At 43.7% G+C, this 144,179-nt stretch overlaps 2 protein-coding genes, 2 long non-coding RNA genes and 2 pseudogenes across 7 annotated transcripts; 2 read left to right on the top strand and 4 right to left on the bottom strand.

The window, feature by feature from the left end:
* Positions 1-29,064: 29,064 nt before the first annotated feature.
* Positions 29,065-52,025, bottom strand: LOC105733961 (uncharacterized). 4 transcript variants are annotated; one of them, XR_010337404.1, is made up of 5 exons: positions 51,779-52,025; positions 38,069-38,914; positions 33,261-33,353; positions 30,067-30,202; positions 29,065-29,816 (listed from the first exon to the last, which is right to left on the bottom strand). It is a non-coding gene; the product is annotated as an uncharacterized LOC105733961 (long non-coding RNA). The 4 variants fall into 4 exon arrangements; XR_010337406.1 differs by lacking the exon at positions 51,779-52,025 and adding an exon at positions 51,691-51,749; XR_010337405.1 differs by lacking the exon at positions 51,779-52,025 and adding an exon at positions 39,121-40,416.
* On the top strand, positions 34,611-34,988 carry LOC135269054 (small ribosomal subunit protein eS25-like). The gene has a single exon (XM_064362729.1). The coding sequence runs from the start codon at positions 34,611-34,613 to the stop codon at positions 34,986-34,988; it is 378 nt and encodes a 125-aa protein (XP_064218799.1).
* A 10,140-nt stretch (positions 52,026-62,165) lies between the features above and the next one.
* LOC105733956 (cytochrome c oxidase assembly factor 7-like) lies at positions 62,166-62,843 on the bottom strand (annotated as a pseudogene).
* A 28,256-nt stretch (positions 62,844-91,099) lies between these two features.
* On the top strand, positions 91,100-94,884 carry LOC105733957 (MORF4 family associated protein 1 like 2-like). Its single transcript, XM_064362760.1, has 2 exons — positions 91,100-91,182; positions 94,437-94,884. The coding sequence occupies exons 1-2, from the start codon at positions 91,100-91,102 to the stop codon at positions 94,882-94,884; spliced, it is 531 nt and encodes a 176-aa protein (XP_064218830.1).
* A 22,560-nt stretch (positions 94,885-117,444) lies between these two features.
* On the bottom strand, positions 117,445-124,793 carry LOC135269053 (uncharacterized). The gene is made up of 2 exons (XR_010337402.1): positions 124,122-124,793; positions 117,445-119,106 (listed from the first exon to the last, which is right to left on the bottom strand). It is a non-coding gene; the product is annotated as an uncharacterized LOC135269053 (long non-coding RNA).
* Positions 124,794-143,111: 18,318 nt separating this feature from the next.
* LOC105733944 (mitochondrial protein C2orf69-like) lies at positions 143,112-143,780 on the bottom strand (annotated as a pseudogene).
* Between the last annotated feature and the right edge of the window lie 399 nt (positions 143,781-144,179).

The raw sequence follows: 144,179 nt of genomic DNA, 5'->3' as shown, positions 1-144,179 counted from the left end.
TGGCTCATGCCTGTAATCCCAGCACTCTGGGAGGCTGAGGCAGGTGGATCACCTGAGGTTGGGAGTTCAAGACCAGCCTGACCAACATGTTGAAACCCCATCTTTAAAAAAAAAAAAAGGGTGTATTGTGTTTTGCTGTTTATATTGTCATGTTTAAATATCAGGTTTAGTCTTCTGAAAATGAAGTTCAGTCATTTTGCATCAAAGAGCATAAGCACTCTCTGTGACTTCTCATGTGTAAAGTTTAGTGAGATTGTTATATTTAAAATCAGATTTGATAGTGCTTCCTTGCAAAGTTATAAATGGAAAGATTACACTACCTGAATAATAGTTTCTTCATGCTCTCTGTATAATTGGTGGCTGCAGAATATTGTAATTTGTTGTACACTATGTAACAAAACAACTGAAGATGTGTTTAATAAATATTGTATTATTGAAAGTAATAAAAAATTATTGTGGCATATAATTTATAAATAATAACAAATATGTAATACTGTTCATTGTAAATTCCATGTAATCAATTGGTTTTCACATAATGCATTCATTGATTTTTTGTGAACACTTAGTCTGCGGAAAATCTATCATTACAATTATTGAGCAGGTATTGTTCTAATAGAATGTTCATTGATATTATTTATGTTAACAAGACAAAAGAGAAATTAAAATGAATGTCATAACTAATTATTTGTCAATGCTTCTTTGATGAATTGGATAATAGTGTTTGAATATTGAAAAAAGTGTTTTTTTTTTTTCGAGATAGAGTCTTGCTCCATCATCAGGTGCCAGGCTGGAGTGTAGTGGCATGATCTCGACTCACTGCAACCTCTGCCTCCCAGGTTCAAGCAATTCTTCTGCCTCAGCCTCCCAGGTAGCTGGGACTACAGGTGCACGTCACTGTGCCCAGCTAATTTTTTTGTATTTTTAATAGAGATAGAGTTTCACCATGTTGACCAGGATGGTCTTGATCTCTTGACCCACCTTGGCCTCCCAAAGTGCTGGGATTACAGCCTTGAGCCACCTTGCCTGGCCAAAGAAAGATTTTTTTAAATTTTTTATGCTATTCACAACGTAACAGCTACAAACACAACACACTTGTAAGTTTAATCTGCATCATTAACATTGCCTCCATTACTTCCTTAAGTTTAATCAATGGAATGATAAATCAGTCTCTGATTTATAGCATTTGCAAGTCTTAATGGTGTAAATACTCCCACAATCTACCATTGAACACAGATTTGGGAAGGGATGCACAGTATCCTACAAATTCTATAGTGCTTCCACCACATAGATACAAGAGAGATAAACGATCTCAATTGCATGTTAACAAAATATAGTAATTAGGATGTGATGAGACTTAAGTATTTATTATAATAGCTGAATGTTTAATATTGGCTGAATTTAACAACCAGTTTGCAAAATTCTTGAAAATTTAACAACAGACTGGGGACAGTGGCTCACGTCTGTAATCCCAGCACTTTGGGAGGCTGAGGCAGGTCAGGAGTTCGAGACCAGTCTTGCTAACATGGTGAAACCCTGTCTCTACCAAAAATACATAAATTAGCCAGGCATGATAGCAGGCACCTGTAATCCCTGCTATTCTGGAGGCTGAGACAGGATAACTGCTTGAATCTGGGAGGTGGAAGTTGCAGTGAGCCGTGATAGTGACACTGCACTCCAGCCTGGGTGACAGAGCAAGACTCCATCTGAAAAAAAGAAAAAAGAAAATTTAACAATCGGCTTTTGAGAGGCACATTGGTGAGGGCTCTGGGGCACTGTGGTGAGGCACTCACTTGAGCTTTAGGGAATCTGGGCAGCTGAGACCCTGGAGGCAGGACTTAGCCAGGCTAAAGAGGGCCAGAAGTTAAGGCAAAGGAAACAGCATATAATGAGGTACAGAATATGTTATGTCAACAGCTGAGATATTTACAGAGAGTAGGTTTTGTTTTTGTTTTCAAGAAAAGGCATTGGCTGGGCACGGTGGTTGACACCTGTAATCCCAGCACTTTGGGAGGCTGAGGAAGGTAGATCACAAGGTCAGGAGTTTGAGACCAGCCTGACCAACATGGTGAAACCCACCTCTACCAAAAATACAAAAAAAAAAAAAAATTTAGCCGGGCATGGTGGTGGGTGCCTGTAATCTCAGCTGCTTGGGAGGCTGAGGCAGGAGGATTGCTTGAACCCTGGAGGCAGAGGTTGCAGTGAGCTGAGATTGTGCCACTGCATTCCAGTTTGGGTGAAAGAGTGAGACTCCATCTCAAAAAAAAAAAGGTCCTAAATGTCAGCAAAACTGAACTTCTAGATCCAGGGTGGTGGGTGGCTCTGAGGCTTTACAAGAAGGGGGAAGTTACTGTGCATGGTAGAAGGATGTCTATTACTCAAGGGAGTGATGGGACTGAGAGCTCTCCAGGGAATCTCGGTGAGAGGGTAGCAGGGAAAGGAAGAGCTGATTGCTCGACTCTACACAGAGGAACCCCACCCCAGAACAGCTCCTCCTTCAAACTTCAGGAAAAGCTGTGCCACAAAGAGAAAAGTCACAAAGTCACATAAAGAGTTAAATTTCTTGCAATAAAATGCAGTGAATGGGCCGAGGGTTGTGTTGGGGCTGATGCACACACAGCCCAGAAGTGAGAGAACATGGGGTACCCTGAGAACTAAAAACGGTTCATTCTCTGAGCCCTGGGTGTGGGGTGGGGAGCGGGAGAAAGGCTGACCTTCTAAAGCCAGGTGAACAGTGACAAGTCCCATCCTGTGTAGATTAAAACCCCATGTACTTCTGTCCCAAGCACATTTCTGGGCCTCCTTACCTCTCCTCTGTCGGTAGCCAGCAGGTGGCCCCCACATCAGAATCGGATGCCCTTGTTGAAGAGATCTTGATCCCCTGTTCTTGACCCCAAAAGTCTTCCCATGGACACTGAGGCTGTGGCATGACAGTACTCAGGAAAGACTGCCTCAGAAGAGGCCACAAACACTTGCCCCTTTGCCAACAATGACCTTGAATCATGGGCTCCCAATTGAGGACAGTAAGGATTTTTCCCCAGCTGCAGAGTGTCCTCTCTTTGGACTCTTGAAGTTCCACCCATGGTGACACAGCTGGCTCCAGGAAGTGACTAAGTAGGGTTTGAGGCAAGTCTTTCTATGATGGGACAATGAGGCCTTGGAAAAATCCACTCCTTCTCCATGGAAAGTTTTATTTCTTCATCTACAGTTGGCTCATCCTGAAGCCACAGAATCTTCACCTTCCTCTTCCCCATTTTCTAAAGCCCCTAGACATCCTGCCAGTGTGGGAATAAGAACAGCTCCTGCAAGGTCCAGAATCCAGCTCTTAGGGACTCTGCCATTCTGCTTCTCAGCTCCTGTACATCTGCCTTCCAGAGACTAGAGATACAAGGCCTGACACAACACATTCCCATCCCCATAGGACCACAGTCCAGTGGGTTGTCAGGGGGTACAGACAAAAAAAATTAAAATTTGCAATGCAGCCAAGCACAGTGAGTCATGCCTGTAATCCCAGCACCTTGAGAAGCCAAGGCAGATGGATCACGAGGTCAGAAGTTCAAGACCAGCCTGGCCAACATGGTGAAATCCTGTCTGTACTAAAAATACAAAAATTACCCAGGCATGGTGGCAGGGGCCTGTAATCCCAGCTACTCAGGAGTCTGAGGCAGGGGAATTGCTTGAACCTGGGTGACAGAGGTTGCAGTGAGCTGAGATCATGCCACTGCACTCCAGTCTGGGCAATAGAGTGAGACTCTGTCTCAAATAAATAAATAAATATATAAATGTTGCAATGCAACATAACAGACACTGTAATAGAAATAAGTTCAGAATCCTCTGAACTTATTTCTGAAGAAATGAAGAAAGAGCACCTTATTTAGCCTGGGTGGGTTGGGAAAGGTGGCCCAGAGCTGACGACAGGTGATGTAGAATTAGTTGCTCAGTTGAGCTAGCCTAGCTGAGAAGCAGGGACAGAACATTAAAGAGAGATGAAATTGCATATTCAAATATATGAGAGAATAAGGTACATTCAAGGTCTTATGAGTGGGTTGGTTTGAGGAACTATATATGTATATATTTTTTTAGAGATGGGGTCTCGCTATATTGCCCAGGCTGGAGTGCAGTGGCTATTCACAGGCGAGATCCCACTACTGATCAGCATGGGAGTTTTCACCTTCTCCGTTTCTGACCTGGGCCGGTTCACCCCTCCCTAGGCAACCTGGTGGTCCCCCGCTTCTGGGAGGTCACCATATTGATGCTGAACTTAGTGCGGACACCCGATCGGCATAGCCCACTACAGCCCAGAACTCCTGGGCTCAAGCGATCCTCCCACCCACAGCCTTCTGTGTAGCTGGGACTACAGGCACGCACCACTGTGCCCGGTGAGGAACTATATTAATGTTTAGTTTTCCACAACTTGATCAACTCAGCCACTGCCATGGGACCTAATTGGTATATAAAATCTGAACAGCAGTAATCCCCATGTCATTTTCAGAAAAAAAAAAAAAAAAAAAAAAAAAGAATGCATGGTTCAAGAGCCAGTGTCCTCTTCCCCACCTCTGCAATAGTGGAAGCTCGTGTTGACAGGGAACTTCCATCAGCCTAGACCCCTGATTGCCAGTACTGCATAAAGGCCCCTGCTCATCTGCAATGAACATACAGTGTGAGCAAGAAATGAAGTTAACGACTCATTTGTTACTGCAGCCTAGCTGAGCCTGGTCCTAACTGATACTATTGGCATGACCGAAACAGAGGCTTATGTTGGGAACCGTCAGCTGAATAAGGTCAGCCAGCTTCCCTACTGTTCTTTCTCAGGATCTTAGATAGCACCACAGGCTGTAGTTAAGTTGGTTTAAGTTCTAGCTCCATCATGTTCTAACTTTCTGACCTTGGGCAGTTTAGTTAATCTCCTTAAACCTAATTTTATCTATCTGAAAATTGAGAATAATTAAAATAATATTACCTATTTTACAAGGCTGTTACATTTGAATAAATAAATACTGAACCTTCTCTGTCCCCAATCATAATTCTTGGACTATCTGTTCCCAGTTACCTGTGTGGTTATATGAACTGCAAACTCTCCCACCCCCTCCCCAGGGCAAATCAGAACCTCTGCACGTGGGGGCAGAGGTCTGCACTTTAAAAAAAAGCACTGGAGGCTGGCTTTGTCTGAGGTCAATAATCCTGCAGCCGACCAAGTGGTCATAGCACTTCCTATAAAACTCGAGACTGCACTGAGAGCCAGTTCAGTATGTAAAATTCTGGCAGTATTCAGGTCTCTGCAGCCTGCCCAGGCCAGCTGCAGAACATTTTTTGAGGTCTTCTCCGAGGAATAGCCTCCAGCAATGCATCCCTTCCCACACTTCCAGTTGGTCCTGGCTTAGTGAGGCTTTTTTTCCTGAGGACAGGGAACCTGTTTCTTTTTCTTCAGAATAAGGCTGATGGCTGCAAAAATGAAACCCTGATAAGTAGCCTTCTTACCAGAGTCACACAAAGGCCTCAGAGGAGTAAGATGCTTCAAGTGTATTACTGATCAGATCGGTCCCAGCTGCTATCCTTGCCAGCAGCCTCTCCCAGCACCTGCCGCTGTCATTTGTCCTACGCACTGCTCCAAATCCCACACATGCTCAAAAACACACCGTGAATTTCTAAGGCTTCTGGCCCATGAAATTGGCTCTGCACTTTTTGCTCTGGCATTTAGATGATTCCAAGCTATATCGCACCTTGCCTTTCCAGTCCTTCATGTCACCACTTTCCCAACCATGTCCTCACTCTCTCCCTTGCTGCAGTAACTTACCTGGGAAGGGAGTTCAGGCCGATCCCCTGTAATGGATGCTGTTGGTGTCCTGACAAGACCCGCTTCACCATCTCCTGGAAAAGGGTACAAATGCTGACCCTCTTGCCTAAGGAAGCCCAATTTGTGGTGCCTTCCACACCCCAAGGCTCTGAGGTGGGATCAGGCTGAAGTTAAAATGCAGCTGAGCCTCATCCTTGCTTCTCTTCTTCCCCTGACTTATCTTGCCTTACCCACTTCTGCACTGACCTTTTTCTCCAGACAGAGCTTCCTGATTTTGGCAGTCCCCTACCAGGGGCTTAGGGCCTTGAAACTGGACCCATACTCATTGTCCCAAAATTTGGCAAGTGTCTGGCTGTCTTGAGTTGCTGGGAAAGAGGCTGCTAATTTAACACACTTAAGTAGTCCATTTATTACCCCAGGCATCATCTGAGGATGCCTTTTCCTACTGTGCCTCTGTTTTAACACTAGCTGTCTACTGGAGTGCTGATAATACCTCTGGAAGGTCTGCTGTTTGATGTCTGCTTTTGTCTGGGACACAAGCTGCTGTCATGAATCCTCTTCTATGATATCCCCACATCATGTATGACCCCAAAGGTACAGTGGCTATGACAGTACTATAACTCCTAGCCTTTATTTCCTCTGCTTTTTTGCAAGATTATGTTGAGTAAAAACAATAATGTGGCCTCCCTGACTGATCTAGCATTTATCAGGGCTTGTTAGTAAAAAAAAGTTTGTGTTAATTAGTGATGACAGATCCATTTCAGAAGGTTCCATTCTCTCTCTCAAGAGAAAGCCATAGACACAAATATTGAGGTCAATTTGGGGAATGAGTTATCTGATAAATCTAGCCTAGGGCAAAATCTGGTGTTAAGGACACATTCCTGGGGGGCATGCCATCAACGTGCAAAGAAAGCAAGGTTGGCAGGGTGAAGGTTTTTAACTGTAATATAGGAGGATTTGAGAGGAAGAGTCTAGTAAACTTTCATGAGGTTAGTCAAGATGCAGACAAGTGCTATGCATTTTCATGAAGCAATAAGATCTGCACATAAGGGGAACACGAGTGTCAAGTGGGTGACCTAATACCATGTCAGTGGGGCTTTGGGCACGTTTGACAGTTCCAGCCTTGACTGAAAGGCAACAGGGATATGCCCTAGCTAATGAGTCCAGCACTGGGTCAAGGCCAACCTATAACATCACAGAGGTCTCTGATATTCATGATGTTTTTAAAATAGTACTCCAGGGCATGACCTCCTCATTCATCCATGAAGAAAGGAAAAGTCAAGAAGTAAGAGGTGAAAGTAGAGAAGCCTTAAGGTTTTTGAAAGCATTTTTGTATAGCAGGCCTCAAACTACAAGGTTTTTCTTTTCTTTTCTTTTCTTTTTTTTTGAGATGGAATTTCACTCTTGTTACCCAGGCTGGAGTGCAATGGCATGATCTCGGCTCACCGCAACCTCCGCCTCCTGGATTCAGGCAATTCTCCTGCCTCAGCCTCCTGAGTAGCTGGGATTACAGGCACACACCACCATGCCCGGCTAATTTTTTGTATTTTTAGTAGAGACGGGGTTTCCCCATGTTGACCAGGATGGTCTCGATCTCTTGACCTCGTGATCCACCCACCTCAGCCTCCCAAAGTGCCGAGATTACAGGCATGAGCCAATATACCAGGCAAACTACAAGGTTTGAGATGCCTCCTTAGTCAGGACAAAGAGCCCTGGGACAATCAAAGACAGTAGGTACCACATCTTACAACATCTCTCAAAGAGCAAAAACTTGTCTGCATTAGTTTATTTGAAAGAAAAGAAAATATTTGGTAGTCGAGCTTTGGTCTGCAGAGGGAGGTTTGCCATGACCCAGATACTGGAGGCACAGTGAGCACCAAGAACTTTGTTTCTACCCACCCTGTGACCCTCTCTTGCTCATTCAGTGACCTAACCATCAGCACCTAGAAGGAGGTCATCCACATACTGGAGGAAAGTGGAATCACTTGGGAAGACTAAAATTGGTACTTAGAGTGCGTAAGAAGTAGGTAGAATCCTGTGTAAGTCCTTGGGCCATTCTAGTCTGTGTATGTTGTTGGACATTTCAGGTCAAAGCAACCAAGTATTGGAATTCTGTATAAAGAGGTATACTAAAATAAGCAGAACAAAAATCAATGACAGTGAAATAATGGGTGTTGGCCGTGATAGAAGACAGGACAGCAGCAGGAATAGGCACTCACGAAAACCCAGGTTTGACCATTTTAGTAATAAATCTTGAAACTTGGACTAAATGACACCCTTTCCCATTTGGGATTTTTTTTTTTCTTTGAGGCAGAATTTTGCTCTTTTTGCCCAGACTGAAGTGCAATGGTGCATTCTTGGCTCACTTCAACATCTGACTCCCGGGTTCAAGCGATTCTTCTGCCTCAGCCTCCCAAGTAGCGGGAACCCATTTGGAATTTTAATAGCTAAGATGGGAGTAATCATAAACTAAAAGTGAAGACTAGACATTTTTATTTAATACACCTGAGACTATTGAGTAAAGCCTTCAAGTTCTGCTGATTTTAAATGATATTGGAGAATTCTGGGAACAGACATGGAAGGACCTATTTCTACTTTAAGGAGTTGTACATTCCATATAAATCATAATCAGTAGAGTTTTGTTTTTGGGTCTTTTTAATGCCTGTAGAGAAAAGAAAATTTTAATACTTGATGTAAACTTTTAGCTAACTGTGTGTTAGTTTGAAGGGGCAAATAGACTCGGAGAATTCAGATGAAGCAACTGAGGACAGTGTAAGGAGTCCCGAGGACACAGTAAACTTGATACCCTAGGGGTGAGATGATCTCTTCCTAACAAGCATACTGGGGGGCAGAGCTGAAAAGAAAATTGTGTTTAGCTTTCAGGAGCCTCATATAAATATTAAGAGATTGAGACAGAGGCAAGCCATGAGGCAAGTTATAAAACCTACCACTGGCAATTTGTGGTGGCCTGAGGAAGGGAAGAGGAAACGAGGTTATTCCCCTTACAGATTAGAGGTGGTTGAGGACATTGGATGTTTTCTTTCTGGTGGGGTGTCGATCATTTCCTGGTGAGGCTGGGCATCAAGATTTTTCTCTCTTCTTGGTGTTCTGGCAACCTCCGGCCCAGTGTCTCTTTTTATGATATTGCCAGCAAGTGTCCCGGTCAGTGGGGCCCCACAGTTTCAGAGCTTGCTATTTATTGCATTTTCTAGGTTTTTCTATTTAAATTGAAGTGCCATAAGCTTGTGTTGTTTATTTTCCTTTTGTATTAAAAAAAAATACTGTATTAAGAATGATGGACTACTGTCTGCAGTTTGGATATGTTTTCCTTTTACCAAATAATTTTATTCTGTGACATGTCATGCAGCTCTGGGCTCTGGTGATTTACAGTTTATGGCCAGAAAAGAAGCTGCTTGGGAAGTCAGGTCCAGCCTCAAATGTTCTTCCATGTTGTCTGTAATTGATGGTGGTGGTTAACCACAGTTTCAGCCCTTTGTGGTTCATAATTTTAAATACATGACCAATCAATTTTACTGAGATAGTACTGAGGGGTAGTACCTGGTTCTTTTTTTTTTTTTTTTTTTTTTTTTTCACTTTCCTCAGTTTCTGATGGAAATCAGGGGAAGTCTGATACCTTTAATGGTTTTCCAGGGTGGTGGAACATTTGGCTTTATCAAAGTAATGGGAGGCATCTTCAGGCTCCTTAAATAGAAGTAAGTTGAAATGATTTAGTGAGTCCCAGAGAGTATTTTTCCAGAAGAATTTTAAATTGTTTCCTTAACCTTTCTCTTATCTCCTGGGGGTCAGCAGAGTCTTTGGTGATAGCAAGTAATTAAGTGTTTTCTCTCCTGTTGACCTTACTTGGAAACAAGTACTGGCTGCATCCCTGGCTTCATGTACAGGAGAGGGAGGCCCTCTATCACAGAGGCTGATTAGAGGAGATTTGATTTGGAATTGGCCAAAGAAGAATTTCAAGGCCTAGAAACCTGTCCTGAATGCTGGGTGAAGAATTTCTTTTCTGGTGTGAAAGCATAAGGTGATTCTACGCTGATGTGATTGGGGATGTGAAAGGCAGTAGTCTCTGTGATGTTATGAGGTGTGTGGACATCTGACACTATCTGTGATTTCCATGACTGCTGAACCCAGATGCTCAAGGGAAGCAGAAAAGAGACACATCCTCAAACCTGCACCCTTACACAGCACATGCTTTGCACCAAGGTGTGGCATTGGCCTCTTCATATACAGACATATTATTATTTTTTATTTTTTTCTTTTTCATTTTGATTTGTTAGTTTTATAATACAGACATATTCTAAAAGGTCTTTGATTCACATCCAAGATACCATTGTTGACATCTTAAACTGAAGCCAAAGGTTCAGGTCTAGCCTAGCACAGAGGCCAAACACGGAAAGGACTGAAAATTTTCCACTGGGTTTATTAACACAGAGGTCATGGGTGGCCTTGACAGGAGCAGCTTCAGAGGAGTGGCAGCAGCCAGATGATGGACCTGATAAAGTAGTAACAATTTTTTTTGTGTGTATGATGGAGTCTCACTCTTGCTCAAACTGATGTGCAGTGACATAATCTCGGCTCACAGCAATCTCTCTCTTCTGGGCTCAGACGATTCTTGTGCCTCAGCTTCCAGAGTAGCTGAGATTGCAAGATTACACAACCACACCTAGCTAATGTTTGCATTTTTAGTAGAGACAGGGTTGCAACATGTTGTCCAGGCTGATCTCAAACTCCTGACTTCAAGTGTTCTGCCTTCCTCAGCCTCCTAAAGTGCTAAGATTACAAGTATGACCCACTGCACCCTACCAACAACTTTTAAGGCATTTGGCTTTCAAAGAAAACAAAGAAATTAGGTATTAGCTGGAGAGGGGTAAGAGATCAAGGGAGAATATTTTTTTTTTAAAGAAAGAGAAAGAGAAAGGGGGAGAGAGAATAGATTTTTTTTTGAAAGAAAGAAAGAAAGAAAGAGAAAGGGGGAGAGAGAAGAGGAGTATTGCTCTATTGCCCAGGCTGGAATGCAATCTAATACTAGGTATTAAAAACCTCTTTTATGCTGATAATTGTGCTTAACAGCGGAGACAGGAAGGAAGAGAATTTTTAAGAATAAAAGAGACTTAAATAATGATGGAAAAAAGCTGATATAGAGTGAGCAGCTGTGCTGGGTGTATTGGTTTATGTCTGTAATCCCAACATTTTGGGAGGCCAAGCCCCCATTTGCTTGAGGCCAGGAGGTGGAGACCAGCCTGGGCAACATAGAGAGACCTTATCTCCACACACACACACACACACACAAATAAAATAAAAATTAGCGAGGTGTGGTGGCAGACATGTGCAGTCTCAGATATTTGCAAGGGTGAGGTAGGAAGATCATTTGAACCCAGGAAATGGAGGCTCCAACAGAGCAAGACCCTGTCTCATAAATATAAATGGAGAGAATGAGCAGCTGAAGGCTAATCAAGAGATGTGGTTATCAATTAAGCAAAGTCTCCAAGAAGTTGGGAGGTAGAGTGATCCACCACCACAAGTTGCCTGGCTGGGACTGAAGGCTTTTACAGATACAGGACTTTCAGTTCCAAAAGTGGGACAGTCCTGGGCAAAAAAGGACAGGTTGGCCATCCTGGCGGGAGGGCACAGGATGCAGTCAGGGCATCATCTATGAAGCCAAGAAAGAAGGAGAAGAGGAAAGGCACAGATGCAAGGAAGATTGTGGATTTTATGGTGGAAAGTTGATGGAGTTTCCCTCTTGTAACTTCTGGCTTCTCTGTGAGGTCGAAGATGAGATCACCCACTGGATAGTCAGCTTTGCGCTCTGCCTCCTGCACTTGCTACTGGGCCTCAATAAATAACTGGAAAAAATTAGTGAATATATAAGACTGGGCATAGGTATCACAGGTTAAGCACTGTGCTGAGAGGCTGTAAGGACCGAGATCAATGTGCAGGAGTTTACTGGGGAGTGTTGTGGGAATTAACACCTGTTTAAGGGAAAGGAAGTAAGCAGGATTGCAGAGGGAGAAGTTGAGCTGGAAACGTTGAAGCTGGGAAGATGCTTCAGAACTGTTCTGAGTAGAGGATGGGGTACCATTTGGTTCGTGCAACCCGGCTTCCCCTGAGGGCCCTGCGCCAGCGTGGAGGGCGAGGGCACACCGCTCTACTCCCTCAGCATATCCGACCACATGCAGTACCGGTCCCTCCGCAGGTTAGGAGTGGCACACCACGCAGCAGGTGGCCCGCATCTCACAGGTGGCTGTCTGGCCTCCCGCGCTCCACAGCGCAGGGATGATCACCACCACCATCAGGGTACAATGTTGCCGGTGGGCGGAATGAACTGTCGAACTCAGATACCGGGCTCCAGCTTCCAGCCTCCATCCCAGCGCCTTCCGCCTCGTGGCTCTTGGGCCGGCCTCACTGGCTCCCGGTGGCTCGGAGGGTGCGAGGGGCGGGACTGCTGGTGTCCCGAGGTGGAGGAGCAGAGAGGAGCGGAGACCCGAGGTGGGAGGGACAGAGGGGGCGGTGCCCGAGGTGGGACGGGCAGCGAGGGGCGGGGCCCGAGGTGGGACGGGCAGCTAGGGGCGGGGCCACGGAACCTTGCGCAGGAGCCTGAGTGGAAGAGGGAAACTGAGGAAGCCTGAGACTGGGAAATGGGGAAGCCGTTAGAATCAGAGAAAGAGAAGAGGTTCTTTCAGGGAAGGGGAGAGTAGGGATCAAAGAGCGAACTTAAACGAGGACCACGGGGAGAGCTAGAGGGGGCCCATGGGTTTGGGAAAGAGGAGGCATGGAGGGTCGGTCACGAGAAACACTGAGAGGGACAAAGGGAGGAGCCAGCGGCACGACTCGCAGCGGGTGGAAGCGAGGGATGGCGCCCAGGTCTGCAGGGAGCAAAGAGAGCCCTTCGGGGGACTCCGACAGGGTGGACATCGAAAGGGTAGGATGAGGAAGAGGGTTGTTAGGGGAAAAGAGGATAAGAATAAGGTTCGTGGGCGCCGCAGACCCTCGTCTGGGAGATCCTAGGGTGGAATGAACGCCTGCCGCGTACTTCGAGCGTCTGCCTCCACGTTTCTGGCTCTCCCTCTTCCAGAGACCTCATTCCCCCAGGACGGGCAGGACCTTCAACCCCTTCACACCTCTGCCCCTCCCTCACGGAGCTCCAGCCAGGCTGCTTTCCTCTGGGGCCCTTTTCCTCCATCTTCCTCTGATCCATCCCCTTATCTCTGCCTCTAAACCAGGGAGAAACGGGGATCCTAAGAAGGTGGGTAACCCTGTGTTATTTCTCCATCCTGACAGGTACAAATATGTCCCTGGGTCATGGTCTCCTTCTCCAGCCTCCAGCAGGAGGGGTGGATCTCCTCCGGCCCCTCAGCTCCTTCCTCATCCCTCAGACTCCTTAGCAGCCCTCTAACTCTTCTTTCCGTCAGGTTGTGGGAGGATTTCCCCTTCCTCAGGTTCAGTAGATGTTTAGGCTGCATAAACCGAAGTGTATGTGCTTCCATCCAAGTATTTGTTGTAATCTGAAGCCCAGCTCGTGCTGCTCCACTGCTCCTCCTTTGCCCTCCTTTATCAGCCCACCAGGGAGCACTCTGCCATGGGAGGCCTCTGGGTGGCTGCTAAAGATGACATCCCAGCGGGGCACGGGGCGCTCGCCTGTAAACTCAGCACTTTGGGAGGCCAAGGTGGCAGAATTGCTTAATCCCAAGAGTTTGAAACCAGCTTGGGCAGCATAGTGAGACCCCCATCTCTACAAAATATAAAACGTTGGTCAGATGTGGTGATGTGTGCCTACAGTCCCAACTACTCTGGAGGTGGGGTGGGAAGATTGCTTGAGCTCGGGCAGTCAAGGCACACCTGTAATTCTATTACACCCATGCCAAGACACAGTCTGTAGGTGGGGCTTGGAACTCTCATGCAGGAATCCAGTCCGCCATTAAGACTGCGACTTGCATGCTGGAAACCAACTCCTGGGAGGTCTTTACTCTCATACCTGGGGTTGGGACATGCGTGGGATGGTAAATTTTACCCCTGAACTTTCCCACAGCTGTGATTGTAACATATATCTTTGCCCAGCAACTGAGTGATTTGACTATAAATCCTGGGTAAAGACAACAAAGAGAACTGTGGAATACACTTGGGCCAAGCACCTTAATGATGCGACTCACCTGTCTTGGCTCTTTTCTTAAGAATAATTTTGACATATTCCTGGGCCCATCAACAACATGATGGCCTGTGTTTATTCTGCTCTGGTCTTACTTTCAGTGAGAATTGTGACATATTGCTGGGGCTTGCACCCAAGTGATGTGACTCTCCTGTCTTGACCTTGCCTAGAGTGAACATTGTTAATATCGCTGAGTGCATCATTTAGATTGTGTGACAATCCACTCCTGCCTAGGCACCGCCCACATAAGACATGTGACATATCACTTGGCATAGCACCCAGGTGGTGTGACTTTTCTTTTGTGCCAGGGTCCTGCCCACAGGGAGATACTGACCTATCTCTGGCTCACCACTCAGGTGATGTGACTCTCCTCTCTGGTCCAGTCCCACAGAGGGGATTGTGACATATACCTAGGCCCAGCTCACTAGCATGATGATGACTCTCAGACATAAATCCAATCAAAAGGGAAGATTTTCATTCTCTTTGCTAGACTTAGGGACATGAATCGGGTCCAGGGTCTCATTCTTGGTCAAAAGATCACAGAAGATAGTGACACTAACACATTTTATAATACCCCTTGGTGGTACAGATTGTCATAACAAGGTGCACCATGTAGGTGAGATTGTGAGTCTCATAAGCCCAGACAACAATTAGGACTTTCACCCTCACACATGGACAGAGCCTGCTGATGAGGTCTTGAACCTCAGGCAGTCACAGTCCACAGTTGGAAATTTGACTGCCATATATGGATCTGGCCACAGGTGGGTTGATGTGTCATTTCTGAACTCAGCTCACAGGCATGGTGATGACTCTCATACCTAGATCTAGCCAATAGAAGAGATGGTGACCCTCAAAGCTTGGTTTACAGCAACAAGTATGGACCTCAGTTTCTTACTTGTACAAAGGTTACAGAAAATTATGACACTCACTAATATAGTATAATGCTTGGTTTCTACAAAGAGTGTTATAACAGTGCCCACCCCAAGGTTGAGATTGTGATTCCTGTATGCACAGCCTGCAGACAGTTAAAATTGTCATCCACACACATAAACAGAGCTGACTAGTAAGATCCTGAATCTCATTTACTGATGTAGTCCACAGTTTAAATTGGGCCTGTTGTATGTACATCTGGCAACAGGTGGGATAGTGACTCATTTCTAGACTGTAATTCCAGGCATGGTGATGACTCTCATACCTCAAACCAGTTGATCCAATGAGAGAGGTGTTGACTGTAGTGCCTGGGCTTAGGGTAATGGGAAAGATCAAATAACAGGAGAGAATTGTGACTTTCTGGCATACCATACACAGCCCTCGGTGATACAGAGTGTCAATAATGAAGCCCAGCAAGGAAGTGAAATTGTGACTCTTGTATGCACACACAGATGATGGTAAGAATTGTCACCCTCCCACATGGACATAGCCCACTGTTGAGGTTCTGAGTTTCACACCAAAAGCCAGCTGAAAGTTAAAATTTTGATTCTTATTTGTGGATCTGAACCACAGGTAGGATAGTGACTTATGAACCAAGGTTCAGCATCTCTGTGAGACTGTGATTGCACTTGTGAGACACTGTCTGTAGGTGGGGATTGAGCTCTCATGCATGGATTTGGGTCACTGTTGAGATTGTGACTCACACCCTTGGGCCCAGCTCACAGGAGGTGTTGACTTTAATACCTGGAGCCAGGAAATGTGTGGTATTGTGAATCTTATCCCTAGACCTTCTGCAGTTGTGCTTGTGAAATATACACTCACTCAGCATCTGATTAATTTTTCTCTCCTGCCTGGGCTCAGCCTATAGTTTGGCTTGTATAATATACCAGGGAAAATAACCTTGATGATGTGACTCTTCTGCCTGAGTTATGCCCTCAGGGGAATTGTGACATATGTCTGGGCCAATCACCTAGGTGATGTGACTCTGCTTTTCCACCTGATCCCTGCTTTTAGGGGGATTGTGACATATCCCTGGGGTCTATCCCCACAGGGACCATTGTGATGTATCTCTAGGCTCATCAACTAGGTGGTGTGGTTCTACTCTCTGCCTGGGCCCTGCCCCAATTGAGAATTTGAAGTATCACTGGGCCCATCACCTAAGTGATGCCTCTCTTCCCCAGTCTGAGCCATCTTTTAAAAGAAGATTGTGACATATTTCTGGGCCCAGAACCTAGAAGATGTGACTCATTTTTCCTGCCTGGGCCCTGCCTACACAAGAAATTGTGACATATCACTGGGCTAAGCACTTAGGTTTTGTGACTCTCCTGCCTGAGCCCAGTCTTAAGTAGATATTGTGATGCATTACTGGTCTTAGGACTCAAGTGATGTGAACCATCCCACTAGTCCCTGCCCATAGCAGGAATATTGACATATTTCTAAACTAACATTCAGAGTGACTTTCTTGCTTAGTCCTTGCCAACAGGTGAGATTGTGACATATACTTAAGCTCAGTTCACAGGCGTGATGATAACTCTTATACATAGACCCAGTCTATATATAGATATATAATGGAATGGAGCTTTGCTCTTGTTGCCCAGGCTGGAGTAAAATGGCATGATTTTGGCTCACCACAACCTCCACCTCCCTGGTTTAAGTGATTCTCCTGACTCAGACCCTGAGTAGCTGGGATTACAGGCATGTGTCACCATGCTTGGCTAATTTTGTATTTGCTTAGTAGAGACAGGGTTTCTCCATGTTGGTCAGGCTAGTCTTGAACTCCCGACATCAGGTGATTTACTCACCTTGGCCTCCCAAAGTGCTGGGATTACAGGCGTGAGCCACCATGCATGGCCCATTGGAGAAATTTTGACTGTCCTAGTTAGGCTTAGTAAAATGGGTAATGGCCAGCATATGTTCTCAGCCTTTCACTTGCATGTTTCGTAAACTTCTTGGGTGGTACAGAAACTGCCATAACAGGGCCTAGGACACAGGTGAGATTGTTACTGTCATAGGCACACACAGCCAACAGTAAGAATTGTCACTTTGTCACATGGATGAAGCCCACTGTGACATATTCCTGGGCTCTGCACCCAAATAATGTGACTGTTCTGTCTGAGTCCCCCCTCAGAGGGCATTCTGACATATCTGGGTTCCCATTATCTAGTTAATGTTGCTCTCCTTTGATGCCTTGTTTCTGTCCACAAGGTGGATTGTTACATATACCTTGCCCAGCTCACAGGTATGATGATGGATTTTATACATAAGTCCAGTCAATAAGAGAGATTTTTATTATTATCAATAGCCTTATGGGCATGGTAAGGTTTTGGGTATCCAGTTTGTACAATGGTAACAGAGGATTGTTACATTTATGCATATCGTATAGAGCCCTTGGGTAGTACAGAGACTGTCATAACAGGGTCCACAGCACAGGTGAGATTGTTCCTCTTATAGGAACACTGTGCTGACAGTTAACATTGTCACCCTCAGCTGGGCGTGGTGGATCAAGCCTGAAATCCCAGAACTTTGGGAGGCCAAGGAGAGTGGATCACTTGAGGTCAGGAGTTCAAGATGAACCTGAACAACATGGTGAAACCCTGTCTCACTAAAAATATGAAACTTAGTTGGGAGTGGTGGTGGGCTCCTATAATCCTAGCTACTCAGGAAGCTGAGGCAGGAGAATTGCTTAAACCTGGGAAGCAGAGGTTGCAGTGAGCCAAGATTGCGCCCCAGCACTCCTGCCTGGGTGACAGAGTGAGTCTCCATCTCAAAAACAAAAACAGATTGTCACCATCACACATGGAAAGAGCCCACTAATGGGTTCTGAATCTCACATGAAGACACAATCCAGTTTAAGTTGTCTGTCACATGGAGATCTGGCCACAGTTGGACCCAGCTTACAGGCATGGTGCTTACTCTTATACCTGGTCCCAGACAACAGGAGAGATGTTGCCTCTTGCAGCTATGCTAAGAACAAGTAAGGTTGTGAGTCTTTTACTGGTACTAAAGTCACAGAGGATTACAGCACTCACACATATTATATAATGTCCATGGGTGGTAAAGAGAATGTCATAACAGGACCCAACACCAAGTTGAGATTGTGTCTCTTATATGTACATCCAGCCAACAGTTAGAACATTTACCCTAACACATGGACATATCCCATTGGTGAGATTCTGAATCTGACTCACAGATGAGGTTCACTGTTGAAATTGAGACCATCATCATATGCAGATCTAGTCACAGATGGGATGCTGACTCATTTCTGGACTTAGTTCACAGGCATAGTGATGACTGTCATTCCTAAACCCAGCAATAAAAAAACATTGATGCTCATGCCTGAGCTTATAGCAATGGGTCAGATCGTGGGTCCATAATAGCCTGAAGGTCTCAGAGAAGATTTACATGCTCAAGCATAACATGTGAAGCCCTCAGGTAAAACAGAGTGTGTCATAACAAAGCCCAGCACAGAGGTGAGATTGTCACCCTCATATGCAGACTCAGCAAATAAATAGTAAGGAGTGTCATCTCACCCCCCAAATGTACACAGCCTACTGTTGAGGTTCTGAATCTCACACCCAAAGGTAATTGAAAGTGAGAATTTTGACTCTCACACGTACATATAATCCACAGGTAATACAGTGACTCTCGGACCAAGATTCAGCAACCCAGTGGTGCCATGACTACCTCACCAGGCCAATATTTACAGATGAAGTTGGGGCTCTCACAGCAAGAGTTGACTCTCATATCTGGATTTTGGACATTTGCAAGATTGTAAATCTCATCTCTGGACCTTCTCTCAGGGGTAATTGTGATTTATACTTTTGCCTAGCACCTGATTTGTTTTGCTCTGTCTAAGCCCAGCACATAGTTGAAATGTGTACATATATGTGGATCACACACTCATGTGATACGACTCTTCTGCCTGGGACCGGCTCTCAGGGGCAACATTGATGTATGTATCAGGCAGTCACCTAGGTAACATGATTCTTCTCTCCTGCCTGAGCCAAGCACACAAAATGCACTGCGGCATATTTCAGAACCTAGAATGTAACCAAAGTGATGTAACTTTTCTCTCTTGCCTGGACCCTGGCCTTCGTGGGTATGGTGACATATTACTGAAACCAATACCTATGTTATATGACTTTCCTCTGTTGCCTGTGACTTACTTACACCAGGATTGTGACATATTGCTGGCTGAGGACCTAGAAGATGTGACTGCTTTTCCTGCATGGTTTCTGTCTACAGAGGATTTGTAACATACTGCTGGGTGGAACTGTTACTGTCATATGTGGATCCAGGTACAGATGAGATACTGACTCATTTCAGGACCTAACTTACAGGCACCCTAATGACTCTGATACCTGTACCTAGCCAATAGAAGATATATTGACTCTCATATCTGGGCTAAGGGCAACTGATAACTGATTAGATGTTGGGTCCGTGTCAGCATGAAAGTCTTGGAACAGGTTGTGACTCACACATACTGTATAAAGCTTTCAGGTGGTACAGAGAGTGTCATCATGGGGCCCATGATTCTAGATGATCAGGCTGTCCTATGAGTGCCCTGCCTATAGTGGGCATTGTGACATATCACTGGGTTTAGTATCCATCTGATGTGACTCTCCTGCTTTGGTGAATTGATAAATTTGTGTCTCTTGTATACACACTCAGCAGACATTAAAAATTGTCATCTTCCGACACAGACAGAGACCATTGTTGAGGTTCTGAATCTCACACTAGAAGGCAGTAGAAAGCTGGAATTGTAATGTTCATACATGGATCCAGTATGCAGGTACATTGGTGACTCTCAGAACATGTTTCTCTCTCTCTCTCTCTTTTTTTTTTTTTGAGATGGAGTTTTGCTCTTCTTGCCCAGATTAGAGTGCAATGGCATGATTTCAGCTCATGGCAACCTCCGCCTCCCAGGTTCAAGTGATTCTCCTGCCTCTGTATCCTGAGTAGTTGGGATTACAGGCATGCACCACCATGCCCAGCTAATTTTTGTATTTTTCGTAGAGATGGAGTTTTATCATCTTGGCCAGGCTGGTCTTGAACTCCTGACTGTGTGATCCATCTGCCTCAGACTTCCAAAGTGCTGGGATTATAGGAATGAGCCACCGTGCCTGGCCTACCAGGTTTCAGCACACTTGTAGGATGTGGCTTCAGGACACAGTCACAGGGCAGAGTCGCAGTCACAGGACAGAGTCACAGTCACAGATTTTGGCTCTCATGCACAGATTCAGACCACTGTTGAGATTGTTACCGGCATAGTTGGCCCCAGCTCACAGGAGGTGTTGACTCTCATACCTTGAGCAGGGACATGTGAGGGATTATGAATCTCATCCTTGGACTTTCTGCAGATGTGCTTGTTACATATACGTTTGTCTAGCACCCAACTGATTTGACTATCCTGCCTGGGTGCAGCTCACACATTGGAGAGTAAAATGTAACTGAGTTGAGGACCTGGGTAATGTGATTCTCTCACGTAGGCCTTGTCCTCATGGAGGATTTTGAAATATCTCTGGGCCCATCACCAAGGTGGTGTGACTATCTTATTCTGCCCACAGGGGAGTTGTCACATATCCCAGGGCCCATCACCTAGGTGAAGAGACTCTCCTCTTTGTCTTGGGCTGTGGGGATCGCTCCAGCATTGAGACCACTCGGTGTCCCCGCCATAATGGAGCTTGAGCCCGGACATGTTTCTCACCCCCTGGAAGCAGTCGAGACCAGTGAAAGAGAGATTTAATAGAAGTTTGAGTTTGCAGAAGCCTATTTCTGGTCCACTGACCTAAAAGGCTAGGTGAAGGCTGTGTGGTTTTACTAGGCATTGTTTCTTGAAGTACCTGCTCTGGGCTAGTTTTATGACTTTGTTTACCCTCTATTGATGGGTCCCACGCTTGTTCCTGTGACTGCTATTTGCAAAGTTAATGGGTCTATCGCCTCTCTGATGACTTGCATAGATCATTAACATTTTAACTATAGGTTTCCTCACCCTGATAATGAGACCCACCTGCGTGACTTGATTGTACCCATTGTGTGTTTTCCCGCTGCCTAAGCTTGTAGCCGGATGGCTCTCTCTTCCCTTTATTAAGATAATGGCATCTGTTCTGATAATTGAGATGGGACTAAGAATGCTTATGTAAATGAGGTGGGGCAAAGAATGTTCCTGTAAAATGAGGTAGGAAAAGATATATATACTAACTCAGTGTACAATAAAGTTGCTGGTTTTAGGGCCAGCCCTCCAGACTCCAGCTGTCCTGTCTTTTCTTTTCTTCCGTGCACTCTCTCTTCCAGGTATTGGGACCCTCTTGCAGGCCAAGAGACCCTGGCAGACGTGCCGCTCTCACCGGCCCCCGACTTTGGGCCCTTAACCAAGTGAGGATTGTGACATATTGCTGGGGTCTGCACCCAAATGACACAACTCTCCAGCCTGAGCAATGCCAAGAAGAGACATCGTGACATATCTATGGCCCATCACCTAGGTGATGTGACTCCCCCTTCTACCTAGATCCTGTACAAAATGTGGATTGGGACATATTGCTTGGCCCAGCACCCAGGTGATGTCTAAGACCAGGTTTCAGCACACCTGTAGGATGTGACTCCTGTACCAGAACACAGTCACAGGTGGAAATGTGGCTCGTATGCATGGAGTAAGATTATTGTTGAGATTGTTACTGGTGTCCTTGGGTCCAACTCACACTCATATGTACAGTCAGCCCACAGTGACACTCAGATGAGTCACAGTCAGTGACTCTGCCTGGGCCTTGCCCAGAGGAGGCATTGTGACATATTGCTGAGCCCAGCACCAGCTGATGTGACAAACCTGCCAGGCCCTGCACACAGGAGGCATATTGACATATTCCTGGTCCAGCATTTAGTTATGTGACTCTCCTGCCTATTTCATGCCCACAGGTTAAATTCTGAAATATGCATGTGTTCAGCTCACAGGCATGATAATCATTCTTATACATGGACCTATCCAATAAGAGAGATTTTAATGCTCATAGCTAGACTTAGAGCACCCCGTATGGTCTCAGGTCTCCTACTTGTAGAAAGGTCACAGAGAATTATGACACTCATGCACATCTTATAAAGTTCTTGTGTGGTACATACAGATTGTCATAATAGGGCACAGAAAACAGGTGAGATTTTGAATTTTTAAGGCAAATACAGCCAACTGTAAGAATAGTTTCCCACTCACATGGATACCCATTTTTGAAGTTCTGAATCTCAAATTTGGAAGTTGTCTGATGATGGAATTGTGACTTGTGGATTCTGTCTACAGGTAGAATGGTGACTCTCTGCCCAAGATTCAGCACAGTTATGAGGCTGTGCCTCCCCTACCAGACACTGCTCACAGGTGGAGGTGAAGTTCTCATACACAAATACAGTCCAGCATTTAAAATGTGAATCACATACTTGGACCCAACTCACAGAAATAGTGGAGCTGGAATGCATATGATATTGTGACTGTCATCCCTGGACATCCTCCAAGGTGTTTGTAATATATAACATTTTTAATACCTGGGAAATGACTCTTTGTCTGAGCTCAACCCAGAGTTGGAATTGTGACATATACCTGGGTCAAGCACCAAGGTGACAAGACTCTCTTTCTTGGGACCTGTCTTTAAAAGAGATTGTGATATATCTCTGAGCCAATCACTTAGAAATATGACTAACTTCTTCTGTCTGAGACCTGTCTACAGGCAGCATTGTAACATATTTTTGGGCCTCTAATGTGGATAACGTGACTCTCATCTTTCACTTTTGCACTGCCCTAAATATGGATTTTGTCATATTGCTGGGCCCACTTTCTAGGTGATATGACTCTTCTCACCTGTCAGGGCCTTGCTTACCAAGGGGATTCTGACAAATCACCAAGCCCAGCACTGAGGCAATGTGACTCTCTCTTTCTGACCAGGCCTTGCCTACAGAAAAGATTGAGACATATCACTGGGCCAGTCACCTACATAATGTTTCTCACCTGCCTGGGTTCTGCCTACAGTGAACATTGTGACATATCCCTGGCCCAAAACCAAAGTGATGTGACTCACCCTTCTGGTTTTTGCCCACTGATGAGATTGTGACATATGTACCTAGGCCTAGCTCACAGGCATGATGATCACTCTCATATGTAAACCCAGCCAATAAGAGAGGGTTTGTGAAGCTTGGGCCATGTGGGGAGCTGCATCAGACCCGCAGGGGTTGAAATCTCCTCCCCATCGTGAGTGGTCTCTTTTCTAGGATCAAGACTGGCATATCACACCTAGGGACAAAAGCCTCTAGGAGCTCATTGTCCTCCTGCAGGATGGGAGCAGACTAAAGTCAAAGAAGATAGTTCTAGATGGTTCTTACTCCTCCCACCCTCTTTTCTCATTGAGAAATGTTGCTGCACTGTGACACAGGCTTGGAAAGGAAGCTGGGAAAGGGATGTGGCAAGGATCTCTGTTACTCAAACGCTGGCCTTTCTGGCCAAGTCACCCATCGGGCATTCCTTCTTCCCAGATGCTCATGGTGGTGGCGTTGTGCTGTATCCTGCCTGGGCTCTGGCCTCTGCTCGGTCCTCCCTCTTGCTCTGTCTGCCATGTATCTGAGGGGCCTAGATCCTCCTTGGTCTAACTCAATGTCTTCAACAAATAACACTTTTGATTTCATCAGGTTGAAACTTTTTTTTTTTTTTTAAAGACAGGGTTTCACCATGTTGGTCAGGCTGGTCTTGAACTCCCAACCTCAGGTGATCCGCCCACCTTTGCCTCCAAAGTGCTTGGATTACAGGCATGAGCCACCACACCGGCCAGGTTGAAACTTTGTTGAGATCTGTTTAATGATTGTTTTCTTCTCTAAACCTATTTCTCTAGATTGGGTATGTGTGATAATCCTGGAGCTCTGGTCTTCCATTCCTGTCTCAGATAGGGAAGCTCCTTTGGTCTCCATGTCCCACTTGATGGCTGTGTGTTTTATTTAGGATGAGCAGTAGATGACTGTGGTGGGCCTTTGCCTTCTTGGAAAGGGGGGTTTGCCTTTCATCTTGACTTCCTGTCTCATTCTTGAGGGACATCAGCTTCCTCTGCTCCTGGGTGGGACTGCCTCCCACCACTGAATCTTTTGGCTGCCAAAGATGTCAGGGAACCGAAGAGACTGGGTGTTTTGGTTGGGTGCAGGGGAGGTTGCCTCAAGGCTACCTAGTTGTTGCATTGCCTGGGGTGGGGTTTACTTTGCACAAATGTCTCTGCTCCTCTGGCAGGTATCCCCGAACGTGGCTTGGACTCTGGCACACGCCCTCTCCTGGTTCCCAGGTGTGCTTTGCTTTTCCTTGGCTTTCTTGGGGAGGTCTCCAGTGCCCCCCTGGTGCATGCCTGGACATCATCGACCTTCTCACTATTGCCCCTTAGGGTCACAGTGACACATGCTCACTCCATCTTTTCTTGGGGGATGCCTGTGCCACATGTGGTTGCATTTGCTCCACCTCGGACTCACCCCTGTTCCTGTTTGCATGTGTCCCAGAAAGGAGTGTTGGGATGCAGGAGCCCCTGGGCTTTGCAGACTGAATCAGGCCACTGCTCCCCATAGGGAGTTGGAGGGAAGAAGTGGGCTTAGGGGTCAGTGAATGTTGAGCTGACACTGTGCCTTGAGTTACATGGGGTCTTTCTGTCCCCAGTGAGGCCCTTCCCGCCTCACTGTATTGTAACTCCATCTCTGCCGACCCGGTGTGATCCAAAATTGCATCCGTGGAGGAGTGGGCAGATCCCAGCCGGTACCCTGAAGCTCCTCCTCCACCGGGAACCAAACCAGATGGCAGCTCAAGGAGGTCCTCAGGATGGACTCTTAGTTGTCCTGCCCTGGGTCTTGCACAGTCTCCTTCCCCCTCCCCTCCCTGACCAACCCCTACCCCGTTTGGGCCACCGAGTATCTCCTCACTGTGGAATCTTTGCCGTTTTTTCTTTCTTTTCTTTTCTTTTCTTTTTTTTTTTTTTAAGACAGAGTCTCACTCTGTTACCACCAGGCTGGAGTGTAGTGGCTGCAATCTCAGCACACTGCAACCTCTGCCTCCTGAGTTTACTGAATTCTCAGGCCTCAGCCTCCCGAGTAGCTAGGATTACAGGCACGTGCTACCACACCCGGCTAAGATTTTGTATTTTTAGTAGAGACAGGGTTTCACCAGGATGGGAGGATGGTTTCAATCTCCTGACCTCGTGATTCACCTGCCTTAGCCTCCTAAAGTTCTGGGATTAAAGGCATGAGCCAGCGTGCACGGCCACTTCTGCCATTTTTTAGAGGTGTAGCCTGACTTTCAGGAGTAGAGTGAGTATGCCTAGCCAATGCGCATGCGCAAGCCGGTTCCCCTCACAGTGACCCCCACTGTCGCCCTGAGGGATGGGTCCCTGAGGCTTGTGGAAGCAGGAGCCCTCCATCACAGTGAGTCATTGTCGAGTCTCTGGCCTGACTTGTGATCTGTTTCCTGGGATCTGTCAACACAGGGCATGGTGACATATTTCTAAGTCCAGCACACAAATGCTGTGACTCTTTTGACTGAGTCCTGCCCACTAGGAGAATTGTGACATGTTCATTCACCCGGTATCTATGTCTTGTTAGTCTCCTTGTTACCTAGGCCCAGCCCACAAGGGCAATTGTCACATTTCACTGCACTGAGCACCCAGGTGATGTTATTCTTCTGCCTAAGTTCTGGAAGGATTTTGACTTATTCCTGGTTCAGCACCCAGGTGATGCAACATGTTTTTCAGTCCACACCCACAGGTGTGATCTTGACATATACCTTTACCTAGCACCTGAATAATTTGCCTCTTTTGCCTGAGCTAATCTCACATGTAGAATTGTGACGTATACCTGGCACAAGCACCTAGGAGATGTAACACTTCCTCCTTTGTGCTGTCCTCAGAGAAAATTGTGATATATTGCTGGGCTCACCACTGTGTGATGTGGCCCATCTCTTTTCCCTGGGCACTGCCCCACTAGGGATTGTACATATTCCTGGACCTTGCTCCCACATGATGTGACTCTCCTGCCTCGGCCCTGGCCACAGTGGCATTGTGCCACTTATTTGGCCCCATATCTTAGGTTGTGTAAGTCTCCTCTTGTGCCCAAATGCTGCCCTTAGGTGGGACTGTGACATATGCCTAGACTATGCACCTGAGTGATGTGACACTTTGGCCTGAGCCCTGCCCTCAGGGGATATTTTTACATACTGCTGAACTCAGCAGCTAGGTGATGTGACTCATCTCCTGCCTGATCCTCACCACAAGAGAAGTTGTGACATATCCATGGGCCTAGCAGAAAAGTAAGGTGATTCTCCTCTTCTGCCTGGGTCCTACCCACAGGATAGTGTAACATTTTCCCCGTGGTTCAGTATAAAAGGGATATGACTCTTCTACCTGAACCTTGCCCACAGTAGATATTATGTATTTCTGGACCAGCACCAAGGTGACGGGACTTTTCTGCCTTGTCACTGCTCACAGGTGGGATTGTGACCTATGTTTGGATCCAGTTCATAGGCATGTTGACCAATATTATACCTAGACCTAGCCAATAGGAAAGATGTTGATGCTTATACCTAAGAAGAGAGAATCAAGTAAGACTGTGGGTCTCTACCAGAATAAAGTTCTCCGAGTGAACTGCAACCCCCATGCATATCGTATAAAGTCCTCCAGTGGCCTAGAGTGTCACAACAGGGTCCAGCACACAGGTCATGAATCTCACAACTGGAGACAGTCAGAAGTTAGAATTGAAACTCTAATGTGTAAACTAGGATTGTGACTCATGTATTTAGACCCAACTCACAGGAGATGTTGACTCTCAAACCTGAAGCTGAGACATGTGCCAAATTATGAATCTCATTTTCAGATTTTCTCAAAGGTGTAATTGTGACATATACCTTTCCTTACATCTGAGTGATTTGACTCGCATTTGTGGGCCCAGCATGCATGCAATTGTTACACATACATGGGCCATCCACTTAGGTGATGTAAGTCTTCTGCCAGAACAGGGCCCTGCTCTGAGGGAGGATTTCAACATATTGATGGACTCAGCACCTAGATGACATGGCTCTTCACCCTGGTCTCTGCTCAGAGTTAAAATTGTGACATGTATCTAAGCCCAAAACAAAGGTACGGTAATGATTCTTATACCTGGACCAAGACATTGCAAGAGATTTTTACTCTCGTAGCTCAGCCTAGAACAATGTGCAAAGTCCAGGGTCTTCTACTTGTACAAGTTCACAGAAAATTATGACACTCACAGATGTTATATAAAGCACTTGGGTTGTACAGAGAGTGTCATAACAAGACCCAACACAGGATAAGAAGGTTACACTCCTACAAACAGCCAGCTGATGGATTGTCACCCTCATACATGGACAGAGCCCACTGTTCAGATCCTGAATCTTATCTGTAGATGCAGTCTATGGCTGGAATTATGCCTGCCATATGTGCATCCAGTCACAAATAAGACAGTGACTCATTTGTGGACCCAGCTCACAGGCACTGGTGACTGTCATACTTGGGCACAGCCAATAGAAGAGGTGTAAATTCTCACTTCTGAACTCAGGGCAAAGTGTAGGACCATGAGTTTACACCAGCATGAAGACCTCAGCACAGTTACATGGAGTGTTCGGTGAGGAATGTCATCCTCCCATATGGACACAGTCCATTATTGAGGTTCTGAGGATTACACCCAGATCAGTTGAAAGTTGATAATGTGACTCTGGATCATGGATTCAGTCCACAGCTAGAATGGTTATTTTCAAACCAAGATTCAGCACACCTGTGAGGCTGTGACTACCCTGATTAGCTGCTTTTTGCAAGTGAGTATGGGACTCATAGACACGAATTCTGTTCACCATTGCGATTGTGATTTGACACTCAAACACAGTTCACAGAGGACGTTGTCTCTTATACAATGAGCCAAAAGAAGTGTGGGAATGACAGTCTCATCTCTGGATCTTTCTGCAGGTGTGACTGTGGCATATTTTTCTCAGCACCTGATTGATTTTACTCTCTTGCCTGAACCTAGCCAACAGTTGGGATTATGACATATACCCGGCCCAAACACCTGCCTGAGCCCAGCCCACAAGGGGCATCATAATGCATCTCTGAACTCATCAAGTAGGTGATGAGACTCTACTTTCCTTCTTGTTCCCTACTTCCAGTAAGGTTTGTGACATATATATGGGCATATTACTGAGATTAAATAACTCTCTTCTCATGACTGGGCTCTGTTAACAGTGTTTATTTTGATATCACTGGACCTGGCACCTAGGTAATGTGACTTCCCTTTGCAGGATGGGCCCAGCCTACACAAGGGATTGTGACATATTGCTGGGACAAGCACCAAGGTGATGTTACTCTTTTGCCTGGAGTCTGTCTACAGTGGAAATTGTGGCATATTACTGAGCCTAGAACAAAAGTGATGTGACTTTCCTGTGTGAGCTCTGTTTATGAAGAGATATTGACATTTCCCTGGCTGAGCATTCTGGTGTCATAACTGGGTCAAGCACCTAGATAATGTGACTTTTCTGCCTGGGCTCTGCCCTCAGGGAATAGTGTGACACATCTCAGGGCCAATCCTAAGTGACGTGCCTCTCCCTTCCTGCCTAAGCCAGTCCAGAGGGATTACTGTGGAATATCTCTGGACCCATTGTCAACTATTATGTGACTTCCCCCCCCCCCAGTCTGCGACTGAAGCACCCAACAGTCGTAGGCAGCTCCTGAGGCTACGGGGTTCTGCTCTCTGCCAGGAAGCCCATCGCAGAGAGAGCAGCCCCAAGACACACAGACTGGCAGTACCTGAAAATCCCATCAGGGACAGCTTTCAAGGAGACGCACCCCCCACAGTGTCTGAGCAGGCCTGAAGCATCCGGGGGATCCTTCGGGATCACTCTGGGCATCCCCGAAGCTCCGCTGCAGCTTTTCTCAGCCTGGTTCTGCCCTGCCCAACTCCTGAAATCACGGGACTGTGGCGACGATCCTGGGGAGACGGGGGCCATCGCCCAGGGCCGAGGCACAGCCACGGAGGGCCTCTGCTTTGCCAAGCCACTGAGACGGTGGTTTCCCCAGCCACGGGGCCAGTCACTGTGATGCGAGCCCCGGATGGGCGCTCGCGATTGTGCCACGCCGCTTGCGCTTCTGCCGCGCCGCTTGCGCATGCGCATTGGCATGCCCGGCTGGCCAGGGGCAATGTTGGGGCTCTGCTGCCCGCCGGCCGGCAGCGACACCAGAAAATGCTGGTGGCAGTGTCCGAGGCGGCCCTGGGAAAGGAGGCTATGTGCCACAAGCTGCGCAGGAGCCCAACCATCCTGACTTTCCTGTTCGGGTCGGCCGGATGGGGAGGGTGCTTGAGACCATGAGGCGGGCAATCGGGACTGCTCTGCCCAGTGGATTCCGGATCAGCGTCGTGGGCAGGAATCAGATCCCACGGGGCTGGAGATGCAGTCTGGTGATGTGTGGTGGGGGTCAGCGGACCCCAGAAAGATGCCTGAGCCCCTCCGGGAGGGTGTCAGCAGAACGTTCCCTGGCTCCATGAGCTCACTGCCCCACTTTGATCTGGGCCACCCAGCAAGGGGCCCTGCCTTGGTCTCCAAGCCCAGGGACCCCTGCCTCTCAGCACTGCTGTCCGGAGAAGGTGTGAAGAAAGACAAAGCGGCCAGCAAGCACGGCCAGCGGCAGAGGCAGCCACACCCGGAACTGGCCTCCCCTGGGGGCAGATCAGGTGGAGAGAACATCTCAGAAGTTTTCTGGGGTGAAGCCAAATCCTGAGACAGATGTCCAGGCATGCCTCTGAGGAACTCCACGAAAGCCAAGCACAACATGCTAACGGATCTTGGTCACTTCGTTGTTTTCACAGACAACATCATCATCTGGCTACAAAGCGTTGCCATCAAATTTCTTTGATGGCCTATACACGGAGACCCGTGGTCAACTAGTCCTGTCAGGAGAAAAACAATTCCCGGTGTTAAAAATGCAGATTCTCACTCTTATGGACACTTAACTTCAGAGTGTAACCATGTGTGGGGTTAATCAGTGGATGAAATCTTTTTCTGAAGGACTGTTTCCACTAAACCATATTTTAAGGAAATTCCTACCCTGTCATGTGGTTTTCCATTTTTCCTGTAATGAGCAAATCAGAAACATGGAACCTTCATCCCCTCCAGACAAGCTTTTAGCATCCAACTTACCTGACACGATTTTCATTGTCTCCAGTTAACCTGCAAGTTGCACATTCAGTTCTGCAGTCTTCAGCCTGGGGCTTCTTTTGCAACACAGACCGTCTTTGTCTTTTCTCTCTAGGAACTCTTTCCTGCCAGACAATGGCTGCAAATAGAAGAAAACAGGATAAGAAGATGAAGGAAACAACTGGAAGAAAGAAAACTTCTCAAAGGTAAGGCTGTGGAAAGCTGTATAACTCCTCCCAACCTCATGTTCTTCTCCCTCAGGAACCAAGCTTTGTTTTCCTTCTCTGGTTCGCTCGGAAAATAACAACAATATCACCACCACCAACAACAAAATTCCAGACCATCCCCAGTGTGTTACTAAGGATAAAAGTAAGTTTCCTCGGTCAAACATGGTTGCTTAAGTTAGGCTCTTAAATAATTATCTATTTCTCATTAACACTTAATGGACCACTATATTTTGTGACCATTGATGCCATAGGAAATAAAAAGTATCTAATTCAATGTACTTTATATATACTTTCCTAAATGTCCCTGATGAGGATTTACTCAGAGCGTGTCAGTTTTCCTAATGTTCTACACACATTGTTTGCCCACATGTAGGCAGGTGCATTCGTCTTTATGGAAAGAGATACCCCCACCTGGGCAACAGAACAAGATCCTATTTCAAATAAATAAATAAATAATAAATAACTTAGCCTACTTACTCTGTAGTCATTCGCTTTATTGTTATTTTTCAGTAGTGTCCTATTTTTTCCTGTTTGTAATATAAATTTCAGAACTGTCTTTTCTCAACTTCCAAAATAAGCCTGCTGATCAGAGTACACATGAATACCACCACATTGCAAAACAAATGACATTATATAAAAAAGTTGAAGACATACATATTCTATGATCTAGCTATCCTTGTCCTGGGCATGTGTACAAAAGAAATGTGTACATATACATAAACATGTACAAAAATGTTCTTAGTAATACTGTTCATAAAAATAAAAATAGAAACAATCCAAATGACTATGAATATTTGGTAGTCATGTGGCAGAAGGGACCACCAACAGTGATTTGTTCACACAAAGAAATACCAATGCTGGGCATGGTGGCTCAGGCCTGGAATCCCAGCACTTTGGAAGGCTGAGGTGGGTGGATCACCTGAGGTCAAGAGATCGAGACCATTCTGGTCAACATGGTGAAACCCCATCTCTACTAAAAATACAAAAATTATCTAGGCATGGTAGTACATGCCTGTAATCCCAGCTACTTGGTAGGCTGAGGCAGGAGAATTACTTGAACCTGGGAGGCAGAGGTTGCAGTGAGATGAGATGGTGCCATTGCACTCCAGCCTGGGCAACAAGAGTGAAACTCCATCTCCAAAAAAAAAAAAAAAAAAAAAATCCTACTTATCATGGACTTAAAACTCCAAAGTGAGTTAGTCGGGTGTGGTGGCCTGAACCTGTAATCCCAGCTACTCTTGAGCCCAGGGTCAGGACCAACCTGGGAAACTAGTAAGATTTCATTTCAAAATTATATATATATATATCTGGGAAAATCTCTTAATGTTTTTAGTCACAATTCCTATTTCAGGATGTAAAAGCAACTATTAAAAATTAAACATATAACAATCACATCCAAGCAACCCTGTAACAAATCAAGAATTCAGACTTTATGAAACCAAAAATGACCATGGAAGCTTACTCAGAAATTAGACAGACTCATCGACATACAAATAGTCCATTATGTATCTGGACCAAGAAAATACAGGGAAACTACATGTTGGAATTACCCCTTTACACACCATCGTTCTTTCTCTTTAACAACATACCTAAAATCTCCAAGTCAGAAATCTCTCACTTTAGGCCATTTTCTTTGCTCTAAAGAAATCTCTGGTTTCATTATATTCAGAAATGAAAAACTTGGAGACAGGTGAGGAGGAAAGAAACAGAAATGAAAAACTTGAAGCTAAACAATACATGGGGTAGAGAGCTAATATAAAGAATCAAGTAAATGTAGTAATGGGAAACCAGGGAATAGGAAAATTTTAGTACTGATATTTTTCTCTTTTTTCTTTTCTTTGAGCCAGAGTATCACTCTGTTGCCCAGGCTGGAGTGCAGTGGTGTAATGATAACTCACTGCAGCTTTTAGCTCTTAGGCTCAAGCAATCCTCCCACCTTGATCTCCCAAAGGCTGGGATTACAGGTATGTGCCACCTCATCTGTTGTACTGGCATTTATCAATAGGAAGAGTTTATTGCTAAACTTAGCTTTAACAAAATTAATTCCCTAAAAATACCTAGCTGCTTCATTTAAATTGAAAATTTAGAATTAACCTTTCAAATAAATACTCAAAGCAGAAGCAGGCTGGGTTCAGTGGCTCATGCCTTTAATCCCAGCACTTTGGGAGGCTGAGGTAGGCAGATCACCTGAAGTCAGGAGTTCGAGACCAGCCTGACTAAAATGACAAAACCCCATCTCTACTAAAAATACAAAAATTGGCTGGATGCAGTGGCTCACACCTATAATCCCAGCACTTTGGGAGGCCTAGGTGGACAGATCATGAGGTAAAGAGATCAAGACAATCCTGGCCAACATAGTGAAACCCCATCTCTACTAAAATATAAAAATTAGCTTGGCGTGGTGGCATGCGCCTGTAGTACCAGCTACTTGGGAGGCTAAGGCAGGAGAATTGCTTGAACCAGGGAGGCAGAGGTTGCAATGAGCCGAGATCATGCCATTGCACTCCAGCCTGGTGCCTGGTGATAGAGCGAGACTCTGTCTCAAAGAAAAAAAGTTAAGCAGGCATTGTGGCATGTGCCTATAATCCCAGCTACTCAGGAAGCTGAGACAGGAGAATTGCTTGAACCCAGGAGGCGGAGGTTGCAGTGAGCCGATATTGCACCAGTGCACTCCAGCCTGGGCGACAGTGAGGCCCCATCCCCCACCCAAAAAAAGTAGAAGTATATTTGCATAATGTCCTATCACATCAAATAGAGTTGTATAAGCAAAAAAGGTTCAGTAAAAGAGACTACTCATGCCAAGCACCAATTCTTTGAAACAAGCAAACCAATCATGTCCATTTTTACACTAAACCACAGGTAGGTAATTCAGTAACATTCTTTAGCATCATCCTGATTAACCAAACCACCTTGATGTTGACCATTTGGCAACCCAATGGTAGTGAGAAGAAACTAATTGGAAGTAGTTACCTTGAGAGCACAAAAGATGCAGGAATCTCCCATGCACTTGTGAGTTGTAAGCTGCCTAAAGCTACATCAGAAGATATCCAAGTACCACAAAACCTGGTGAGAAATGAAAAATGCTTAATTATTCTATAAAAAGCCATCATTTAATTTTAAAGTAAAGAGTTCATGCAAACATAGGTAATGACTGCAGAAGATATCTTTATTCCTAAGCAAAAACTTCATTCTAGTATATTAAAACAAATGTGAAAAAAGCTGAGGTATCTAACAGAAAAATAAATGGTCATATTCTGGGAAATATATTCATCTGAATGTAAAGTGAAGGTAATTCAGTGAAAATATGACATGACATACATCAAATGTGATCCTAAAGAGGAAATTTATGGGTTAAAGCTGAATAATAAGGATTTATTTTAATTGTCCACAAGAAAAGCAAGAATAGTTTAAAACTTATATTAGAAATGTGGGCCAGGTGCGGTGGCTCATGCCTGTAATTCTAGCACTTTGGGAGGCTGAGGCGGGTGGATCACGAGGTCAAGAGATCGAGACCATCCTGGCCAACATGGTGAAACCCCGTCTCTACTAAAAATACAAAAATTAGCTGGGTGTGGTGGCAGGAACCTGCAGTCCCAGCTACTCAGGAGGCTGAGGCAGGAGAATCACTTGAACCTGGGAGGAGAGGTTGCAATGAACCAAGATTGTGCCATTACACTCCAGCCTGGGCAACAGAGTGAGACTCTGTCTCAAAAAATAAAAAAAATTAAAATTAAAAAAATAAAAATAAAAGAAATATGAACTGCAGTGTGGAATTTTGTCTTTGTTAGAACTCTCAATTTTTAGACATTTCTAAAAGAAGTGTGACCTCCTTAAGTAAATTGGGTAAAAAATAATGATTTCTATACTTTTGCTGAAATGAAAAAAAAATATTAAGATTGATAAATCGTGTTACAGTGTATACCCTTGATGTGATGTGTTGAGAATGGCACTACACTTTTGTGGTCTTCCTCCCCAAAACCCACTACCCTAGTCTAATCTTGAGAAAAGCAGCAGACAAATTCCAATAGGAGAGGAGGATATAAAAAAAATACTTGATCAGTGCTCCTCAAAACTGTCAAAGATCATCAAATACATGGACATTATGAGAAAATATCACAGCTAAGAGGAGCCTAAGAAGACATGACAAGCAAATCTAAATGTGGTATCCTAGATGAAATCTTGGGCCAGGAAAGGACACCAGGTAAAAACAGGAAATCTGAATAAACTGCAATTTTTAGTTAAAAAAGTAATGATGTGCTTTTTTTTACTCTGACATCTTAGCACGGTTGCAGTGTTCGCTGCTGCTCTCTAAGCTACACAATGCCACCCCAGGATGACAAAAAGAAGAAAGACACTGGAAAGTCAGCCAAGAAAGACAAAGATCCAGTGAACAAATCTGGGGGCAAGGTCAAAAAGAAGAAGTGGTCCAAAGGCAAAGTTTGGGACAAGCTCAATAACTTAGTCTTGTTTGACAAAGCTACCTATGACAAACTCTGCAAGGAAGTTCCCAACTATAAACTTATAACCCCAGTTGTGGTCTCTGAGAGACTGAAGATTCAAGGCTTCCTGGCCAGGGCAGCCATTCAGGAGTTCCTTAGCAAAGGACTTATCAAACTGGTTTTAAAGCACATAGCTCAAGTAATTTACACTAGAAATACCAAGGGTGGAGGAGCTCCAGCTGCTGGTGAAGATGCATGAATAGGTCCCACCAACTGTACATTTGGAAACATAAAACTTTATTAAATCAAAGAATAGAAAAGAAGAGAAAAGAAAAGATGTATATAGCATAATGCCTTAGGAAGCTCCCCCTTGCTAGGAAAAATGTAATGTCATAATATATAAAAAGGTGTACTTTCTGGGGCCCCAAATCACAGCACACTTCTGGAGCTTCTTCTTACTTATGTCTCAAGATACATATACTAAAATTTCTTTGAAACTGGCTACACTCCCACATAAATAACAAATGTAATAGGTTCAACTCATCTGTAGCAAACACAGCTTTGATACCAAATGTTAGAATATTGATCATAGCAACAATTATTTTCAACATGTAACATGATTGTAATAGGGACTCCAAAACCATCAATGCCTCAATCATTAAGTATGGATACAGAAATGTGTGTGTGTGTGTGTGTGTGTATGTGTGTGCAATGTATTATATATGGCGCTGGAAATTAGAATGGAAAATCATAAATAGTATTGTTTCAACTGACAATATAAACAGACAATATAAAAAAAAATTATAAAAATGGGACTATGGCCAAGAAGGGGGTAAACATACAAATTTATACTAATGCCTTATTTTGCCTGCTTCTAAATCACAAAAGTATTCTCAGGATAAAAAGTAATTACAAAACCTTATATGTGGCCAGGTGTGGTGACTCATGCCTATAATCCTAGCACTTTGGGAGGCCAAGGCAGGAAGATCATTTGAGCCCAGGAGTTCAAGACCAGCCTAGGCAATTACAGTGAGACCCTCTCTCTACAAACAATGTTTTTTCTTTTTTAATTTTTTTTATAATTTTTTTTTAAAGATGGGATTTCACCATGTTGGTCAGGCTGGTCTTGAACTCCCGACCCCAGGGGATCTGCCCGCCTTGGCCTCCAAAGAGCTTGGATTACAGGCATGAGCCACCATGCCCGGCCTCTCTACAAACAATTAAAAAAAATAATTAGCCTGGTGTGGTGGCACATGTCTGTAGTCTTAGCTACTAGGGAAGCTGAGGTGGGAGGCTTGCTTGAGCCTAGCAGGTTAAGGCTGGAGTGAGCTGTGACTGCACTGCTCCACTCCAGCCCAGGTGACAGAGTGAGACCCCTGCCAAAAAAAAGAAAAAGGAAGGAAAGAAAAGAAAAGAGAAAGAAAGGGAACTAATATGCATCATCCAGGACAAAAACCTAACCAACCCCACCCAACTACATGAACTCTGTGGTAATAATTAGGGAAAGTACTTACATTTTTTCTGTAGGCTTGTCAGCAGAGAATTTTTTTTGGATTGTTTTTAAATAAAAACTTAAAAACTGAGAAAGAGGCTGGGCACAGTGGCTGGTGTCTGTAATCTCAGAACTTTGGGAGGTCAAGGTGGGTGGATCACCTGGGGTCAGGAATTCAAGACCAGACCAGCCAACATGGCAAAACCCCATCTCTACTAAAAGTACAAAAATTACCCATCCATGGTGATGCACAGCCTGTAATCCCAGCTAATCCGGAGGCTAAGGCAGGAGAATCCCTTGAACCCGAGAGGCGGAGGTGGCAGTGAGCTGAGATCCTGCCACTGCATCCCAGCCTGGGTGACAGAGCAAGACTCTATCTCAAAAATAAATAAATAAAACCTGAGAAAGACCATGAAACTTTTATTACCTAGATAAGCTTGGCACCATTCTTGTATTATGAATGAGGAAACTCAGACACTATTATCTGTACAAGGTCATAAGACTAGTCTACAGAATGGCTAAAACTAGAACCCAGGTCTCCTCCTAATGCCCAAGACCATTGTTCTTTATACTAAATATCTTGTCTTCTCTCATAGCAACCCATTTCCTCACAACATCTGAGGAGTCCAGCTAATATTTTACCCAAGTATAATTATCTTGGGTGGCCAATTTTATTTACTTTTACACTGAAGAGCAGAAAAGAAGGGAAAGAAATTACTTGAAAGTTCGGCCAATGGGGATGAACTTAACATGCTATGGGCCCGACTGGGCAGAGCAGACAGACAGATAGAAAGCTTTGGGTTTCTAAGACCACTCAAGTGGCAAGCAACAGTAAAAGGGAAAATGTAGGTAAGATAATCACATTAAGGGAATTTACTTTCCCCTAGTTCTGTTCAAATGTATGTGACTAGACACCAGTTATGAGCCAAGACAGGAGAGCTCACAGGGAGGAGAAAAACTGGACAAAGACTAAACTCCATTCAATGCATGGGCCAAAAGCCTGAATATTAAGAGACAAGATGAACACACCTTAAAGTCTTTGACTTGTGGAAAGAATTTTGCTTCTGTACTAGAGAAAAGCAACTAGGTTGATAACACACATTGCTCTCAAAAGGAAAAACAGAAACAGGCCAGGTGGCTCACACCTGTAACCCCAGCACTTTGGGAGGCTAAGGCAGGCTTGAGGCCAGGTGTTCAAGACTAACCTAGCCAATATGGTAAAAATCTTGACTTTACTAAAAATACAAAAATTAGCCAGGCATGGTGGTGCACACCTGTAATTCCAACTACTTGGGTGGCTAAGGCACGAGAACTGCTTGAACCAAAGAGGCAGAGGTTGCAGTGAGCCAAGATCACCAGTGGTCCCAGCTACTCAGGAGTCAGAGGCAAGAGGATCACCTGAGCCCTGGAGGTCAAGTTACAGTAAGCTGTGATTGTGCCACTACACTCCAGCCTGATCAACAGAGCAAGACTGCCTCAAAAAAAAAAAAAAAAAAAAAGAAAAAGAAAAAAAGAAAAGAAAAATAGGAACCAGTAGAGATTGCTCAGGAAAAAAGCTGATTAAATAGAAAGATCACCTGGTCTATTTACCTCCCTTTAGGTATATAAATAGTAGTTACAGTTATTATTATTTCTCTTATCATTATTAATCCCTCTTTTTACAAATGAGGCAATTGAGATTCAAAGAGATAAAGTGACTTGCCTAAGATCACACAGATAAGTGTAAAAATGACCTCAGGTTACTAATCTCGAGCAGAGACTGTCAAGAATTTTATTTAAAAAGAGTAGTCAGAAATACAGCATCAGCAATTAAAAGTCATAGATCACCAAAAAGGAATTACCCTTACCTGCAGGGCACTGTTGAGGAAGCAGCAGTTTTGCCCTCACCCATTGCTGAGGCCTTTGCTGGGGGCTATGGAGGTTGAGCTTCAAGGAGCAAACATCCCTTGTACACTACCACGACCCCCTGAAAAATAAATTATCTTTCAAGACATTATTGTTCACATTTAGCCTGAAAAAGAGGGAGAAGCTTTTGTGCCTTTTTGGCAGGTAATTTTTGTCTGCTAAAGTTCTAAAAAGAAAGGGAATCCAGAATTTAGCGAATTTATGTTGGAAGATTTTGAGTTTACCACCTTCCAAATATCATCCATGTAGTTCAAGGGACTCAGGTATCCTCCTAGATCCAGATGACAGAGCCCTCCCTCTCTTGTTTCAAACAATGTCCAAAATGTAATACGGCACAGGACTAATGCTAACAGAAAGATCCTTAAGTATTGCTTCCTTCTATTTTTCTTGAACGGCCTCCATAAAGTCCTGGTAAAGTGGATGTAATCCTCAACTCCAACGGCATCCAGGATCAGGGTAAGATGTATCCTTCAGCCTTGTTGATAATGCTTCTTATGGACTGAAGATTTTCCAACTGGAAGGAGAGGCAAACAGATAAACAAGAATCCAACATAACCCTCCTTGTCCTCTATTTCCTTGTCCCATCATCCTCTGAACCAAAAACTCAAATTCTGAGCAACCGCAAAATGTTCCACAAGGCCAAGAAGCCTGCTTGAATCATATGAGGTTTTTGTTGATGCTCTTGCTGCTTCTTTTTAATGTGCCCCTAACTTCTATTGTCCCATCCAGATCTTCAGCAAGTCTCTCTTCTTTCTTCTGGGACTAGAATAGCCAGCTGTGTCAGAGAGCTTTAACAGAAAGAAAAAAAATCAAAAGCTTGCGTCACTTAATGACTCTACTGGCTTCGGACCATTCTGCCAAAATCAACATTGCCTCACCTCTCACTATAAACCTGAAACCTTGGCAAACAATGCCAAAAAAAAGAAAAATAAATAACAAAAAAGAAAGACACTCAAACTAAAGAAGTGGGAAAAAAAGGTATGAACAGCCTTACTTTCAGGGGAAAATTCTCTGAAATTTTCTTGAAGCAGAAGAAAGTTGATCTGGATAGAAATAAAAGCCAAATACAAACTTTCCAGGCTAACACAGAACAAATCACCAAGTAAACACACACAAACTAGGAACTGAAAGAGTTTCTTTTGGACCTTGTGAATAATGCACTTTTTAAAATGTGTTTTCCATGTATATGGTTATGAAAACCTGCTTAAAGGAGGGAAGCCCATGTTAGCAGTCTAAGATCTGTTCTGAGTAAAGATGTTCTATCCAGAGAAACACTGATGGTGAGTAAACCACATGTCCTTAACATGCAGTACAAGAGAACTAAATCTTCTTCTGCCCTGTTTGTTTGCTTGTTTGACTTTTGCCAGAGGATCAGAGAGATAATTTGGGTTACAAATCACTTAATCTCCAGATTATATCCAAGGGCTCACAATCAGAGGCAATCCATTGACTAACTTGAGTTTTCAACTAATTAAAATGCCAGTGAGGCAACAGAGAGTAATACTAAAACAAGTATGTTCCCTGGAAGGAAACCAGCACATCTCCTGCTTTAAGTTTTCCTATAAGGCTGCCATGTCCATCTACATAAGAAAAAAAATTTAAATGTTAAGTGTTAAATTTGGTTTCTAACAGTTCCTCAGTCTTCTCCCTTCCTTCCCACCATCATATGCACCAACTAAAAATGCAAAAATGCTTCAACATCTTAATCATTCTCTGGGAGATCACCTAGCATTGTCTATAGCATGTCCAGTGGAAGAACTGAGGTCTAGGAATAATAAATGGTTGCATAAGACTGTTCTTTCCCTTCTGTAAATTCTCAGACTATTTATAATCTACATGTCACAACTAAAGTATTTGATTATACACTGTACTATCACATTATTCTGTTTTTATTACTTTCTGTTTTATATTGTACCCGTCATAATATGACTACATGAAATGAAATAGTACCCAGAGTCAGGCATGTGCTAAACATACATTCTTTATTTAATATTTACAGCAGTCCTATCAGATAGCTATTAATAGTTCAATTTTACAGAAAAGTCAAGTCAGGCTTAAAGACATTAACTTGCCCAATTCAATGCTGGTAAGTGGCAGAGCTAGAAATGTTTGACTATTAAACTATGACTTAATCATATATTTTATTATTCTATTCCAAAAGCTCCTATTTCAGTGCTAGTCATAAGGAGGCAGTATGCTGATGATTAACATACTGCCTGATTAACATGACACCAGAAAGGATCCCATATCTCCCACACAGACTATAAGACCCTCACCTCTCTACACACACCCTCATACACACCTCACTCAAGGGCACTAAGCAACTTCCAACAAGACATGCAGCATTCCTTCAGCTCAACTGCTGCAAAGGAATGACAAGTACCAAGCATCCACTTCGCTCACAGCCAAAAGGACTTGGCAGGCAGGTGGGGTTTCCAATATCCACATTAGGAGCTTACTGAAGCTCAGCCTGCCCTATGACACACAGCCCTGTGTACAGGGAGCAAAAGGAAAAAAGCACAGTAGCAGAAAAAAGATTCTCAGGCTCTGAATGGCAGTATTATGTAGGGTCAAGCAGTAAGTTCTCAGACCTGTTCTAGGTGTGTCACAAACTAAGGACCAGACAAGAGAGGCAGTAACAAGTAGTCCAGAGAAATACTGATGATGAAAACATTTCACTTAAGTTGTAGATACAGCATTAAACAATATATTCCTTCTCCAATGCCATTTACTGAAGATGTGTGAGGAGGGGAATTATAGTTTTATTGGTATGGCTCCCACTACCTATTCTTTTTTTTTTTGAGATGGAATCTCACTCTGTCATCCAGGCTGGAGTGCAATGGTGCAATCCTGGCTCACTGCAACCTCTGCTTCTTGGGTTCAAGCAATTCTCTTGCCTCAGCCTCCCAAGTAGCTGAGATTACAGGAATGTGCCACCACACCTGGCTGATTTTTGTATTTTTATAATTCGCCATGTTGGCCAGGTTGGTCTCAAACCCCTGACCTCAGGTGATCCATCTGCCTCAGCTTCTCAAAGTGCTGGGACTACAGGCATGAGCCATAATACCCAGCCAGTCAATTGATTGTTAATGAAAGAACCAAGGCAATTTAATTGAGAAATGACAGTCTTTTCAACAAATGATGTTGGAACAACTGGGACACCCACATGCAAAAAAACTGAACCTTGAGCCATACCTTACATCTTATACAAAAATAATTCAGCAGCTCACAGTCCTAAACAAAAAACCTAAAACTATGAAATCTAGAAGAAGGAAGGAGAAAATTTTTTGACCTTTGGTTAGGCAAAGATCCTTTTTTTTTTTTTTTTTTTTTTTTTTTAAGACAGTCTCCCTCTGTTGAACAAAGCTGGAGTGCAATGGTGCAATCTCAGCTCATGGCAGTCTCCACCTCCTGTGTTCAAGTTCAAGTAATTCTCCTGCCTCAGCCCCATCACCTCCACCCCAACCCCTTCCCCCTAGTAGCTGGCATTACAGGTGTGCACCACCATGCCCAGCTAATTTTTGTATTTTTAGTACAGGCAGTGTTTCACCATGTTGGCCAGGCTGATCTTGAACTCCTGACCTCAAATGATCTGCCCTCCTTGCCCTTCTACAGTGCTGGGATTACAAGTGTGAGCCATCACATCCTGCCAAAGATTCCTCAGATACAACAAAAGCATAATGTATAAAAGGAAAAAAATATAGAATTGGACTTCATCATAAGAACATCTGCTCTTTGAAAGACAAATGTTGGCCAGGCACTGTGGCTCACACCTGTAATCTCAGCACTTTGAGAGGCCAAGGTGGGCAGATCACAAGGTCAGGAGTTCAAGATCAGCCTGGCCAATGTGGTGAAACCCTGTCTCTACAAAAATACAAAAATTACCCAAGTGTGGTGGCATGCACCTATAATCCCAGCTACTCAGGAGGCTACTCTCTACCAGAAGGTGGAGATTGAGTGAGCCGAGATCATGCCACCACACTCCAACCTGGGTGACAAGAGTAAAACTCCGTCTCAGAAAAAAAAAAAAAAAAAACCACTGTTAAGAGAATGAAAAGAGTAGCCAAATATTAGAAGAAAATATTTGCAAGTCACATAATGAATAAATGACTTAGAACAAAATATATGGAATACTCAAAACTTTAATAAGAAAAACTACCCAATTTTGTTTAATGGGAAAAAGATTTGACAGACATTTCACCCAAAAAGATATACAGAAGATAAATGAGCAAATGGAAAGATGCTCAAATTAGGGAAATGGAAATTAAAACCACACTAAACGCCTATTAGAATAACTTTTTAAAAAAATTTAACCTGACAATAGTAAGTGCCGATGATGAATCACAGCAACTGGAACTCTCCTAAATTGCTCATAGAAATGCAAAACAGGCCACCGCTATGGCTCATGCCTGTAATCCCAGCACTTTGGGAGGCTGAGGTGGGTGGATCCCCTGTGTCAGGAGCTCAAGACCAGACCGGCCAACATGAGAAAACCCTGTCTCCACTAAAAATACAAAAATTAGCCAGGCATGATGGCAGGCAACTATAATCCCAGCTCCTAGGGTACATGGAGGAAAGATAATTGCTGGAACCTAGAAGTTGGAGGTCACAATGAGCCTAGATGGAGCCACTGCACTCCAACATTTCAGCCTGGGTGACAGAGCAAGATTCCATCTCTAAAAAAAAAAAAGGAAATGCAAAACAAAACATCTGGCAGTTACTAAATTTAAATATATAGTCATGAGCTGCATAACAATGTTTCAGTCAAGAAGAGACCACATAAAATTATGGGATTATGGGACTTACCTTAGTTTTACTGTACCTTTTCTAAGTTTAGATATATTTAGCTGCACAAATAGTATTTTGTTACAATTGTCTATTGTATTTTTTTTGAGATGGAGTCTCACTCTGTCTCCAGGCTGGAGTGCAATGGCATGATCTTGGCTTACTGCAACTTCTGCCTCCCAAGTGTAAGAAATTCTCCTGCCTCAGCCTCCTGAGTAGCCGGTATTATGGGCGGCACCACCACACCCAGCTAATTTTTGTATTTTTAGTAGAGATGGGGTTTAACCATGTTGGCCAGAGGGTCTTGATCTCTTGGAACCTGTGATCTGACCACTTAGGCCTCCCAAAGTGCTGGGATTACAGGTGTGAGCCACCATGCCCAGCCTGTTTATTTATTTTGAGTGGGAGTTTGCTCTTGTTGCCCAGGCTGGAGTGCAATGGCGTGATCTCGGCTCACTGCAACCTCTGCCTCCTGAGTTCAACTGATTCTCCTGCCTCAGCCTCCCGAGTAGCTGGGATTACAGGAACATACCACAATGCCCAGCTATTTTTTGTATTTTTAGTAGAGAAAAGGTTTCACCATGTTGAACCAGGCTAGTCTCAAACTCCTAACCTCAGGTGATTCTCCTGACTCGGCCTCCCAAAGTGCTGGGATTATAGGTGTAAGCCACCGCACCTGGCACCTATTGTATTTAGTACAGTAACATGCTATACAGGTTTGTAGCATGGGAGAAGTAGGCTATATCACATAGCCTAGGTGTGTAGTAGGCTATATCATCTAGGTTTATGCAGGTGCACTTAAATGATATTCACGCAATGATAAAATCACCTAACAACACATTTCTCAGAACATATCTCTGTTGTTAAGCAAAACATGGCTGCACATTTACCATACTTTTACCTGCCAATCCTACTCCTAGGTGTTTTACCACAAAGAAATAAAAAATTTGGCTGGGTGTAGTGGCTTATGCCTGAAATCCCAGAATGGGAGGCCGAGGCTAGTGGATCTTGAGGCCAGGAATTTGAGACAAACCTGGGCAACATGGTAAACTTCTAGGAATGTAAAAGCCAAAACTGGGAAAGAAGCATGTTATTTATTTATTTATATTTTTTGAGATGGAGTTTCACTCTTGTTACCCAGGCTAGAGTGCAATGGTGCAATGTCGGCTCACCGCAAACTCCGTCTCCTGGGTTCAAGCAATTCTCCTGCCTCAGCCTCCCGAGTAGCTGGGACTACAGGCGTGCGCCACCATGCCCAGCTGATTTTTTGTATTTTTAGTAGAGACAGGGTTTCACCATGTTGACCAGGATGGTCTCGATCTCTTGACCTCGTGATCCACCCGTCTCGGCCTCCTAAAGTGCTGGGATTATAGGCGTGAGCCACCATGCCGGGCCCTAGAAGCATGTTATCTTATTACTTATTACCTATTTCCTTGTGTAACACAGTTACTAAGTTATACGTCCCACTGTTCCCAATCTGAAGACACTAGCCTCCTCTGGGCAAGCCGAAAAACTTTCCATGTATGAAATGATAGAAAAAAGGGGGTCTCAATGTTTTTGCAGAGCCTCATATCCAGAGGCAGATTTATCAAGCCACTAATGAAACTTAAGCTTCAGGGCTCCTTCTCTTGCACAGATTCTCAAGGCTGAATATCTCATTTTCTGTTTCAAAAATATTTTCCTTAAAAGAGGCCCTCTGAATTGTATAAGCTTCAAGTGTCGGAGGATCTGAGTCTGCCCCATTCACATTATGTAAACTGGGCTTTTATAGTATATGTTACTTGAGAAAATACATAATTCAAAAAGCTACTTTGAATTCAGTAATACTAATACATTTGTATTTTATCAATCAAAGAACCATCTACTGTTATTCACTGTATAAAATTTGTTTGCACTAAATAGATCTAAATGTAATACTTGGTCCACATTTGGATTTTGGATTCTTGTGCTCACAGCAAGTAACTCCACAGTCCATAGGGCTAAATTGAAAAGATTCATTACAGATTAAGGCTGCCAAAATTAAAGGCATACCTGTAGAAGCTGATGACCTTTAGAAAAAAATGCTTTCTCTGTATTAATGAGACACAGAGAATGATTCCTTCACAAGTATACACAGTACAGCTTAATGTGCTGCCATTTTTCTCAGGCCAAAGTAATAAACCAGGCTCCAGCTGCAGCCACCCTAATTATCCACGACTGTATCCTTCACCAACAAAGTCTGCTTCTCTCAGTCTCTGTTTCTGAAAAAACCCAAAGTATTCATTCAAATGGAACTGACTTGTGCATAAAGGGAGATGAGGCCTGGAAGGACACTGGGTCAGGAGGAGCCTGGTGCCCTATGAGACAGTTGGGTAAATGCAGTCCAGGGAGCTACAGGTTATTATCGTAAGAGATTCATTATGAGTGGAGCTGGAATGGAACTGAAACCAATGAAGACTCGGTAGAATTTGTTCCTACAAAGCCTGGGAACCCTTTGATAAAACTCGTTGTAAAGTGTGGAAAGTTTATAAGGATATATATATATTTTTGAGATGGAGTTTTGCTCTGCCACCCAGGCTGGAGTACAGTGACACAATCTCAGTTCACTGCAACCACCACCTGCACCTCCTGGGTTCAAGCAATTCTCCCACCTGAGCCTCTGGAGTAGCTGAGATTACAGGTGTGTGCCACTAAGACAGGCTAATTTTTGTATTTTTAGTAGAGACCAGGTTTCGCCGTGTTGGCCAGGCTGGTCTTGAACTCCTGGCCTCAAGTGGTCCACCTGCCTTGGCCTCCCAAAGTGTTGGGATTACAGGTGTGAGCCATGGTGTCCAGCTAAGGAGATGGACCTTTTAAGTTAATTAATTACACAGTAATTAAAGTTCAATAAAGTCTTTAAGTAGACCCTACTAATTCCATATGTAGAGAACTCCATGACATTTAAGAAAATGATAGTACCAACGTATCTCCACTAAGACATTTATTAACCACAAAGGAAAATATAGTAGTTTTACAATGGACAAACCCAGCAGAAACTACCTTAACCAAATAATCAAGGTTAAAATAATCAGTAATACATATTGACATCATGAATGCCACGATATGATGCACTGAAAGGACACAAAATAATTTCCGTGGTATTCTTGCCTCAGCCATAATCTCAGTCCATCAGAAAATATCAGACAAATCCAAATTAAGGAATGCTTGACAAATAGCCCTCAAATTAATATTGCTTAATATTCCCCCAAAATGTCAAGGTTATAAAGGACAAAGGAAGACTGAGAAACTTTTACAGAATACAGAAGAGTAAGGAAGAAAAACACCTAAAATGCAATGTGAGATTCTAGATAGGCTTCTGAAACAGAAAAAGAGTAACACAGTCTGTGCAAGATGGTGAGGCCCTGTCTCTACAAAAAAAAAAAAAAAAAGTTGTCTTTTTTTTTTTTTTGAGACGGAGTCTTGCTCTGTCACCCAGGCTCGAGTGTTATGGCATGATATCAGATCACTGCAACCTCCACCACATCTAGGTTCAAGCAATTCTCCTGCCTCAGCCTCCTGAGTAGCAGGGATTACAGGTGCACCACACCCAGCTAATTTTTGTATTTTTAGTAGAGATGGGGTTTTACCATGTTGGTCATGCTCATCTCAAACTCCTGACTTCATAATCCGCCCTCCTCAGCCACCCAAAGTACTGGGACTACAAGTGTGAGCCACCAAGCCCAGCCATTTTGTTGTTGTTGTTTTCTGAGAAGTCTCACTCTTGTTGCCCAGGCTGGAGTGCAATGGCAGGATCTCAGCTCACTGCAACCTCCATCTCTGGTTTCAAGCATTTCTCCTGCCTCAGCCTTCCAAGTAGCTGCAATTACAGGCAGCTGCCACCACGCCCAGCTAATTTTTATATTTTTAGTAGAGACTAGGTTTCACCATGTTGGCCAGGTTGGTCTTGAAATCCTGACCTCAGGTCATCTGCCTGCCTTGGCCTCCCAAAGTGTTGGGATTACAGGTGTGAACCACCTCACCCGGCCAAACAAATTTGTTTTAGTCAGGCTTGTCGATGCTTGTTTGTAGTCCCAGCTACTCAGAAGGGTGATGAAGAAGGACTGCTTCAGCCTGGGAATTCGAGGCTGCAGTGAGCTATGACTGTGCCACTGCACTCCAGCCAGGGTAAAAAAGCAAGACCCTGTCTCTAAAACTTAAAAAAAAAAAAAAATTAAAAGCTTCAAAAACTGAAAATAAAAAAGGAAAAAGAATAATGGTGGGCAAACTGGTCATGTTTAGCAAAGCTCTTTAGTTAACAGTGTTGTACCAATACTATTAATTCCTGGTTCTGATCAATGTATTATGGTTATATAAGATGATATCATTAGAGGAAACAATTTTTGCAACTTTTCTATAAATTCAAAATAAAAGGGCCAGGCACAGTGGCTCATGTCTGTAATCCCAGGACTCTGGGTGGCCAAGGTGGGTAGATCACCTGAGGTTGGGAGTTTGAAACTACCCTGACCAACATCGAGAAATCCCATCTCTACTAAAAAAAAAATATAAAACTAGCCAGGCGTGGTGGTGCATGCCTGTAATCCCAGCTACTTGGGAAGCTGAAGCAGAAGAATCACTTGAACTTGGGAGGTGGAGTTTGTGGTGAGATGAGATCATGCCATTGCACTCCAGCCTGGGCAAAAAGAGCAAAATTCTGTCTCCAAAAAAGAAATTAAAATTTAAAAATAAATAAAAAATAAAAATAATAAACATTTTAAATATGCTAATAATTCACTGAATAAGATGGAACTTTGGGCCCAAAAGTGATTGAGGCATTTGGGAAATAAATATCTACATGTCTAAAGGTAGGTGGACAAAGATAGATTTATAGAAAAAGAACAGACATTGACATAGTTTGTGATACTAGAGTCCACTGAGGGTTACATGTGAAACCTCTTGGTTTACTATGTTTAACATCACAGTATGGCAATTAATGGGTTATTAGTTCAGAAACCTGTTTCTCAGAGTTAAATGTGCATAGAATGAATTAACAGAGAAGTTTAAAATTCTGCAAAATCAAGAGTAAGTAAATGTAAAATGATAGGGGTCTTGTTAGGATGATGAAATTATGGATTTATTCCCTCTTTTTTCTAAATTAACTGTAATTTATAAATAATCTATAAACTTTCATTTCCTTAGAGAAAACTAAAATAGGGGTTTAAATACATTTTCCCTAAAAACAGAGTGAAAGGACTTGAGACCAGAGATAACCAACCAATGAGACACATAATCCTAACAATATGAAAGATGTGTTCACACCTGTAATCCCAGCACTTTGGGAGACTGAGGCAGGTGGATCACCTGAGGTCAGGAGTTTGAGACCAGACTGGCTAACATAGTGAAACCCCACCTCTACTAAAAATACCAAAAAATTAGCTGGGTGTGGTGGCATGTGCCTGTAATCCCAGTTACTGGGGAGGCTGAGGCAGGAGAATCACTTGAACCCAGGTGATTCAAGCCATTGTACTCCAGCCTGGGCAACAAGAGTGAGACTCTGTCTCAAAAAAAAGAAAGAAAGAAAAGAAAAGAAATAAATAAATAAACAAACAAATAAATAAATAAATCTGTTTAATGATTGGTAACTATTTCCTATTTTGAAACAGAGGGTCTGTTGTGAATCTCTATTTCCTTTAATTCTATTCTCACTGCTGCTGCTACCAAGGTTCAGATCCTCACCTTCTCTGGACCACTATACCACATTATTGACTGCCAGCTTTCCTTCCTTTTTTTTTTTGAGATGGAGTTTCACTCTTGTTACCCAGGCTGGAGTGCAATGGCGTGATCGCAGATCACCACAAACTCCGCCTAATGGGTTCAGGCAATTCTCCTGCCTCAGCCTCCTGAGTAGCTGGGATTACAGGCATGCGCCACCATGCCCAGCTAATTTTTTGTATTATTAGTAGAGATGGGGTTTCACCATGTTAACCAGGATGGTCTTGATCTCTTGACCTTGTGATCGACCCGCCTCGGCCTCCCAAAGTGCTAGGATTACAGGCATGAGCCACAAGGCCCGGCGACTGCCAGCTTTCTACTTCTACATGTCACTACCTCCTGACTCCTAAAACACAGTCCACATTATGTCACTCCTATTTTCAAAATATTTAATGGCTCCTAGAGGCGGATATTCTTTTGGCTGGATAAGAATAAGGGTACTTTTCTAATTCACAGAAGAGAAAATAGATATATTTTTTATAACTTTCTCTCCCATAATTTTTTCTGACCTACTTAGTCTACTGCTAGCACTACAAAAACTTGGATAGTAGCAAACTTAAGGAGGAAAAAAATCAAAGCAGTTAAGGGGGAAAATAAATCTAAGCTGTCAATTGAACCTATTTTAACACCTTTTTTTACTAACTAACTGTTTTAAGCCATTTTTGCACTGTTATAAAGAAGGACCCAGGCGGGTGAGGTGGCTCACACCTGTAATCCTAGCACTTTGGGAGGCCAAGGTGGGCAGACCACAAGGTCAGGAGTTGAAGATAAGCCTGGCCAATATGGTAAAATCCTGTCTTTACTAAATATACAAAAATTGCCAGGCATGGTGGTGCACACCTGCAGTCCCAGCTACTCAGGAGGCTGAGGCACAAGAATCGCTCAAATCCAGGAGATGGAGGATACAGTGAGCCAAGATTGCAACACTGTACTCCAGCCTGGGTCACCCAGCAAGATGCCATCAAAAAAAAAAACAAAAACAAAAAAACCCAAGGCTAGGTAATTTATAAAGAAAGGAAAACTAATCAGCTCATACTTCTGCAATCTGTATCGGAAGCATGGCACCGGCATCTGTTCAGCTTCTGGCAAGGCCTCAGGGAAGTTACAAACATGACAGTATGCAAAGGGAAGCCCAGGTATCACAGTGCGAGAGAGACAAGGGGGAAGACCAAGACTCTTTTAACCAACCAGATTTGGTGTGAATGAACTGAGTGAGAATTCACTGATGACTCAGCTACTAATGAGGGATCCACCTCCATGATCAAATAAATTCCACAAAGCAACAACTCCAACACTGGGGATTACATTTCACCATTAGATTTGGGGGAACAAAAATAGAAATCATATCACTGAATCATTTTCATGATTATGAATTTTATATTGCATATATTTCAAATTCACATATTTTGCCAATAAAATTAATTCCTGGCTCACCAGAGTGGCTCATGAGTATACTCCCAGACCTTTGTGAGGCTGTGGCAGGGGGATCATCGGAGGTGGGGAGTTCGAGACCAGCCTGACCAACATGGAGAAACCCCATCTCTACGAAAAGTACAAAATTAGCCTGGCGTGGTGGTGCATGCCTGTAATCAAAGCTACTCGGAACACTGAGGCAGGAGAATCGCTGGAACCCGGGAGGCGGAGGCTGCAGTGAGCAAAGATCGTGCCATTGCACTCCAGCCTGGGCAACCAGAGCAAAATTCCATCTCAATAAACAATAAATAATCAAACAACAACAACCAAAAAACCTAATTAGCTGGGCGTGGTGGTAGATTCCTGTAAGTTCAGCTACTCAGCAGGCTGAGGTAGGAGGATCCCTTGAACACAGGAGGTCAAGACTGCAGGGAGCCAAGATAGCACCACTGCACACCAGTTTGGGCAATAGAGCAAGACTCTACCTCAAAAAAAGAAAAAAGCTAGAGGGGCAGGAAAAAAGAGGCCACACACAAAGGACTGGGAATCAGAATGGCTTCAAAATCATGTGACTGTACTTAATACCACAGAACTATGCACTTAAAATACTGGATGCAGGGACTCAGGCCTGTAATCCCAGCACTTTGGGAGGCTGAGACGGGCAGATGGATCATTTGAGGTCAGGAGATCGAGACCAGCCTGAGCGATATGGTGAAACCCCGTCTCTACTAAAAATATAAAAATTAGGGAGCTGTGGTGTCAAGCACCTGTCATCCCAGCTACTCAACAGGCTGAAGCAGGAGAATCACCTGAACCCGGGAGGAAGGAGTTCTAGTGAGCTGAGATTGTGCCACTGCACTCCAGCCTGGGTGACAGAGTGAGACTCTGTCTCAAAAAACAAAAAACCAACCAATCAACAAGCAAAATCTATGCACTTAAAAATGGTTACCATGATATGTCTCTTTAGCCACAATAAAATGATTTTTTCTGAGATAGAGTTTTGCTCTGTCACCCAAGCTGGAGTGCAGTGGAGCAATTTCGGCTCACTTCGGCCTCCGCCTCCCGGGTTCAAGCCATTCATCAGCCTCAGCCTCCTAAGTAGCTGAGACTACAGGCGTGTGCCACCATGCCTGGCTAAGTTATGTATTTTTAGTACAGAAAGGGTTTTACCATGTTGGCCAAACTGCTCTCAAACTCCTGACCTCAGTTGATCCGCCAACCTGGGCCTCCCAAAGTGCTAAGTTACAGGCATGAGCCACTGCGTCTGGCCAATACAATCATTTTTTCAAAAACAATGATAGACCAGGCATGGTACTCATGCCTGTAATCACAGCGCTTTGGGAGGACAAGGTGGGCGGATCACGAGGTCAAGAGATCGACACGAGATCGACACGGGGACCAGAAAGTAGAGGGACTACATATAAACCGCGCTGGAGTGTGCTGGCCACACTCATGTCCAGCACACAGGGCTCCCACACACAAAGGAACACACACACAAAGATACACACACACGGACACACACACAGACTCACACACAGACGCATGAAGACACACACGCGCGCGCGCGCGCGCGCACACACACACACACACACACACACACACACAGAAAGAAAGACACACAGAGACATCCATCACTCACAGGCAGGTCCTGAGGCTACAGAGTTCTGCTCTCTGCCGGGAAGTCCATCGCGGAGAGAGCAGCCCCGCGACACACAAGCTGGCGGTACCTGGAAATCCCAGCAGGGCCAGCTTTCAAGGAGACGCACCCTCCACAGCGTCGGAGAAGGCCTGAAGTATCGTGGGGATCCTTGGGGATCGACCTGGGCATCTCTGAAGCTCTGCTGCAGTGTTTCTCAGCCTGGATCCGCCCGGCCTGACTCCTGAAACTGCGGGACCGTGGCCAAGATTTCGGGGAGGGGGGGCCGTCGCCCAACGCCGAGGTACTGCCACGGAGAACCCCTGCACTGCCAAGCCGCTGAGACGCTGGTTCCCCGGGCCACGGGAGCGGTCACTGTGACGCGAGCCCCGGGTGGGCGCTCGCGCTTGTGACGCGCCGCTTGCGCATGCGCATTGGCGTGCCGGTCTGGCCGGGGCAATGTCGGCGCTCTGTTGCCGGCAGGCCGCAGCGGCACCGGAAAATGCTGGCGGCGGTTTCCGAGGCGGCCTCGGGGAAGGAGGCTACTTGCCACAAAACCTGGCATCTGACAACAGAGCGAGGCTCTGTCCTGTTAAAAAAATAAAAAATAAACAGAAATTAAAATACATGTATGTCTGTGTGTGTGTGTATATAAATATATATATATATATATATATATATATTTTTTTTTTTTTCTTTTTTTTGAGACTGAGTTTCGCTCTTGTTATCCGGGCTGATTACAATGGAGCGATCTGGGCTCACCCCAACCTCCGCCTTCTGGGTTCAAGCAATTCTCCTGCCTCAGCCAACCGAGTAGCTGTGACTACAGGTACACACCACCATGCTCGGCTAATCGTTTATATGTTTAGTAGAGACGGGGTTTCACCATGTTGACCAGGATGGCCTCGATCTCTTGACCTCGTGATCCACCCGCCTCGGCCTCCCTAAGTGCTGGGATTATAGGCGTTGGCCACCGCGCCCGGCCTAAAATACATATTTACTCAAAAACTAATGCAAAGCCAGGCCCAGCGACTAAGGCCTGTAATCCCAGCACTTTGGGAGGCTGAGACGGGCAGATGGATCATTTGAGGTCAGGAGATCGAGACCAGCCTGACCAATATGGTGAAACCCCGTCTCTACTAAAAATATAAAAATTAGGGAGCTGTGGTGTCAAGCACCTGTCATCCCAGCTACTCAACAGGCTGAAGCAGGAGAATCACCTGAACCCGGGAGGAAGGAGTTCTAGTGAGCTGAGATTGTGCCACTGCACTCCAGCCTGGGTGACAGAGCGAGACTGTGTCTCAAAAAACAAAAAACCAAGCAACCAACAAGCAAAATCTATGCACTTAAAAATGGTTACCATGATATGTCTCTTTAGCCACAATAAAATGATTTTTTCTGAGATAGAGTTTTGCTCTGTCACCCAAGCTGGAGTGCAGTGGAGCAATTTCGGCTCACTTCGGCCTCCGCCTCCCGGGTTCAAGCCATTCATCAGCCTCAGCCTCCTAAGTAGCTGAGACTACAGGCGTGTGCCACCATGCCTGACTAAGTTATGTATTTTTAGTACAGACAGGGTTTTACCATGTTGGCCAAACTGCTCTCAAACTCCTGACCTCAGTTGATCCGCCAACCTGGGCCTCCCAAAGTGCTAAGTTACAGGCATGAGCCACTGCGTCTGGCCAATACAATCATTTTTTCAAAAACAATGATAGACCAGGCATGGTGCTCATGCCTGTAATCACAGCACTTTGGGAGGACAAGGTGGGCGGATCACGAGGTCAAGAGATCGACACGGGGACCAGAAAGTAGAGGGACTACAGATAAACCGCGCTGGAGTGCGCTGGCCACACTCCTGTCCAGCACACAGGGCTCCCACATACAAAGGAACACACACACAAAGATACACACACACGGACACACACACAGACGCATGCAGACACACACACGCGCGCGCGCACAAGCACACACACACACAGAAAGAAAGACAAACGGAGACATCCAACACTCACAGGCAGCTCCTGAGGCTACAGGGTTCTGCTCTCTGCCGGGAAGTCCACCGCGGAGAGAGCAGCCCCGCGGCACACAAGCTGGCGGTACCTGGAAATCCCAGCAGGGCCAGCCTTCAAGGAGACGCACCCTCCAAAGCGTCGGAGAAGGCCTGAAGCATCGTGGGGATCCTTGGGGATCGCCCTGGGCATCCCTGAAGCTCTGCTGCAGTGTTTCTCAGCCTGGATCCGCCCGGCCTGACTCCTGAAACTGCGGGACCGTGGCCAAGATTTCGGGGAGGGGGGGCCGTCGCCCAACGCCGAGGTACTGCCACGGAGAATCCCTGCACTGCGAAGACGCTGAGACGCTGGTTCCCAGGGCCACGGGAGCGGTCACTGTGACGCGAGCGCCTGGTGGGCGCTCGCGCTTGTGACGCGCCGCTTGCGCATGCGCATTGGCGTGCCGGCCTGGCCGTGGCAATGTCGGCGCTCTGTTGCCTGCAGGCCGCAGCGGCACCGGACAATGCTGGCCACGGTTTCCGAGGCGGCCTCGGGGAAGGAGGCTACTTGCCACAAAACCTGGCATCTGACAACAGAGCGAGGCTCTGTCCTGTTAAAAAAATAAAAAATAAACAGAAATTAAAATACATGTATGTCTGTGTGTGTGTGTGTATATAAATATATATATATATATTTTTTTTTTTTTCTTTTTTTTGCGACTGAGTTTCGCTCTTGTTATCCGGGCTGATTACAATGGAGCGATCTGGGCTCACCCCAACCTCCGCCTTCTGGGTTCAAGCAATTCTCCTGCCTCAGCCTCCCGAGTAGCTGTGACTACAGGTACACACCACCATGCTCGGCTAATCGTTTATATGTTTAGTAGAGACGGGGTTTCACCATGTTGACCAGGATGGCCTCGATCTCTTCACCTCGTGATCCACCCGCCTCGGCCTCCCTAAGTGCTGGGACTATAGGCGTTGGCCACCGCGCCCGGCCTAAAATACATATTTACTCAAAAACTAATGCAAAGCCAGGCCCAGCGGCTCAGGCCTGTAATCCCAGCACTTTGGGGGGCTGAGACGGGTAGATGGATCATTTGAGGTCAGGAGATCGAGACCAGCCTGACCAATATGGTGAAACCCCGTCTCTACTAAAAATATAAAAATTAGGGAGCTGTGGTGTCAAGCACCTGTCATCCCAGCTACTCAACAGGCTGAAGCAGGAGAATCACCTGAACCCGGGAGGAAGGAGTTCTAGTGAGCTGAGATTGTGCCACTGCACTCCAGCCTGGGTGACAGAGCGAGACTGTGTCTCAAAAAACAAAAAACCAACCAACCAACAAGCAAAATCTATGCACTTAAAAATGGTTACCATGATATGTCTCTTTAGCCACAATAAAATGATTTTTTCTGAGATAAGAGTTTTGCTCTGTCACCCAAGCTGGAGTGCAGTGGAGGAATTTCGGCTCACTTCGGCCTCCGCCTCCCGGGTTCAAGCCATTCATCAGCCTCAGCCTCCTAAGTAGCTGAGACTACAGGCGTGTGCCACCATGCCTGGCTAAGTTATGTATTTTTAGTACAGACAGGGTTTTACCATGTTGGCCAAACTGCTCTCAAACTCCTGACCTCAGTTGATCCGCGAACCTGGGCCTACCAAAGTGCTAAGTTACAGGCATGAGCCACTGCGTCTGGCCAATACAATCATTTTTAGACCAGGCATGGTGCTCATGCCTGTAATCACAGCACTTTGGGAGGACAAGGTGGGCGGATCACGAGGTCAAGAGATCGACACGGGGACCAGAAAGTAGAGGGACTACAGATAAACCGCACTGGAGTGCGCTGGCCACACTCATGTCCAGCACACAGGGCTCCCACACACAAAGGAACACACACACAAAGATACACACACACGGACACACACACAGACGCATGCCGACACACGTACGCGCACACACACACAGAAAGAAACACACACGGAGACATCCAACACTCACAGGCAGCTCCTGAGGCTACAGGGTTCTGCTCTCTGCCGGGAAGTCCACCGCGGAGAGAGCAGCCCCGCGACACACAAGCTGGCGGTACCTGGAAATCCCAGCAGGGCCAGCTTTCAAGGAAACGCACCCTCCACAGCGTCGGAGAAGGCCTGAAGCACCGTGGGGATCCTTGGGGATCGCCGTGGGCATCCCTGAAGCTCTGCTGCAGTTTTTCTCAGCCTGGATCCGCCGGGCCTGACTCCTGAAACTGCGGGACCGTGGCCAAGATTTCGGGGAGGGGGGGCCGTCGGCCAACGCCGAGGTACTGCCACGGAGAACCCCTGCACTGCCAAGCCGCTGAGACGCTGGTTCCCGGGCCACAGGAGCGGTCACTGTGACGCGAGCCCCGGGTGGGCGCTCGCGCTTGTGACGCGCCCCTTGCGCATGCGCATTGGCGTGCCGGCCTGGCCGTGGCAATGTCGGCGCTCTGTTGCCGGCAGGCCGCAGCGGCACCGGAAAATGCTGGCGGCGGTTTCCGAGGCGGCCTCGGGGAAGGAGGCTACTTGCCACAAAACCTGGCATCTGACAACAGAGCGAGGCTCTGTCCTGTTAAAAAAATAAAAAATAAAAAGAAATTAAAATACACGTATGTCTGTGTGTGTGTGTATATAAATATATATATATATATATATATATATATATATATATTTTTTTTTTTTTTTTTTTTCTTTTTTTTGAGACTGAGTTTCGCTCTTGTTATCCGGGCTGATTACAATGGAGCGATCTGGGCTCACCCCAACCTCTGCCTTCTGGGTTCAAGCAATTCTCCTGCCTCAGCCTCCTGAGTAGCTGTGATTACAGGTACACACCACCATGCTCGGCTAATCGTTTATATGTTTAGTAGAGACGGGGTTTCACCATGTTGACCAGGATGGCCTCGATCTCTTGACCTCGTGATCCACCCGCCTCGGCCTCCCTAAGTGCTCGGATTATAGGCGTTGGCCACCGCGCCCGGCCTAAAATACATATTTACTCAAAAACTAATGCAAAGCCAGGCCCAGCGGCTCAGGCCTGTAATCCCAGCACTTTGGGAGGCTGAGACGGGCAGATGGATCATTTGAGGTCAGGAGATCGAGACCAGCCTGACCAATATGGTGAAACCCCGTCTCTACTAAAAATATAAAAATTAGGGAGCTGTGGTGTCAAGCACCTGTCATCCCAGCTACTCAACAGGCTGAAGCAGGAGAATCACCTGAACCCGGGAGGAAGGAGTTCTAGTGAGCTGAGATTGTGCCACTGCACTCCAGCCTGGGTGACAGAGCGAGACTGTGTCTCAAAAAACAAAAAACCAACCAACCAACAAGCAAAATCTATGCACTTAAAAATGGTTACCATGATATGTCTCTTTAGCCACAATAAAATGATTTTTTCTGAGATAGAGTTTTGCTCTGTCACCCAAGCTGGAGTGCAGTGGAGCAATTTCGGCTCACTTCGGCCTCCGCCTCCCGGGTTCAAGCCATTCATCAGCCTCAGCCTCCTAAGTAGCTGAGACTACAGGCGTGTGCCACCATGCCTGGCTAAGTTATGTATTTTTAGTACAGACAGGGTTTTACCATGTTGGCCAAACTGCTCTCAAACTCCTGACCTCAGTTGATCCGCCAACCTGGGCCTCTCAAAGTGCTAAGTTACAGGCATGAGCCACTGCGTCTGGCCAATACAATCATTTTTTCAAAAACAATGATAGACCAGGCATGGTGCTCATGCCTGTAATCACAGCACTTTGGGAGGACAAGGTGGGCGGATCACGAGGTCAAGAGATCGACACGGGGACCAGAAAGTAGAGGGACTACAGATAAACTGCGCTGGAGTGCGCTGGCCACACTCCTGTCCAGCACACAGGGCTCCCACACACAAAGGAACACACACACAAAGATACACACACACGGACACACACACATACGCATGCCGACACACGTACGCGAACACACACACACAAAGAAAGACACACGGAGACATCCAACACTCACAGGCAGCTCCTGAGGCTACAGGGTTCTGCTCTCTGCCGGGATGTCCATCGCGGAGAGAGCAGCCCGGCGGCACACAAGCTGGCGGTAGCTGGAAATCCCAGCAGGGCCAGCTTTCAAGGAGACGCACCCTCCACAGCGTCGGAGAAGGCCTGAAGCATCGTGGGGATCCTTGGGGATCGCCCTGGGCATCCTTGAAGCTCTCCTGCAGTTTTTCTCAGCCGGGATCCGCCCGGCCTGACTCCTGAAACTGCGGGACCGTGGCCAAGATTTCGGGGAGAGGGGGGGCCGTCGCCCAACGCCGAGGTACTGCCACGGAGAACCCCTGCACTGCAAAGCCGCTGAGACGCTGGTTCCCCGGGCCACGGGAGCGGTCACGGTGACGCGAGCTTCGGGTGGGCGCTCGCGCTTGTGACGCGCCGCTTGCGCATGAGCATTGGCGTGCCGGGCTGGCCAGGGCAATGTCAGCTCTCTGTTGCCGGCAGGCCGCAGCGGCACCGGAAAATGCTGGTGGCGGTTTCCGAGGCGGCCTCGGAGAAGGAGGCTACTTGCCACAAAGCCTGGAATCTGGCAACAGAGCGAGGCTCTGTCTTGTTAAAAAAAGAAATAAATAAAAATAAAAATAATGTCCGGCAACAGGGCGCCGACATTGCCGCTGGCCAGCCCGGCACGCCATGCTCATGCGCAATCTGCGCGTCAGAAGTGCGAGCGCCCACCCGGGGCTCGCGTCACAGTGACCGCTCCCGTGGCCCGGGGAACCAGCGTCTCTGCGGCTTGGCAATGCAGGGGTTCTCCGTGGCGGTACCTCGGCATTGGGCGACGGCTCCCACCCCCGAAATCTTGGCCACAGTCCCGAGATTTCAGGAGTCAGGCAGGGCGGAACCAGGCGGAGAAAAGCTGCAGCAGAGCTTCAGGGATGCCCAGGGCGATCCCCAAGGATCCCCACGATACTTCAGGCCTTCTCAGACGCTGTGGACGGTGCGTCTCCTTGAAAGCTGGCCCTGCTGGGATTTCCAGGTACCGCCAGCTTGTGTGCCACGGGGCTGCTCTCTCTGCGATGGACTTCCCGGCAGAGAGCAGAACCCTGTAGCCTCAGGAGCTGCCTGTGACTGTTGGATGTCACCGTGTGTCTTCCTTTCTGTGTGTGTGTGTGTGTGTGTGTGTGTGTGTGTGTGTGTGTCTGTGTCTGCATGCGTCTGTGTGTGTCCGTGTGTGTGTATCTTCGTGTGTGTGTTCATTTGTGTGTGGGAGCCCTCTGTGCTGGACATGAGTGTGGCCAGCGCACTCCAGCGCGGTTTATCTGGCCTCCCAAAGTGCTGGGATTCCAGGCATGAGCACCATGCCTGGTCTATCATTCTTTTTGAAAAAATGCTTGTATTGGCCAGACGCAGTGGCTCATGCCTGTAACTTAGCACTTTGGGAGGCCCAGGTGGGCTGATCAACTGAGGTCAGGAGTTTGAGACCAGTTTGGCCAACATGGTAAAACCCCCGTCTGTACTAAAAATACATAACTTAGCCAGGCATGGTGGCACACGCCTGTAGTCTCAGCTACTTAGGAGGCTGAGGCTGAAGAATGGCTTGAACCCGGGAGGCGGAGGCCGAAGTGAGCCGAAATTGCTCCACTGCACTCCAGCTTGGGTGACAGAGCAAAACTCTATCTCAGAAAAAATCATTTTATTGTGGCTAAAGAGACATATCATGGTAACCATTTTTAAGTGCATAGTTTTTGATTGTTGGTTGGTTGGATTTTTGTTTTTTGAGACACAGTCTCGCTCTGTCACCCAGGCTGGAGTGCAGTGGCACAATCTCAGCTCACTACAACTTCTTCCTCCCGGGTTCAAGTGATTCTCCTGCTTCAGCCTCTTGAGTAGCTGTGATTACAGGTGCTTGACACCACAGCTCCCTAATAATTATATTTTTAGTAGAGACGGGGTTTCACCATATTGGTCAGGCTGGTCTCGATCTCCTGACCTCAAATGATCCATCTGCCCGTCTCAGCCTCCCAAAGTGCTGGGATTACAGGCCTGAGTCCCTGCATCCAGTATTTTAAGTGCATAGTTCTGTGGTATTAAGTACAGTCACATGATTGGGAAGCCATTCTGATTCCCAGTCCTTTGTGTGTGGCCTCTTTTTTTTCTGCCCCTCTAGCTTACAGATGTTCTTGTTGCTTTTTACTTTTTTTGAGATAGAGTCCTGCTCTATTGCCCAAACTGGTGTGCAGTGGTGCTGTCTTGGCTCCCTGCAGTCTTGACCTCCTGGGTTCAAGGGATCCTCCTACCTCAGCCTCCTCAGTAGCTGAACTTACAGGAGTCTACCACCACGCCCAGCTAATTGTGTTATTGTTGTTGTTGTTTGGTTATTTATTGTTGTTTGAGATGGAATTTTGCTCTCGTTGCCCAGGCTGGAGTGCAATGGCACGATCTTGGCTCACTGCAACCTCCGCCTCCCGGGTTGAAGCAATTCTCCTGCCTCAGTGTCCCCAGTAGCTTTGATTACAGGCATGCACCACCACGCCAGGCTAATTTTGTACTTTTCGTAGAGATGGGGTTTCTCCATGTTGGTCAGGCTGGTCTCAAACTCCCCACCTCAGGTGATCCCCCTGCCGCAGCCTCACAAATTGCTGGGATTACAGGTGTGAGCCACTGTGCCCTGCCTACAGCCCTTTAAAACAATTTTTTCTTTAAGACTAGGCCTGTTGTGGTGGCTCAGGCCTATAATCCCAGCACCTTGTGAGACTGAGGCAGGTGGATCACCTGAGGTCAGGAGTTTGAGACCAGGCTGGCCAACGTGATGAGACCCTGTCTCTAATAAAAGCACACAAAAAAAAAAAAAAAAAAAAAAAATTTAGCCCGGCATGGTGATGCACGTCTGTTAATTCCAGCTACTTGGGAGGCTGAGGCAGGAGAATGACTTGAACCTGGTAGGTGAAAGTTGCAGTGAGTCAAGATTGAGCCACTGCACTTCAGCCTGGGCGACAAAGCAAGACTTTCCCAATAAAAAAAATTTAAGGATAGTCAAGGGAGTAGAGAAAAAACAAACATGTAACTGCTTGTGATCAATTAGTTAGAAACACCACTGCATGCCTTCCAGCCAGAATCTCCCTATTTTTAATAAGGTGTCTAGCTTCGGTGTGCCCGGTTTCCCAGAGTCACACCTCACACATGCTTTGGCTCACAACTTTGCTTGGCTATATCTGCATAAAGGAGAGAATGTGAAAGCCTCTAACTATTTCTTTTTTTTTGAGATGAAATCTTGCTCTGTTGCCTACGCTGGAGTGCAGTGGCACATTCATGGCTCACTGCAACCTCTGCCTCGTGGGTTCAAGCATTTCCTATGCCTCAGTTTCCCAAGTAGCTGGGACTACAGTTGTGCACCACCACACCTAGCTAGTTTTTGTATCATTAGTAGAGATGGGGTTTTGCCATAGTGGCCAGACTGGTCTTGAACTCCTAACCTTAAGTGATCCACCCACCTTGTCCTCCCAAAGTGCTGGGATTACAGGCCTGAGCCACTGGGCCTGGCTTTGCATTAGCTTTTGAGTAAATATGTATTTTAGGCCGGGCGCGGTGGCCAACGCCTATAATCCCAGCACTTAGGGAGGCCGAGGCGGGTGGATCACGAGGTCAAGAGATCGGGGCCATCCTGGTCAACATGGTGAAACCCCGTCTCTTTGTAGGTCACTCAAAATTGTTTATTCACAGGGACAGTTAAAAAGGCTCGGTTCCAGGGGACAAATGTGTCACAACATCCTTGCTTACAAACTCCTAATTGAAACTACCTTGGGAAAAATCTACTCCCTCAGCATGATGGGCAATGCCATGCGACTACACTGGAGGTGCTAATTTTTAACTCCAATGTCTCTTCTAGCCAATGGCAGGCTGATGTTTCATCTTCCTCAGCAACCCTGAATTGTAACAGCCTTTAAGCTGTATGTTGCATGTCCCTCCTGATCTCTGTGAATTTACTGAAAGATGTGACTCTAAAGGCAAAATGAAGCCCACACCAATGATTATGTAGCTCAGAGAGTGGCAGTCATGACTATTTAACTGTTCTTAGTTCTTTAAGACCTGAATTACGTAAACCAAGATACATTCTGATTTTCAAGCCCTTCTAACCAAAATAATAATGATGATGGCTGATTCCTTTAGGCCCTGGGGCTTCTAATTTCTCCAACTTCCTGCTATCCTCCCCTCCCTACCAATCTCTAGGGCTCTCTAGTTTGCTCCTATTTTTCAGAGTTTCCAGAGTTTGAAAACTAAGACCCCCATAAACATGGCTGTCTTCACAGAACACCCAGATAAAGGAGTACTGACTGAAATAAACATTATAGGCTACACCTCAGCAGCTGGGGCAATGAATCTATGTGAGTGGAGCTACAAATTCAAGTCCCAAGTTTTCCTCCTCCAGCAGGTTGACCTTCCAGGGCTGCACCAGTCTTCAGAAATAGGAGCTGCCAGCCTCAAGCTGTTTGTTGCCTGGGAAGGAAGGTGGGCCACTTTACCCAAATGTTAAGGATTGGACACTTTTCTGCTGTTCTTTGTGTAGCTGCTCAGCTTGATTTTCTAGCACCTCAGCCTTGGCTTCATCCTTTTTGATGCCATCCCCCAGCTTGTACATGCAACTGGCATTGGCACAGGCCCAGAAATGACCCAGGTCACAGGCTTACATGGAGTATTTACATTCCAGGTCCACGTCCTTGGGAAAGCCAGGGGCACGCTGCAGGAACATGACACTGAGGTTGAAGCAGCTGGAGGCATAACCAGCATGACAGGCCCTTGTGTAGTAGTCCCTGACCTTCCCCAGGTCAGGCTGGCCATCCTCATTAACCTGTCCATCATGTGCCAGGCAAGCAACATTGTGACATGCTGCTAAAGACTTCTTTCCGGGCTTCTCACACACTATCAAAAAGCAACTGGCAGCAGCTTTCAGGTCCTGGATCAGACCACCTTTTTCAGTCACATAGTAGGCCCCCAGTTTGTAGCAGCTATCACAGTTAAACTTCAACACCTTGGCAGCCTCATCAAAATTCTTCTGGATCCCTTCCAAATAGTCCACCAGCCAACAGCAACTGTCCGGATCCTTTTCGTGGTAGCAATCGTAGTTGCACTCCACCTCCATGTTCTCCAAAAAGGACTTCACCTCTTCCTCATTCTGGAAATCCACCAAGCCAGCCATGGTTCACGCTGGCCCAGAGATGGTCACATGAGCCAGTGGCTAGAATAATTTTTAAACAAAATTACTGAAAGCCATTATTTTGAACTGAGCTTGTACATTAGGCACAGTGTACAACAGAGCAGACAAACAAAACAAAAAGGCCAGGCACGGTGACTCACACCTGTAATCTCAGCACTTTGGGAGGTCAAGGCAGGCAGATCATAAGGTCAAAAGATAGAGACCACCCTGCTCAACATGATGAAACCCCGCCTCTACTAAAAATATAAAAACTAGGTGGGTGTGGTGGCATGTGCCTATAGTCCCAGCTACTTTCTGGAGGCTGAGTCAGGAGAATTGCTTGAACCAGGGAGGCAAAGGGTGAAGTGAGCTGAAATTGCACCACTGCACTCCAGCCTGGCAACAGAGCAAGACATCATCTCAAAAAACAAAAACAAAAACAGAGTCATTCATGCTAAATGTGCCATAATCAAATTGAAAATTTGAGAAAATAGGTAGATTCTAAAAACAACCAAGTTTTTTCCTTTTTTTTTTTTTTTTTGTTTGGTAAACAGCAGATTTTAACACAAAAAGGTCTTCTCTGCTCTAATTTTTATTTTTTTTAAAAAAAACCTGAAGTTCTTTCATCTGTTTTACAAAACCTACAGTTCTGCTGTTTCCCAGTGGAATTTGAGATGGAACAAGTACATTTATCCTAGTTATAGTCTGATATCGATGTCTAAAATTGTGGTCTATCTCAGACATGGATACTTTAGGATGACTGAAATAGGAAAATTGTTAAATTAAGTTTAGCCTAAGCTACCTCGTTTTATATTTAATTACTATTAGTACTTTTTGTACACAGTAAACTAAAACCTAACTGGATGTGTAAACAGACTATACACATTCTTGTACTAATCATTTTTTGCCAATCAAATGAATTCAACTATTCAAACTATATTCAAATAAAAAAAACTCTGAGCTGTCATCAATCTGGTGTTTCTGTGCTTCATCCCAGTTTCTGTATGTCACTTTGCTTTTCCTGTCCATACATCTTCCAACATGTGGCCATACTGGAGTCTCTTTGAGCCTACTCTGTATTCAAAAGCTGCTAGATTGGCTAATTACTCTTTGCTGAATTAAACTCTGCTAAATTTAATTTCACTAACTTTTTTAATAAAAAAATAAAAAACTGAGCTGCCGTCAATCTGGCTGTATAATTTCTCTTTTTTAATTAAAAAATAAAATCTGAGCTGTCATCAATCTGACTATTTCTGTGCTTCATCCCAGTTTCTGTATGTCACTTTGCTTTTTCTGTCCATACATCTTCCAACATATGGCTGTGCTGGAGTCCCTTTGAGCCTACTCTGGATTCAAAAGCTGCTAGATTAGCAAATTACTCTTTGCTGAATTAAACTTGTAAGGCCGGTTGCCTCACTGGGAGCTCGGACGCACACCCCTGCCCTTTTTTCTGAAAGTGCAGACATGCTCAGGCATGTTCCCTTCTCTCCTTCTCACACAGCCTGGCCTTCCCTTAAAGAACCCAGCATGCAAGCAGGGTCTTGTGATTCTAGCCAATAGCAGCCAAATCTTTCTAGCCAATAGCAGCCGAGTCTTTCTAGCCAATAGCAGCTGAGTAATTCTAACCAATAGCAGCCAAGTCCTGTATGCAAACAAAGGCTTGTAACCTTACCCAATAGTGGTCCTGCTCTCCCACAACCAATCAAGCTCCTTCAGTTCCTATAAAACCCCACGTCTGAGAGGAGTCCATGTGACTTCTCTGGCCCCTCCTGTCAGACTACAGAACCTCGCCCAGGAGCCTGAATAAATTCCTTCACATTGGATCTTCTTGTGTTGGCCTCAGTTTCTTCCTTTTTAAACTTGGCAAGAACCCAAGAACAAACCTCACAAAACTCTGCTAAATTTAATTTCTCTTTTTTTCTTTAACAGCTTTAAATTTTTTTTTATGATAAAAAAAGATACGTTGTTGGATTTTGACTTTATAAACTCATCCCTCAGCCATTTTCCCACATTAGTTCATGTGCTTCCAAAATGCTTCTGCCATCTTTTTAAAGACAGGGTTTCACTCTATCACCCAGGCTACAGTGCGGCAATATGACTGATCCCAGCTCACTGCGGCCTCAACCTCTTGAACTCAAGTAATCTTTCAGTCTCACCTTGAGAAGCTGGGATTACAGGCATGCGCTGCAATGCCCAGATGATTGATTTATTTATTTTGTGTGTGTCTGTGTGTGTGTGTGTGTGTGTGTAAACAGTGTCTCATCATGTTGCACAGGTTACTCTTGAACTCTTCAGCTCAAGTGATTCCCTTGTCTCAGCCTCCCAAAGTGCTAGGATTACAGGTGTGAAGCACTTCATGCTTCTTTTTCCTTCTTTTCTTTTCTTTTTTTTTGAGAAAGAGTCTCACTCTGTTTTCCAGGCTGGAGTGCAGTGTAACTATCTCAGCTCACTGCAACCTCTGCCTCCCAGTTTCCAGCAATTCTCCCACCTCAAACTCCTAAGTGGCTGGAATTACAGGCATGCATCGCTACACCCAGCTAATTTTTTGTATGTTTAGTAGAGACAGGGTTTTACCATGTTGGCCAGGCTGGTCTCAATCTCTTCACTTCAAGATATCTGCTTTCCTCAGTTTCCCAAAGTGCTGGAATTACAGGTGTGAGCCACCATGCCCAGCCTGCTTCTGTAATTTTTAAAGAGAAATATTTTCAATGTTAAATAGTACTATATAGTCCCAAATCTAGAAGGAATCCAATTTCTATTGTAAACGTGTCACTTTCCAAGACATCAGAGTTCTAGGGCAGCTAGTTGAGTTGTGTGATCATGAAGGTATGTGAGCTATAAAGTAAAAGAGAGATGATACTGAGTCTCAGGCTTCTCGTTGCAGAGACCCTATAAATGGATGTGTAATAGAGAGGTTTATTACCTGGATTCCTTTCCCAGGAAAGGCATATTGATTAGGGCCCTGGAAGGGGAATGTGACCCTTATGGAGAGCCTATAAATGGACGCACGAGGAGTGTCTGTCTCTGTGGTTGAGATAAGGTTGTAAAAGTCTTTCTTCTCCCACTGCTCCTCCAGGCCTGCATGGAGGTCCCTACCTCTTGCAGTTTTTGTGGTCAGGCTGGTTGTCCTGTAGCATATCCTGTTGCCTCTGTAGCTGTGAGCCCAATATGTCCTTGCTGATAATCATAAGCTTATGTTTAACCTACTATCTTGCTATGGTGTATGATTTCTATGCTGACACACGGAAAGTTATCTTTACATTGTTATGCTTTTATAATACCACATTGTGATTTTTGTGCATCAGTTTTTGCAAATGTATTCTTTTTGTATATATAATATATATATTTTAATAGAGATGGGGTTTCACCATGTTGGTCAGGAGACTGGTCTCAAACTCCTGACCTCATGATCCACCTGCCTCTGCCTCCCAAAGTGTTGAGATTACAGGCATGAGCCACTGTGGGGGATTGGCTGCCCACTTCTATTAGTCTGTTTTCACAGTGCTATAAAAACTACCTGAGAATAGGTTATTTATTTAAAGAAATGTTTAATTAACTCTCAGTTTTGCATGGCTGAGAAGGCATCAAGATACTTCCAATCATGGCAGAAGGTAAAGAGGAAGCAAGGCATTTCTTACATGGTGGTGTAAGAGAGAATGAGGGCAGAAGTGTCACACTTTTAAACCATTAGATCTCATGGGAACTTACTATCACAAGAACAGCATGAAGAAAATTCGCCTGTATGGTACAGGTTTCTTCAATGACAAATGGGAATTACAATTCCAGATGCATTTTGGGTGGGAACACAGAGATAAACCTATCACCACTTAAAGGATCCACAGCCAGAAAGGTCAAAAAATCAAAAATTTAGAAATAATTGTCATTGGCTGGGCGTGATGGCTAACACCCGTAATCCCAGCACTTTGGGAGGCCAAAGTGGGCGGATCACCAGCCATCATGGTGAAACCTCATATCTACTAAAAAGAGCAACAACAAAAATTAGCCAAGCTTGGTGGCAGGTGAATTCAGGTACTCGCAAGGCTGAAGCAGGAGAATTGCTTGCGCCTGGGAGGCCGAGGTTGCAGTGAGCGGAGATTGCGCCACTGCACGCCTGCCTGGGCGACAGAGCAAGACTCCATCTCAAGTAAAAGTTATTATATTTTTTACATTTATGAATAACTATATTATATATTACTCATAAATGCATATGACTGCATACACAAGGTTAAATGCAAATATTTTCTGGCGTTGGCTTGGCTTGGCTCAGCTCAGCGAGGCAACCCTGCTTGCAAAGGCTGCAGCCTAAGCTGTTATTCTTGCTTCATTCAGCCCAGTGTCGGGTCGAATCTTCTGTCACTCAGGTCCTGGGGCCTGCAGCTTATCCAGTCAGGGGGCTAAATTTAAAACTGTCCAATCAGGTAGCAGCTGGGGAGGACAGGGCGGCTTCTGGGATTTTATGCAGCGTTTGTGTTTTTCTGCATCCAGAGCTGCAGGTATCTATTTTATTTCTCAGTGTCCTCTGCTTCTAGACAGGCATCCTCTGTGGCCCTGTGACCTTCAGGTATTCGGAGATCCATGGCTAAGACACAGGGACCCCGTGGAAGTATAGAAATGGTGAGAGTGCTATTTCCGCCATCCTGAGAGACGGAGAGCAGGCTGGTTGGAATCGGTGGGAAGTGGCTGTAGTGGGACTCGGTCCACTTCGCAGTCAGCTCTGGAGTCTGAGGACTCAAGTCCCAGCTGGGTCCTCAGTCCCCCCAGCCATAAGATGGTAGATGGGCCCGCAGCCGGGTCCCGGCATTCTGTCCCATCCCTGCGCAGTGACTTTGTCCTGGCCTGGAGACCTCTCTGGGCGGCTCTGCTCTCCCAGCCCCGGATCTCTCCCAGACTGTTTAGGAATGAGAGTTATCAGAAGAGAATCCTGACTCAGGGTGCAGGGCTCATAAGTGAAAAGCGCTGTGTTCCATGGGGGCCCTATTTTCTATTCTTCTATTTGAAATTTATGGGAGTTGGAAGGGCATGGTGGCTCGGACCTGTAATCTCAGCAATTTGGGAGACCGAGGCGGGCGGTTAGCTGGAGGCCAGGAGCTCCAGACCAGACTGTCTATATTAAAATTACAAAAGTGGCCGGGCGCGGTGTCTCACACCTGTAGTCCCAGCTACTTGGGAGGCTGAAGCAGAAAAATCATTTGAACCCAAGATGCGGAGGTTGCAATGAGCCGAGATCGTGCAACTTCACTGCAGCCTGGGTGATAGAGCGAGACTCTGTCTCACACACACACACACAAATAAATAAAAATAAAATAAATAAAATAAAAATACAAAAATTAGCCATGCATGGTGGTGCATTTTTTAATTCCAGCTACTCGGGAGTCTAAGGCATGAGAATCACTTGAACCTGGAAGGTGGATGTTGCAATGAGCCGAAATCGTGCCACTGCACTTCACCCTGGGTGACAGAGCAAGACTCCATCTCAAAAACAAATGAACGACAGAGCAAGACTCCATCTTAAAAGCAAACAAACAAACGGAAAAAAATGTATGGGAGTCATGGCAGAAAAATTAAAGTAATTTGATCAAAGTGCAGTTCAGGAATCATAGAGCACCCAGCTATGGTTGTGGGTTGTGATTCATGGGAGAGGCTTGAGTCAAAATCTTGTATAAATTGCGTGATGAAGCAAACAAAATTCAGTAATTGTTTAGGTACAGTTATGTAGTTTCCTCAGCCGTAAGATCCGGTTAAAAATCTCTTGGTTATGTCCAGAGGTTAATTGGCAGTTTGTGGTTGGTTAAGACTGAATTTTGTTTTCCCCAATATAATAATTTACAATAAATGCATTAGAGTTTTTTTGTTTTTTGTTTTTTGTTTTTAAGTGGGAGCACAGGAAAATAGACCCATCTCAGTCTAATTGTCTGTTATTTATTTTCACAGTCCACAGAAAACCAGTTTTCCCCTGCATTTTTAAAAGCGGCTTGCAGGCCGCTCATGCCTGTAGTCCCAGAACTTTGTGTGGCCAAGGCAGATAGATCACCTGAGGTCAGGAGTTTGAGACCAGCCTGACCAACATGGAGAAACCCTGTCTTTATTAAAAATAACAAAAATTAGCTGAGCTTGGTTGTATAAGCCTGTAATCCTAGGTACTTGGGAGGCTGAGGCATGAGAATTGCTTAAACCTGGGAGGTGGAGGTTGCAGTGCACAGATGTCACACCTTGCACTCCAGCCTGTGTGAGAGTGAGACTCCATCTTAAAAAAAAAAAAAGGTGGTTTGCATTTAAGTACTAAATTTTTAGTTTCTTCTGACATTCCCAAATGCCAGCTTTCCTCCCTAACTCACATTGTCATATATTTGTCCTTTATTGTACATTAAGACACAGTATTTTTATTATTTTTTTAAGTTAATAATTATTGGATGACATTTAAAAACTGCCATTCAGTGCTATGTGAAAAAATGTTTTCCGTTTGTAAATATTTCACATAAAATGAAAGCAGAGAGAAATCCTCTGCTACTGTATTGTAAAATATATTTGTGTCTCTCTCTTTTCTTATCATGTCTAAGTGCAGACATCTTATCAGAATGTCTTTGAGTTGAGATTATTTTGGGGAAACTTTACAGGGTGATGTTTCTTCAGCCACACTTCAGTTTATTCTTGGTCATGGGTTTCAGTATTGCCTGGGGATACAAAGATACCCACACTGTTGCAGTGTCTAGTGACTATGACCCCCTGAGTTATTTCCTTTCAAAAAATAGCACAAGGTGTGGAGTGTGGCCTGTCAAGAGAGCCAGTGGATGCCTTGGGGCTGAGAGAAATCTCTGGGTGTGCTATACCTCCAAAAAGCAGCTTTAAAATTGTCTTTACCCAACCCAGTTTCCATTTCATGGAGACACATTGCTCGTCAGCCAATTAGATGCTGGTATTGAGAGAAAAACACAGAATTAATTTTGCCCTCTGGATTCTCTCAGATTTGTGAAAGAAAGAAAGAATTTCTAAAAATAAAACAAAACAAAAACTTAACCCAGTGAGATAGCAAAAGAATCTGAAAAGTAATTGCACCAGGAGCACTCATGGGCATAGTGCAATGTCTCAAGAGATGGTTGTTATTCAGCATTCAAGTGAGAAAGATGGGGTAGGAGACTCTCACAAGTGATTGGATGGGGTTGACTTGACACATGAGTCAGATGTGACTGGGTTCAAATTAGCACTGGCCCTCGCTGGTTGATCACCTTGAAAAGATATTTTTTTCACTCCCTCTCCCCAGTGAAAAGATTTTTTTTTAATTTTAACTTTGGTTTCTTAACTGTAAATTGCATTTTTTCAGTAGGGCTCAAAAGGTAAGAAAATAGTCACAAAAAGCATAAAAGAGGTGGGTTTTAGAAAAAAAGTCATATATTCTATTTATTAAAAGTACTCATTTGGCTGGGCACAGTGGCTCATGCCTGTAATCACAGCACTTTGGGAGTCCAAGGTGGGTGGATCACCTGAGGTCTGGAGTTTGAGACCAGCCTGTCCAACATGGAGAAACCGAGTCTCTACTAAATATACAAAAAATTAGCTGGGTGTGGTGGTGGGCCTCTGTAATCCCAGCTACTTGGGAGTCTGAGGCAGGAGAATCTCTTGAACCTGCGAGGCAGAGAATGCAGTGAGCTGAGAGTGTGCCACTGTACTCCAGTCTGGGCAGCATGAGCAAAAATCCTGCTCAAAACATAAAAAAAGTACTTATTTACCATTTCCTTCCTCAGAATGAATGTAGAAATTTTCTCAGATGTGATGTGGTTTTGTTTTTTTTTGTTTTTGGCTGGGGATTTCAAACAGTATTCCAAGGCTTAGCTTTGTGAACACTATTAAGGATAAAAATTTGGAAAATGTCTTTTTTATTATGACTGCAGGAAGTGAATACATTTGCAGAAAAAAACAGTACATAATTGGTAAATTACATGATTCATCAAGACATTAGTTTCTTCTTCTGCAGGGTTAATTTGAGATAGTGTACACCTCTATTCTATATTTTGTTCTCTTGATTTCTGAATTTAATGCTACATTGTCTGAGATGGGATTTGGCACTTTGTAGAAGTTTTTCCATATGACTAATTGTTTACTGAATAATTTGTTATGGAAGTAAGTGAATTATATGTGTATTGCCTAAAAGGGATAAATACTTTGACTTTTCTCATTGAGCTATAGAATGCAAGCACCTTAACATTTTCTTTCCTGATGTAAACACTTCATTTGAGTAATTATGCTTGATTTTTCAAACACTTAGTTTCAAAAACTAAGTGAATAAAACTGATGTGGAAATAAAAGCCTGAGCCCTGTGACTCCAAGCTAAAGCCTATTTTGAGCCTGCAAAAGAGGTTATTGAAGAACTAGTTAGTTCTTTTGGGAGATTCTTTGTAGCACATGTCCCAGCCTGCTCACTTCAGCCATAGAAGAAACCTTTATACTGAGAGAAACTACAGACCCTTGGAAAGCTGAGGTTGAGCAGGCAGATGCAGGTAGGGTTAGGATGGAGGGGGAGTGGTGGGATATTACTGAGGGTAGAGCTGTTTTTATTCTGAAGCAGTTTCTAGGCTTTGTAAAATAAAACAAAATCAGATTAAGGAAAGAAGTTTTGAATTCCAAAAACAGGAGAAAGTGCTGGGTGAGGTGGCTCATGCCTGTAATTGCAGCACTTTGGGAGGCGAAGAAGGGCAGAACATGAGACCAGGAGTACAACAACAGCCTGTCCAATATGGTGAAACCCCGTCTCTACTAAATAATACAAAAATTAGCCAGATGTGGTGGTGTGCACCTATAGTCTCAGCTACTCAAGAGGCTGAGGCAGGAAAATTGCTTCAACCTGGGAGGTGGAGGCAGGTTGCAGTGAGCTAAGATTGTGCCACTGCACTCCAGCCTGGATGACAGAGTGAGACTCTGTCTCAAAAAAACAAAAACAAACAAACAAACAAAAAAAACAGGAAAAAGTACCAAGTATAATATAATTAAGGATCTCAAAGTTTAGGCAAACAAAAACTTTCATTTACAAGAACTGTAAAGGTGATTAGAAAGAAGGTGGGAGAAGAATGGTAAAATAGAGGGGGGCAAATTTAGATTCTAGATCAGAGAATGTTTTACCTTGAAGTTAGCATGTTCTTAAGAGAGACAGAAAATGGTGTTCTATGTTGGCTCAGACTGAGGGTAGCTCAAAGTTCAGGAGCCCTGAGGAAGGAGAGAAAATTAAGAAAAGTTTGGTTAAGAAGTATTTGGTTTGGGGTCCAGGCATGGTGACTTACATCTGTAATCCCTGCACTTTGGGAGGCTGAGGCAGGCAGATCACATGGTAAAGAGATTGAGACCATCCTGACTTATATGGTGAAACCCTGTCTCTGCTAAAAATACAAAAATTAGCTGGGTGTGTGGTGCACACCTGTAGTCCCAGCTACTCAGGAGGCTTAGCAGGGAGAATCACTTAAACCCAGGAGGCAGTGGTTGCAGTGAGTTGAGATTGCACCACTGCACTCCAGCCTGGGGAACAAAGCAAGACTCCATTTCTGAAAAAAGAAAAAGAAGAAGTATTTGTTTTTGACCACTGAAGACAAATTATTCAGCTGATGTTTTGGGAAACTGAAATTATTAGAGTCAGTGTCTGGCTGTGTGATAAGAACATAGAGTATGTCTAAGACATAATGAGAAGTGTTTCTTTCCATTAAGCTCTTCCTGGAGAACTCAAAGGATGGAGAATCTTATTAATCACAGCTATTTAACAGGATTATCTATGTGCTCTATCTTTTTTCACCTTTTTCCTTTGTCCTATTCATCTCTTGCATTTGACTGTTTCTGGGTTGTATGTTTTATAATAAACTGTTAAACATAAGTGAAGTGTTTTGCTGATATCTGTAAGTCCCAAGTTCAAGTGATTCTTCTTCCTTAGTCTCCTGAGTAGCTGAGATTACAGGCATGTACCACCATGCCCAGCCCACTGTTTCTGTGAGTGTGACTACTTAAGATATTTCATATAACTGGAGTTCAATAGTATCCATCATTTTGCTACCAGCATATTTCAACAGGCATGATATTCTCATAGTTTATCTTAGAATGTCACAAGACTTCTAAAAGCTGAGTAATATTTTTTTGTATGTTGATGTCACATTTTTTGATATGTTCATTAATCAAGAAACATCTTGGCAACAAAAGCCAAAATAGACAAATGGGACCTAATCAAACTCCACAGCTTCTGCACAGCAAAAGAAACAAGTCATTAGAGTGAATCAGCAACCAACAGAATGGAAAAAATTTTTGCAATCTACCCACCTGAAAAAGGGCTAATATTCAGAATCTACAAAGAATTAAAACAGATTTACAAGAAAAAAACAAGCCCATTCAAAAGTGGGCAAAGGACATGAACAGACACTTTACAAAAGAAGACATACATGAGGCCAACAAACATATGAAAAAATGCTCATCATCACTGGTCATTAGAGTAATGCAAATCAAAACTACATTGAGATACCATCTCATGCCAGTTAGAATGGCAATCATTAAAAAATCTGAAGACAACAGATGCTGGAGAGAATGTGGAGAAATAGGAACACTTTTACACTGTTGGTGGGAGTGTAAATTAGCTCAACCATTGTGGAAGACAGTGTGGTGATTCCTCAAGGACCTAGACATAGAAATTCCATTTGACCCAGCAATCCCATTACTGGGTATATATCCAAAGGATTATAAATGGTTCTACTAAAAGTACACATGCACATGAATGTTCATTGAAGCACTGTTTACAATAGCAAAGACCTGGAACCAACCCAAATGCCCATCGATGATAGACTAGACAGGGAAAATGTGGCATATATACACCATGGAATACTATGCAGCCATCAAACACGATGAGTTCATGTCCTTTGTAGTGACATGGATGAACCTGGAAACCATCATTCTCAGCAAACTGACACAAGAACAGAAAATCAGACACCGCATGTTCTCACTCACAGGTGGGTGTTGAACAATGAGAACCCATGGACACAGGGAGAGGAGCATCACACACTGGGGTCTGTAGGGGAGAAATATGGGAGGGACAGCAGGGGGTGGGGAGTTGAGGAGAGATAGCATGGGGAGAAATGCCAAATATAGGTGATGGGGAGGAAGGCAGCACATCACACTGCCTATGTGTACCTATGCAACAATCTTGCCTGTTCTTCACATGTACCCCAAAACCTAAAATGCAATTTAAAAATGTGAGAAAAAAACAAGAAAATAACAGTAATAAATGATAGCCTCCCCCTCAACCCCCCCAAAAAAAGAAACATCTGGGTTGCTTCAGCCATTTGGCTTTTGTGAATATTGCTATAACAAACATTTATGTTCAAATTTGTTTTCTGGGTTCTGTGTTGTACAATTTGGGGATAGATTCATAAATGGAATTGCTGTATTATGTGATAATTTTATTTTTAATTATTCAACAAACAATATTTTTCATGATAGCTACATGCTTTTTTTCTATTAACAATTTACATAGGTTTTAATTTATTTACATCATCAATAAATTTTGTGTTGTTTAAAAATAATACTGACTTCTAATTTGTGTAAGGTAGTTTTACATTGTGATTTTGTTTTGCATTTTTCCAATTTGTATATACAAATATATATATAAATATATATTGTGTGTGTATATATATATCTACACACACACACACACACACACACACACACACACAAAATATCTCTTGCTCTGTCACCAGGTTGGGGTGCAATGGCTGTATCTTGGCTCACTGCAACCTCTGCCTCCAGGTTCAAGAGATTCTTTCTGCCTCATCCTCCTGAGTACTTGAGACTACAGGTGTGTTCCACCATGCCCAGTTAATATTTGTATTTTTTGTTTGCTTGTTTTTCTTGAGATGGAGTTTCACTCTTGTTGCCCAGACTACAGTGCAATGGCATGATCTCAACTCACCTCAACCTCTATCTACCTCCTGGGTTCAAGTGATTCTCCTGCCTAAGCCTCTTGAGTAGCTGGGATTACAAGCATGTACTACCATGCCTGGATATAATATTTGTATTTTTGGTAGAGACAGGGTTTCATCACGTTGGCCAGAATGATCTCCATCTCTTGATCTCATAGATCTACCCCCTCAGCCTCCCAAAGTGCTAGGATTACAGGCATGAGCCACAGTGCCCAACCTGTATATCTTTTGATGAAAATTCAGTTTAGTCATTTGTTCATTTCTGAATCAAGTTATGGAATTATTGTCCAGTTCTAGAAGTTGTTTATGTATTCTCAATATTAACTCTTAACACATGATTTTCAAAATCATCATTCAGTTATTGGGGGGCACTGTCCCTCTAATAAATATTTTATTAGGTGTGCAAAATACTTGAAGTTTAGTGTAGTTAAATTTTTTTGTTCTTCTTTTGGTTGCTCATGCATTCAATTTCATGTCTAAGAAAACAGTCATAAAAATTTATTAGAGATATATATATATATATATATATTTTTTTTTGAGACGGAGTTTTGCTTTCGTTACCCAGGCTGGAGTGCAATGGCATGATCTCAGCTCCCCGCAACCTCTGCCTCCTGGGTTCAGGCAATTCTCCTGCCTCAGCCTCCTGAGTAACTGGGATTACAGGCACGTGCCTCCATGCCCAGCTAATTTTTTGTATTTTTTTAGTAGAGACGGGGGTTTCACCATGTTGACCAGGATGGTCTCTATCTCTTGAACTCGTGATCCACCTGCCTCGGCCTCCCAAAGTGCTGGGATTACAGGCATGAGATTAGATATATTTTTTATGGCTAAGTATTTTATTTAAAATATTTTTTGCATATGGTGCAAGAAAATTATCCAGCTTCATTTTGTTCAGTGTAGATATTCAATTTTCAATATCATTTGTTGAAGAGATAATATTTTCTTCATTGTGGGCTCATGGCAACCTTGTGAGAGATTATTTGCTTATACAGAGAAAGGTTCATTTCTCACTGCTCTATTCTGTTTCATTATCCCTTTATCTGTCTTTGTTTCAGTACCACATAGTTTTTGTTACTGTAGCTTTTTATTATATTTTGAAACCACATAGTATGTTCTTTCTCATTCATGTTTGGCCATAGTTCATAATAAAATTTGAAAATTTTAAATATTTTCATTAAAATGTACCTTCAAAATATAATACAAATTATATTAAATTTGTTCACTACTCTGGTTATTGTCATCTTAACAAAATTAAATTATTTTACCTTTGAGCAAAAATATGTTGAAGAATGTGTTTATTTCCTTATTTTTTTTATTTGCCAGTTCTACTTTTGCTTTTTATTTTTAGTTTCATTCAGTTTTGATCAGAAAACCTACAGTGAGGTCAGATGCGGTGGCTCCCTGCACTTTGGGAGGTGGAGGCAGCTGGATCACCTAATGTCGTGAGTTTGAGACCAGCCTGACCAACATGGAGAAACCCCATCTCTACTAAAAATACAAAATTAGCCAGGTAAAGTGGCATACACCTGTAATCCCAGATACTCAGGAGGCTGAAGGAGGAGAATCGCTTGAACAGAGAGAGATGTTGCAGTGAGCTGAGATCATGCCATTGCACTCCAGCCTTGGCAACAAGAGAAAAACTCCATCTCAAAAAAAGAAAGAAAAAAAAAGAAAGAAAAAAGTAAAGAAAACATGCACTGTATAATTTTGCTTTTCTTAAATGTATTTTTGTTTGTTTTATTTCAAAACAGGGTCTTAGAGCAGTGACAGTATTGGCTCACTGCTGCCTTAAGCTTGTGGCCTCAAGTGATCCTTTCATCTTAGCTTCCTGAGTAGCTGGCACTACAGACATGCCCCACCATGCCCAGGTAAGTTTTAGTTATTTGTATAGACAAGATCTCACTATGATGGACAGGCTTGTATCAAACTCCATACTCTAAATGAATCTGTGACATTGGCCCTCTGAAGAGTTGAATAAACAGGTGTAAACCACTGCACCTGACTGGTCTTTTAAACTTAATACTACTTGTTTTGTATTCTAACAGAACACACCAGGTGCAAATAATAGTATTATATATCCTTTTACTTTTGACTGGACATTCTGTACATGTCTTTTTAGATGACTTGGTTTATGATATGGTGTAGGTGTTGTGCCCCCTAAATCTCATGTTGAAGTTTGATCTCCAGTGTTGGATGTGGGGATGAGAGGTGTTTGAGTCATGAGGACAGATCTCTCATGAATGGCTTGGCATTATTACCTTGGTAATTGTCGAGTTCTTACTCTATGACTTCACATGAGTGCTGACTGTTTAAAAGAACCAGGCTTCTCTAATTCACACTTGCTTCATCTCTCACCATGTGATATGTCTGGTTCTTCCTTTCCTTCCACTATGATTGTAAGCTTCCTGATATGCTCACCAGAAGCAGATGCTGGCATATATGTCTTGTACAGTCCACTGAAGTGTAATCCAAATCAATCTTTTTCTTTATAAAATACCCCATCTCAGATTTTTTAAATAGCAGTGCAAAATGAATTTCTACAGTCCATAATGTTATTAAGATTTTGTATTTTTCTTGATCTTTTATCTTAATTTTATTGTTCATTATTGAAAGTGAGGTCCTGATGTCTACAATTTTATGTTGCTATGTTCTTTCTTTCTTTATTTCTATTACTATTTGCTTTATATATTTTGGAACCCTGATATTATATATGCATATACATATAGATTTATATAATAGTTACAGATTCCTAGTGAACAGGCTCATTTTCACAGTATATAATATTAATCTTTGTCTTGTGCTAGTAGTTGACTCATTTTTCTGTGTGGATCTATACAGCTCTTTCCTTGTTCTGCATTGGGGATTTCATAAAACATCTTAATTAACTTCAGTTGCATACAAATATTTTTTCTCATTATATCTATCTTCAACTTTTTGTTGATGTTGCTTAATGTATCTTTTTATGTGGTATATTCATTAACAGATGTTTATGATTATTTTTATGTTTTACTTTTTATTTTTTGAGACATCGCCTTCTCTGTTGCCCAGACTGGAGTGCAATGGTGTGATCTCTACTCACTGCAACCTTTGCCTCCTGGATTCAAGCAATTCTTCTGCCTCAGCCTCCTGAGCAGCTGGGACCCCAGGCACTCATGCCCACCACTACATCGGGCTAATTTTTGTATTTTTGTAGAGATGGGGTTTCACCATGTTGGCCAAGTTGGTCTCAAACTTCTGACCTCAGGTGATCCACCCACCTTCACCTCCCAGTGTGCTGGGATTATAGATGTGAGCTACTGAGCCTGGCTCATTTATGCTTTTATCTTTCCATTTTTTTTCTTTTTCTTTTCTTTTCTTTTTTCTTTTTTCTTTTTTTTTTTTTTGAGAAGGAGCCTTACTCTGTTGCCCAGGATGAAGTGCAGTTGCACAATATTGGCTCTCTGCAACCTCCACCTCCTGGGTTCAAGCAGTTCTTCTGTCTCAGCCTCCCAAGTAGCTGGGATTACAAGCACACTCTACCACACCCAGCTAATTGTTTTGTATTTTTAGTAGAGACGGCATTTTATCATGTTGGCCAGGCTGGTTTTAGTTTTAAACTCCCGACCTCAAATAATCTTCGAAATCCCAAGTTAAAGCAACTTCCTTTCTTTTCTACTAGCCTGTGGTCCCAACTCCAATGAATACCCTTTCCCTGGTGAAGAAAAGAGAAAGGGCTTTTGAGATGGTTTCACCTCCCAGTGTCAAGCAAGTTTTCCCGCCCTATGCACACACTATCACTGGGGTCTCATCTTGCCTCATCTCTGGGACTCTGCTGGGACCTCCTGAAATGGAGCAGGGTCTAGATCCAACCAGTGGCCTGGTGACTGCCTCCCTATCCAGGCAAGCCCCCAACCCCTTGAAGTCTCAGCTTTGTGCCAGCCCAAAACTCTTTGGGAAAGAAAGAAATTCCGTTGATGAAAGTGACATTGCTGCATCTCTTATTGGTGATTAATAAGGGAAATCTTCGTGCTGTCTACAGAATGAGCCCTTGATGGGTACCAGGGTCTCCAACTCAGCCAGGAACCAAGAAAGAAGAGAGACAGGGGGATGTTTGATAAACATAAATGAAAAAGACATACACAAGAAATAGAAAAGAGGCAGTTCAACCCGGGGTGAAGAAAGAGGCCAGAAGCCCAGAAAGAGACAGGCAGAAAAGGCACATATGTGAGAGACAAGGACAAAAAACAAAGAAATAGAAAAGGAGCAGAGGAGGGGCAGAAATCAGAGGGGCAGAGCAGTCAGGCAGGGGAAAGTGAAGAGAGCTCTGACTTACAAGCACCTGAAGGGTTTCTGCTGACCTCCCTCTCTGCACTGAGCCTTCAAGACCTGAAGGCCAGCAGAGCCTCAGGGTAGTGCTGCTCTGAGTTTGGGAGAGGCTCCAACAAGGCCTTGGAGCTCAATCTCAGGAGGTTCTTTTTTGACTCCCACCAGCTCTGCTTTAGTTCTGACCAGGCTCCTCTTCTTCCCAGACAATGTTCAATCTCACCACGCCCGCAGGGCCCCAGGCCACCCTGAGCTGGGAGCACTGGAAAGAGAGGTGGGTAAAGTCGGGCCCCAGGACAGGGTTGGGTGGAGGTCAGTCCAGGGCCAGCCATAGCAAGGAGAGTAGGAACACACACTGGTCCTGGTGTCCACAGAGTCCACACACGCTCTGCACCTTCCAGCTCCAGTGTCTGGAATTGCAACAGGAAGTGGAGAGGATCCCACCACACTCCAGGGCTCATGATTGGAGCTAAGAGACCATGAGGACCGGATGTTTTCATCTCTTCTCTTGTCTCTGGAGAAAAAGCACCGCCCCCCTCCCACACCTGTGCCCCTGCCCTCGCCAGGCCACCTTATTGTGTGGGTTAGTTCTTCCACAGTGGAAAGGAGCTCCCCAGTTTCAGATTTTGCAAAGGGTGACAGATCAGGCCACTGGCTCTTCCCGAGGGCAGGAGACTTACTGTAGCGAAGGTTCTGAGCACCAGGCTCCCCTTGCCTTTGCGCCTTAAACATTCCTTGCAGCCCGCCTTCTCCACTTGTGCACATCGCCATGCCTGGGGGCCCTTGCAGGCGCCAAGGCTGTTTCTCTCTACCCCGTGCCTCATCCTTGCCCTAGGCTTACCGCCCATTGGTTTGAGCCTGAATCATCTCCCCAGGGGTTAGTCAGCGCTAGGAGCCCTGTGTTCTGACTATGTGGATTTATTTAGTGCATGTCCATGCCACCGGTGCCCAGTGGCTTCTGTCTTGGAGCTGGTGGTGCACGAGGACCAAGGAGAGATACCTGCTAGCTCTGACCATTCCTGCAGGTGATGCCTCATTAGGACTGCTGTGTGGTGGGTTCTCCACTTGTGTCCACCTGGCAACCCCGCAAACTGATCGTGCCCATTTGCCCCCTGGACCGTGGATGATCCGCCTTGGGTCAGCCTCATGCCACCAGCTGGCCTACCTGGTTGATCTTGCAGAGGTCTGCCTACATACTGGTGCTGTCACAGGCCTCATCAAACTTGAGCACCTCTTAACATTCGTGTGGGATTTCTTGAAGCTGAGGTAGAAGATGATGCATGGCACCGTGATGCAGGTGGCCGTCCTGATGGCGTCGCCGCCCTCGCGTCCGCAGCCGCTGAGGGTCCGGCTTCCCTGACTTACCCTTCTTTATGAGCAGCCCCAAAGGACCGGGAGGACTGGGTCCCTGAAAGGTCGGAGCTGGGGAATCATTTCATCGGTGACGCCCGCCTTCCCCTGCGGGCCCAGCATCAGCGTGGAGGGCGGCGGCGCATTGCTCTGCTTGCTGAGCGAATCAGGCCACCTGCTGGCGACGGGCCCTGCACCAGGTAGGGGTCGCACACCACGCGGCAGGTGGCCCGCATCTCATGGTGGGAAATCCTGGAGTGGAATGAAGGACTGCTGGGTCGCCCAGTAAAACCCGCCTACTGAAAGCAGCCGCTTCCGCCTTTCTTGCTCTCGCGGTTTCAAAGACCCACCTTCCCCCAGGAAGGGCAGGACCTTCAACCCCTTCTCACCTATGCCCCTTTCTCACGGAGCTCCAGCCAGGCTGCTTTCTCATGGGGCCCTTTTCCTCCACCTTCCTCTGATCCAGCCCCTTATCTGTGCCTCTAGACCAGGGAGAAATGGGGATCCTAAGAAAGTGGGCAACCTCGCGTTTTTTCTCCATGCTGACAGGTACAAATACGTCCCTGGGTCATGATCCCCTTCTCCAGCCTCCAGGAGGAAGGGTGGATCTCATCCGGCCCCTCAGCTCCTTCTTCCTCATCCCCCAGACTCTTCAGCAGGCCCCTAACTCTTCTTTCCATCAGGCTGTGGGAGGATCTCCCTTTCCTCGGGTTCAGTAGAGTCTTTAGGCTGTATAAACCGAAGCGTGCGTGTTTCCATCAAAGTATTTGTCACATAATCTGAAGCCCAGCTCGTGCTGCTCCACTCCTCCTCCTTCGCGCTTTTTATTCAGCCCACCAGGGAGCACTCTGCCGTGGGAGGCCTCTGGGTGGCTGCTAAAGATGACATCCCAGCATGGTGTGGTGGCGCTCGCCTGTAATCCCAGCATTTTGGGAGGCCAAGACAAGAGGATTGCTTCATCCCAGGAGTTTGAGACCAGTCTGGGCAACATAATGAGACCCGCTTCTCTACAGAATATAAAAAAGTTGGTCAGATGTGGTGATGTGTGCCTACAGTCCCAGCTACTCTGGAGGCTGGGGTGGGAAGATTGCTTCAGCTTGGGAGTTTTAGACTGCAGTGAGCCATGGTTGCTCCACTGCACTCCAGTCTGGGTGACAGAGCAAGACCCTGTATCCAAAAAAGAATGACACCCAACCTCGCTTCTGAAAAGCCCACCTCAGGGTCACACTCACTCCCTATTGACCCACCAGGATGGTCCAAAAGAATCTCTGGCCTTCTGCATGCAAGGCTGTGCACTTTGGGAGGCTGAGATGGGAGGATCCCTTGGACCCAGGAGCTCAAGTTCAGTCTGGGCAACAGCAGGAGACCTTTGCTCTACAAAAAAAAAAAAAGAAAAAGCCCATCGTGGTGGCACACGCCCATAGTTCCACCTATTGGGGAGGCTGAAGTGGGAGGATCAATTGTGCTCAGCTCTAGGCTGCAGTGAGCTATGGTCACACCACTGCATTCCAGCCTGGAAAAGAGAGAAAGACTGTGTCTCTAAATAAATAAATAAAAATAAAGATCCTACTTGCCAATTCTAACTGGTGGTTTTAGGTAAACTGCCTACCCTCAGAGCCTTGAGTACCCTACTGTGGGAAAAGCATGGTTTTGAGGATTAAATGAGATATAATACATGCAAATCTCTGGGTTCAGTATTCAACTATTATTATGCACCCTGTAAATAGTGCTACTATACCTACACGAACACAGTCCACTGGAGAGTTTGAGGCTCCCATGCATAAATCCAATCCATCATTGAGATTATGATTTGCACAGTTGGACCCAACCCACAGCAGGGCTTTACTCTCATACCTCATGTTGGAGCATGTGCAGGATCGTGAATCTCATCCTGTACTTGCTCAAGGGTATGATTGTGACATACACTTTTGCCGAATACCTGAGGAATTTTATGTCCCTGAATGGGCTCAGACCACAAGTGGGACTGTGAAATATACTTGGGCAAAACACCTCGGTGATGCCATGCTCCTTGCTTGGTTCTGCCCTCGGAGTGGATTATGACATATTTTCACCAATTACCTAGTTGATGTGACCATCCTCTACTGCCTGAACCCTGCTTAAAGGGAGAATATATGTGATATATCTATGAGACAATAATTTAGGTAGCATGAATCTCCTCTCCTACCTGGGTCCTGCTTCCAGTAAAGATTCTTACATATTGCAGCCCTGCACCCAAATGATGTGACTCCCCAGCTAAAGCCCTGCTCACAGAGGGCACTGTAACACATCTCTGGGGCCACCATTTAGGTGATGTGATATGACTATTCTTTTTTGTCTGGACACTGCCCACATGGGCCATTGTGATATATCATTAAGCACAGCACCCAGTTGGTGTGACTTTCCTGCCAGGGCCCTGCTGAAAAGATGGATGTTGGCATATCCCTGGCCCAGAGCCCAGGTGATGTGGCTCTCCTGCCTGGTCCCTGCCAACAGGTGAGATTGTACAGTATACCTAAGCCCAGCTCACAGGTATAATAATTACTCTTGTACATGGACTCAGTAATAGAAGAGATTTGGACTCTTATAGATAGGTTTAGGACAATGGGTAAGGTCCTGTGTCTCCTACTTGTAGAAAAGTCACATAAGATTATGACACTCATGCATACAGTATAAAGCCCTTGAGTGACATAGTGTCATGGCAGGCCCAGCACACAAATGAGATAGTGACTCTCATAAGCACATGCAGCAGACAATTAGAATTGTCACCCTCACAATCAAGTCCACTGTTAAGACTGTGACTCATGTATTTGAGCTAAACTCACAAGAGATGTTGACTTTCATACCTGGAGTTGAGACATGTGCTGGATTGTGAATCTCATTTTTGGATTTTCCCGAAGGTTTGATGAGGTTGGAGCTCTTATGCACAGACCCAGTCAACTGTTGACTTTGTGACTCATGTACTTGGACAAAACTCACAAAACGTGTTGACTTCTGCTGGTCCTGTCTAAACATGGGATTATGACCTATGCCTAGGCCAAGCACATAGATGATATGACTCTCCTGCATGGGCTATGCTCTCAGAGGAGATACTGAAATAGTTATGCACCCATCACCTAGGTGAGGTGACTCTCCTTTCTGGACTGCACTCAGTCCCCAGAGGGCATTGTGACATGTAACTGGTTCCATCACCTAGGTGATGTGACTCTCCTCTCCTGCCTGGGCCACACCCCCATTTGGAATTCTGACATATCCCTGGGCTCATCACTTAGTTGCTATGACTCTCCTCTCTTGCCTTGGCCTGCTTACCTGGGGAATTGTGATGTATTACTGGGCCCAGCACCAGGCATATTGTGTTCTTTTTTTTGCCTGGACTATCCCTACAGAAGGGAGTGTGACAAATCAATGGACCAAGTACCCAGGTGATGTGGCTCTCCTGTCTAAGCAATGGCTATATTTGGAATTGTGAAATATACCTGGGTCATATTTTCTAGGTGATGTAGCTCTTCTGTCTGAGCCCTTCCTCAAAGGGCATTGTGAGATATCTCTGCACCCATCACCTAGGGCATATGACTCTTCTCTTTTTTTCTTGGACTCTGCCCACTGGATAATTTGTGACATATTGCTATACCCAGCACACAGGTAATCTGATCCTTTGTCCTTGGCTCTGACATATCACTGACATATCAGTAGGCTCGGCAGTCAGGTGATGTGAGTTTCCTGCCAGGGATCTCCTCTTAGAATGGATACTGACATATTTTTGGCTCAGCATTCAGGTGATGTGGCTTTTATTACTGATCCCTGTCAACAGGTGATATTGTGACATATACCTGGGTCCAGTTCATAGGCATAATGATAACTATCCTACATGAACACAACCAATAGAAGAGATTTTGACTCTTCTAGCCAGCTTACAGCAATGTATTGTGTCCTCAGTCTTCTACTTTTTAAAAGATCACAAAGTATTAGAAAGCTTATGCATATTATATAATGCCCTTTGGTGGTACAGAGACTGTCATTACAGGGCCCAGCACACAGCCAACAGTTAAAAGTTTTAATCTCACACATGGACATAGCTCACTGTTAAGGCCCGGAATGTCACTCATAGACACAGTCCACAGTTGAAATTTTGACTATCACATATGGATCTGGCCATAGGTAAAACAGGTGACTCATTGCTGGACCAAGCTCACAGGCATGATAATGACTCTCATATCTAAACCAGTCAATAGAATAGATGTTGAATCTCATCCTTAGGCTTGGAGCAACAGATAAGATCATGAGTTTATATTGACACAAAGGCTATAGAGTGGATTGCAAGTCTCAAACATATTATAAAAAGCAGGATATGGTGCAAAGAATAATATAACAAGGCCCAGTACAGTGTTGAGGGTTTGACTCTCATTGCATTCACTGACAACAGTAAAAATTTTCACACTCCCACGTGGACACAGCCCACTGTTGAAGTTCTGAATTTCACACCCAAAGGCAGTCCAAAGTTGGTATTATTACTCTTATATGTGGACCAGCGTTCAGGTGGTGAATCTCTGACCAATATTTAGCAAATATGTTAGGCTCTAACCTAATGTGTGTTGTCTGAGTTTGAAACTTTCATGGATGGATTCAATTTACTATTGAAATCATGACTTGCATACGTGGACACATGAGGTGTGTAAAAGTTTATGAGGTACATACTTTTATACCTGAACCCAGAACATGTGCAGGAATGTCAATTCCACTCCTAGACCTTCCCACAGGTGTGAATGTGACATATACTTTTGCCCAGGCAGAACATGACTGATTTGAATATACTACCTGAATAAAGCCCACAGTTTGGATTGTGACATATACCTAAGCCAATAACTTTGGTAATGTGGCCCTCCTGCCTAGTCCCTTCTCACAGGTGGCACTGTGAGATACCTCTGGTCTCATTTCCAGGTGATGTGATTTTCCTCTCTTGCCTGGCACCCATTCCCAAGGAGGATTTTGATATATTGATGAGCCCAGCACTCAGGTGATGTAATCTTTCAGCCTAGGTTCTTCTCATAGGGGACATTGTGACATATCACTAGTCCCAGCACCATAGTGATGTGAATATCCTACAAGCACTCAACTCACAGAGGGGATACTAATATATCCCTGGCTCAGCATTCAGGTGATGTAACTCTCCTGCCTGGTTCTGCCCAGAGGTAGGATTGTTACATATACTTAGGTTCAGGTCACAGGAATAATCATGACTGTCATATGAGTGCCCAGCTAAAAGAAAAGACTTTGACTCTCATAGCTAAAGTTATTTAGAGCAATCAGTAATGTTCTGAATCTCCTAATTGTATAAAGCTTACAGGTGATTATACACACATGAAGTTTGTATAAATACTTTGGTCTTATCAGAGTCCATTACAGAGGTACAATTTTGCCTCTCATAGGCACACTACCCAACATTTGTGATTGTTTTTCTCACACATGGACAAAGCCCGCAGCTGAGGTTCTGAATCTCACATGTGCAAACAGTCCAGAGTTAGAATTGGGACTGTCATCACATCTGGCAACAGGTTGGAAGGTGACTCATTTTTGGACCCAGCTATTAACATGTCAGTGTCTCCCATGTCTGGTTCCAGCTTATAGAAGAGATATTGACTCTTGCATCTAGGCTTCCAGCAACAGATAAGATTCTGGGCTTTCCACTTTTACAGAAATCTCAGAGAATTACAACTCATGCATATTGTATAATGCCCTAAGGTTGTACAGAAAGTGTTAAAACTGGGCACAGCTCAAAATCTCAATTGTGGCTCATATGCACACACAGCTCACAGTTAGGATTAAATGTGAAGAGACTCCACTCATGAGGTCCTGGATCTCACTCACAGAAACAGTTCACAGGTAGAGTTGTGACTGTCATATCTGCATCCCTACACAAATGGGATGGTGACTATTTCAGGACCCAGCTTGCAGGCACACTGATGACTCTCATACCTGTACCCAACAGATAGGACTGGTGTTGAATCTCATGCCTGAACTTAGGGCAATATGTAGGATTATGTGTTTAAATCATCATGAAGTTCTCAGAGCAGGTTTTATTGTCATGTAGACCATGTGAAGCCCTTAAGTGGCACTGAGAGTGTCTTATAAAGACTCAATGCACAGGTGACATTGTGACTCTTCCATGCACACATAACATACAGTGAGGAATGTCATCTCCTATATGGACACAGCCAATTGTTGAGATTCTGAATATCACGCCCAGATTAGCTGAAAATTGACATTGTGACTCTCATACATGAATCCAGTTCACAAGGAGAATGGTGACTTTTATATCAAAATTCAGCACACCTGTTAGGCAGTGACTTCTCTAATTAGACAGTGTTTGCAAATGAGGTCTTTTACTTTCTGTGACTGGCTTATTTCACTTAGCATATTGTCCTCTTGATTCATCAATGTTGACATAAATGACAGAAGTTCATTCTGTCATATGACTAAACATTATTCCTGTGTGTGTGCGTGTGTGTGTGTGCACAACATTTTCTTCATTCATCTGTTAATGGGCACTTATACACTGTTGGTGAGAATGTAAATTGGTACAACCATTAGGGAAAACAGCATGGAGGTTTTTCAAGAAATTATAAATAGAACTACCATATATATGTCCCAGCAATCTCACCACTGGATATATATCAAAAGAAAATAAAATCAGTATGTCAAAAAGATAATTGCATTCCCATTTTTACTGAAGCAGTATTCACATTAACCGAAACCATTATTTCTTTTAAATATTACTTAATTTATGTTATTTGACACATTACACTCTAAATTTTTATAGGATTTATGCCTTGTTTTCAATTTCTAAAACTTATGAGTCACCAATTATTTGAATATTGCCGTCTTGTTTATATAGTCTAGTAAAGCAATCAAATGTTTTTTATTTCTTTTCAACTAATCTTCATTTATATTTGTATTTTGTATTAATTTGCCTTCTAAAATGCATATGACTACATTAATTGTGCTCAGCATTTCAGTTTACTAGTTCTCACATCAACTCAATCTATTTTAATGTGTAATTTGTATGCTGTGCATTAAATTGTTTTACTACATTTTCAACAATTTACTTTCTATTTACCTCTTTTCCAACGATGGCTTGACAAGCTCATAATTTTATTCCACATTGTTGTGTTTTCTTGTTTTTTCATTATATTGGCAAACATTTAAATATAAACCTCATATCTGGGTTTTATGTGCCATACAATTTACCTAATGCTTCAGGCCAGTAGCTCATCTTCTTCTGTGCAACATACTAGTTAAGTTCTCACATATGGGATACATCCCACTCTGGATGCCTGCAGGCAATTTCTTTTTGTTCATTCCTTTTGCCTTGTCAGAAGCTGAATGACCCACATGGATCTGACATCCTTGTGATCAGATACATGTGAATGGAGCAATGGCCTCTTAGGTTGATATTTCTCTCAATCATTACCTTTATTTACTTCTGGTCCTGAGATATTTCTATAATTTTCTTTCAACTATATTAGGCATTCTGTGAATTATTGTAACTTCTTGGTGATTTTAGTTATCTGTATTGAGTTTTTAAAGCATGTGATTTTCCTGGAAACAGAACTATCAACAGTTGCATACATGAGTAAAATATTTTACCTATATTTTCTATGGCATAGATCACCAATACTGCTGACTTCAATAGACCTTCTTGCAATAATGTCTGGAATGTGATTACTTTTTTACCATTAGAAAATTAATTATATATTATGCATAAATTTTTGAAATACTTTACTGCAGTAAATAGCGTATGGACAGAATTTTTGTTTATTATTGCTTATTATTTTTTGCTTTAACATACGTCTGATAAAGGTCAAAGTATTTACCTGAATTCAGATATTTTGGCTTCAATTGCCATTTTACCTCATTAGTACTTCCCTAACTTCATAAAAGATAGCAGTTGAATTTTTTAATTCAAAATGTATTGAAAAGATTTTTTAACTTTGTAATGCATTTATTGCAATCCAAGACATTTTCAATAAATACCTTAAATTTGAGGCCCTGTCTAAGTATTCCTTTCTTACTAGAAATCAGATTTTTCTGGTGCAACTCCATTGCCTGCAATAAATTTTCTACAATACTTATTCATTAGTTCTTCAATCATATTATTTAGGCAATTTCAAATATAAGAGATTTTTTTTATCTAGGTTTATTTGTCTGTTTGTTTGTTTTGAGATGGAATCTCACACTGTCACCAGGCTAGAGTGCAGTGGCTCTCCTGCCTCACCCTCCCAAAGTGCTGGGATTGCAGGCATGAGCCAGTGCACCCAGCTTTTTTTCTTTCTAAATATTTCACATACAAATGAGACTATGCAGTATTTGTCTTTCTGTATTTCCCTTACCTCACTTAGTATAATTTCTTCAAAGTTCATCAATATTGTTTTAAATAAAATAATTTCATTTCTTATTAAAGCTCTAAAATTATCTCTTTCTTGAAATTTATTCATTTATTTGTATCAGAGAAGTGCAGATATCCTTGGCTATAGTTATACTCCAAATTGGAAGTAAAGGTACTTCCAGTTTAAGAATTTTAAGAAAACTCCATACTGACTTTTTTTTTTCTTTAATAATGGCTGCACCAATGGACATGCTCAGCAATGGTGTGCAAATATTCTCTTTTCTGTTCTTCTAACTTTTAGATAATAGCTATCCTAACACTATGATAAAGTGATATCTCATTGTGATTTTGATGTAATTGTGCTGATAATTAGTCATGTTGAGAATCTTTTTATATACCCGTTGGCCATTTGTATGTCTTTGGAAAAATGGATATTTTGCCCAATTAATTAGGGAAATGTTTTTGATTTTGTTCTGTTGTGCTTTTTTGTATTGATTAGTATTATATGTATTTCAAATAATAACATATTATCCTATATATGGTTTACAAATATTTTCTCCTATTCCATATATTGTCTTTATATTTTGTTGGGTGTTTCTTTTATCATGCAGAAACTTCGTATTTTCATATAATTCCACGTTTTTATTTTTGCTTTTGTTGCTTGTGTTCCTTATGTAGAATCTAAAATATCATTGCCAGGACCAGTGCCAAGGAGGTTTTCATATATATATAAATAGATGATTCAGGATTTCAGTTCTTATGTTTGTCTTTATTTTAAACTCATTTTTGTGATGATCAAGAGAAGTGTTCGCTTTTTGTGCATGCATATCTAGTGTTTTCTACAGCATTTCTTGATGTGTCTATCTTTTCCTAATTCTGTGAGATCAGTTGACTGTATATGTGTGTGTCAATTTCTGGGTTCTCTATTTTGTTCCATTGGTTCTTATGTAAGTACTACAGTATTTTAATAACGATAGCATTGTAATATAGTTTGAAATCAGGAAGTTTGAAGCTCTCAGCCTTTTTGTTCTTCTTGGTATTTGGCTATTTGGGGTCTTTTGTGGCTCCATACTAATTTTACAATTGTTTGCTCTACATTTATTTTAATGGCATTAAAATTTTGATAGAAATTTCTTTAATTCTGTAGATGACTTTGTTCAGCATAAATATTTTAACAGTATTCATTTGTAGAATCCACGGACACAAAATATAGCTCCCATTTTGTATTCTTCAATTTCTTTCATCAACATTTTATAGTTTTCAGTATGTAGATCTTTAATTTTCTTGGTTAAACTCATTCCATTTAACGAATTAAATATTTCTTTCTATTTGATGATATTGCAAATGAAATTGTTTTCTTTATTTCTTTTTCAGATATTCTGTTATTACTGTAAGAAAATGCAACTGATTTTCATGTTAATATTGTATCCTACAAATTTACTGAACTAGTTCTTTAGCTATAGCAGGATTTCATTGTTGTCGTTGGTAAAATGGTGGATATTCTTAACCCTGGTTACACTTTAAATTGATAGTTGCTATTATTATTTCATAATTTTTAAAATTATGACCAGATGGGTTTCTGTTGTCCTAAATTCAGTGAAATTCAAATATTCCCATTTAAAGTAGTTTTGTGGGCTTTGTCTGAGCCCCGGGATGGGGGGCATCCCATGGAAGCCGGGAGATTCAGGAAGGGGAGGGAGAAGCATTCAGGGAGGAGGCTGATCAGGACAAGCAGAGAGGGGCTCCAAAGCCTGTAGAATGTAGAAGGGGTCGTGTCGAAGACCCAGTGGAGAGAAAGAATGAACCAGAAAAGGGGCGAATGATGGGAGGGGGCGAATGATGGGAGGAGGCAACAGGGCTGTTTCCCGGCACCGGCAGGGGGCAGGAAACTTTGCAAAATCTCCAGGCCCCAGGGAACAGTGTGGGCAGAATGGGAGGGAGTGGAGAGGACCAGGAGCACCCCAAGGTCAATTTGTAGAAAGGGACATTTCCCAGTTCCTTCACCTCTTCCCAACATTCTGTGGGCATGGTCCCCCAGGGACAGGGCAGGGGAGGAGGCGGCTCCCAGTGGGCTCAGACAGCTGAGGGGAGCACACCCGCTTCGCAATAAACGGGGTGACAGCAGAAACAAGCGACGGCTGCGGGTCCCGCTGGCCCCATGTGTGGGCGTGGGTGTCGCCGGTGGGGTCGAGCTTACGGGGCCCAGTGAGGGGGCCTGTAGGTGGCTCGGGAGGAATCCACCTGCCCATGCAGTGACCTTCCGGGAGACCAATGTGAACAGCACCGTGGACATGCCCTTCCTAACATTTTTGAGGCTGAAATTGAAGCTCAGGCAGACAAGCGGCTGGAAGAAAGACTGGAAGAAACCCCGAGGGTAAAGTCCAGCCCAAGGGGAGGAAGCGGAAATGCCCGGCCTGCGTCAAACAGGGCTCTGAGGCGAAGGTTCCGGGCTGGATGCTCACTGCCCAATAGAGATGTAGGCTCGGCGGGAGCCTGAGGAGCAGCAGGAGACCCAGGACAGCCGGGCAGAGCGGGCGGTGAGAACCCACAGCTACTGCTTCCCTGCACAGTTCGCCTTCTCCAAGGCCCCGCCCCCAGCTGAGCCCAGCACTGAATTTCAGGGCGCCTCCTGGACCACGGCTGGGGGTGACCGGTAGAAGATCCCACCTCCCAAGGAGAGGACGCCACTATATCTCCAGCGAATAAAGCTGCTAGCCCAACCAAAAGTAAATAAATAAATAAAAATAAACAATTTTGTTTTGTCTTTGAAAATAATCTGTATCTTCTGTTTACTGGTCAACATGCTGCCCATTAATCTATATGCCTAGTCAAACATTTTAATAAAGTTACTTAACATTATAATCCTTTATTATGAAACAAAACAGCAAATTTTACAATGGATTTGATGTCATCTAATATAATTGAAAATATGTCAATTTGTCATTGCCGGTGAATCTTCATGTTATTTATTTTACACTGTTAGATATTCTGTCTACAAATGTCTAATGTCTTAGAATCTTGCCTTGCATATTGTATGTGCTACGTACTACTACTATAATTCATCAAATTTTCTTTTTCTTTTCTTTTTTTTTTTTTTCAGACGGAGTTTCGCTCTTGTTACCCAGACTGTAGTGCAATGGCGCGATCTCGGCTCAACGCGGCCTCCACTTCCTGGGTTCAGGCAATTCTCCTGCCTCAGCCTCCTGAGTAGCTGGGATTACAGGCGTGCGCCACCATGCCCAGCTAATTTTTTGTATTTTTAGTAGAGACGGGGTTTCACCATGTTGACCAGGATGGTCTCGATCTCTTGACCTCGTGATCCACCCACCTCGGTCTCCCAAAGTGCTGGGATTACAGGCGTGAGCCACCGCGCCCGGCCCCTATACCATTCTTAAAATACAATATTATTGGCTGTGTACAGTGGCTCATGTCTGTAATCCCGGCACTTTGAGATGTCGAGCCAGTCAGATCACCTGAGGTGAGGAGGTTGAGACCAGCCTGGCCAACATGGTGAAACCCTGTCTCTACTAAAAATACAAAAATTAGCCAGGCATGGTGGCGGGTGCCTTTAATCCCAGCTACTAGGGAGGCTGAGGCAGGAGAATTGCTTGAAACATGGAGGCAGAGGTTGCAGTGAGCCAAGGTCGCTGCCACTGCATTCCAGCCTCAGCAACAGAGCAAGACTCCAGCTCAAAAAAATATTTTTTTTATTAAAATTATTTTACTGCCTAAATATTTATGAAAATTATGAGGTCTATTCAGTCTGCCCTCTTGATAAAAGGAGATTTTTTTCTCTTTACTAATATGTTAGACAGTACAAATGCAGTTTTATTACATGGATACGTTGCATAGTGATGAAGTGTGGGCTTTCGGTGTAACAATCATCTGAACAGTCCTCATTGTCCCAGTTGGGTATTTTCTTATTCCTAAACCCTCTACCACTCCCCATCTTTCCGAGTTTCCAGTGTCTATTTTTCCAGTCTCTATATCCAAGTATACACATGATTGAGCTCCCATGTATAAGTGAGAAAATGCAGTATTTGATTTTCTGTTTCTGAGTTATTTCACTTACAATAATGACCTCCAGTTCCATTTATATTGCTGCAAAAGATATTATTTTATTCCTTTTTATGACTGAGTAGTATTCCATGGTAAAAATGTATAGCACATTTTCTTTATTCAATCATTGATTAATCCATTTAAATTGACTCCGTATCTTTGCTATTGTGAATAATGCTGCAATAAATATATGAGTGTGGGTATCTTCTTTATGTAATAAATTATTTTCCTTTGAGTAACTACCCAGTGGTTGAAATGTTGAATCAAATGAAAGTTGTATTTTTATTTTTTTTGAGAGATCTACATATCATTTTCCATTGAGGTAGAAATTTACATTCCCACAACAATGTATAAGTTTCCTTTTTTCTCTGTATCCTTGCCAATATCTGTCATTTTTCTTCTTTTTATTAATTAGCCTTTATGAATGGTGTAAAATGGTATTTCATTGTGGTTTTTAATTGGTATTTCTCTGATCATTGGCAATGTTGAGCATTTTTTACATGCTTATTGGTCATCATTGTCTTTTTTTTTTTTTTGAAAAATATCTGTTCCCATTATTTGCCTGCTTTTCGATAATGTTACTTGTTTTATTCTTGTTGAGTTGTTTGATTTCCTTATACATTCCAGACATCAGTTCTTTGTCACATGCATAGTTTGCAAACATTTTTTGTATTCCGTAGGTTTTTTGCTCACTTGTTAAAGTTTCTTTTCAGGAGCTTTTTAGTTTAATTGTTTCATTTGTCTATTTTTGTTATGGTTGCTTTGGCTTTTGAGATCTTAGTCATAAATTATTTGTCCAGGCCAATGTCTAGAACAGTTTATCATAAGATTACTTCTAGAACTTTTATCATTTCAGGTCTTACATTTTAGTAGTTTGATATATATTGAGTTGATTTTTGTTTATGGTGAGAGTTTGGGGTTCCATTTTATCTTTCTGCATATGGCAATATAATTTTTCCAGTGCAATATGTTAAATGCAATGTCATTTCTCCAGTGTGTTTTTGTTGACCTTGTAAAGGATCAGTTGTGTGTAAGAATGTGGCTTTATTTTTAGGTTCTCTATATGTCTGTTTATATCATTGCCATGCTGTTTTGGTTATTAAAGCCTTCTAGAATAATTTTAGGGCAGATAATGTAATATCTCCAACTTTGTTGTCTTTGGTTCAGTTTGCTTTGGCTATTCAGGCTTTTCTATGGTTCCATATGGATTTAAACTTTTTTCTAATTCTATAAAAGCTAACATTGGCATTTTGATAGGAATTGCATTTAATATGTAGATTGTTTGGGGGACTATAGTCATTTTAATGATAATAATTCTTTCCATGAACATGGAATGTTTTTCTCATTTGTTTGTATCATATGATTTATTTCATCAGTGTTTTGTAGTTTTCCTTGTAGAGATCTTTCACCTATTTGATTAATTGTATTTATAGTTATTTTACTTTTTTCGTAAGTATTGTAAAAAAATTGACTTTTTAATTAGGTCCTCAGCGTGATCATTATTAAAGGTATTAAAATGCATTTTTGGACGCCATCATCGCTGTGAAAACCGGTGCCACCTGTTGCTAGTCCGGTCGCTGGTGACAGCGAGGCTTCCGCGCGCGCTGCTGGTGGGCGGCCTCGGAGTGGCCCGCGGTCGGGAAGGGCCGGTGGCGGAATTCTGACCATGGACGCAGACGAGGCGCGGGAGCCCCGAGAAGACCTGGGCAGCCCGCTGAGCCCCGCGTCCCACGCCGGCAGTGAGGACCTGGCCTCCCTGGAGTGCGAGCGCGCCCGGGCGCACTGGCGGGCCCGCAGGAAGCTGCTGGAGATCCAGAGCTTGCCAGACGCCATCAACAGCGAGGTGGAGACGGAGGAGCGGAGCTCCCGGGCCCCTGTACCCAGCCCGCGCGCGGAGGCGGAGGAGCGGGTGGCCAGGCTGTGCGCGGAGGCGGAGAGGAAGGGCGCGGAGGCGGCGCGGATGGGCAGGAAGATCGTGGAGCTGCATCAGCGGATTGCCGGCTGCGAGTGCTGCTGAGCCGGCTGGGCCGTGCGGGGCTGGAGCGGAGCGCGGCGGGGAGTGTCCCGCGTGGAAGGCGCTGAGCAGCCAGGGAGGGGAGCGCAGAGCTGTGCCACGGTCTTCGCCAAGTTGGTTTCACTCTTTTTTCATAGGTTGCCAACTGATGAACTGTGTTCACCTGATAAAGAGTCGTGGCTGCTTGGACAGGCTGATACCAAGAGAGCCTTTCATTTTTTCTCCCCCGTTTTTCTGCCTGCGTTTTCTCCACATTAGCCACTAAATTTCCAGTACCATCCTGGTGGATGACTTCAGCATTAGATGGTCATGTGTCTTTTTTGATTAATAAGTGCATTCAGTTTGGAAGAGACAGCTTTTCATTCATGCCCTACGTAAAGGAAAAGGGCGTGTACAGTATGCACGCTGCTGTGTGGTCATATTTGTTCCTGTGATTTTATTCTACTTTCAAAGTTTGGAAGGATACCCTTGTTCTTTGCTTTTTTTAATGCTTCTTGGAATTTGGGGACTCATGAGAGATTGGAAGTTAGAGTTCTACAACTGAGAAGACGCTACGTGGTTGCAGCTGCCAAAATCAAGAACCCGAGCCCCAGTCAAGGTTGTGAATGCGACTTTGGATGAGATTGAGAAGGCCCCAGTGGACGGTTGGTCTGGAAGAGTGGCGATGTATGGATTTGAGGACGTCTGCAGACCATCAGATCAAAGGAGGAGAGCTGTTTTGGTGTTTTTTTTTTTGTTTTTATAGCATTTTGTTTTTCCCTGGAATGTAATTTTCCTACGGCATGTTAACTGGTGCACATCGTGTAACCTGTCTGGTGAGCAATCTACAATTGGGATGAATTCTAGGTACATGTGTTTGCTGACTTTGGGGTCAACTTCGTTATGATAGAGTCTCTGCCACAAATGCATGTGACCTTTTCAAGGGCCCAGAGTGGCTGAGGAAGGAAAGCTTCAAGCTGGCCCTGAGGGTCCCAAACAGTCATTCCAGGCTTAGATGATTACTAGCCTAGGTCATCAGAGCCCAGACTCCACAGGGACTAAAATCAGAGCTCTGCCTTGTGATGATGAAGTTCATTTGCTTGGAAAAACACATGCTGAAAGCCAGTCTTTAGAATCTTTGTGCAGATGACCAAAGCAATTGGCCAGGAAAAAGTAAGATGAATAAACATTTTTCAAAATGAAAAAAAAAAAAATAAATGTATTAAAATGCTGCTAATTTTTGTTCATTGATTTTTGTATGATGAAACATTATTAAATTCATTTATAAAGTCTAAAGTTTTTGGTGGTCTTTTTTTTTTTTTTTTTTTTTTGAGACGGAGTTTCACTCTTGTTACCCAGGCTGCAGTGCAATGGTGCGATCTCGGCTCACCGCAACCTCCGCCTCCTGGGTTCAGGCAATTCTCCTGCCTCAGCCTGCTGAGTAGCTGGGATTACAGGCACGTGCCACCATGCCCAGCTAATTTTTTGTATTTTTAGTAGAGACACGGTTTCACCATGTTGACCAGGATGGTCTCGATCTCTTGACCTCGTGATCCACCCGCCTCAGCCTCCCAAAGTGCTGGGATTACAGGCGTGAGCCACTGTGCCTGGCCCATTTTTGGTGGTCTTTAGCTTTTTCTAGATATAATATCATGTCATCATCAAAGAGGGACAAATTTGACTTCCTAATTAAAACAATATGGATGGTCCCACCGAGATCAACAGACAGAGTCTGAGAGATGGCACAGGTGATGGTATTACTTTAAAGTGGTCATGTGATTGTGGTTGGAAACCTAGGCTGAGAGCGACTTAGCGAAGCATTGCAACATAAATTAAAAATTTATATGTACATATAAATAATTTCTGATTGCAGGCCTCTCTCTTAGTAATGTGATTCTGTAGGTTTGGAAGGGGTCCATGAATTGGCTTCTTTACAGTCTTCTCTTAATGTTGATAATTCTCCCACTACATCCGTCTTAGTAGCACTCAGCTAGAGAAAGCAGGTGCAGCGCTCAGAGTTTCTGACACCTAACACTCTTATCACAATGCAGATACTTTTGGCCCAAACTGGAAACCACTAATCACCATATACAAACATGTTATTCTCTGCTGCCTCTTTAAAGTTTACTGAGCCTAGAGAAGGCATCAATGTTGGAGTAAGTCTGCATTTGAAAAACATGTACCCATGAGTTAATACGATGTTTATTGAGTGTGTGCCCTGTGTTCAGAAGTCTGTGACAAAGCTCTGTGCTGAAAACATCATATGGGAGTTAATTCTCATAGCACCCTGGAAGTTGGGTGCTAAGTGTACTGTAATTCCTATGATTTAAATGAAGGGCCCAGCATTTCTATTTTTTCTTTTATTTTAAATATTATTTATGTTAAAAAGAAAATGTGTAGAATAAAAGCCATATAGACAGATGAGAGTGATACAGAAAGAAAGGGTGAACTGTTCAGAAGGATTTTTTTTGGTATTTATATTGACGTTCTTGTGTCTTATAGAGCAACTACTGGATCTGCAGAAGTTAAAAAAAAAAAAACAACAGGTTGCTAGGTGTGATGTTGCTAAAAGCACTGGCTTCAGTGAAAAATAAATTGTGGCCCACAAATATATAATTATTTGCTCCCATTTATCTGCTTTTTATTTTCAGGAAATTGAGCTGAAATTTCCAGCTCAGGAAAGGCAGCAGGAGCCACCACTCAAATTTCTGATCTCCTTTAATTAGTTCTGAGAGAGGAGATTCCAGGATGACACCATACCTGGATGAGGCCTTAGAGGTGGGTGGATCTGGGCAGGGCCGGGACAGAATGTAGGCCCCATGTGTCTGATGTCTATGCTGGTGGAGTAGTTCCAGTTCTGTCTTTCCTAAGCCTGCCCAATAGAAACTTGACTCTTAGAGTTTGTGTAATTTTAATCTATTTTAGCCATTTCTCTGTCAATTTTTATAAGACACAGTAACAAGGAATTTAATCAAAACCCTTAGGGTATTTTAGAAAAATATATGAGAAGCTAAAAAATATATATTTTTATTAAGGTAAGATAAATAAGAATAATCACAACAATAGCAATAATAATGTCCACAAATAACCCTTCAGGTGGTGACATCAGAACTCACAACAGCATAAGGGAAGTGGGACAAATGCAGCCAAAGCCCCCTGTACACCTCCTTTCGCTCACCTCGCCACAGAATGTTGAATTCAATCATTTAGCCATTTGCTCTGGAATGAAAGTATCTGAACAGTAGAATGTTTCATCGGTTTTTCTTTGTGTGTGTAAGATGGAGTCTCACTCTGTCACCTAAGCTGGAGTGCAGTGACACAATCTCGGCTCACTGCAACCTCCGCCTCCCAAGTTCAAGTGATTCTCCTGCCTCAGCCTCCCAAGTAGCTGGGATTACAGGCACTTACCCCAACACCTGACTAATTTTTTGTATTTTTAGTAGAGACAAGCTTTCACCATGTTAGCCAGGATGGTCTCAATCTCCTGATCATGTGATCCATCCAACTCCACTTCCCAAAGTACATGAGTCACTGCATTTGTCCTCATCTTTTTTTCTAATGGTCATATAATATAGTTTAGATGTCCCCTCCAAATCTTGTAATAAATTTTAACCCTAATGTTATAGGTGGGGCCTGGTGGGATGTGGCTGAATCATGGGGATGGACTCCTCATGGCTCTGTGCTGTTCTTGTCATAGTTAGTACTCATGAGATCTGGTGGTTTAAAGTGAGGCAAATTCCTCGCCCATCCTTTCTGTTTCCACTCCCAGCATGTGAGATGCCTGCTCCTTTTTCATCTTTCACCACGATTTTAATCTTTATATATTAATGTTATTACAAAATTTCACTCAATTTTCTTATAAAATTACCTAATAAAATTTTGTCATTGTATCAAAAATATGATAAACATGATATTATGACATCACAATATATTACATCATAGGTTGTATATCTTATGACATCACAATGTATTATGATATTATAGTATGTATTATGACATCACAATATATTATGATGTCATACTTTGTATGTATTATGATGTATTAATGATCACAATATATTATGGCATAATAACCAGTGTGTTATGACATCACAATATATTATGAAATCATAATTAGTATGCACTATTGCATCACAATATATTATGACATCATAATGCATATGCATTATAACATCACAATATGAGATCATAATTTGCATGTATTATGATAAATTATATTACATAATTTGTATGCAATATGATGTATTACAAATTATTGTGTAATTTGCCTGTATTATGTACATATTAGATGGTTCTGGATGTCTTGGGCTGTGGGGGCAAGGTGGGGGTGGGAGGAGACACCCATATTGCAGATGCGAAGCTTGGGGAACAGGGCCCTGGGATTCCAGGAGCAGTGAGGAGACCATGAATGGCCTGTGGGGACTTTGGTGTTAGCTCTGGGTGAGGTGGCTACTGCAGGTTGAGCACAGGACATGGTGGAGACTCAGGTGGCTGCCGTTGGGCAGATGGACAGAGGTGTTAAGGCACCAAGAGATGAAAGCTACAGCCTGGCAGGAAGGGAGGGTGGCTGTGGGGGCTGTAAAAGGGATGCCAACAACATTTTGGGGGAATGGGCTGTGGGTGTGAGGGAGCAGGCAGGGGGACGATGCCCAGGCATTCTGACCTGAAACAGTGGCAGGTGGACTCTGCCCAGCTGTGGAGGGGCCTGTCAGGGAGGTGGGGCTTCTGGTTTCAGAGAAGCCCAGATATGCACTCATGCAGATGAGGGTCCTCATGAGATGGGCATGGAAGGGGCAGCTACAACCTGGGGACCAATGGTGGTAGGCTGAGCCCTTGGGATCTCTGGGGTGAGCAGGCAAGAAAGTGAGAAGGAACCATCCAGGGAGACAGAGGCAGAGGGAAAAAGAGGAAAGTCCCCAGGAGAGGGGCAGACCCAGGAAGAGAATACCAATTTCCACTCACCTGCCATAATGACCTCTGCCCCTGCCCACACACTGTAGAGCCCTCACCCTGAGTCTCTGCTTGCCTGTGCCTACCTGGCAGTCCCAGGCAGATGTGGGCTTAATCTTTGGGGGTAACTGAAGGACCACTTTTAGAAGGCACAGTCTAGAAGTGGGCAGCGCTGAGTCATTGTCATCTCCCAGTCCTGGGAACAGCCTCTGCCACAGCCCACTAAGCTGTCTTCATCACCCCACGTCTCCTTCCTTTATCCCTGGAGGCCTGGAGGACAGCTCAGAGCTGAGATGTGCCTCTTCCCTGTGTCTCTCTACACAGCTGCCGCCTGTGCCTCAGCATCCACCTCTGAGAGGTGTGTCTGTTGCTGCACGTGAATGGCGAGGAGGTCGCTTTGGGGAAGGGGCTGCCCCTTCCTCTTTCTTGGGTCCCTGGTGCCTCTCTCCTAAAGGCATGGCAATTCAGTCTACCCATGAGTCCAGATAGGAAGGCATCCACACCCCAACCCCCAGAAAGAAGAAAAACTAGATGAAGTGTGAGCGGGGGAATGGTGACAGCCCCAGTCACCAAGACAAAAAGAGCTGAGGCCTCTGGGAGGCCATCCTCACTGGTGCCCGCTGGGCTCTGGAGCTCTGCAGAGGGTGGCTTAGGGGCTCAGAGGCTTGGGGGCCAAGGCATCTCAGCTGCTTCTGAGGCCTCCAGCTATGCAAGAGGCTGGGTTTCCCTTCCTGTTAAACTGCTCGAAATGCCTGTCCTGGGTCATTCACTTAGCTGGACTACCTGCTGGGTCTCTTTCCTGGTGGGCCTTCCTGGTGTGCCTCCCTGGGGGAGTGGGGGATCCCCTGGAGACTCCATTATTCTTTGAGGTTTCCAGGCTAGGATGAAGCACCCCAACATCTCAGCAAAAGCAGCCACTTGGGGGAAGTGGAGGCAATGGAAGGAAACACATAGCACAGCTCAGAACATGACTGGGCAGGGACATCATGTTGAAGCCCTTTGGAGTCTCATTCAGCCCAGGCAGGAGTCCTTGAAAGGCCAATACTCTCCCTACACAGGAGAGAAAACTGAGGCTGGGGGTGGGCAACATGACCTTGAATTGGGGGTCTGGTCAGATGGGCCCCTGCTCCTCACCTCAGCTGTGGCCTTCGTGTGCACTTCCACCAACAGAGACCCCTTACTGGACTTGGCCCCAGTGGATGGACCAGAAACTGCCAGCCATGGGGGCCACCCAAACCAACTTTCACTGCCTGGCTTCTGGCAACCTCACTGTCTCCACCTCCTGGATGAAGAACCACAAGAGCTCTAAGGAGAGCATCACATCAGGACATCGAGGTGAGCCTGGAAACTTGTGGGAGAGTAGCCTGGGTGTGGAAGGTGGGACCTGTCTTTGGCTCACCTGCCCTTGCACCTAAAGCTGTGGCACCAGCAGTAGAGCCTGGCCATGGAGTGTGGTGCCCTCAAACTGCAGTCACTTCATCTCTGTGATGGAGAACAGTGCAGCAGCCTTTAGCAGACATGCACACTAGACAGCTAGGTGAGTGCTCTTGCCTGTGGGCAGGGGATGGGAAGGTAGGCAGCCTCTGAGCTCCCTTCTGTTCTGTCAATGTGCTCTCTTCACCATCCCATTCTACCTGCAGGGCTTCTGGCCAACCAGATGCAGCCAGGTGGAATTCCACTGCAAAGCATACAGCAACTTTGTATGTGGAGGTGAACAGCAGCAAGATGGTGTCAGGTGCATACCCTATGCCAGCGTGCTCAGGGGAGATGCTGCTGCTGGCCAGGAGCACGGGGATGGCTGGCCTGGGGCTCCACTTTACTAAACTCTACCATTATTATAGAAACTTTAGAGTAGTCTATGAAAGACAGAATAGTGTCATCAGCCAGGAGACAGAATCCTCTATAGTGAGCGGTTCTCCGGGATATGAACTTGGTGCTGGTTAATTTAGCATCTGTCTAAAATCAGAGGTAGTTTTTTGTACAGTAAGATTACATGAGTCAATTGATGAAAGTGGGAATCATGCCTGTGTGTAATGTCCCTCATAATTCATTCAAAAACATTTGTTTCTGTCTTTGCAAATTTATGCTCTCTGAATTCCCACACCAAGTAAAAACCTCCTTGGTGGGCTTATAATTAATCTTGCATATTTAATAATTTGGATTTTATCTTAATATCTATTGGAACAAAATCTATTTGATTTATAGTAGATGTAAATAATAGAAAAATTAGGATGGGCTATTCTGGACATGTAGAATCAGTTTCTTTTATAATAATGAGTTTTCTACCAACCTATGATTATTACACTAAAAATAATGCTAATATATATTTTATTTCATTGTGTGGAGTTTAAAGGGATAAACTGGATAATGAAATAATATTAACTAGCTGAACATTGATGCCTATTTTTTCAGTTTTTTAAAAAATTATTTTAACAAAGTTTTTATTTTTACTGTAAAATTTCACTGAATTAAATCCACTCCTAAATATTTATTTTTTCATACATATATAAATGGAATTGTTTTCTTAATTTTAAGGTTGATCATTGTTAGTACATAAAAGTACTACTGAACTTTGTATATTGATTTTGTATCTTGTGACTTTGCTGAACTCATTTATTGGTTTTTGTGAGTTTTAATGAATTTCTTATAAACTTTTATATTCAAGTTTACATCATCTGCAGTGATAGACAATTTCAACCTCTTTTTTTCCCACATGAATGATTTGTTTATTTTCTTATGTAATTTCTTTGGATGCTAACATTTTTGTCTTGTTCTAAAATACCAAGACACAACAACCAGTACTTTATTGTTATGGGGTTAGTGATAAGATTTTCATTGATGCCCTTTAGCAGATCTAGAAAGTCGGCTCATATTCCTCCTTTCCAGGGAGATTAATCATGAATTAATATTGAATTGGTCAAATGCTCTCTGTGTCTGTTGAAGGGATCTTTCTGTTACCTTCCCTTAATCCTATTTCTTTGTGTAAGACATTGATTGGTTATTGGAGAGGTCAATATTGCATTTGTGAAATAATTCCATTTGTTCATGGTGTTCAATGATTTTGACATGTTCTTCATTTCACTCTTTTTTTGAGAATTTCTATGTGTGTATTCATCAAAATTTTATTCATATCCATATTTATTTTTGATGCTTTTGTCTGGCTTTCATATCAGAGTAATACTGGCCTCATAGAACAAATTGGAAAGTGTTCCCGATAACTGTCTTCTATTTTCTGAAAGGGATTGTGAAGAGTTGGCATGAATTCTTCACTAAATGTTTAGTAGAATTTACCAGTTAGGTCACATGATTCTGGGCTTCTCTTTTGTAAAAAAAAAGTTTAATTAATCAAACTTCTTTATTTGTTGTATGTGTATTCATATATTTAGTTCCTTCTTGTATTTACCTTAATAATTGGTGCCCAGTGAGGTATTTATATTTCATTCATAGTATTTCATGTTTTTAAATGTTGACATAGAAAATTCAAGAAGTTTAATGTAGGAGAATGTTTCATATAGGAGAATGAGGCTTTGGAGTTATCTATGAATGACTTGAGGTTTTCTCTGTTGTAAAGAATGATATGACCATTTCTGCCATAGTTAATATTTATTGTGTGAGTCAAATAAGAAGGCAGAAGGAAATGAACAGCCATCATTTAATCACAAATCAGTGTGTATTCATTGAAGCCTTTGAAAAGAATTATCAAAAATTTCCAGGAGAATTCCTTTCCTGGAATCACCATTAGAGAGAAACTGGCTAAACAAATAGGCATGCCAGGTCCAAAATTTAAATTTTATTTCAGAACCAAAGACCTCAGTTCCCAGGCCACAGCACAAGGGGGCTTGAGAATTACCTTGCACCAGGTCCAAGACCATGACCTCATGTGACTGTTTGGCTGGAACAAATCATGTGCCCTTCCCCAGGCAGGCCTTGTCCTCTTCCTGCCTCCTATCCTTTGACCAGCCACCTGTTATTTTTACCAGCTGTTTTTCCACCTCCCACATTCTGTGATTTTTTGGATCCCTCTGCAGGCTACACGATGCTCAGCCCACATTGGCCATGCAGATGGGAGAGATCTCTCAACCTCTTCTGGCACTTAGGAGTCATGTGTCAATGGTACCAACTCTAGGATAAAAGATTCTCCCACACACAGACTTGTTTCTGGCTTCTGTCAAAAGGAAAATTTTAGGATGACAACAAAAATGAGATGTAGCCTGAAAGTTCTGCCTTAAAGGTGTTGTACTGGAGTGAGCATAGAAAATCACCACCAAGACAAAAGCATGCCAAATTGCAGGGTCTTTGTTGCTGGCAGCCATGGAGGACTCAAGTCTCTCTAACCTGTGGCCCTGAAAGGAGGGCGTGAAGACCTTTTATACCTGTAAACCACCTTGGAGGTGAGGGTGAGGGGTGGGGGTGGGGATGAGGGGCTTCAGGCATTCTGAAGGCCATTGGATTCCATAAATTACCTCCTGGGCAGAGATGAGGGTGAGGGGCTCCGGACATTCTGAGGGCCAGGGAACTTTGGATATTCCGATTGTTACTTGAGTGGTTTACAGAAGTCAAGATAAGCATTAGTTTACACATTGTCTAGGTATGGGTAAAAATTACAGACCTTAGTTACTTATTACAAGTTGCAGGGGCCACGATGGCATGGGTTTGGACTGCTTGCCTGTCACATTAGGGTGACAGAGAGTAGTTTCAACAGAAAGCTGAGGTATGGTTGAGGTATGCAGTTTTATGGGGCTTTTTATCATGTCACAAAGGGACACCCTCAGCCTGGTCATCCTTAGTCACCATTTCAGGATCTTGGTCAGCAAGACACATCCCACCTTTACCATTGGTGGGTCTTGGGCAAGGGCTCCTGGGATGTCATGATTCAATGGCAACCTGGAGCAGGAACACCTTAGCAGCCCATGTACACTGAGCCTCCCCTGTGGCAGAAACAGACACAAGCCATGAAGAAGCCATCCCCTGGGCTGGAGCAACTACACCAGACCTTTGCATGACCTTCCTTCAATCCCAGGAATTCAGGAAAAGGCACAATTATTTCTGAACTCAGAACCACATCAGGAGGACCCTCCATGGTCTGAATCACCATGCAGTGAGCAAGAATTTCAAGTTCTGCTAAACAGGCTGCAGCGCTCACCAGCAGATCAGCTTTAGCAGGCAGGCATCCTTCTCACCACTGCCATCCAGGACTTTTTTCTTGGACACAAACAGCAAAATGCCAAGAAAGAAAGACCAGGAACACATTGTGGTCAGAAGCAAGACTGATGTAAGAAGCAGCAGCAACCACTTAGAAATCCAAGGGGAGCATTTTTGCTCACTCCTGTGGGCAGCCCTCAACTTCTGTCCTCACTTGCAAACCTCAGCGATGGTTTCTGAGATTCATGTTGCCTTTGGAGGCTGCATGGGCTCCAGGTGGTGAACGACTCCACTGAATCCTGATGCAGCAAAGCATTCTCCTGACAAACATGATCTCTTCCCTTTGATCATCAGCTCCTGGGTCATCTAGACAATGCACAAACTGAAAACCCACCAAGGGGAAGAGAGTAGCTGTAAGGGGAACACATTCCTTCTTCTTTCTCTTCTAGCAAGTTTGAAAGGCATCTGCAAATGCAGGTGGATATGTAGAGAATGAGGACATACTACAGCTTCTCATCACATGAGTTGATGACCAGGAGTTCTTAATCCTAGCTTTAAGAGCTGCAAATGGGAAATGGAAAATTTTCCACTCTGCATTTATTAATAATTGATTGTGTAAACTTATCTCCATCATGCTGAGACGTCTTCACTGAGAATTTTCTTATTGAACAAATAATCATAGTGATAGTGACAAGCAGGGCATGGTGGCTCATGCCAGTAGTCCCAGCATTTTGTAAGGCCAAGTCAGGCAGATCAGTTGAGGCCAGGAGTTTGAGGCCAGACTGCGCAGCATGGTGAAGCCTTATCTCTACTAAAAGCACAAAAAAGAGCTGGGTGTGGTGATGCATGCCTGTAATTCCAGTGACTCGGGTGGCTAAAGGATGAGAATCTCCTGAACCAGGAGGTGGAGGCTGCAGTGTGCTGAGATTTTGCTACTGTACTCCAGCCTGGGCAACAGAGGAAGACTCTGTCAAAAAAAAAGAAAAAAAAGAAAAAAAAGGGAGCAAGTGAGAGAGGAAAATTATAAAATAACTGAACAAAGTGAGTGTAAGAATGTTAATCTTCCTATATCATTAGAATTTTTGTACATATTTACATGCATGTCTGTGCATAAAGCTAACCTCCTTATATGTTAAATTGTTATGTGGTCAGTGAAAAAAATGTTTTCCAAGTTTTAACACTGAAGAGGGGTGCACATGGTCCAGTCATGTCCTGTTGGGGTTGAATGGGGCCTGTTGTGGGAAAGCGGGAAAGGCAGAATGAGGCCCTGGTGCATTTAGGTGGGGTAAATGCAGAGGGACCCTAATAGAGAGGCAGCCGGGGCCAGGGCCCAGCAACACTGAGGCTCACAGGGGCTTCCGGACTGAGGGAAATGGGCCAGGTTGCTGAAGGCTAAAATGTCCTGTAACAGGTGAAGATCTGGCCAGATTGTGCTGCACCTCAGCTTCAGTGTCAGCCAGGCCTAACTAGACACTATATTAAAGACACCTGGTGTGGACAGGTGTGAGCCTCCAGGCTGCAAAGAGCCCCAGAAGGAGAGCAGGAGATCTGCCCTGGGACAAAGGTTCAGACCATTATGACCAGACCAATTTAAAAGCACCCCATCTCCTCTGTTCTCAGAGGCTCAAGCAGGTGAACAGATAACAATGTAACTGAAGTCTCACTGAAAAAACAGGGTCCCATGGGGTTTGCCATCCCATACCTACAACTGGAAACAGCCACCTCTCTCTCCTCTATATGCCAAGAACCTCTGTTCAGGGCTCCCTTCTGCCTCCCTGCCACAGTACACTTGCCAGGAATGCCCGAGATCTGGCACCTGAGCATTTTGCACAGCAGGCAGAGGAGCAAGCGGGACAAGGCTGGCGGTGTGTCCTGCACAGGGGCGGATGTTCACGGGCCCAGGATGCAGACCAGCTCGCCCAGTAGCCGATGGCAGCTGTGTGCTCCCCGCCGGGCCCCTCCACCTTCTGGAGCAGCAGCTCCCGCTGCCGCTTCGGTTTCTTAACTCAGAATGTATGAATGCGGCTAGGGGGTCAAGGGTGGGGACGGTGGCGACATCTGGTACCTCTGACCATCCAGCCCAGGCAGCAGCCAGCCCTGCCCGCGCCTCCGCCAGCGGCCCCATCAGCCCGGCGTTCCTGTCCCCTCTTCTCCCGGCAGCTCGCCTCCCGGTTTCTCACAGTCTGGCACCTGGCTGCTCAGAGACGCAGGACCAGCTCAGATTTCGAGTCCTGCACCTGCCGGGTGAACAAGCGAGGAGGCCGGAAGAAAAGCTGTCTGTTGATCCAGAAGGAACAGGGTCTTGGCACTCCAGGACGGAGTCGGGCGCCCAGTGGAGGGTGTAGGCGCAGAGAATGGCAGCGGCAGGAGGAGGAGCAGTGGCTTCTCTGGAGGTGGCACTGTCTGTCCCCTGAGCGTCTCCCTAACGCAGTCATGATTCAAAATCCCTGTTCACCACAGGTGCACAATCACAGCTGAAAATTGTGGTTATCTAAGAGGATTATTTCTTAATTGTATAGCTATGTTTTATACAGAAGTGTTTTGGTTAATGTTTCTCTCATTCTTCTTTTGCCATTTCATATTACTGGGTTTCTTTTTTAGAGCAGGTTCCTTGACATTCGTGTTTTGTGAGTTTGGGTTTACCGACCTATTATGATTTTGCATGTAAATCTGCAGCCCTATGTACAGGTTAAGTCGATGTGGGGTTTAATTAAAACATGAATCAGCCATAGCTGTCACCAATAAAATCATGTCTGTTTGCCTCTATAAATATACTCCATTTGTTTATAACTTATCTTGCATATTTCTTTTCTTGGCTGGTGTCAAACGTTGTTTTATCTTGTTCAGGAGAGTAGTCATGTAAATAGTCTTAATTTACATGTATTTCTTAATGAATCTATATTATCTTTGTGTGAGAAAAATATATTTATAATTTGAAGGTAATTTTTTATCTCTTTTATGTATCACTTTACACACACTCTCTGTTTCTCTCTCTCTCTCTCTCTATATATATATATGTATGTATGTATGTATATGTATTTTTTTTTTGAGACGGAGTTTCATTCTGTTGCCAGGCTGGAGTGCAGTGGCATAATCTCAGCTTACGGCAACCTCCGCTTCCCAGGTCAAGTGATTCTCCTGCCTCAGTCTCCCGAGTAGCTGGGAATACAGGTTCGCACCACCACGTCCAGCTAGCTTTTGTACTTTTAGTAGAGACAAGGTTTCTTCATGTTGGCCAGGATGGTCTTGATCTCCTGACTTCGCCATCAGCCCACCTGGGCCTCCAAAACTGCTGGGACTACAGTGGTGAGCCACCATACCAGGCCACTTTACAGTATTTTAATTATAATAAAAACACAACAACATTTACCATTCTGTCTTTTCCATTGCATAATGTAGTGGTATTACATATATCCACATTGTTATGCAACAGACTTATAGAACTTTTCCATTGCAAACCTAAAACTCAGTACCCGTAAATGACAACTGCCCATTTTACCCTCTCCTGAGCCCTTGACAAACACATTCTACCTTCGGTTTCTATGATTGGATTACTTAAGATATCTCGTAGGTGGAATCATACACTCACTGTCACTGTGTTTCCAGGCATATTTCACTTAACATCATGTCCTAAAGGTTTATTGTCATTGCAGCATGGCTTATTTTCTTTCTTTTTTTGAGACAGAGTCTTGCTCTGTCACCAGGCACCAGTCTGGAGTGCAGTGGTGTAATCTCAGCTCACTGCAATCTCCACCTCCTGGGTTCAAGCAATTCTCCTGTCTCAGCCTCCCGAGTGGCTGGGACTACAGGTTCAAGCCACCACGCCCGGCTAATTTTTGTATTTTTTAATAGAGACAAGGTTTCATCATGTTGGCCAGGATGGTCTCAATCTCTTGACCTTGTGATCCATCTGCCTCAGCCTCCCAAAGTGCTGGGATTACAGGCTTGAGCCACTGCACCTGGCTGCAGCATGACTTTTTAAAATCATATTTCATTGTATGTATATATTATATTTTCTTTTCTTATTTATCTGTCAAGGGACATTCAAGTAGCTTTCATCTTTTGGATTTTGAGAATAATTATGTTATAAACATGGGTGTGTAATTTTTTTTCAGGTCCTGCTTTGTACATTTAGATAGATATCCAGAAATGGGATTGCCAGATTGTACAATAACTTTATTTTTAATATTCTGATGAACCTCTGTACTATTTTTTATAATGGCTGCATTATAATTTTTTCCACCATCAGTGCACAAGTTTTCCAATTTTTCTACCTCCTTGAAAACACTTGCTATTTTTTTCTTGTTCGATAGTGGCCAACCTAGTGAGTGTGAGATAATATCTCATTGGGGTTTTGCTTGTTACTTCTCTAAAGATTCAGGATTTTTGAGCATCTTTTCAAATTCTTCTTTGCCATTTGTATATCTGTTCTGTGGAAATGTCATTGAGAATTCTGCCCATTTTTAAATAGGATTGTTCAGGTATTATTGTTGAGTTTTAGAACTTTACAAATTCAGGATATTCACTTCTATAAAATATATTATTTGCATTTTTTTCTCATTTCTTAGGTGGCATTTTTACTCCACTAAATATTTTCTTTGATGTCCAAAAAGCTTCTTAGATTTGAAGTAGTCCCATTTTTCTGCTTTTTTCTTGCTACTTCTGCTTTAAATGTGATATTTAAAAAATTACCAGACAAATGTCATGATTTTTACCATATATAGGTACACACACACACACACACACACACACACATATATTGATCATTCTATCACCCAGGCTGGAGTGCAATGGCACCATCTCAGCTCACCACAACCTACACTTCCCAGGTTCAAGTAATTCTCCTGCCTCAGCTTCTTGAGTAGCTGGAATTACAGGCATGCACCACCACACCTGGCTCATTTTGTATTTTTGGTAGTGATGGGGTTTCTCCATGTTGGTCAGGATAGTCTCAAACTCCTGACCTTAGGTGATCCACCCAACTCAGCCTGCCAAAGTGCTGGGATTATTGGCATGAGCCACTGTGCATGAGATATTTTTGTATATGGTGCAAGTGAAAAGTCCCATTTCATTCTCTTCCATTTAATATTCAGTTTTGTAACCCTGTTTGTTAAAGAGTCTGTTTGTTCCCCTGTTTCACAGTGAGTAAAAGAGTTTCAACATATCTCTAGAATGTTTGTATGTTGCAAAACTAAAATTCAATGTCCATGAAAGAACAACTACCCCTTTATCTCCTCCTCTAAGGCTCTGATGGATACTATTCTACTTTCTATTTCTAGGAGTTTAACTACTTTAGATGTCTTATTTAACTGGAATCACACAGTGAGTGTACTTTTGAGATGGGTTTATTTTATTTTATTTTTTGACTGGTTTATTTTATTTACATAATGTCCTCAAGATTTATTTTTAGTGTAAAAATAATTAGATCTCCTGCTTTTAAAAAACTGAATATTCCATTATTTGTATATTCCAAATTTTCTTTATCCATTCATTCATTGAGGGACATTTGGGTTGCTCCCACATATTAGCTGTTGTGAATAATGCCACAATGAATATGGATACACAAATAACTCTTCATTTGGCCATATATTTGTGAGTTTATTTCTGTGCTCTATTCTGTTCCATTGGTCTGTCTGCCTGCTTTTATGTCAGTATCAAATAGCTTGGTTATTATAGTTTTGTAAAGTATTATGAAGTCAAGTAGTGTGATGCCTCCAATTTTATTTTTTTATTCAAGGTTGTTTGGCTCTTTATACTCCCTTTAGATTCTATATAAATTTAATTTTTTTTATTTCTGCAAAATGAAATGACAGTTAAAATTTGATAGAGTGCATGAATCTGCACATGACTTTGGGTAGTGTAGATGTCTTCACAATATTGTCTTCTCACACTTGAACAAGAGCATCCTCAAGAGAGTGTTGTTTAATTTACAGCTATTTGTGGATTTTTCAGTATTTCTTCAGCTATTGATTTCTAATTTTATTCCCTTTTAATAAAAAATGATAGTTTGCAAAATTTTAATTTTTTTTGAGACAGGGTTTTGCTCTGTTGCTCAGGCTGTAGCATGGTGGTTCAATCATGGCTAACCATAGCCTCAATCTCACAGACTCAAGCAATCCTCCCACCTCAGCCTCCTGAGTAGCTAGACACACAGGCATGTGCCATCATGCTCAGCTATAATTTTGTTGTTATTGTTAATTTTATATTTTGTAGAGACAGGGTCTCCCTGTGTTGTCCAAGCTGGCCTTGAACTCATAAACTCAGTTAATCCTCTCACCTCAGCTTCCCAGAATGCTAGAATTATAGGCATGAGCCACCATGCCTGGTCCATATTTTAATATTTTAAAATTTAGTAAAACTTGTCTTCTGTCCTAATAGTTCATTCACCTAGGAGAGCGTTTCATGTCCTGTTGAAAAGATCGTGCATTCTGATGTTGTTGTGTGGAGTGTCTTCTGTTTTGTTTTGTTTTGAACTTCTATTCACTGTGACTAGTGCTTTCTATATGTCTTTTACAATCACAGAGTTTGCAGTGTTATTCAAATCCTCTGTTCTCATGTTAGCATTCTGTCTAGTTTTATTATTCTTTACTAATAGTGGAGTAATTGTGTGGCTTACTATTTTTCATAGCTATTTCTTTCTTCATTTGTGTCAATGTTAGCTTTGTACGTTTGGGAACGCTGTTGTGAAATGTGCATGTTTTTACTATTAGTACAGCTTCCCCAGCGAATCGACACTTTTGTCGTTATATCGTAGCTTTGTCTCTTGTTTCAGTTTTGACTTAGTGTGTATTTTGCATAATTATGACCACTCTTGCTGTCATTTGATTGCAATTCTCCTACAAGGTATTTTTTGGTACTGCCACTTTTAGCCTGTTTGTGTGTTAGATCTAAAGTGAATTTCTTATAGGCACAGAAAATAAATCTTGTTGTTTTCTTAAATCCTTTTAGCTAATTTACATGTTTGTATTGGAAATTTTACTTCATGTGAATATTCATTTTAATTCTGAAAATAATGAACTAGTTCCATTTTGTTAATAGTTCTGTTTGTTTCTTGTAGCTATGTTCTCCTCTTTTCTGTTCTTAATGACTTCCTTGGTGTTTAAATTATTTGTACGGTGACATGTTTTTATTTCTTTCTACTTTGATTTGTCAAGACCAAAGTATAAGACAAAAGCTTTTTCTTTAATCCAACTTTTGACATCTAAACTCTGGATGTCAAGGCTATGAAAAAATATGAAACCATGAGGTTTCCCCCTTCTGGGGTCCCGTCTTTTTTGACTGCTGTCTGACCTCTTGAGGAGTGAAGTGTCCACACCAAGCAGCAGTGGACAGCAGTGGTCTACCTGTGAACAGTTGTTTCTTGTAAGTTCCTCTTGTCTCTCAGGGCACCACCTCTCTTACTCTTGAAACAGGAGACATATTGGCAGAGAAAGGGCATTTACCGCCATCTGGCAGGAAAGGAGGATTCAGGCCCTTCACCTCCCTAAGGTCAAAAAAGTCAGAGCCCTCAGAGGTGCACTCACAGTGTGGCAGCCACTGGCCACAGGGGCTACTGAGCACCTGCACTGTTCACAGTATGAACTGAGATATGCTAAGAAAAAATACAAGAAAGTATTTTAAAGATTTAGTTTTACATATGTATATCTTTAATAATTTAATTCTGATTATATGTTAAAACATTTTGGATAGATTAGGTTGTTAATAAAATCAACTTCACCATTTTTTTTCTTTATGCTGCTACTAGAAGATTTTAACTGACACACGTGGCTTGCATTTTACTTCTAGCGCACATTGCTGCAGTAGCAGATTGCCTATTTTCAAAGCTCAGGCTGACTCAAAAACCAAGAGGACAGAAAGATTGTAAAATCTAAAATTTAAAAATAATTGTCATTGGCCAGGCATGATGGCTCGTGCCTGTAATACCAGCACTTTGGGAGGCCAAGGTGGATCAATCACTTGAGCTCAGGAGTTCAAAACCATCTTGGCCAACATGACAAAACCCTGGCTCAACTAAAAATACAAAAATCAGCCAGGCTAAGTGGTTGGTGCCGGTAATCCCAGCTACTTGGGAAGCCAAGGTAGAGAATCACTTGAATCTGGGTGGTAGGGGGTTTCAGTGAGCCAAGATCACACCACTGTGCTCCAGCCTGAGTGACAGAGAGAGACTCTGTCTCAAAAAAATAAAAATAAAAATTTTTATGTTTTTTCATTTTGAATAATACACACACACACACACACATACACACACTCCATACAAGCCCAGAGTGAGGGTAAAAAAAGACAGAAAAAGAAAGGATTTTGCTCTGATGCCCAGACTGGAGTGCAGTAGTTTAATCTCAGCTCACTGAAGCCTCCGCCTCCTATGCTCAGATGACCCTCCCACCTCAGTCTTCCAAGTAGCTGGAACCACAGACATGCTTGACCACATGTGGCTAATTTTTTCAATGTTTTGTAGAAAAAGTAGGGTGTGCAGCTCTCACCTTATGCTGCCCAGGCTTGTCTTGAACTCCTGATTTCAAAAGCTCTTCTCCCTTCATCCAACCAAAGTGTTAGGATTACAAGTGAGATCCATCACATCTGGCAACAAATATATATGTATACACACATATATATGTATATATATTCATATGTGTATATATATATAAACATATGAATATATATATAATTTATAAAATTTATAAATAAAAATAAACTTACATACAAAGTAAAATGAAAATGTCTCACAGTGAGGGCCGGGCTTCAGCATAAGGAGAAAGTGCCGCCTGAAAATAGCTGCAACTAGGAAATTTACTCTGTCCTTGTTTGGCTAAGAGTAGGTTCACATCTTCTGTCACTCAGAACCCAAAGGAGAGGGGCCTAGAACCCTATTATTCAATCATTGGTGCTGGGTTAAAATTATCTTAAAACTATAATTTTAATGCTTAGTAATACTATTTTTTGTTGAGAAACTTAAGATTAGTTAACATAACAAGACTTCAAGATTTTGAATTACTAAAAAAAGTAAAATTATGATATAATTTTTTTGGAAAGTTTCAATATATAACAGATAATTTCAATATATAACATAGATATTGAAATATCTATAATTTCAATATATAACATAGATATTGAAATATCTATGTTATATATTGAAACCTTCTGTTCTGTAAGCCGTACCCTTAAGTCAAAACGATCTGACGTTATTGTGAACAGGTACTTAGCATAAATGTTACTCGTAGGCAAATCTGCCTTTATTGATTGATTGTTTTTCTTTTGAATGGGGTTTCGCTGTGTTGGTCAGAATGGCCTTGATTTCTTGACCTTGTGATCCACCTGCCTCGGCCTCCCAAAGTGGTGGGATTACAGGCATAAGCCACCATGCCTGGCCAGTCAAGTTTATGTAGGAATTTCAATTGTCCTACACATTCCTTTTCTTTGATAAGTGTCTGGGTTTAGGGGGCAACAGTGCAATGATTGACCATATTTAGGCAGCTCAGACATGGCTTTTATTCATAAGTTCCTCTTAAATGTTTCTTTCTGAGATATTCCTTTGTCAGCCTCTTTCTTTAACACCTCAACACCCTTGGCCTTTAAGGTAGGTTTACATCTATCTACTTATGACAAAACAAGGTTATATAGGTTATATATGTGGTCTCTCTATTTCTAGGACATTATTATTTGGTTCATGACTAATGTGTAGGTCATGTAGTTTTTTACATGAATAGTATACTTTATATAGTATATTTTATATAGCTTCTTTCTGTTACACATCACTAAAATATATGTTCAGTAAGTGCTCACTTTATGTCATTGATGGATTCTTGGCAACTGTCACTTTAAGTAAAATAATGTACTATGCAATGAAACAATTTTACCATTGGTTAGTTGATATAAATGAGAGTTAATTATAGTATATAGTACATATGCTATAATACTAATTACAGTGTTACACTACTATAGTATATTATTGTAGTCTTAGCAGTTGGTAGCATAATGTGTTTTAATTTCTCCCAAGATCACAGAACTATTCAGACCAACCAATAACAACCTACTGTGGGACCCAGGAGCAGCTCATGCTCTTGATACTACAAAGCCTTCCCCTGACACCTCCTGTGTCTGCTCCCGGTTGCAATCCCTGCATGGGTCTGTTTACCATACAGTACTTTCCTCCTTCCATGATAACATGTAATGAATAACTATTGTCAATCTTGTCTGTCCAATGATTGGTGCCATGGTTTTAGCTGTTCCAGTAGCCCTAGGGTGGTAATTTTCTCACCAATGAGTTAAATGGGAGGCTAATCAAATAATTTGTAACACAAACTGGATTAACCAATCATGATTGAAGACATCTGCTTAACTTAAACGGCTTTTGGCCTAGTGGTTTCATGATACATTAAAAGTCACGTCAATCAGAGCCACTAGTTGGTGGAGGCTTTTGCTTTGGTCTAAATAGTGGTTTGTGTCCTTTATTAAGAGTTTCCTTTTCTGCCCACACTAAAGCACACTCATCACCTAGATGTAAATGGTCAATTGACTCTGCTCCAGCCTGATGTGTCATCAGATTTAGCCTGTGTTTGGAAGGCAGTTTTCAAGAAACTTGCCTGTCAAGGCAGTGAAAACACAGCACCTTAATCTATCAGCACTTCAGTCCTGATTATCGAGTCAGACTATGTCCCTATGACCACTTCATCTGGTCTGGTTATTACTGAATGCCTAGGTAGATAACTGAACATTGTTTATCACTGCACATTCTGAGGACAGGCCCAGGGATGATCTTCTGTAAAACTGCAGAAACAAAATGGACTTTTACTTTGGAGAGAATTACGAATGTCACTCAGTTGCTCTAACAAGTGCTACTGTCACGCCAGCAAGAAAAGTGGCCTTGCCTTTTTGGAGCTGCTGCTTCATTTGCTGCTGTCATGAGGACTCTCATGATCAGGTGCACATTCTTTGTTCCTTATGGTTCAGGCATTGATGAGTAATAAAAATGAAAAAGAGCATTTACTCTTAGACCCTTCAAAACATCGGAGGCAATTCTCTCACTGTAAAACCTCTACTCATCGTGTGGGCTTTGAGCACTGCTGTTTATGAGTATGCCAAAGGTGCAATCGTAGGATCAGAAATTTGTTGATGGACTCAAACAAAATGAACATAGTGCATATGGGTGCTAATCTCAGTGAGATTGAGTGGCAGTAAATGTTTTCATTCAAAGAAAAGACAAGTCACAAATAAACAAATAATGATACAACTCAAGAAATTAGAAGAGAAAGAACTTATCCCAAAGTTATCAGATGATGAAATAAATGTAAAATAAAAATCAGAGCAGAAATAAATGTAATAGAGATTTTAAAAACTGTAGAAAAATGTAAGAGTTTTTTTTTTTTTTGCTGAAAACATAAAATTGACATATCTTTAGCCGGACTAAGAAAAAAATGCTCAAATAAAATCAGAACAAAATGGAAGGCATTACAACTGATAAAACAGAAATACAAAAGGCATAAGACTGCTATGTACATAGACTTCTATGTACAACTATATCCTAACAAACTGAATAAGGGAGAAGACATGAATAAATTTCTAGACATGTACAAGCTACCAAGAGTGAAGCATCAAAAATAGAAAATATGAATAGATCAGTAATGAATAAGGAGTTTAGATCTGATGACTTCACTGCTGAATTTTAGCAAACATTTAAAAGGAAGCAAATCTTTGAAAAAATTAAAAAAGGAGGAATCTTCCAAACTCATTGTATGAAGCCAGCATTCATTTGATACCAAAGCCAGAGATGTGCATTACAAAAAATAAAATAAAATTACACATCAATATCCTTGATGAACATAGATGCATCCACATTCACAATCATCCACAAAGTAGTTGCAAATAAAATTCAGAAGCACTTTAAAAGGATCATTTATTTATTTATTTATTTATTTATTTATTTATTTATTTATTTTTTTGAGAGAGAGAATAGGAAAGAGGAAAAAGGAAGAGAAAGAGAGAGAGAGAATGGGGAGGAGGGAGAAGGAAAAGAAAGAGGGAGAGAGAATGGGAGTATTGCTTTCTTGCCCAGGCTAGAATGCAATTTAGTAATGGGTATTGAAAACCTCTTTTATACTGATAATTATACTTAATGATGTAGTCAGGAAGGAATAAGGGAAGAAGATAACAAACAAACAGCCAACCAATATTTCATTTAAACCTATGAAATGCTATGCGATTACTGAGGAGTGATTTATTTCCAATTATATAGTCACCTTTGGAATAGGTGTGAGGTGGTAATGTATGTTTTGTGTATTTGAAGTGGAGAGTTCTATAAATGTTTATTAAGTTTACTTGTTCCGGGTCTGAGTTCAAGTTCTGAATATCCTTGTTAATTTTCTATCTCGTTGATCTATAGAATGGTTAGCTCTTCTTGTTGCATTGATCCTTTTGCCATTATGTAATGTCATTCCTCGCCTCTTTTGATCTTTGTTGCTTTAAAGTCTACTTTATCAGAGGCAAGAATTGCATCTCCTGTTTTTTGTTTATTAGTTTATTTTTACTCTCTGTTTGATTGGTAAATCTTCCTCCTTCTCTCTGAGTCTTTGTGTATTGTTGCATGTAAGATGGGCCCGGATGCAGCATACCGATGGGTTTTGGCTTTTTATCCAATTAAAATATATATAGGTTTAATACCGGCATTTGATGCTAGCTGGCTGTTTTGCCCATTAGTTGATGTAAATTTTTTATTGTGTTAAAGTTCTTTGCTTTTTGATATATTTTTGGAAAGGCTGATATTGGTTGTTCCTTTATATGTATAGTGCTTCTTTCAGAAGCTCTTGTAAAGCAGGGCTGGTGGTGGTGAACTCTCTAAGTACTTGTTTGTTCGCAAAAGATTTAATTTTTCCTTCGCTCATAAAGCTTAGTTTGGCTGGATAGGAAATTCTGGGTTGAAAGTTCTTTTCTTTAAGGATGTTAAATATTGGTCCCCACTCTTTTCTGGCTTGTAGGGTTTCTGCTGAGAGATCTGCTGTAAGTCTGATAGGTTTCCCTTTATGGGTAACCTGACCTTTCTCTCTGGCTGCCCTTAGTATTTTCTCCTTCATTTCAACCCTAATAAATCTGGCGATTATGTGCCTTGGGGTTGGTCTTCTTGAAGAATATCTTTGTGGTGTTCTCTGTATTACCTGGAGTTGAATATTACCCTGCCTTGCCAGGTTGGGAAAATTTTCCTGAATGATATCCTGAAGAGTATTTTCCAACTTGGATTCATTCTCTTCATCACATTCAGGTACACCTATCAAACGTAAATTAGGTCTTTTCACATAGTCCCATATTTCCTGGAGACTTTGCTCATTCCTTTTCATCCTTTTTTCTGCATTCTTGTTTTCTCGTTTCATTTCACTGAGCTGGTCCTCGACTTCTGATATCCTTCCTTCTGCTTGATCAATTCGACTGTTTAAACTTGTGCATGCTTCGCGAAGTTCTCGTGTTGTGTTTTTCAGCTCCATCAATTCACTTATATTCTTCTCTAAATTGTCCATTCTCGTTAACAGTTCGTCAAACCTTTTTTCAAGGTTCTTAGTTTCTTTACATTGGGTTAGAACAAGTTCTTTTAATTCACAGAAGTTTCTTATCACCCACGTTTTGAAACCTGCTTCTGTTATTGGAACACACGTGTAATCTATTAAGCCTTGTTCCGTTACTGATGAGGAATTGCAATCCCCTGTAGAGGGAGAGGCATTCTGATTTTGAGTATTCTCTACCTTTTTACGCTGGTTTCTTCCCTTCATTATATATTTGTCCGTCTGTCGTCTTTATAATTACCGGCTTTCTAACTGGGTCTCTGACGTCCAACTTGTTGATTCCCTGCGCCGAGATCTGAGCAATCCACTGAGCCGGCCAAAACAGCGGTGTTAAGATTGATGGTGCTTTTCTGCCCGGGAATCTCCGGACTCTGCACCAAGAACTGGCATGCTAAGGCACCAGCAAAACCACCACGCCGGCCACAAGAGTCGCCCTGGCGACCCGTGGGGCTCCTCCACTGGGAATCTCCTGGTCCGTGAGCAACAAATATTCGTCTGAAAGTGTGGCGTCCTCTCGTTCTTTGCGCTTTCACTGGGAGGTACGTGCCCGAGCTGCTAATCATCAGCCATCTTGGATCTCTCTCCTATTTTGATCAGGTTGGATATATTTCTGGATGCAAGAATATTTTAATATGTGGAAATCAATAAATACCATACACCTTATTTACACAAACAAAAGATAAAAAATTATGACTATTTTTATGCATGCCTAATATTTTATTTTAACAAAATTTAAAATCAATTCCTAATAAAATTTATGACAAATTGTGTATAGAAAGAATATACCAAGGGCCGGGCATGGTGGCTCACGCCTGTAATCACAGCACTTTGGGAGGCCGAGGTGGGTGGATCACGAGGTCAAGAGATTGAGACCATCCTGGTCAACATGGTGAAACTCCATCTCTACTAAAAAAATACAAAAAATTAGCTGGGCAGGGTGGCGTGTGCCTGTAATCCCAGCTACTCGGGAGGCTGAGGCAGGAGAATTGCCTGAACCCAGGAGGCGGAGGTTGCGGTGAGCCGAGATCGTGCCATTGCACTCCAGCCTGGGTAACAAGAGCGAAACTCTGTCTCAAAAAAAAAAAAAAAAAAAAAAGAAAGAAAGAAAGAATAAACCTCCCAATAAAAGGATACATTCTTTATTAGCTACATGACAATCCGATAGCTAAAATTATAGTCAATGGTGAAACAGTGGAAACTTTTGCTCTAAGGTTTATTATAAGATAAAGATGACCACTCTCACTACTTCTTTAAACATAGCACTGGATATCCTACTCAGGATGTTAGAAAAGAGAAAAAAAGAGCATTTAAATGAAAAAGAACAAGGTCTTATTTTCATGGATATTAACACTCAGGTTTTTACCAATTAAACAGCATGGGCTGAGAGTGGTGGCTCATGCCTGTAATTCCAGCACTTTCGGAGGCCGAGGCAGATGGATCACAAGGTCAGGAATTCGATACCAGCCTGACCAACATGGTAAAACCCTGTCTCTACTAAAAATACAAAAAATAGTTGGATGTAGTGGCACACGCCAGTAGTCCCAGTTACTCAGGAGGTTGAGGCAGGAGAACCACTTGAACCCTGGAGGTGAAGGTTGTAGTGAGCTGAGATCACACCATTGCACTCTAGCCTGGGCAATAGAGTGAGACTCTGTCTCAAAAACAAAAAAAAAATAAAAATAAACAGCATGAAAGCTGGTACCATCCAGCAATCAAAGAAACTGTTTCTGAGGACATAAGACCTTAGGGACATCAATTATTAAGGGCTACATGAAAGCAGAAATGTTCCTGGATGTTTTCATTGTCTAGACATAAAGTTTAAAAGGATCAGCCCCAGCAAGTAAAGGCACATCCCTGACTACTGTGGATAATGAGCTTTTCACCCAAAGCAGAGATGTGAAACCTGAAAGATGTAAAAGACCCCCCAAGTACTCCATACTTGGACTAAGAAAAAACTCCCACAAAGTCACTCTCACAAAGCTGAAGCACCATCTGTTGCTGAGTAATCAGGTCATCATTTGTGTATTTGAGATACTGGCCTGTAGGGCTTCAGTTGACATGAGTCCAATAATTTTAAGTGTAAAATGCCTAAACTATCACAATCTTTAGGTAGATATTTGAGGACCTTAACACTTAAATTGCTTGGAGAAATGTCACACCGAACGCATGGCTGGGAATTGAGGTTTTCTCCAATGTTCTTAGTGGCACCTTGGTAACCCAATGATTATCCTCCCTTATGCCTCCACATCCACATCTGCAAAAAAAGGCGCTAGGGAGGGTGATATTTTCACGAAGCCTCAGCCCATGGTCTCTCCTTGCAAGCCATGAATGCATGCAACCCCAGGCCAGGTGGTGAATGTCTTTCAAAGGCAGCTGAACTTGCACTCTGGTTAGAGAGAGCACAGGGCAGCAGTACAATGGACAGCGTCTGGAACCTCAGATCAGTTCCCACGGCCACCTAAGAAAGTAGGCAGACCCAGGGGCTGGAGGAGGCACGGATGCTCTGAAAAGACCCCGGGTGACTCTCAAGATCCTCTCCTGACTCAATCCCCTTGAAGAGGGTTTGGCACGGAATCAGTGGCCAGCAAAGCTTGGCATACCCTCCGCCTCAGTCTCAATCTGGGATTGTCGCCTGGAGCCCCGCCACCCACCTTCTGGAACCGGTGACAAGAATACAACTACCAGCATGCCCCGCGAGGTGTGCACTGCTTTCCCCTCCCCCAGAACTGCGAGCCCCATTTAATTTGTACCCCATTTACTTTTTTCTGTCGCTCTCCTTTTCTCAGACTCAATCATTCCACAGGCCTGTAAGGCTCTGTTCATTTTTCTTAGACTTTTTTAAAAACTTCTATTAGATAGAAATAATTTCTCCTTTTCTTTTTTTTTCTTTTTTTTGAGACAGTCTCGCTTCGTCGCCAGGTGCCAGGCTGGAGCGCAATGGCGCAATCTCGGCTCAATGCAACCACAACCTCCCGGGTTCAGGCAATTCTCCTGTCTCAGCCTCCCGAGTAACTGGGACTACTGGCGCGCGCCACCACGCCCAGCTAATTTTTGTACTTTTAGTAGAGACGGGGTTTCACCATGTTGGTCAGGATGGTCTCGATCTCTAGACCTTGTGATCCGCCCACCTCGGCCTCCCAAAGTGCTGGGATTACAGGCGCAAGCCACCGCGGCCGACCCTATTGCTGTGTCTTTTGTTTCTGACCTATAAATAAGCTGAAAATTATTATTTTTATGGCTTATTTTTCTATTTGGCTATTTTTTATTTCTCTGCTGAGGTCCCACATCCGTTCATTTATGAGAAGAGTTTCCTGGCCAGGCGCGGTGGTTCACGCCTGTAATCCCAGCGCTTGGGAGGCCAAGGCGGGCAGATCGTGAGGTCAAGAAATCAAGACCATCCTGGCCAACATGGTGAAACCCCGTCTCTACTAAAAATACAAAAAATTAGCCGGGCGAGGTTGCTTATGCTTGTAGTCCCAGTTATTCAGAAGGCTGAGGCAGGGGAATTGCTTGAACCCGGGAGGTGGAAGTTGTAGTGAGCCAAGATCACACCACTGTACTCCAGCCTGGCAACAGAGCAAGACACTGTCAAAAAAAAAAAAGAAAAAAAATATATTTTCCTTTGTCTCCACGAGGATACTTATAATAACTGCCTTCAAATACTTGTCTGCTGGTTACATCTCAGACATTTTGGAGATGTCTACTGCCTGCTTTTTATCTTGTGCATGTATTACACTTTTATGTGTCTTCATGCATCTCCAGAATTTGAAAATTGTGCACTAGAGACTGTATAAAAGAGTTATAGAGACTGTGGATTCCATTGTGTCCCTTTGAAGAGTATTGGTTTTCAAAGCAGGTGTTGGATTGGGCTGGATTCTAACTTCAATGCTTATCTCTCCTATGGAGGGCACAGCTGAAATCCTCATTCACTTCTTATACACACATATCTCATATATGTCTTATATATGTCTTTTTAATGATATATACTGCTTTATCCAGGATCCATCATTTTTCTCTGTGAGAGTGTTAGTTCAGCTAGCTACTTTACCATTAGTGGAAGCCAGAACCCCGGTTTTGATTTTTTTGATGTAGTATAAATGAAATTGTATAGTATGGATAATTTACATCGATTTTTTAAATACAAGATTGTATTTGTGATATTCATTTATGCTACTGCAGATATCTACAGTACGATTCTTTTAAAAAGTTCTTTTTAACATTGTGATAAAATATACATAAAATTAACTATTTTAACAATTTTTTAATGTGCAGGTCAGAGGAATTAATCACACTCACATTGTTCTGCAACCATTATCCACATTCATAAGTAATTTTATTTATTTGCAAAGCTGAAACTCTGCTCCTGTTAAACAACAGCCCCTCTTTACCTTCTTTTGGCCTGTGGGAACTACTTTTCTACTCTCTGTTTCTGCGAATAGAACTATCAAATGTACCTCATATGAGTGAAACTATACAATATAGATAAAAATTATGAGGAAAAATAAAACACACTGTATAACATGTTTATTCATTTAAATAAAAAAGTCAGTAGTACATGGGAATTATATAGAAATATGGATAAAAAAGAAAAAGCAGTTAGAAGGGTGTGTTAAGTTTATTACTATGGTGTCTCAAGTTCCGAAGCAGTGTGGCCCCTGCCACAGACACAGAGTTAATCATGGTACAGCTGGGATTCCAGTGCAACTGTCTGACTCCCAAAGCCCATGCTCAGCTCAAACATCACTGAGCCCTGAGGCGCTCTGCCCCTGCCAGCCCAGGCACTCAGTGGGCCTGAGATTCACCACAGCCTGTTCATGGTCTTGAGGATTTTGCAGGCCTACTGGGATGGAGGCTCAGCTCACAGAACAATTAGAAGCTTCAGGAAACAGTGGCAGCTGTAGTTATACCAAAGTGAGTCAAGGAATGAGCCACACTCTGAGGTTGAATTATGAGTCCTTTATTTTAGCTGGTGACAGAGAGGTGGCTAACACCTAAAATTCTCTTGGCCCAGTAGAAAGAGTTAAGGGGTTTCTTATACCCTAGTTTGAAAAGGGAGGGAGGAACCTACCTGAAGCAATTTTTTCACAGAAGCAGAGTAAGCAAAAAGTTAAAAGATAAACTGGTACATGAGAAATAAAACAGAACCAGGTGCAAGGGGTAAAGCTGTCATGAAAGTCATACAACTTATACATAATGGGGGCTCTGGGTACCTGACAGCACCTGCATTCCCAGGCTCTGCTGGTGTCGCTTAACTCGGCCTCTTATCAGCAAATGCACCCTGGGTGTGCCTGGTGTCACCCTTCCCCAGCTACCTACTACAGTTACATACTTAATGAGGGAAATAACTAAAAGGAAGAAGCTAAGATGGAGTTTTTCCAGCTCAAGAAGCTAACATGAAGCCTGAACAGCTCTCAGCTAAGAAAGAGAGGGTCCATTTAAGCTAACAAAAAGCAGGTTATCACACTGTGAGGCTGCCAGGAGCCACACCTCAGGCTTCCCACTGCCTGCCCAAAGGTCCTCATGCAGCTGGGGCTAATGTTGACCATGGAGCCACAGCCACAAGCTCTCTGACACTGGCCACAAGATAGTCTTCTCCTACTCTCTGCTAATCTGCCAGGCTCTCACCTTTTATTCTGTGTCACACTTGATGGACTGGAACCAGACCCCAATTTCCTCCTGAGTCAGAAGATGACAATCATCTCATCACTGAAGCAGCTGCAGTTTTTGGAAAACTTTCATCTGGAGACAAAAGAAATGGCAAAATTCTGACAGGCTCTGGGTGGAAGATAACAGGAAACTTGTGGGGAAGGGAGGGAGCAGGGGTGAGCCTCTGGGGCTCTTCTATGAAGGGGTCCCACTCTCCCCTCCAGCCCCAACCTATTCTCAGAATTGGATATAAATAGTTCCTCATCTAGCAGTTTATCATTGATTTTAGTCCCCTAATTAAACCCTCCATTGGAACAGGTTTCTTCCTTCTCTGTGTATCAAACCTTCTGCATAAATCTAAGATGCAGATGATGGCACCAGAGAGTGTCATCTTCAGGGTGGTGTCTGACTTTCACAACTTCATCCTCCCACAAAGTGAGGGCCCAGTTGCTCACCTTCCTCTTTTATTAGTGTTGATTTTATCTTCCTAGAAGGTAGACAGCCAAGATCCATCAGAAAGTCTCTCTGGCCCATGACTAACCCTCATCCTTTATACTTCCCATGCTGCACCACGACCAGGACCACCAGGGTCAGGACATGTGCATAAAACAGGACATGGGGCCGGGTGAGGTGGCTCATGTCTCTAATCCCAGCACTTTGGGAGGCTGAGATGGGTAGATCACAAGGTCAGGAGTTCAAGCCTGGACAAGATGGTGAAAACCCATCTCTACTAAAAATACAAAAATTAGCTGGGTGTGGTGGCATGCGCCTATAATCCCAGCTACTCAGGAGGCTGAGGCAGAGAACTGCTTAAACCTAGGAGGCAGAGGTTGTAGTGAGCCAAGATCACACCACTGCACTCCAGCTTGGGTGACAGAGTGAGACTCTGTCTCAAAAAAAAAAAAGAGGAAATAGGATATGGACCTGCATCAGGTTATGAGCTCTACCTAAGGGACCCTGAGGCTCAGTGATCTTTTGCCCTGATTCTCTGTGATGATAGACCAGAAAACTGAGGGCTTGGAAACAAAAAAGGTACTCAATGATTAGAAACCGCCTGTCTTAGGAGAGGCCCAATTTCTGTCTTCTCCAATGCATACCACCTAAGGCAGAGGCTGAGACTCAGCTCTGCAGCTTCACTACTCAAAGTGCTTGCATCCATCACTCATAGATAAGATAAACCTGACACTCCCATTCACAGGGCGATCAGGTAGGCTCTCAGGAATGAACGTTTGCTGAGTACTGCAATCTCAGAGCTCAGTCTAGGACTCTGTCCTCACGAGCTTCAGAATCCTGGTTCCCAAACTGCCTGTCTGCCCAAGTCTCACACACACTCATATAATTCCCTATGGCAATTTCCAGCTTCTGCAGTCAGTGAGAAGTATGCCCAGAGAGGGCACAGCACCCTATGCCATCAAGGTGGTAGCAGTGATGAGCACCAATTCTCAGCCTCCCACACAAGGCCTGCTCTTTGAACTCTCACCAACCCATAGCTCCATGACCCCCTTCTCAAGTTTCCCACTTGGAGCAGCCAAGAACCCTCAGCCTTCTTACCTGGAATTCATTTTCTCCTTTTTTACACAGCTGGCCTGCAAAGACACCAAGCACCCCCCAGTTACCTCTATAGTGGTATTTTAATAAGTCACAAAGTCAAGTTGTTCCCAGCTTCACTCTTCCCCAAATCCACTGTGAGCCCAGCTCTCCCAGTCTCTTTCTCTGGTCTCTCTAATGAAGGCATTCCAAGCACTGTGGCCACAGAAGTGCAGGGCCAGAGGAGGAAGACACCCTGCCTCTTGATGTGGAGAACTTCAGCTGGGAAAGAGGAGTCCTGTCATTTACCCTCTGAAGCCCCTCCCTGCCACAGGTCACTCACCTTCAGCAGCAGCACCATCTGGACTCTCTAAAATGGTCCCTACCTAACAGCATCAGAAACAGGGTTAGTGAGACTGTGCTTCCCTCACCAAGTTATACCCCAGAACCCGACCTCATATTGTGGATAACTGCCCAAGTCAGCTGGTACAAAGCTTCCTCCATATCCAGTGAGCCCTGATTCTAGATTTACTCCCAGCTCCAGCACTCACTGTCGGTGTCACCTTGGGCACGCAGCTGGGCGTCCCTGAGACTTTCTCATCTGGGAAGTGTGATGGAGACACCTTCCTCACAGGCCCTCCTGTGGACTCAGTTGCATGCAGCTATCACCACTGTTCTCACCATCATCACCCTCAGGAAGACGCAGGCACAATAACTCTCAAATTTCCTTCCTCTGTTGGACCTTATCATGACCCTCTGAGACCTGCACAAGAGGCTTCCTGCATTTGCCCAGCTGCCTTTATGCCACACACCAGCATCACCACTGGCCAGGGGCTCATCCTCTGGACTCTATGTGTGTCCACATCCCCATACAGACCCAATGTTGGTGGAAAAAGTACATGATGTCTTGGTAGGCCTGGTTGAGCAGTGCCAGCTTGTCCCAGTTTCACTGGAATTGCTATGCCACAAGCCAGGTTAGAGGCTATGCCAAGACTTTACCTCCCTGATGATCCACCAAGGGAGATTCCCACACAGAACTCTGCCTTTATCCACTCCTGTCAGTTGATATGCCAATAAAATCACACCCATGCCCCACCCACCAGCTGCCAGCCTCCAGTGTGTCTGATACCCAGGGCTGATCACACCCACCTTTGGAAGGCTGCTGAGATCCAGGAGGACATAAACAGATCTTTGGCTCAGATGGGTTGCTTTAACCTTGTATCCTGGGCCATCTCCTCTGGCTTTCAGAAGATCCCTTCCAGCCTCAGAGTGCCAAGCGGTGACCCTAGTGGCTTCTCCATGGGGGCCGAATCTCACCCACTCTCCATTGCCAAGTCTCCTGCTCAGCCTTCCTCACTTTGCCAGAACAAGCCTGGCTTAAAAGACATGACTAGATCCTGTGCATTTCTCTTTGTGGTGTCCAAAGAAAGAGAATAAGTTCCATTTTTTTTTGAACTTAACCAACAATCTATTTATTGTAAAGATGTCCAGGATGCAAGAGATCTCCACACACCCACCCCAAAGGCCTCAGCCCTTGCGTTAGTGCCTTCTGGTTTGACTCTGTCACTGAATGTTTATGACCTTAAGAAAACTGGGGAAAAAATGATCAAATGCAATTCCATTGGTAGCAGTGCTGTGAGGGTGAGTCCAGAAGGGTGAGCCTCACTGGGGTTATATAGGAACTGTATACAAGATAGACATTGTAAGTTCATTTCCAGAAATGCAGGGAAAAGTGTTAAAACATGTGATCTTGTAGCAGGAACGGTGGCAGGAAACAGATTTCCCAAACACTGAATACAAGAGGAAAGAGTTTATTATTTGGCTGGGAGCCTGGGCATAATTTGTCCAAAGCCCAGCTCATTTAACAAAGGAAGGTTTTGCCTTTATACAGGCTTATAGTTTAGATGTTACACATGGAAGAATCTTAGGTTTATAGCTTTAGAAATTACATATGAAAGTGTTCCGGTTTACAGTTTTAGAACTCACATGTGAAAGTTCTCTGTTTACAGATTCAGGAATCACATATGAAAGGGTTCTGGTTTACAGTTTTAGGACTCACATGTGAAAAGGTTTCTGGTTTGATTATGTTTTAAGTAAAAATAGTGTCTTCCAGAGAGTTTCCCCAAGACCAAAGGTGTTATTTTCAGGAAGGAGATTCACGAGGTGCCAGCTGGCCTGTTCTCTCTTCTATTGAGATGCACAGTGGATGACAGAGGGGAGGGAATCCCAGATGCCTGGGTCTCCTTCCTCACCCTGAATAAAGAGACCTCCCAAACAGGCTTTGTGTGAGCATCAAGGCTGTTTATTCACCTAGGTGCAGGCCAGCTGAGGCTGGAAATGGCATTAGCAAAGGAAGGAGGAATAGGAGTTGGTTTTGTAGGTTTGGAGTGGGCAGTGGAAAGTTACGGAAGTTACAGTTGGTGGGTTTTTGCAAACTTCAAGGGGATCATAGGTTTGCAAGCTGGGAAGGGGTCAAAGGGTGTGGAGTTACTTGGCCAAGCTCAGTTACAAAGTTCAATGGCCTTGTCAATTGAGGCTGGAATAAGAAACAATTGAGAATGTCTCAGAGTTAAGTAGGCACTTCAGGGGTTGATCATTTCTTCCTCTTTCTATGATCTTACAGCCATTTTAGGTTTTCTAATTCTGGAAGGCCCCCCAGAGGGGTATGTGCAGTTCATGAAGGTTCACATGCCATCCATGGCTTGGTCAGAGCTTACACTAACTTTCATAGGTAACACTATACAGAAGTTAAGCTTTATAACAGCCACAAGTTCACGGGTCCCTCTTACGAAATGTGGCAATGCGTGATGATGTCCCAATGACCAAAATACACATACATAGAACAACTTACAGCATTTATTTTGTGTTAGAAATTGTGTCTTTTGGGGCTGGGCATGGTGGCTCACGCCTGTAATCCCAGCACTTTGGGAGGTCGAGGCGGGTGGATCACGAGATCAAGAGATTGATACCATCCTGGTCAACATGGTGAAACCCCGTCTCTACTAAAAATACAAAAATTAGCTGGGCATGGTGACATGTGCTTGTAATCCCAGCTACTCAGGAGGCTGAGGCAGGAGAATTGCTTGAACCCCGGAGGTGGAGGTTGCGGTGAGCCGAGATCACGCCATTGCACTCCAGCCTGGGTAACAAGAGCAAAACTCCATCTCCAAAAAAAAAAAAAAGAAAAGAAATTGTGTCTTTCAGCCAAAAGTTTTTTATACATCATGGATATTTCCCATGTTGCTTGATGATTGGAAGAGAGAGCACTTCATGAAATGTTCTTTTGGACACATGTTCATTGAGGGTTTCATGTCCCAAGAGGCAATGGGACAAGTCATGATAAAGTAGCCTCATTGTCTGGGGTGACATTTGAACTTCTCTGTCTCCCGACTAAGGAAATCAAAAATGCAGACACATCAAAAGTGAGGTTAGTGCAGAAGTTTAATACATGAAAAAAGAGAACAGGCCGGGCATGGTGGCTCAAGCCTGTAATCCAAGCACTTTGGGAGGCCAAGGTAGGCGGAGCATGAGGTCAAGAGATCGAGACCATCCTGGCCGACATGGTGAAACCCCGTCTCTACTAAAAATCTAAAAATACAAAAAGATTAGCTGGGTGTGGTGGTGGGTTCCTGTAGTCCCAGCTACCCAGGAGGCTGAGGCAGGAGAATTGCTTCAACTCAGAAGGCAGAGGTTTCAGTGAGCCGAGATCATGCCACTGCACTCCAGCCTGGCACCTGGCAACAGAGCAAGACTCTGTCTCAAAAACAAACAAACAAACAAACAAACAAACAAACAAACAAACAGGACAGCTCTCTGCTGCAGAGAGTTCTCAAAAAAGGGTCACCTTTCAGCAGTGAAATGCGAGGGTTTTTATAGATGAGCTGGTGGGAGGGAGTATCTTTTCCACTTAAGGCTTAAAAGCTGGTTAGGACTAGTTGTGTCATCTGCATAGAGCCTGAATCTCTGGCAGTGCACACCCCAACCTTTTATTATGCAGGTGGATTTTTAACCTGAACTACTCCAAGTTGTTGATCTCTTTCTTGCTGTGCATGTGCTAAAGCGGGGGGTGGAGCCCCTTATGTTTGATTTGTCTGGCTCAAGGTGGTTTCTTCTTTTGGCACAGCTGCAGGATGCCTGCCCATGCAGTCCAGCTTTCTTACCTATGATTGCTCCATTTTGTGGGGTCACTAAAGGGACAGGCACTGCAGCCCACAGGAAAGCCTCAGTCGCACTGATCTCTGGTGCTGCCCTAGTGGTGTAAAGCAGCCAGCAAAGCTCTGATTCCCTGTCCTGAAGGGCTACCTCTGCCATGCAAGCCCCAGCCTTCAGGAAAAAAGGGCATATCAGGGAGTGCCCCATGTTCCAGCCTTGTCATGAGCTGAGCCTGCAGCCTGCACTGGGGCATGACTTCTAGGTGTGCTGGTCTGTTCTGGTCCTTAAGGAGGCAGAAGACAACTTTTGTCCCCAATTCACTGCGCTGTTGGCAAGGCCTGCAAAGCAGTTTGCAAGATTCCAGCACCCAGTTGTCCCATTGTGATGCTAAGGAGGATGGCCAGAAGTATGGGGGTGGGGAGAGGGGAAGACGAAGGGCAAATAGGAGGAGAAGGTGAGCTTCCAGAAAGAGGCCCATTGCAAGTGCTTACTGCCTGGGTGGGTGCAGGGATTGCTGGGTACTCCTTGGGTGCAAGGCCATGGGCCCCGCTGGAGATCACCAAGATAATCACCCCTTGCCAGGGGTCACAAGAGATTGTCTGAAAACCTTTGGAAATGATACATGCCCCCATTGCTCAAGAACTGGAAGAAGCTGCAGCTGCCGAAGCTGATCTGGGTTGCTTGGGGGTGCAGCGAACTGCCTCCAGTACACTTTGGACTGCAGCCTGGGCATGCAGCCTTGGTCCAGGGCACCAGTGGAGCGCAGCCCGTGCCTCCACCACCCTCTATATTTTCTGGCTTGCTCCTCTGGCTGTGCCAAGATTCCAGCAGCCTGATCTTTGCCCTGCCTGAGAAATGTGCAAAGTTAGAAAGGCAGAGCAGTGGGAGTGGGGAAGATGATCATCAAGAGCCCTGCTCAAGTTCTGGGCACTGCAAGAAGAGAGGACAGAGGTGGTCATCTTGTTCTGCTCAGAGAGGAGGAGAGGACAAACACACTCTCTTTTTAGGGGGACTTTCATTCAAGTCCTATCCAGTCTTCATGGTCCTATGCTTCTGCAGACTGAGAAGATAAGGCTCAGGTACGTGGACATGGCCACAGAGGTCTGAATGCCCACCTTGAAAAACCCACAGACTGACAGGACTAGGGCCAGCACCTGCAGAGGCTCTTTCCAGTCGGCAGGGCTGTGGACTCCTGCGTTGGCAGTAGGCAGCTCTCTGGACCCATCCACCAGGTGCCTGCCTCCAGTGAATGAGATCGTTAAGGCTGATCAGGCCTCTTTTTGGCAGGGCTGCTGAGATTCAGCACGACCTGAACAGATCAAGACTCAGATGGGCTGCTTGAGCCTTCATTGTCCTGGGCATCCTTCCTGGCCTTCAGAAGGCCCCTGTGAGCCTGAGTGGGCCAGGCCCTGACCCTGGTTGCATCTCCCTGGGAGCCCCATCTCACCTGCCCTCCATCCTCAGGGCTCCTGCTTAGCATGATCCAATTTCCCAGAACAAGCCTGGCTCCAGCAGACATGTCTAGACCCTATGTGTTTCTCTTTATGGTGAGCAAAGAAAGAAAATAATTTCCATTTTCTTTTTTTTAATATAATTTTACCTGTAACTTATTTATTGTAAAAAGGCTTAGTCTGCCAGAGAGCTGACCCACCCACCAGGAGGCCTCAGCCATTAATTTAGTATTTTCCCAACCTATCCTGTCATTAAATATTTTCACTCTTAACAGAATAGGGGGAAACACGAACAACTGCAATGTCACTGGCTCCGGTGCTGTGAGGATGGGCCAGAAGGTCGTGCCCATTAGGATTCTGTAGAAATTCTATAGAAATAAACAGCTCAAGAGTTGTTTGGGCAGATTGGCATGGAGAAATAAGCCTCAAAACTTCTAGCACACAGAAGTTAAGCTTTTTAACAGCCATGAGCTTACAGATTTTTCTTCCTAAATTTGGCAATGATTTTTACTGTCTAAATTGCCCTGATGGCCACACATATATGGAATAGGTTATGCCATTTGTTTTTCTATTACAAATTGTGCATTTTGGCCAAAGTGTTTTACATATCATGATTAGTTTCTCACTTTGCTTAAAAATTGGAAGTGACAGCCCTTTATGAAATGTTGTTTTTGACACACTTTCATCTAAGGCTCTGCATCCCCACAGTGCTGAGAAGACAAATAGTCATCACTGTTCCATTTTGATGGGGCTGGGAGAAGCAGATGCCATTTGAGAATACAAAGTACCCTAGAATCAGAATTCACTCTTCAGCCAGTTTTAGTGTGAATTGCACATCCATTAGAATAGCCTGTTAGTGAACTCTTAAGCTTTCAAGGAGAGACAATTGTCACCTTTGAAAAATTAAAGTGACCAATGGACTTTGCTCAGATGTTTGTTTCTGGTGGGGTCATGCCATTGTAGATTCTTTTGGAATCACTGGGTGATGAGAAACCCCAGGGTGGTGAGCTGGTCAACACAGAGTCCCTGTGGGGGAAGTGTTACTGGGGTCACTAAAGTGTCAGCCACTGCAGTGGGAAAGCAGCATTTGAGATTCTCTCTGGCATGGCCTGGGTGCTGGGTGAGGCAGCCAGTCCAAGAGCTCATTCTGTGTGTGGACAGGTGACCCCAGGCCTGGGTCCATAAGACAGGCCCGGGCCAGGGAGTACCTTACACATTTATCACTGCTGTGTGTGTGTGTGTCCTGCATCCACCAGTGGGTGCCCCAATCCTTCCTGCAGTGCTGGGTCCTGTTCCATTTCTTCTGGAGGCTTCAGAGGACTTTCCACTCTGACCCCTGGCATGTTCATGTAGACATGGCAGGACCCCAGCTCTGCACATTTTTATCTCTATGGTGCCAGGTGCCCCACTGTGACAAAGACCAACTGCCCCATTGTGACAAGGAAGATAACCAAAAGTAGGGGATTAGGGTTGCAAAAAAAATAAAAAGGCAGGAGAGATGCTGTAAGTAGGAGGCCTGATGTGACTGCCTCTAGCCTGGAGCTTCTGGGTGCCTCACGGCGCAGGTTTGTTTGCTGCCAGAGCAAGGCAATCCACTGTGCTGAAAACTCTCACTGTTTCCACCCTTTCTCCATCGAGGACGCCTGGCTAACCAGACAAAGTGCTAGTTCCATGTTTGGAACAAAGATTTCAAACTGTTGCAGAAACTCCAGCCTGCAAAACACAAGCATGAGCCACGGAGCACTCCACATGTCTAGGTTGTGGTGAGCTGGACTTGCAGCCCCCACTGGGCTCCTGACTTCTTCCTGGAGTGCAGAGGTTTTGATCTATTCATTCTGGAGGTGGTAGATGACTTTCCTTTTGGACTTTCTGCATGTTCACCTGACCCCTGCAGGACCTGAGTTAAGTGGGGTTCCCGGGTCTCCTTGGTGTCAGGTGCTCCAGTGTGATGACAAGAAGAATGGCCAAAAGTTTTCCAGTGGTTAAGGAAGAAAAAAGGGGGAAGAATGGAGCTGCAGGGAGGAGGCACCACAGGATCACCTCCAGCCTGGGGCAGCTGAATTGGTGAGGCCGTGTCTGGGTCCTGCCTTGGCAGGTGAGGCAATAAACTTTGCTGAAGATGCCATCATCCCCACTTTCTTTTCTTTTTTTTTTTTTGAGACAGAGTTTCACTGTTGTTACCCAGACTGGAGTGCAATGGCATGATCTTAGCTCACCGCAACCTCCGCCTCCTGTGTTCAGGCAATTCTCCTGCCTCAGCCTCCTGAGTAGCTGGGATTACAGGCACTCACCACCATGCCCAGCTAATTGTTGTATTTTTAGTAGAGATGGGGTTTCACCTTGTTAACCAGGATGGTCTCGATCTCTTGACCTCATGATCCACCCACTTCAGCCTCCCAAAGTGCTGGGATTATAGGTGTGAGCCACCGCACCTGGCCCCTCATCCCCACTTTCAACTGGTGGTGCCTGGGTGTATCTGAAAACCTTGGAAAATTGTTCACATTTTTGGTACTTAAGTAAACAAATAAGTGGAAGCTGCAGAGGCTGTTCCAGGTCTTCCAGTGGTGTCCAACCTGCACCCAGTGTCACCTGGATAGCAGCCAGGGCTGCAGTCTTGGGCCTGGACAACCATGAGAGCACAGTCCTTGCCACCACCTCCCTCTTTGGATTTACTTCTCTCCTGGTTGTGCTGAAGTTCAAGTCTCTTGGTCTCTGGTCTGCTCAGTAAGAGTGCAGTGGTGGAGAGGTGAGGGGGTGAAGTCAAGAGCCTTGTTCCAAAGCTGAGCATAGTGAAAAGTCAGAAGAGAGGTAATAATCTGGTACTTGAAGGGGAGAGGACAAAGCCCATGACATTCTGCTTTTTTAGAGGACTTACTGTTCAAGCCCTATTTGGTCTCCACAGGCCTTTGCTTCTGAGCACGGAGGAGTTGGGGCTCTGTTACATGGAATCTAAAGAGATCCTAACCCTTGCCCTGAATGATGGAGAGACTAATATCTCTAGCCCAGCACCTAGAAATGTGACTTTCTTTTGCTAACTGTGCTCTCTGTACATAAGAATTATCTGAGCCCAGGTCAGAAAAGAGAGTCACATTACCTAGTTGAATGATGCATGAATATTTTAATATCTCCCCTGAGAGAATAGCCCAGGCAGGAGAGTCACATCACCTATGTCCTCTGCCTAGGTATAGTTCATTTTTTCAGATGAGGTTGGGGTTCTCATGCACAGATCCAGCCCACTGTTGACACTGTGACTCATGTACTTGGACAGAACTTACAAAAGGTGTTGACTTTCGTATTTGGGACAGGTCATGTGCAGTATTGGGACTCTCATCCTTGGACCTTTCTGTGGGTGTGAAACAACAAACCACTGGGTGATGCACCCAGGTAATGTGACTCTCCTGCTTGTGGCCTCCATACACTGGGCATTGTGACATAAGTCCCTTAAGGGACTTACCTTTCAAGCCATATTTGGTCTCCACTGGCCTTTGCTTCTGAGGATGAAGGAGTTGGGGCTCTGTTACATGGATGTCTAAAGAGATTGTAACCCTCACCTTGAATGACAGAGAGACTGATACCTCTGGCCCAGCATCTAGGTAATGTGACTCTTTTTTGCTATTATGGCTGCCTGCATAAAAGTTTGTGACACACCACTGGGCCAAGCACCCAGGCAATATGACTCTCCTGTTTGTGCCCTGCCTATACTGGGCAATGTGACATATCACTGAGTCTGGCACCCAGGTGATGTAACTCCTTTTTTGGGATCTGTCAACAGACAGGATTGTGATATACTTCTGGCCCATTACCCAGGTGATGTGACCCTCTTGCCTTCTGTTTACCCACAGGTAGGATTGTGACCTGTGCCTAGGCCCAGCACACAGGCATCATGATGTCTCTCAGATGTGAAACCACCCAAGAGAAGAGATTTTGGCTCTCATAGATAGATTTAGGGTTCAAGGTAATGTCCTGAGTCTCTTACTTGCAGAAAGTTACAGAAAATTCTGACACATATACACACATATTATGAAGCCTTTGGGTGGTACAGAGAGTTTCATAATACAAACCAGAACACAGGTGATATTGTGACTCTCATAGCCACATCCTGCTGAAAATTAAAATTGTCACACTCATACATGGGCAGAGCCTACTGGTGAGCTCCTGAATCTCACATGCAGATAATGTCCACAGTTGGAATTGTGACTGTTATATGTAAATCTGGCCACAGGTGGGATGGTGACTCATTTCTGGGACCAGTTCACAGGCCCAGTAATGACTCTAATATCTGGACCCAGCCAATAGAATAGTTTTTTGTTGTTGTTGTTTTCTTTTTTTAAAGATGGGGTTTCATCATGATGGCCAGGCTGGTCTTGAACTCCTGACCTCAGGTGATCTACCTACCTCAATCTCCCAAAGTGCTAGGATTACAGGCATGAGCCACCATGCCTGGCTCAAAAATATATGTTTTCTTTAGTAAGTAGGCTTATGGAAACAGGTAATGTCCTGGGTTTCTGACTTTTACAAATGTCACAGAGTCCTATAAAACTCAAGCATATTGTACAATGCCTGCAGGTGATAAAGAGAGTTTCATAACAGGGTCCATCATGAAGAGGAAATTGTGAGTCTTATCTACATACTCCACTGATAGTAAGGATTATCATTCACCTTTATGGAAAAAGCCCATTGTTGAGATTCTGAATCTCACACCTGGAGGCAGTTGAAAGTTGGAACTGTGATTCTTATACATGGATCCAGACCACAGGTAAGATGGTGACTTTTGGATCAAGGTTAAACACCCTATGAGGCTGCATCTTCTTAATTAGGAAACTGTTTTCAGATGAGGTTGGGGCTCTCATGCACAGATCCAGCCCACTGTTGACTTTGTGGCTCATGTACTTGGGCAGAATTCACAAAAGGTGGTGACTTTCATAACTGGAGTGAGGCTATATGTAGTACTGTGAATCTCATTTCTACATCTTTCTGCAGATGTCATTTCATCACATAAATCTGCCCAACACCTGGTTAATTTTACTCTTTTACCTGGGTCCTGTCTAAGCATGGGATTGTAACCTCTATGTAGGCCAAACACATAGGTGTTATGACTCTCCAGCCTGGGGTCTTTTCTCAGAGAAGATTTTGAAATATTTATGCACCAATTACCTAGGTGATGTGACTTTCCTCTCCATCTTGGGCTCAGCCCACAAGAGGCATTGTGACATATCACTGGTTCCATCACCTAGGTGATATGACTCTCTTCTCCTGCCTGGGCTCCACCCCCATTTGGAATTTTGACATATCTCAAAGCCCATCACTATGTGATGTGAGTCTCCTTTTTTGTCTTGGGACTGCTCACTTAGGAAATGGTGACATATTACTGGGTCCAGCATCTGGTAGATTTGACTGTCCTTTTTTGCCTGGACTCTCCCTACAGAAGGGATTGTGACAAATTGATGGGCCAAGCACCTTGGTTTTGTGGCTTTCCTGTCTAAGCAATGCCTATAATTGAGATTGTGAAATATACCTGGGCTATATTTTCTAGGTGATGTAACACTCCTGCCTGAGCCCTTCCCTTAGATGGCATTGTGACTTATCTCTGTGCCCATCACCTAGGTCATATGACTCTAGGCTCTGTCTAGAGGGTAATTTATGACATATTGCTTGACACAGCACCCAGGTAACTTGACTCTCCTATCTGGACCCTGCCCACAAAGGGCATTGTGACATATCAGTGGGCTCATCAGCCAGGTGGTGTGACTTTCTTGTCAGGGGTTTTCTCTTAACAGGGTCACTGACATATCTCTGGCTCAGCATTCAGGTGATGTGGCTCTCCTTCCTGTTCCCTGCCCACAAGTGATATTATAGCATACATCTGGATCCAGTTTACAGGCATAATTATGACTATCATACATGGACACAACCAATAGAAGAGATTTTGACTGTTCTAGATGGGCTATGGCAATGTATCATGTCTTTGATCTCTTACTTTTGGAAACATCACAAAGTATTAGAAAGCTTGTGCATATTTTATAATACTCTTTAGGGGTACAGGGAGTGTCTTTACAGAGCACAGCATACAGACAACAGTTAAAATTGTCAATCTCACATGTGAACAAACCCCACTTTCAAGGCCCTAAATCTCACTCATAGACACAGTCCACAGTTGGAATATTGACTGTCACATGGGGATCTGGCCATAGGTAATATGGGTGACTCATTGCTGAACCTACCTCATAGGTATGGTAATGACTCTCATATCTGAATCTCATCCTTAGGCTTGGAGCAACAAGTCAGATTATGGGTTTATATATGCACAAACATTTCAGAGTGGAATATGAGTCTCACACATACTATAAAAAGTCACAGATGATTTAAATATTAATACAACAAAGCCCAGTACATTGATGAGATTTTGACTATCATTGCATACGCTGCCAATAGTAAAGATTGCCACACACCCATGTGGACACAGCTCATTGTTGAAGTTCTGAATTTCACACCTAAAGGCAGTCCAAGGTTGGTATTGTTACTCTTATATGTGGATCCAGCCCTTGGGTGAGATGATGAGTCTCTGACCAATATTCATAAAATATGTTAGGCTCTAACTCTTCTAATGTGAGATGTCTGAGGTTGAGGTTTCATTCATGGATCCAATTTACTGTTAAGATCATGAATTGTATGCTTGGAGTATGTAAAAGTTTATGAGGTGTGCACTTTTATATCTGGACCCAGAAAATGTGCAGAAATGTAAATTCCATTTCTGGATCTTCCCACATGTGTGACTGTTATATATACTTTTGCCCAAGCAGAACTTGAGTGATTTGAATATACTGCCTAAATAAAGCCCACAGCTAGGATTGTGACATACACCTAAGTGAATAACATTGGTGATGTGGCCCTCATGCCTAATCCCTTCTCACAGGTGACATTGTGATATACTTCTGGTCTAATTTCCAGGTGATGTGATTGTCATCTTTACCTAGGCCCCATTCCCAAAGAGGATGGTGACATATTGCTGAGCCCAGCATTCAGGTGATGTAGTCCTTCAGCCTGAGTTCTGCCCTCAGGGAACACTGTGACACATAACTGACTCTAGCACAATAGTGATATGTGGGAATTCACTCAGGGTGGTGGCAAAAATATTAAGGGGAAATAGTACAGACAGTTATATAATACAGTCTCAAACCCTTTTGGAAAGCCTAATGTTTTTGTCATATTTTCAGTAGAAGTTTTGACTGATGACAGCCTAAATTCCTTTTACATTTAGTTAATAAGTAAAGCAAATAGCTAGGGTATGTGGGGAGTTTACCTAACTAACTTGTGTACTCATATGGTCTTAAAACTAACGTTTGAGCTGGATGGCCCTCTTGAGGGTAGGTTGACCAGAAATATTATTATCTAATGGTGTTTGTTTTGAGAATCTGAACCTGTGCTTTAATCTTCACTCTAGTGATGTTGACTCAAGCCTTTGTCAATTAAACTTTACTAAATAAATGCAAGCCTCACTGGCTAGTAAGGGCCGTCATTTACAACTGTTTACAGGACTCTCCAGGGTGTCTGTAAAGTGGCCATGAACCCTCAGCTGAACTGACACAGCATGATATCTGTGTGTCAGTGTACTTTATTTATCTATCATTGAGTCAGGGTCTGCAGGACAGACCTCCACAGGAGGTGATCCTGACAGTGATGTGACTTTCCTACCAGCACTCAACTCACAGGGAGTATACTAAGATTTTTGTGGCTCAGTATTCAAGTAATGTGACTCTCCTGCCTGGTTCTGCCCACATGTAGAATTGTGACATAACCTAGGTTTAGGTCACAGGAATAAATGATGACTGTCATATGAGAGCCCAGCTAAGAGTAGAGATTTTGATGCTCAGAGCTAAGCTTAGAACAATCAGTAAGGTTATGAGTCTTCTAATTGTATAAAGATTACAGATGATTATGACACTCATGAATATTCTGTAAATTACTTGGATCTTATCAGAGTCCATTACAGAGAAAAAATTTTGCCTCTCTCACACATGGACCAAGTTCACTGGTAAGGTTCTGAATCTCACATGTGTAAACAGTTCACATTTAGAATTAAGACTGTCATATGTGGATCTGGCAACAGGTTGGAAGGTGACACATTTCTGGACCCAGCTCATAGGCATGTCAATGTCCCTCATGCCTGGTCCCAGGTAATAAAAGAGATGTTGAGTCTTTCATCTATGCTCACAGCAATAGATAAGACCTTGGGCTTCCTACTTTTACAGCGGTCTCAGAGAATTACAACACTAATATATCTTGTATAATGTCCTAAGGTGGTACAGAGAGTATTAACACAGGGCCCAGCTCAAAGTTTTGATTGTGACTCTTGTATGCATACACAGTCCACAGAGTGAAATATAAACAGAACCCACTCATGAAGTCCTGGATCTCACTCACAGAAACAATTCACAGTTGGAATTGTGACTGTCATATCTGAATCCATCCACAAATGGCAGGGTGGCTAATTTCCATACCCAGCTCACAGGCACACTGATGACTGTCATAGCTGGGCCCAGCAAATAGGATAGGTGTTAACTCTCATGCCTGAACTTAGGGAAGCATGTAGGATCATGGGTTTCTACCATCATGAAATTCTTGAGCAAGTTTTCATTCTCATGCAGACCATATGAAGCCCTTAAGTGGCACAGAGGATGTATTTTTTTTTTTGAGATGGAGTTTCACTCTTGTTACCCAGGTTGGAGAGCAATGGTGTGATCTCGGCTCACCACAACCTCCGCCTCCTGGGTTCAGGCAATTCTCCTGCCTCAGCCTCCTGAGTAGCTGGGATTACAGGCATGTGCCACCATGCCCAGCTAATATTTTGTATTTTTAGTGGAGATGGGTTTCACCATGTTGACCAGGATGGTCTCGATCTCTTGACCTCGTGATCCACCCACCTCGGCCTCCCAAAGTGCTGGGATTACAGGCATGAGTCACTGCACCCGGCCCTCAGAGGATGTATTTTAAAGGCCCAGCACATAGGTGACATTGTGACACTCCTAAGCACACACAAAATACAGTGAGGAATGTCATCTTCCCATATGAACATAGTTTATTGCTGAGATTCTGAATATCACATCCAGATTCATTGAAAGTTGGTGTTGTGACTCTTATACATGGATCCAGTTCACAGGTAGAATGGTGACTTTTATACCAAAACTCAGCACACCTGTGAGGCAGTGGCTGCCCTCATTAGTGTTTGCAGGTGAGGTTGGAGCTTTTATGCATGAATTCTGTCCACCATTGAGAATGTGATTTGTGTACTTTAAAACAATTCATAGAAGGTGTTATCTCCTATGCCTTGAGTCAGAATATGTGTGAAACTGTGAATCTCATCCCTGGACCTTCCTGTAAATGTGACTTTGACACATAATTTTTTTTTCTCAGCACCTGATTGACTTTACTCTCTGTGTGAGCCCTGCCAGCAGTTGGGGTTGTCACAAAAACCTGGCCCAAACATCTAAGTGATTTGACTGTCCTGACTTGGGCCTGCTCACAAGGAGCATTGTAATGTGTCTTTGAGCCCATCACCTTGCTGATGAGACTCCATACTCCTCCCTGTGCCCTGCCTCCGGTAAGGTTTGTGTCATAAATCTGGGCATATTACCTAGGTAATATGACTCTCCTCTCATGCCTGGGCACTGTTAACAGGGGGGATTGTGACATATTGCTGGATCCAGCACCTAGGTGATGTGACTTTTTTGACTGGGTTTTGCCTATAATGGGCATTGTGACATATCACTGAACCTAGCACAAAGGTAATGACTTTCCTGTGTGTGTCCTGTCAATGGAGAGATATTGACATTTCCCTGGCCCAGTATTCAGGTAATTTGACTTTCCTTTCTGGTTCTGCTCACAGATAAGGTTGTGACATATACCTAGGCCCAGGCAACTGTCACGATGATAACTTTCTTACATGGACTCAGTGAGTAGGAGAAATTTTGACTCTAATAGCTAGGCTTAGGGCAACAACTAAGATTTTTGGTCTACTAATTGTGAAAAGGCCACAGAAGATTATGACACTCACATGTGTTTTATAAAGCCCTTGGGGTATACAGATAGTTACATAGCAGGGCCCAGCAAACAATGAGCTTGTGACTCTCACAGACAAATATAGCCAACAATTAGGATTGTCACCCTCATACATGGACAGAGCCCACTACTGAGATTCTACATCCTACAAATGGGTGCAGTTTAGAGTTGAAATTGTGACTGTCATATGTGAATCTGGCCTCAAACTGGATGATGTTTTAACTTTGACTTGGAACTTTTCTTACACCAATATAATTTTGCATTTTGACCAAAGATAACTTTTTTTTTTGGCAGATAAAGTCATTATTGTAGAGAAACATGTATTTAAATATAAGAAATCTGTTATCTTTTTAATAGAGCATGAACAAATAGAGCATTATATGCTTATTTTACCTAAGTTGTTCTCTTTCAAAAAGACTAATGTAATGAAAAATTTGAAATTTTCTCTGCAGTATATTTTTTTATCCAGACTACATAAAAACATGCTTAATTTAGAACAATTTTTCAAAACAACAGGTTTTTGGCCAAGATTCAAGAATATCTTATCCAAAAGACTATCAATTAAAAATTAAGTGACAGTACTTAATTTTTTTCTTTGTTTTAGAGATAAAATCTCACTATGTTGACCTGGCTGGAGTGCAGTAGCTAGTCACAAATGGAATCATGGTGGATTACAGCTTGGGCTCAAAGAATCCTCCTGCCTTAGCCTCCTCAGTAGCGGGGACTAAATATGCATACCACCACACCTGGCTATAATTTTAAAAACCATTTTTACACTGTTGTACATTTTTGGACATTGGGAAACAAATATATTTTGACTCTCAAAAAAAAGTTCTTGGTGGCACATTAAAGAATGAGTCAATGAGTTTACAAAACACAAGAGGCAGGGAACAGTTATTCCAACATAATAAGAAACAACATTGTGCCTTTGCTTTTGTTTGAAGAGAAATAAAATGTTTCCATTCAAGTTTTAAGTGTCAAAATAGCTAATTACTGTAAAAATGTCACCCAAAATTAGTAACATTACTCAGAAAATCAACTACTTTCAATAGGAACCATTTTCGTTACACTTTACAAGAACTATGTTGTAACTTTCATTTTTAAGAGTCTTATATCTCCTCAGTATTATCACAAAACACCTTGTTAGATTTTAAATTAACTAATTCTAACCCAATTTTAATTAAAAACTCTTCACAGTCCCAAGCAAGAAATACTATTGCACATTACACTCATATTTTAGGAACGTGTGCTTCCCCCCCATATCCCCAAACTGACAATGCACCTGTGAATTACATTCCATTATCTGAATTTATAACACTCAAACTCTTATGCTCTTTCACTGATCAAGAACATGAATATACCTGTAGTCTGAAAATATTTCATGAGGCCGGGAGCAGTGGCTCACGCCTATAATCCCAGCACTTTGGGAGGCCAAGGCGGGTGGATCACGAGGTCAAGAGATCGAGACCATCCTGGTCAACAAGGTGAAACCCCGTTTCAACTAAAAAATACAAAAATTAGCTGGGCATGGTGGGCGTGCCTGTAATCCCAGCTACTCAGGAGGCTGAGGCAGGAGAATTGCTTGAACCCAGGAGGCGGAGGTTGCGGTGAGCCGAGATCGCGCCGTTGCACTCCAGCCTGGGTAACAAGAGCGAAACTCTGTCTCAAAAAAAAAAGAAAGAAAGAAAATACTTCATAAACTCTGAAGTGATTCTCTATGGAGGAATTTGGTCACCAGCATACCAATATCCCCAATACCTAAACAAATTTATTTTACTCCTTTTCAACTCAAAGATCTCATTGCATCATGTACTTGGTAAATTGTTACTTGGGTGTGAACAATAATCCTTATTTGTGTAAATTCTTACAACACTTGTGGTTAAGTAACCCGAGTAGTGCTTCCTTTGGAATGACCACCACCTAGCCGATACATTGTTCTTACACTTTTAATGAAAGCATCTATATTCTTGCCTTACTTCAATTCAAAAATAAACCGTTGCAAAACCACCCAACCTTTATTTAATGGAGACAAAGTAAAAGGTGCATCGTTTAGTGATGGTGCATAAGTACTTACGGCAGACTCATCAGATTTTTCACAGGTCTTCTCTTTTTCTTCCTGGAAACTATTTGTAATATGAGAAGAACTGGACTACAATTAGATGCTGTTGAGTCCTTATTTCAAACATTCAAATTTTTGTTCGATAAACTACTCTGACTTAAAAGCCTTAACTAGTTACATATAAAGGTGCTTAAGAGCTCCAGAGTTAGTATTGTGTTCTGGAGAACCAAACATGTTACTTTTCAGAAAACTATTGTGGCAGCTGAATTTGTGCAAATGCATCTGGGAGCACTTTATCACTCAGTTATAGCTACTGGGGAACTGGTGGGCTAAAATGGTGACATTTTCTAGACTCCAATTTTCTCATTGGTAATTCGCAGGATGACAAGTCATAATTTCATGGTAATTCTGCACACCCCCGGCAAAGAGAGGATGTGGCAGCTGCGGTTCCTCTTTTGTCCCCTTCCCAGAATTGTCTGGCGCTTCAATCCTTCCCTGGCCGCGGCCAGCGGGAGCCACTTGGCGGTGCAGATGGGCTCCGGGTATAGCGGACACGGCAGGCTCTAAGGTGGTGCCCAGCGGCCAAGGGGAGCCTTGCCTACCGTGACTGCCACTGGGACTCACGTTTCTCTCCTGAGAGCTGGACGAGACAGCTCCAATTCCAAGCTGCAGCAGCAGGAGCAGCAGCCACGAGACAGCAAAAGCCCGAGCTGTTGGGAGTCGGAGGGTGAGGGGTCTTGTGGGAGGGTCTACGCAGGACACCCAGCTGTTGGGGGCCACGGGGCCAGGCCT

The sequence above is a fragment of the Aotus nancymaae genome, unplaced genomic scaffold, assembly GCF_030222135.1.
Source record: "Aotus nancymaae isolate 86718 unplaced genomic scaffold, 86718_ANA_hifiasm-v0.15.2.pri h1tg000049l, whole genome shotgun sequence".
Lineage (NCBI taxonomy): Eukaryota > Metazoa > Chordata > Mammalia > Primates > Aotidae > Aotus > Aotus nancymaae.
The sequence above is the reverse complement of the archived record's forward strand: the minus strand, read 5'-3'. Positions and strand labels throughout refer to the sequence as shown.

Excerpts from the sequence above, each read along its gene's own strand:
- LOC105733957 (XM_064362760.1), top strand. The coding sequence starts at position 91,100 with ATGCCCTTCCTAACATTTTTGAGGCTGAAATTGAAGCTCAGGCAGACA. Across the intron at positions 91,183-94,436 it reads GACTGGAAGAAACCCCGAGG|TCCGGTCGCTGGTGACAGCG; the intron begins GTAAAGTCCAGC and ends ACCTGTTGCTAG.
- LOC135269054 (XM_064362729.1), top strand. The coding sequence starts at position 34,611 with ATGCCACCCCAGGATGACAAAAAGAAGAAAGACACTGGAAAGTCAGCC.